The sequence below is a fragment of the Trichoplusia ni genome, chromosome 4, assembly GCF_003590095.1.
Source record: "Trichoplusia ni isolate ovarian cell line Hi5 chromosome 4, tn1, whole genome shotgun sequence".
NCBI classification, from domain to species: Eukaryota; Metazoa; Arthropoda; class Insecta; order Lepidoptera; family Noctuidae; genus Trichoplusia; species Trichoplusia ni.
In genome coordinates this window covers 15,040,418-15,184,596 of record NC_039481.1, presented here as the reverse complement: position 1 = coordinate 15,184,596, position 144,179 = coordinate 15,040,418, and the positions used below count along the sequence as shown (strand labels likewise).

At 35.8% G+C, this 144,179-nt stretch overlaps 4 protein-coding genes and 1 long non-coding RNA gene across 16 annotated transcripts in view; 4 read left to right on the top strand and 1 right to left on the bottom strand.

The window, feature by feature from the left end:
- The window catches only part of LOC113493169 (histone-lysine N-methyltransferase SETD2), a 14,298-nt gene extending 6,569 nt beyond the window's left edge, over positions 1 to 7,729 (bottom strand). For 4 of the 6 annotated variants that reach the window (XM_026870998.1, XM_026871002.1, XM_026871000.1 and 1 more), the window contains exons 1-10: positions 7,534 to 7,729; positions 5,457 to 7,251; positions 5,165 to 5,293; positions 3,747 to 4,046; positions 2,495 to 2,603; positions 1,985 to 2,140; positions 1,522 to 1,742; positions 1,046 to 1,194; positions 610 to 746; positions 169 to 530 (exon numbers count right to left, since the gene is read on the bottom strand). In XM_026870998.1, the coding sequence (XP_026726799.1) occupies positions 169 to 530; positions 610 to 746; positions 1,046 to 1,194; positions 1,522 to 1,742; positions 1,985 to 2,140; positions 2,495 to 2,603; positions 3,747 to 4,046; positions 5,165 to 5,293; positions 5,457 to 7,222 (3,329 nt within the window). In that variant the 5' untranslated portion in view covers positions 7,223 to 7,251; positions 7,534 to 7,729. The remainder of the gene's footprint in view (positions 1 to 168; positions 531 to 609; positions 747 to 1,045; positions 1,195 to 1,521; positions 1,743 to 1,984; positions 2,141 to 2,494; positions 2,604 to 3,746; positions 4,047 to 5,164; positions 5,294 to 5,456; positions 7,252 to 7,533) is intronic. The other 2 variants (XM_026871001.1, XM_026871004.1) reach the window with 1 other exon arrangement.
- Positions 7,730 to 7,984: 255 nt separating this feature from the next.
- LOC113493171 (signal peptidase complex subunit 2) lies at positions 7,985 to 9,918 on the top strand. Its single transcript, XM_026871008.1, has 5 exons — positions 7,985 to 8,133; positions 8,374 to 8,439; positions 8,603 to 8,736; positions 9,078 to 9,230; positions 9,660 to 9,918. The coding sequence occupies exons 1-5, from the start codon at positions 8,116 to 8,118 to the stop codon at positions 9,841 to 9,843; spliced, it is 555 nt and encodes a 184-aa protein (XP_026726809.1). The 5' UTR covers positions 7,985 to 8,115; the 3' UTR covers positions 9,844 to 9,918.
- Positions 9,919 to 10,527: 609 nt separating this feature from the next.
- Positions 10,528 to 31,588, top strand: LOC113493170 (glycerol-3-phosphate dehydrogenase, mitochondrial). 3 transcript variants are annotated; one of them, XM_026871007.1, is made up of 16 exons: positions 10,528 to 10,809; positions 20,676 to 20,772; positions 21,550 to 21,718; positions 23,207 to 23,429; positions 23,741 to 23,904; positions 23,982 to 24,115; positions 24,425 to 24,582; positions 24,946 to 25,139; positions 25,607 to 25,801; positions 26,204 to 26,325; positions 26,626 to 26,762; positions 27,187 to 27,340; positions 27,803 to 27,991; positions 29,162 to 29,260; positions 30,242 to 30,386; positions 30,864 to 31,588. In XM_026871007.1, exons 2-15 carry the CDS (start codon positions 20,680 to 20,682, stop codon positions 30,374 to 30,376), a joined length of 2,166 nt encoding a protein of 721 aa, XP_026726808.1. In that variant the 5' UTR covers positions 10,528 to 10,809; positions 20,676 to 20,679; the 3' UTR covers positions 30,377 to 30,386; positions 30,864 to 31,588. The 3 variants fall into 3 exon arrangements, with proteins under 3 accessions (XP_026726808.1, XP_026726807.1, XP_026726806.1); XM_026871006.1 differs by lacking the exons at positions 10,528 to 10,809; positions 29,162 to 29,260 and adding exons at positions 14,636 to 14,808; positions 28,411 to 28,509; XM_026871005.1 differs by lacking the exon at positions 10,528 to 10,809 and adding an exon at positions 14,642 to 14,808.
- A 4,582-nt stretch (positions 31,589 to 36,170) lies between these two features.
- Positions 36,171 to 53,748, top strand: LOC113493167 (transcription factor Sp3-like). 4 transcript variants are annotated; one of them, XM_026870994.1, is made up of 16 exons: positions 36,171 to 37,775; positions 40,240 to 40,357; positions 40,598 to 40,863; positions 40,960 to 41,034; positions 41,213 to 41,329; positions 41,683 to 41,796; positions 42,120 to 42,222; positions 43,079 to 43,207; positions 44,225 to 44,388; positions 44,718 to 44,804; positions 46,324 to 46,386; positions 47,717 to 47,840; positions 48,678 to 48,882; positions 49,535 to 49,681; positions 50,215 to 50,359; positions 50,681 to 53,748. In XM_026870994.1, the coding sequence occupies exons 1-16, from the start codon at positions 37,713 to 37,715 to the stop codon at positions 50,843 to 50,845; spliced, it is 2,085 nt and encodes a 694-aa protein (XP_026726795.1). In that variant the 5' UTR covers positions 36,171 to 37,712; the 3' UTR covers positions 50,846 to 53,748. The 4 variants fall into 4 exon arrangements, with proteins under 4 accessions (XP_026726795.1, XP_026726797.1, XP_026726798.1 ...); XM_026870995.1 differs by lacking the exon at positions 36,171 to 37,775 and adding an exon at positions 37,782 to 38,701; XM_026870996.1 differs by lacking the exon at positions 46,324 to 46,386.
- A 29,015-nt stretch (positions 53,749 to 82,763) lies between these two features.
- Positions 82,764 to 115,757, top strand: LOC113493166. Of its 2 annotated transcripts, none has more exons than XR_003400549.1 (3): positions 82,764 to 85,598; positions 103,022 to 103,068; positions 114,868 to 115,757. It is a non-coding gene; the product is annotated as an uncharacterized LOC113493166 (long non-coding RNA). The 2 variants fall into 2 exon arrangements; XR_003400548.1 differs by having other exon boundaries at positions 103,022 to 103,859.
- The last annotated feature ends 28,422 nt before the right edge of the window (positions 115,758 to 144,179 follow it).

Below are 144,179 nucleotides of genomic sequence, written 5' to 3'. Positions count from 1 at the left end.
GACGTAGGTGTACAGATAAAACTTGTTTTCGTTACCTTCATACGAAGGTAATCTTAAGGACTTAAAGGAAGAATTTAAATAGAAATTACTTGTTAAGATGAACTTAGCGTTTAACATAGATGAAACACGAAGCACCCACTTCAATAATCCATTTTCAAACATGCTTACCTTATGCTCCTCCTGCCCTCGGGGCTGCTCCTCCGTTTCCTGCGATCCCTGTCATCTCTATCTCGATCTCTATCGCGGTCTCGATCCCGGTCCCTGTACCTATCTCTGTCCCGATCCGAGCGCTCTCTCTCCCGCTCGCGGTCTCCTCGATCTCTTTCCCTTTCTCTCTCCCTCTCCCTTTCCTTCTCTCGGTCTCGGTCGCGGTCTCGTTCTCGTTCGTCGCGCCGCTCGCGCTCTTCCCGTCGTTCGCGCTCGCGGTCACGTGACCCACTGGAGTCGGCCGCTCGCCTTTCAACGTTGGCTTGTCTTTCGTGCTCTTTCATCTGTTGTATCCGTTCCTTCTTGGGGATTTTAAATACCTCCTATAAGATCAAAGAATTTTATTATAAAAATTGTATTATGTAAAATAAAAAGTCGATTTCATTGATGCTGAATCCTTACCTTTAAACTAGACCACCTCTCTAGCAGTTGGTTAGAGAGATCCTTTATCTTCTCAATTATGTTAGCAGTTTCTTTAGCCTTTTCCGGACTAGGAACATTTTCTTGATTGCCTCTGTTAGGTATTTCTATAGGCAAACCTGTAAATAAGATTTTTTTATATAAATACACAAACATTATCATTGTCCAAAAGCGTAGTATGCAATGTGTGCGTAAGCTGTTCTTCAGAGATCAGTCTTTAGAAATCGCACTTATATTAGAAACGCAAAAGTTCGTAACTTGTACGGATGGATGTTTTCTACTCTTTCATTCTTTTACGCAAACTCTCTTACTCTTTTACGCTTTTACGCTACTGAACAGATTAGGATGGACACAATTAGTAGGTCCTCAGATACTAGCCGCTAGCAATAGCTAGTAACTAGAATACATAGTTACTGACCAGTAGCCTCATCGATGAACACGTTGTCGGCAGGCGGCGGCGCGTCAGCCGCGCTTAGCCAACGCTCCACGATGGTGAAGAACCTGCTCTCTTGGACCATCGTCTTGTTCGGGATGGGTAAGCGGTCTACTGTCTGTAGCATTTCTAACCTGTGGAGATTTTGTTGTTTAGTACGTTTATTTTTTGAAACTCGCTTTAAATAACTCGTTGAATGAAATGGCAGAACTGTTCGATCAATAATAACAGAACAGAAAGTCGATCATTAAAAAAATAATTTAGTGGATAGTGGACCAAGGCTAAGTCTTTCCACTCTGTGCCGTCTACTGCTTTTTCACGTCCACAACGTTCAACACGGCGCTTCTAGCCAAATGGTATATATCTACAATCATTAACTTAAACAAAAAACGCTGTATTTCGAGTCAAATATGAAATCTGAGCGTTGTTGTCGGTCTGTAGGTATATGGCTGTGTCCGCACTTGAAGTGTTGCGGCGCGTCCTGGCACCAGGGCGCCAGCAGGCGCAGGCCGCGGTAGTCCAGGAACAGGCGGCGGCACGGCAGGTCGGCGTCGCGCAGCAGGCGCAGCAGCGACACCTGCGCGCGCCGCGACTTGGCGCGGACCACCGTGCGCGACAGCCGCAGCGTGTGGCTCTGGTTCTTCACGCCCGTGCGGCTCAGCGCGTCCAAGTCCTCCTCGATCTGTAGGAAACAGGGGAAAATAACCATTATACTTAACTTCATAATACCTTCTGACTTTGATATTGTTTAAAAAAATATTTGAAACAAAACTAATTATACTTTAAAGAAAATTAATGATTTACTAAAAATAACTACGTTATCCACATTAAAACCACGTGGCAATATTACTCATCGAACTGCTTGAAATTTTCTGAATATTTAATACTAATAAACATAATCAAGAAACTGTAAGTTAGCCATACATCAGCGTCCTGCACTAGGTCGGGAGCCTTGGGTTTGTAAGGCCGTTCCTTCTTGGGTCTTCGCGGTCGCGGCGTCGGGTGTTCAGTGGGAGTAGCGCGCGCCTCCTCAGATGACTCGGTCGCTCCAGACTTAGATGTACTCACATCCTCTTCCTCCTGATGACATGTGGTAAATTGGTTAAGATTTTATGATTCTCAGATCGGTTTATGGTGTAAAGTAATAATTGACAATACAAATAATAAAATATTATAACGTCGTGTAACGGAAGTTAAAGAGTATAATGAGGCTGATTTTAGACCAATATTTATTAATTAGCACGAATTCTCAGTAAAGTTAAAGACAAAGAAAAACAAGAGGTGAAGCATTTTAGACTAGCAAAGTCTAAAAACCGCAATATAATTATTTGATAGATAATAGATATTTAGAGTGATTCCCTACATGGTATATACAAACCAGTAACAGAACAACTTCCCATCCATGTTTTAACATATAAAGATAAACAGATATACCCTATGGTCCCACAGTCGTACCTCGTCGTCTTCGTCCTCGGAGTCGGGCTCGCCACCGATCCAACCACGACAGTTGTCGGTGCCGCAGTAGCAACGCTGGGCCACCTTTCTGCAGGTAAACAATGTATCACTGTTACGAGGTTACGACACTTAAAGGTATAGGCAGTGTAGTGGGCAACACATTAAGTAGTCAAATAACTCATATTAGTCGATTGATATATTGAAATTAATTGAACTTAAGATTGATCTAAAAATTAATGTAGCCTAGTATCATATTATGGTCTTTTTAAAACTTCAACCTTTCTCCATGGCATAAGTCCGTGCTCGGATCAACTGAAATCAAATTGTCTTACACAATTCGGTTAGATTTACATCCCGACTAGAATATATTAAACTTGTTCTTTTTTTATATATTTACAGACCTATCGCACACATGCTAAGCGACTGGTAACAGTGGTTACCCATATCATACATTCTTTTCTGAATAATAAATGGCTATTGCTCGGCGGTGGGAGAATTATTGGCAGATATTCAAATATTCAGTCACCATAAAAACTCACATCAATGTTTTATTAATATGTATATTTTATGAGGTATAACTTATTTTTATGTATGAAATAGACCTTTTTTGTAAGTTTAGGCTATAGTACAATCTGTAAACAAGTGCAGTTGTAAGGTAAATAAATAAATGAGGTTTTCAGGATAATGCTATTGGTACTGCTATAGGTGGAGTAATAATAATAATATATAATATATCCTGGGACAACTCACACACGGTTATCTGATCCCAAGCTAAGCAGAGCTTGTGTTATGGTAACCAGACAACTGATAAACTTACTTATATATTTCTAAATACATACATAATATAGATAAATTACACCCAGACACAGAACAAATGATCGTGCTCATCACACAAACATTTGTTCTGGGTGGGAATCCAACCCACGACCTCCGGTATAGCAGTCAGGGTCACTCACCACTAGACCAACAGGCCAGTCAAACAGATAACAAACAATCGCAATTATTAAATCAATGCTTTCCTTATTTGTTTAGTGTTAAAGAACCAGCTATTGGGATATTCAACACATATCATATACGATTTTTAAAGGTACAGTGTACAAATGATTTTATTTATTATAGTCCGAAAACTTAGCATCATTGACTTAGATACGATATCATTTACGAGAACTCCAACAAATATTAAATATTCTACTTCAAATGAGAAATAGCTATGAATAGCAAAACAACTTACCCAAACCTCTGGAACTGGTAATCGAACGTCAACTCTTCGCCTACCGCAATATCCCGTTTACTGAAGAATCCTATTCTTAGCTCTCCATTCACCGTCCACTTCTGTGTTTCAGCGTTTGGATCACACGAGTGGTTTATGAACCGGGATATATTGCCTTTGAGGGTCGCGTCGATGACTGTATCGCCCTTTAACGACATGAAGTAGTGATGTAGGTTGTTGTCGTCGGAGTAAGCTTGTGCCCGCTTGTAGAATTGCTCGTAGTCCAGCACTTCGCCGACGTATTCGAGAAGGAACTCGCCTCTGGAAGACGAATTGATAAATTTCATTTATGTGGGGTTATAAAGAACATTCAACGAAGAGGATTCAAGATATCAAGGTTCAGAATTTGGTAATTTACCAATTTTACAGTGATATTTTAAAATAATTAAGGAAGTCCCAGTATTTATTGTTACATTCTGAAACATTTACATTGTTAAATTTAGACATATTTATTTTGTGATAGATGAAATTTTCATATACTCATATGGCAGGTTTCGCCACGCTACTTTAGTTTTAAGAATATGAACCGCTATTCTACTACAAAATACTAACTCAGCTTTTACTTGTTATCTCTACAAGTAAATCAACACTGTTATTCGCGAGGCATTTTATAAGAGATCGCAATAAATTCTTGTATCCATACTACGAAGTATCTAATTACATATCATTATTAACAATTATTATTGTTGAGTAGTTCCTCTATTGCAATTTGTATGTTTATTTTCTGTATGCTCGAATAAGTCCGTGTTTTACGTAAAAAAATAAGTTACTATTTTAATATTATGCTCTAAAACTTTGTAAGCTAGACATAACATATACAGTTATCGTTTATATTTTATAGTAAATAAATAGACACGCAATTTTATCAAAATATTATCCTTCTATTGATACTAATTGTTACTATGAGTACTTGCATACACATAAGGAAAAAACATTTTATCTATCTACTGTCCACTATATCCAAGAGCTACAAAAAAAAACAATAATTTCTTTAGGAGGTGTTCATATCTTACAGATGTACAGTAGAATTATGTACAAATGAATACAGTAAAAATCACTTCTTAAATTGATAAGTCGAGATCGCGTAACCAACCATAAAATGCGTATAACGTGACATCACATAACACAAAAAAACACACATTTGTTTATAGCATGTTTATTTTTAATTTTTAATCATTATTTCCAATTGCAGAACAATTAATTCCAATCTTTCGCTTTACTAGCATATACTTAATTCAGTAATAATATCAAGTCACAAATAAATTTCAACAATCAACACAACTGCATTTACTGCTAGAAAGGAGGCCTTAATATTTTAAGACTATGAAGGTTTTTAGCTTACTTACAATTTTACTAAATCTTTTAAGGATGGTACTCACGCTGGTATATCACTATTGGCTTCCACTCCACACCCCTTCTTGTCAGCATAGAATACTTTCAGAGCTGCATTCTCTCTCTTCTGGAACCTTCTATTTGTACATCTGTCGCCAACTGGACACCGAGAGTTACTGTAAATAAAAAACAATATTTAGGATCCAATATTGCAGATTAACAAGAAATATGATGAAGAAAAATAATTTAACTATCATTGACATGAAGAAAGTTTTAGAGGAAATCGAAAAGGGGATATAGGCAGAAAGACAAATATGTAAATAACTTAAAATACATTACCATTCTATCATAAGCAGTCTATTGAGACAGTCCTCTCCACAAGCCAGTTCCCCTCTCTCCAATTCCTCTTTGGTCATAAAACAGTCACAAGTCATCTTCTTAGTCTCCTTACTAATCATTCTCTCACATAAATACTCATTTTCTTCTAAATGTTCATACTGGTTCATTCTCTCTTCTATTATTTTGTCATAAGCTTCCTTCGTAAGAGGTATAGATTCTTGTTCTTCTTCAGGTGGGCAAGGACTTTCAGCTACCAAGGGCAGCCGCTGTTGTGGTAGACTAGGGCTAGCCAGTGGTGAGTTAGCAGGGGAACTGGCACCCATTTCCAGCTCACTGGACCTCCTCCAACGAGATTTCACTTTCACTGGCATCTCTGAAGGCACAGGAAAGGATGGAGAATTTGGTGTAGTACTAGGAAGAGATTCACTTGTTTTCTCCTGGCTGTCAGACCCAATTTCCTCGAGTTTTAACTTTGTTTGGGTAATTAAAGCCTTTTTCAGAGGAGTCTTTACCAATCCATAACCTTTTGTTTTCTGTTTCATATTACTAATTGTCTTGATCCTACTTGATCTTCTGACACCAGTGGGTGATGACTCAGCAGAATCATTTGAATTGTTTGGGTTTTGTTCAGTTATTCTTGATGAGTTGCTATCATCGGAGAGTGTAGAACTTGGTGTTAGACTTGGATCTGGTCTCATTAGAACCTCATTAAGGTTTTCTTTAGGAAATGGAAGATCAGGAGTGTTGCAGGGTGGTGTCCTGATGTCATTAATGTCTGAACATTCCATTGGAGTTTCAATTTCTACTGTTGAAGCTAGATTAAGGTTCTCAAAGTGTTTCTGGAAATCTGCAGTTTGAGAGTTGTCTTTGTTTTCCTCATTATCGTTTACCTCAACGGTTTCATCTTGAGGGCTATCTATTTTGATGTTGTAATACATCATTTCTTGGTTGTCATCCTCTACTATCTGTACAATAGTGATTATTTCCTCATCATATTCACCTGTAAACTCTATTTGTTCTTCCTCCACTGGAATGTCTTCCTGAACCACTTCTTCCGGCTTTGACTCTTGTAATGTGTCTTTAATAACGACACACTCATCTTGTGGTTCAGGTGCTTGTTCTGTAATAGTACTAAGTTTAGAATCACTTTCTGTTAAATCTATTGCATTTGACTCAAGCTCTAGATTCAATTTCTTTTCCTCTGGTTCTTCTTGACTTAATAATGGAATTTCACTACTATGTGTTTGTACACTCATCATGGGTATGGGTGATATGTCTCTAGAATTGCTCTGCGTATTTATTGTACTATCCATTGGACTGAAATTAGCTCCACTGTTGGTGTCTGACTGTGCATCTAATGCAGCATTCGAATCAGATTCAGAACTTGCACATGGGTCCACAACTCTTATTTCTACACTACTATTTGTTTCACTATCACTGCCAATGTCATATTTCCTAGTGAAAGTCTCATCACTGTTAAACAAACAGCGGTATTTACCGAATTTCTTATGCAATGCTACGATTGGTACTTGACAAGGTTTGGTAAGAGCAAGCTCTGATGATTCTGATGCCTGTGTGTCAGATACAGAAGGTGCATCAGTTGGCGCGTTCTCTGGTCCCTTCTCGTTGCTGTCGGCGACGCTCGGCTCGGTAGGTGTAGAGGTCTCGCCCTCGGCGGACGCTGCAGCTTCGGCTTCCTGCTTGGCGCGACGAGTAGTGCGTCTCGTTGCCGGAGTTTTCGCTGCTGCCTTCTTTCTTTTCGCCATTGTACTATTTTAGTGCAGCAACATACAACCTAAAAATGTAATTGTTTTCACATCACAAACGCACAGAACATGGATGGGCATACAGTGACCTCTTTCGATCGTTGTTGTTTCTTATTGCTGTCAATGCCACATGGTTATAATAAAAAAATAAAAGGCAGAATTAACAACGACAGGCTCAACCGTTCGTTATTGAGTTATAACATTTACATCCCTCGTTTTTGAATATCATACTAATCCATGGAATGAAGCCACCGGTTGGTGTTGATGGTTCAGCAATAACATTTCATGATAATTTGACTATGACTACATACCATCACTTTATGACTAATAGTATCTGGTGCATTTATTCAAATATTATAATTTATACAAAACTATCAGACTCTTTCACAAAAAAAACGGAACGTTATTATCAAGCAAAATTTCATTTTTGTCTCATTTTACTTTGCTTCATCTCATTGCTTTTTTGTTGGGAACGGTGCTAATGAGTATAGACAAAATAATAAACTAAAGAAGCGATCTCTCCACAGGTAATTAAAATCGCAACAAATCATAAAAATATCTTTAACATCTGGATCTGCTAATTTCATTAAAAATTTTGGTTTTCAGTGCTAAAATAACGAATATACCGATGTGGAATCCAAGTTTTTAATATGTGTGTTTAAATTTTTTTGTAATAGTGTTAAAACTTGGATATCGATTATACCTCACTTCAATTCGCTATTTAGGAACGCAGCGTCGTGACGTTCCAACATCTCACAATCCTAATGTCAAGTCGTGTCAAAAAATAACCAAGCGAGGGTGAGAAAATCAACAGACAGCGGAGAATAATTTCATATTTGTTACAAGTATCCCGTTTATGTTAATTTACTATTCCCATAAAGAAACTTAACACAATGGCTGAAACTCCTGAGGTAATTTTATATACTTCTTATTTCATTCAAGTTCGGTATAAATATACCGAGCTCGGTTAAAGACACGTCACGTTACAATGAATGTTTTCAAATGAATATTTTGTTATTTATCCAAAAGTTAGCTTAAACATACGTAATTTGAACTTGATTTTAAATACTGTCATGTTTTTAAGTAACACTAGTATCGAGTAAATACCTAAAATAAATAAGTTTATGTTACATATTGTTTTTATTTTTTAGACCGTAAAAATCAATAAATGGGATGGTGCTGCCGCTAAAAATGCTATTGATGATGCTATCAGAGAGGTAAATATTATATTTCTAATTTCTAGGTTCCAGTATCACCTTTTTTCATTTATTATTTTACCATATTATTATGCAGTGTTATTAATTAATAACATTATGATTATAAATAACATTACTGCGGTACTTTGCGAGTATTTGAATACAACTATTTATATTATTGCAGGTACTTACTGGAGATTTAAAATGCAAAGAAAGCTTTGCTCTGATTGATGGCAGACTTTTTCTATGTGCGTTAGCTGTTGGTGTTGCTCTCTATGCCCTTCTATGGGACTACCTATACCCATTCCCTCAGTCTAGGTATGTATAACATTATTGAATCCAGAGAAATCCTAACTGTAAACCTTAGGAAATATTCTTATTTTCTTTTAACCAGAAATCAAGGAGCATAATTTACCAAACTCCTGCAAAGACCAGGAATATAGTATTGCTTACAAAGGTGAACTTCTGTATAAAAGTAAACAAAAGTAAAATTGATTATTTTTTCAATTTATCACATTTGTTTTTAATTATTTCTTCAATCTATGACTGACTGAATATTATTTTTTTGTTTGTCCGTGTGAAATGGGTTATCTATCATATTCATATTATTTAAATAAGCTTTAATGTCTTTAGTAATAATATGATTATTTTTATTACAGACTGGTTCTCATTATCTGTGTCTCATCATATTTCATACTGATGGGCATTCTTACTCTTTACACAACATTTAAAGAAAAGGGTGTGTTTGTGGTTGCCAAGGAAAAGAATGGAAATAACAACAGGGTTTGGGAAGCAAGCTCTTATGTTAAGAAGTAAGTATTATAAGATTGAACTTACTATTACACTTATAACATAACTAGCTTTTCGCCCGCGGCTTCACATCGCGGTCGGTTACATCGAGTTTCCAAGAGAACTCTTCAAAAGTCCGAGATAAAACTATCCTATGTTCTTTCTCAAGGTTTAGACGTGAAAGCATAACAGACAGACAGATAGACGGAGTTACTTTTGCATTTATAAGTAAGGATTATTTTTGAATCATGATTTTATGTTGAGGAACTAAAAAAAATATAGTTAATACATTCTTTTTCGTACTTAGGAAATAATTTTATTTTTTTTAAATTTCCCCTTAAAATTATTGTAATAAAAACTACCTTCTTTGTTCATTGTTTAAACACCCTAATCACACACACTTACCTACTACTCAAAATAACCCACAAATTGAAACATTCTATTCTCAACAGACATGACGACAAATACAACCTAGTCCTTGTGATGCGCGACTCTACCGGCAAGACCCGCGAGGCATCCATCATCAAGTCCTTTGCCAACTTCATAGACACAAACGGAACAATTGTCCAGCCCCTTGTCATTAACGAAATCACAAAACTCTACAACTCCCTCTCATCTGATAAGAAAGAGAAGTGATTACCTTGTCTCGCACAAATGTATTAAGGTCTGACATTATTGTAATATTATACTTAATAAACTAATGTCCTAAGATTTGTTGTTGTTTTGTATCCTCGGTAACTTTTTGTTTCATACTTTTTTGAATTTTCAGGACAATATGTTGTAGATTATTAATTTATGCAGTATCACCCCATAATCAAGGTATGGATGCATGTTACTTCGAATAGTAGGTATTGTACTAGTTTATTGCTGCGTAAATAGATGGCGCTGATTTTAAAATTGGGTTGCTGCACCATAAATTTACCAATTTGCTAGGCATTTCCTGTAGTTATGTAAGTACATTTTTATAATGCAGATTTTCCTAGTTTTATACGATAAATATTTGCACGAAGTTATTTTCCTCAATCGTCACCCATAGTGGCCATAGTTGCTATTCGACGGTGTTAGTTCCCATAAACGACAATAGATGTCGCTAGTGTATATAAAATTGACAAAATATGTAGAGCAGAGTATTTTGCGGAGTTTTCGGGAACTAATACTGTGGAAGAAATAGAGTTCTGTATCAGATGGTGCTACGAGTAGCGTCCTCGTGTTGGGTACTCTTATCTTTAGTCGAGTTCTCATATACACCGTGAAGTTGTTGTTTAAGGGGTTTCAATGTCATGAGAACAATGACTCATGGCACGGAGCAAGATCGAATGTGATACGGTCAGTCAGTAGGTCGCTCGCAACCGCTTGGGCGTGGGGACAACACTCACGCACGATTAGTTATGTTCTAGCTAGAATTAAGTAACACTTTAGTGCAAATAGTTTTAATTAAAAAGCTGAATTAAAAAGTGATGTGAAACTGAAACTATAAGTGCTGTATTCGCTCAATATTTTTTACTAACACAAATCTTACAGAAGCCTTGAATATTAAAATTACCTAAAATAGATTACATGTTTTCATCGTAGTTTTCCTTGGACCTAACTATATTATCTAAGGTAAGTCCGATTACAAATTCCCATTATATTTTCCCTGAGGTAGAGTAACAGGAATATATATCAATTAAACTTGCGTGGGTTTTAAATAAAATTCGTTTTTATAAAATAAATATATTTTTATTTTGTTATATTTCGTTAGAAAAGGCGGTAGGGAGGTTTTCATCGTTTGGATCAATATAATTTGGCGTCGTGGTCCGTCAGTTGTTTTAGATCGATAGACTTGTAGTAAAGGTTTTTACGAGGCTGAGTAAAACCGGCAATGTTATGACATCACCGTGACCTGAACCAAGGACTCCGCGATTGACGGCGCGTTTTTTTATGCAGTTTTTTTTTTGTTTAAGGTAACTGTGTATATACGTAATAACTGAAACAATTATCTTATGTGAAAATTTAATGCGATAATTATTACTGTTTGTATTTTTACTCAGTCCTCATATTTCCGCTAGTATTTTCCTAGTACATGATTTAATTAATTAGCCTTTTAGTAAAATCAAATGAGCTTGGTAATAAAATCACTAAATGATTCATTGCCTTATCGTTATTGGCTTATTGCTATTAATTATTGTCCATTGTTTTTACAACTAGTAAGACGCAATATATCATTAATAGATGAACACATTGTGTGGCTCGTACTTTTAATGTTTATTTAAAACGCTGCATGCTCTCGGCGAGTGTAGAGTCACCTGACTTAACATTATTAAACCATTAAACTATACGACAGCGTCTATTTCACAAGCCGATGCTATTTTAGTTCTGGCTTCAGTACCAACGCGTGGCATACATGCCGCACTAAACCACTGTGTGCACACAGTGCAAAAATCAGTAACACAAATCGTGACTGCCCTTGAAATGCCGGCCGAATGTTGCACAACCCGCGAACCGAGCGGTCATTGACCCCGCTCACAGCTGGAATTCACTCCCCCACAGACTGACGCGACGTATTCCCACTTACGAAAATCACCGTCTTTTGTTCGTCAGTTTTCACGATGTTACGTATACAAATAGCGTGCTTACTCGTTTTGTGTCGCCTCAAATAAAATTGGAACTGAAATCGACGAACATCGAACCCCTGCCAACATTTATACAACACTGTCTCACACATGTTTTAATGATTGCGTTAAAAGGCATGCGAATAATTAAATCTTTTAAATATACTTTCCATTTATAAATAATAGGCGGCGGTCATAAGTGATTCATCTAACGTTTAATTAACCCCAATTACAACAAAAACTTTACGTCGAAACAAAAGCAAAAAATTGTAAATACATAACAAACTAATTGGCATTATTTATACCGAAAAACACTTTTAGCAAGCAGCATACTTTCTCCTGCAATTGATATTAATTTTATTTAAATATGGTGTCTAGATTCGTTGCCAATTTAACCTCACGAGTGAATTCAACTCTTCATTTTCCGCAAATACATTCGCGTCTATTGTCCTTCTATGTTTTCTACTCAATGAAATACGAGTATATCGTTGCGTAATTACTATCTAGAGGTGAAACGGTGACATTTCTTACATAACATTCTTATTCTATGTGCAATTTTTTATTCCCCATTTAACGGTCGACGAAGTCTCTGACTAATACATTTATTCAATCTCGCCTCACTATAACATCTATATAATTTTTCTGCACGTTATATAAAGAAACGAGTAAGATAAACTGATAAAACAAACACGTGTTTGACCTTCCTAGTTGTTATCACTAACGCTACAGACAGACACGTCTCGTAAGCGATAATCTGTTTAATTAAGGGCTAATAATAATACTGGCTTTTATTATAAAGTGCAGATAATAGATACCAAAGCTGATATTACGCCAACGTTCTGTATTTTCTGCGATGCAGAATTGAATATCGAGAGCCCGGTAACAGTGAATTCGCTTTTGTTATTTTTCAAGATAAAAATCGTTGTTATGAAAAGCTGAAGACTACACATGCTGACGGCGTACTTTCGTTGGGTGGATAATGGTACGTGAATGTACTGGATTTCTGCTGATTAAAAATCCCGGTATCGTTTTTGCATTGTCTGGTCGTCCAAAAACATTGGACAACGTCTCTTATTTTATTAATCCTTATTATTCGACATCTCCAGTTTTACTACTTTCCTACTACTATTATTAAGGGGAAAGTTTGTAAGTATGGATGTATGGATGTTTGTTACTCTTTCACGTCAACACTACTGAATGGATTTGAATGAAACTTTACCACAATATAGCTCATACATCAGAATAACACATAGGCTACAATTTTTGAGGTTTCTAATGTGAGGTCGTAAAAAAACACATTTTTTGCGCTTACATTGCAAACGCTGACTGAATCCTACAAGATAGATAGAAGGCAGACAGATAGATAGAAGGCAGGTATAAATTATAACTTATATCTTCTAACCACGCGGACGAAGTCGCGGGCAACAGCTAGTTTTCCCATATAGTCTTTCACATACCCATTAATAACGCTCTTTGTTTTTCTCTTACTGTTTTTTAATTCACTCTCATATTTTTCTAGTTACCGCGACTGCTTTTATAAAAACAGTATTGTTATATTTAAGTATGTGTTAATGCCTGAAACTTCTTGTTCTAAACCAGCATAAACGCAAAGCGCTGCAGGTTAATAAACTTACAGTTGAATCGATCTAATAAAATGGTTTAAGCCTTTGCGCAGGGCATACAATTTCAATATCTGTTAATCTGAGGTTTACGGTATTGCTGTTGAGTTAGTGTCATTCATAATATTTTCAACAAAGCGTAGGTATTTTAGCTTCTTTGCGAAAAATCTATTTTTTCTCCAAACGGTTTATGTTGCATCAAAATTTAATCAAAGGCCGAATAATGTTGGTTTGAAGGCTGCTTTTCTTTTATGCCATTATTCTATTTGAGGTTGCCCTCGTCGTTTTTAATAGTATTTATCCGCTATAGGGAATAGGTACTTCTTTATTAAAACTACAGTGTTAAATATTTACAGTACAATCATTTGCCTGGGGGGTACATAGCGGGCTGCCTTTTGGCCATCCTAGATTAATGCGGTCTCTCTCGAGTCTCTAGCGACCTTTCAGTCAAACCTCTTTGTTTATCTGCCTATTTACAATATGCTTCATTTTTTATGTTACTTAAGATACTCAAATATGGAAAAAAATGCTAAGCAGTAGATACGCTAAGCATAATAATTTTGCCGTGTCGAATGCTTAAGTATACCTACTTCTTACCCAACCATACAACATTATGTTTACGGCATGGTTAGTAATCTTTAATACCTACCATAGCAACTAGAAAAATATATGACCTTAAACAAATATTATACGTTCGTAGAAATACGATTTGCTTGAGGAAAACCTCGGAGTTTCCTGAAATGACTTGACTTTTGATGAGTAGCAGGAACTTTTTCCTGTCTCTATAGACTTTCTATTTATTTCCTTAGTCCAATTCCAGAACAAAATACTCATATTTATATTTTATGCTTGAACTGCCCCTTCTGGGCAATTAGACCTAACTTTCCACTCTGCACACATTTTGGTTTATAATAGAGATATGATCCTTTCGACAGCTGCAAGATTTCACATGGTTTCATGAACAGAACGTACGGAAAACGCATTTATCAAGATGAAGATAAACACTTTTGTATTTGTATACAAAACGGTTTATTCCCGCAATGTTTGCAGTGTTCTGCAATTGGACAAGGGCATCCCCATTCAGAACTACATCTATGTACATAATGTAGAATAAACCAACAGTTTTGTACCTAGTGATGTATAAGACATGGAAAATTATCACATCCCGTCATTACTACGGGTTCGCTTCACGCGAATAGTAGTTATTTAGTTGTTCTATACTTCTGTGATTGAACAAGATTGCTTGACGTGCCCCAAGATCGATTTTACCCGTACATAACCCAGTGACCGTGACCGGACTGTTATCTATTTCCTACTCGTGTGTAAGGAAATTATCTTAATATGAGATTTCTTCCTGACGTAATAGTGTCGAAATTCCAAGAGATAAATGAGTGAGTAGTTTATTTTTGGTGTCTTTACTATCTGCGTGTGATAATGATTTTAATTTTAGATTCACTTCCTTGATTTGCATCGTCATTCAGAAACTGTACGGCCATGTAGGTAAACGGTGTAATATAACGAAGCGCGAAGATAGATTCTATACAGTAAGTTGCAAATTGTAGAGTGTGTATGAAAAAAACCAGGCAATCCTTAATGGACTCATTATAAATGACTTGCCAGATGTTATTATGATTTACTAGCTGTTGCCCGCGACTTCGTCCGCGTGGTTAGAAGATATAAGTTATAATTTATACCTGCCTTCTATCTATCTATCTGCCTTCTATATATCTTGTAGGATTCAGTCAGCGTCAGAAACCTCAAAAATTGTAGCCTATTTGTTATTCTGATGTATAAGCTATATTGTGGTAAAGTTTCATTCAAATCCATTCAGTAGTTTTTACGTGAAAGAGTAACAAACATCCATACATCCATACTTACAAACTTTCGCCTTTATAATAGTAGTAGGATTCAAAGGTATTTACGATAGTATTTTATTTTTTTATCCAATAGTCACATGTATTTTAATCATTATAAGCTACAAAACCTACAGCCCCTTGATTGATCGGAAAATATTAATATATACTGTGAGAAAACCTAAAAGCTATATCGAAGGAGAAAGGAGACATCCAACACACACATACATACAAACGTTTCCAAAAACAAAGTTCATTTAAAAGGGCAATACCTCATTAACTGATTGGACGTTTACACCTATGAGTAGTGATACAGTCATGGCCTCACTTGCTAGTGAGTAGGTACTTAGGCAGTGTCGGTACAAGGTCTCAATTCACATTCAAACCTCGACGCATGCCGCTATTCAAGTCCGTTAGCAGCAAACGTGAGACCATACAACATAAACAAATAATACGAGGATGAGATAATTCTTGAAGCGTGTGCCGTTGGCCCAAATTGACAAAAAATCTATCGGTCTCTGACGAGAGTAGCGAGGAAAACTGAATACCTACAAACTTAAAATAAAAGTAGGCCTATATTAACATTTTTTATTTTTCTCTTATTTTAGAGCATTCAAAATTATTGGCCACAAATAGACAAGCATAAACATACAGCCTTTTAAAGCGAGCTCGAGATAAATTTTATCGTAGAATTTACATTCTCACATCGGTGTCCCCACCTTCTCTCTTACTTCAGAACGCATTAATGTTATTTTCCCAGACCATTACCAGCTAGTGCATATTCTTTAACACTTGTATATTTTCTTCTTATAGACTCTTCGACCAAAAACTCTCAATTTGATCGGGTCGTTGACTTCTATCACGTGCTACAAGATAAAGCGGACCTACTACCACGTAACAATATTTCGAATGTGGAAAAGAGAAGCCGCTTTACGCCGTGTTTTGTGCTGTCACGCTTCCACGACCCTCAATAGACCCTCAGGGCCCCGATTCTGCAATATACAATGGCCGATAAATGAACGGCCATTACAAATAGCAGAATTGGGGCCCAGGTCGACTAAAAAGTGCATTTTAGACAATAGAAAATATAGAAATCTAACTTTTTCAGCTCCACATTTTACGCTTTGTTACCGACACGACGATACCAACGATAAAGTAAGCTGTTATTTTTCCACTAACAAAGTAATAATGTTAAGTGTTTGAAAGCTAAGTGACATTTTTAATTTAATCTACGTAGGTAGGTAATACAATTTTCCACATACGACGTGTATCTAGACGTAGACGTATGAGGGAAACAATTTGATTGATGAGCTGTCTGGTAGAGCACGTTACTTTGAAGTTAATGAGTACCTTGGATTCAGTTTTTAAAATACTTTTGTACAATAGAAACTAATAAAAATAAGTATATGAGCCAATATATGATTTAATAAATTTATTTTCTTACATATTTTTCCGAACAGGAGTCGCAAGTACTAGATATTATTTGTAAGACCATGGCTCTGCGGACATCCTACTTTACCCATTTAGTTTTACCTTTAAAGAGTTATGACGAGATGCATCAATTCAGTGACTTTTTTCGTACCGAACGCTACTACGACCTATCCTCGTTTCAAAAAGTTTTTTTTTTAATAATTCTTGGAAAATTTAACCAAGATCCAGTATTGATACCCTTTAATCTCTAACAAAGAGCGCGTGTCTCTTTGTCTGCTTGGATATTGCATACAGAGACCTAGATAACAGCAATCTGTGCAAAGGAAACACGTCCGTTAGTCATTTTGCAAGTACCTACTACATAGGAAAGTGACGAAGTGACTATCGCACAAGGTAACCATATCTCAAAATTTTGTTGAGTTGTACTTAGATATTATCAAGTCATCATACTTTGCGGAAATATAAGTTTGAAATAGATAAAGATCTACGTTATCAATTACGAGTAAAAATTGTATTGTCTAACGTGATTTAGCATTATTTTAAACGATTTCTTCGTATTGTTTAATCCTTGTGTCGTTGGGGGTTTCACAAACATTAAAGAATCATGCTCAAAGATACCCGGACTCGGGACAAGCATTCGTGTATCACACAAACGTTTGTCCTCCGTGGGAATTGGACCCCTACAAGTTGCGCTCAGTGAGTTTGGCGAATTGTCCTCAACATCTTTCACTTCAGAATACATATTTCATTAAAAATGCGTAAACACTGAATCAATTATAAAAGATCACTTTAATGATGATGGCCACTTTAATGACTGACATAACAACTATGTGGCATATGCAACACACATGCCAAGTTATGAAGACATACAAAATCATGTTTCTGAAAAACAAAAAAACACGTGACATATAACAATACCTAAGTAACATAATAAGGTGTACACTTAATGGCATCCTTGCCATACGTCCCCCTTCGGGCTGTAGTTACATTTGGTAATGTTATTAAAAAAAACGCGCTGATTTTCTTCTGCTGCTCTCAAGTGGGAAACGGGATCTTCTATGCCGTTAAAAATACAGTGCATTGTTCAACTCCCTCTGGTTAACCTTCTATACGATAACATATGTATACACATATAGAAGGTTAACCTAAGCCTAAGGTTTACGTATGTAAACCTGAATATGTATGGCGTGCAGTTAGTAGCAACAACGTAATGGGTAACGTTTTATGACCTAACAGTACTTAACAGTGTCGTAAAACTCGTGCGTCTAACGATAATGAGTTGAAAGAGGATTACGTTGCTACACTGAACGGATAATAATACAATGGATAGCTGGATAATGTAGTTAAGCGACTATGCCTTTGTAAGCCGGGGGAATCCTCATGGACACCGGCTTCGTTAGGGGAGGGGACGGTAGTGTGAGACTTACTGACTAAACCTGAACCTCTGTAGAGCGTCATCCGCGCCTTCATGTCGTTCTACGACAGTGGAAGCGTAACGTGCGCTCCCTGCGCGCAACGTGTCACTGCAGCATTGGTTCGATCCTCCCGGAGGACAAGCATTTGTCTGATCCGTTGAGTCGGGGTGTATTTGTGCATGTATCTTGAATGTTTGTAAAAACCCGCGCGACACAAGGATAGGAGTTCAGTAGTTATAGGGTTCTGAATCATACCTACCTATATTTTCGGCAATCTTTTTCTGTGAAAATGTATCAGGGAACGAACCCGCGTCTCTCATCACCCTATCTGCGCACGCGTAATCAGTAGACAAAAATATCTTGTCATAAAATAACCAATATAATTAACAATATAGATACATATGCCCTGATAACAGACCACCGTCGTCAGTCCTAAGAATCATGGTCAATGAGCTATAACCCTTGCCGTCGACGCGTGATTACACCGTGATACATTATCTATCTATAACACTACATATATGTATAATCGCATGCTTTAATGCTTATAGTAATGTCACTTCAATTGTTATAGTAAACCTTGAAAGATATAAGTTGGGTTTGCAGTATTAGGTATAGACTGTTTATTTTTTGTGCGGTACCATATTTGTGTTGAGATAAGCACTTATTTGTCTTGCATCAAAATCGGCTTAGAAATTCAAAAGTCACGGCGGAAAAAGTCACTCGGAGATGAACCCGGAAAAACAATGACTCTGAAAGTTCATTATTGATATCAACATCTTTACAAATTAATGGGTTATCATTTTATTCAGACTTTGATTTACAGTAACGAGTTCATGTTTGATAAGAGATGAAACAATTGATCTTAGAGTGTATATAGTACCAATAATATTTAACCGTTAATATTGTAATAATCTAATCATATAATAATATTTCATGACGTATAGTTTAGCCACGAACTCTTCACCTACCAACCACGCTTTTGTCATAAAGTGACATCATTTTCATTTAATACCTGTCGTTACGTTTGCAAAAGATAAGATTTAGCTCACATACAAAAGCGTAGACTTTCCTATGCGTTATCACGAAATTGTGATAAATCAATCAAGTGCAGATATGTGACGAAAATGATATTTTTGGTGACTGTACTGTGTAACTACGCGATAACGCTGATAACGTTTAAGAAATAAGGCTGAGGTAATAGGTGCATGTACTGAAGAAAGCAACGTGAAATAATAGCTAGGATTTACTAGTATACTTATCGTAAGTAGGTAATTAGTATTTACTAAAATAGATTTTGGATCTATTATTAAAGTTTTTACTTTTGAGGTACCTATATTCTAATTTACGTAGGTAATCCTAGTATTTTTTCTTTAATATTTACCCATTAAAATAAACTCTTTTGTGTTTAGTTCGTGTTTCTATGTGTAGATACTAATTGCGTTAGAGTTATGAATGAATGGAACTACAATTAAACTGACGTACGTATATTCATAAGGACTTATAAATACTCAAGCACTAAATCGCTTATCGATGAGTTAATTTATGAAACCAATGACGTAAAAAACTGAAGTGTTCTTACGTTATCAAATTAATCAACGCAATTATTAAGTGGTCAATTCAAATTGATTGATACAAACTTGGCCCGTTATACTATTATAGATAAGACCTATGTAGCTACAATTTACTAAAAGGTTGCTTGCTTTTCATGGCTTTAGTACTCATTAAAGCTCTGACTGACCTTTGACTTGTCTAACCTTTAGGTACTTGGCTTGTCAAAGGTCGGAGTAGCTTCGAAGTATCATGAACATTACGAGCTATTAGCTTAAGTTTAATCCGCGATGTAGTTTATTCCAAAGAGGTTGTATAAGTCTCGTTATTATTCATTCAATTGAAGTATACTCCCCAAAAAAAAAACACAACTTTGCTCTTCTTTCTTGCACTAGATAATATACAATTCTAGGTGTGAGATTCATATAGACATGATTTGCGTTTCTAGTCTAGTCAATAAAATATTCTTGAAACAGAAGGTCGTGTTCATTATTACGGATGACGTTAAATACACACTTTGATATGACATTGCTATAATTATAGAGTCACATGCAACCGTGCGGTTTCTTATTTCAATCCAGTCACTAGGAAGGTGTAAACAAACGACTATAATACAGCCTTCGTGCTTAAGTTAATTGATTTGACGATAAGAGGGCGATGGAGAATCGATTTAAGTATTTATTAGTGTTATAGCTATTAATATATACTTAAGAGTTATTTTAATTTAAAGGTATGATTTGTTCGAGTCCATTATTTTAGGAAGATCTCAATCGGCTTGAAACCTAACATTTGACTGTGCTTATTAGCATGAGTTTAGACAGTGACATACGAATGAAAGGCGCTGCTCTACCCCGCGTAGTGTTCTACCACGCTTCCAGTTCCTCTTTAAAGCATACCTATTAGCTTAACTAGGCACAGGTAACCTTAATAGAAAAACATGTAGTAGGACGTTACACTTGTTACCTAATTATAACAAAAATGAGTATTTACAATGACATCTTTCCTTTACAGAATAATGTCTCGCAGAAGATTGCTTATCGGTGGCGCGGCAGGCGTCGCGGGCGCAGCTCTCGCCGCCTGGGCGGTGGCGGCCGATGACACACCGGCGGTATGTAGCGAGGAAACCCTGTATTATCTAGTCTATAATCCAGTAGGGGACTAATGGCCGTCTAGTGATACAGTCGGATAACCTCCGTTGTAATATGAACGGTGTTAAATGTAGAGTTCCACTCAATCTCCGGCACTGCTCAAATAAAAGCAAGTTTAAAAAAAACGACGAACGAATACTTTCTCTTGCATTTGCTTAAGTTGGGATTGTTGCTGACCGAAATATACCTGCATAGGGAGTATAGAATCCGAAGTTTAATGACCCGACAGTAAGGCATCTCCGATTTGCCAAAAAGTATTTTGGCTCTACATTACCTATTTCAGGGTTTGAGCTATGCCATAGCAACGTCTAGTGATACAATCTGCCAAACCTTTAATTACTTATTATCAGCCGATTGTAATACCGAAAACGATGGAAGTTTCTTAGATATAATCAATGATGAAATACTATTTTTTAGTATGTAATGCTTAGTAATAATTACATAATTTGCGTAATCAACACTAATTAGGTCATCCCTCAGTCATCATTACTATCTACTTTCAAAGATAAGTGTATTTGGCTCGTGTGAATATTTCATTCATATCACTGTGTCAATATTTTCTTTATAAAAGAAACTAAATGATTATAACTCCACCTTTGAGTTTAGAAGAGATATGAACTTGTTCACGATAGACTTCGCTGTTACTCTTCCAAAACTGCAACAGTTCTTTAGGACAATATACTCGCCCTCTATTGGCACCTAACTAAATAGTTTTACAAGTATCGTTCTTTCAACAGGAATGGTACAAACCAGCGACAGTTTCAGCGAAAACCGAGCGCAAGAAGCGACCGCTGCCGTCGCGCGCGTCCCAGGTGGCTAACCTGCAAGCCGGACACACTTACGATATCCTCATTGTGGGAGGAGGTGCGACCGGTGTTGGCTGCGCCTTAGATGCCTGCACTAGAGGTTTGTATCAACCATTCTCACAAACTACTAAACCTAACGCGGCCCACTGCTGGACATAGGCCACTCGCTTCTCTTTCTGCCGCATCCAGTCCAAGCCAGCTATATTTTTTTTTTATTGGGCTGGAGGTAACGCCTCAGATACCTGCATTAGGGAATTATAACCTTCAAAATATTGATTAGAAAACCTTGCCTTTTGATAAATTCTTAGAGGATGAATTTTGGTCAGTCGAGAATAAGATGGGTCGGTAATAGAGGTCGAAGGTCGAAGAAAATGACAAGTAAAAAGGTGGTTATGATGATATGAGATCATTATGTAGTGACTGCCATTATGCAGGGACGTAAATTACTAACCGTTGCAACTTCAATCTTGTTGGAGCTATGAATTTAAAGAGTATAAGTTGTATCACTGTAAAATTAACTGACGAAAACCCCAAACGCTAGTCTCAAAGAGCTCAAAGACTAATTGATACATATTAAAAAAAAAAAGATCCTCCTCGTTGTGAAATTTGGTCAATCATGTTATAAAAACAGTTAAGTATCTGATGATTTTTTCATTCTGCGTAAAAGATCGGAAAATGATATAATAATCAATATTATTTTGACAAACAACACGTTCGAATATAATTGATAATGCAGATACCATTAGTACGGGCACTCCCATTAAGATATACCTATTTAAACCTAATAGCATTATCATCAGCAAGTATAATACCTAGCTAAAGAATTAGTATCATTTGAAACTTTAACTGACACTGTCAAGAACTTATCTCACTCAAAACAAAATCCAAATTTAGTTCCTAAGTTGAACGTCATGTACTTTGTCTGTCAGCTTCCCTTAAATTATCACTAGTACTTCTTAGGTATCTTGGACTTAAATACAATCCGCAAGGGAAAAGATCAAAGCATCGGCAAGATTTATTTGGTAATATATTACGTGGAATTATCGTCAATCCTCCACAGCCGTATGCAAAAAAGACCTAGGGGCTCGTTAGTGACGGTCTAAAGTGTATTTTTGTAGAGCATTCCCATTTAAAATAATAAGACAACATGTCACATAGGGTAACTTTTGCTTTGTACCATCTTGATTCTTTGTAATTCTCAAGTCAACGCATTACCTAAATAACTACGGATTGCAGATTGAATAGCGATAAGAAAGCCTGGTAAATTGTTCCGCCTGCTAACAGTTTCGTCGGTGATAAGCATGGCAAAATGTCGAGGAAATCGAATTACTTAATCTGCAATAAGTAGGCATAATGGTGTATTTCCGTAAAGGAACAATGCGAAATAACTTTAGCTTCTTTGTTCAAAAATCATGGTACTCAGTCCCTGTACTATGAGCTCTTGAAGCCAGACTTTTGTTATCGTGAGGAGTGAAACCAGGCACTACACTGCTTATAACGATGTCTCGCTTCCACAATACTAACACTCCTGCTTTGAGAACATACATACCTACCTACTATGTGTCCAAGATTATCTTCTTGTTTCTAGGTCTCCGAACAGCCCTAGTCGAAGCCGATGACTTCGCAAGTGGCACATCGAGTCGTAGTACCAAGCTCATTCACGGCGGTGTGCGGTACCTACAAAAGGCCATCATGCAGCTGGACTACGACCAGTATAAGATGGTGAAGGAGGCTTTGCACGAGAGAGCGAACATGTTGGAGGTCGCCCCGCATTTGACCAGACCTCTGCCTATATTGTTACCTGTATACAAGTAAGTGTACTTAATGCGACAGAATCCAGGCGAAGGTATCACTTGTTCTTATAAAGAAAAAACTACGAAAACCTACAACTTACTAAAGATGGTATTTTATGAGCAAAACGAAAATGACCATATTTCCGATAGAGTCAAAAATATAGTAGGTTGATTTGTGATTCTAATTGGTTTCCTAAAACCATGATGGCGGCCACTAGACTTTCAAATAAAACTGCTTATTTCATAGTTTCCATTACAGCTAGGACAGAACCAACATATTTTCTTTGATCTCCCATATCTACATAGCTACATGTTATTCTCCAATTCAGGTGGTGGCAAGTCCCATACTACTGGTTTGGTATCAAGATGTACGACGTGGTAGCGGGCGACAGGAACGTGAAGAGCTCGTACTATCTCTCCAAGAAGAACACTCTCGAACTGTTCCCTATGTTGAAGTCAGACAACCTGTGTGGTGGCATTGTGTACTATGATGGTAAGTGTGTGTGTTATTCGTACTAATATATAAAGTAAATTTAGAAGGTATTTTAATCCTGAGTGAATAAATTCCAGGTCAACAAGACGACGCGCGCATGAACCTGGCGATAGCTCTGACGGCGGCCCGACACGGCGCCACCATCGCTAACCACGTCAGCGTCACCAAGCTCTATAAGACCGCTGGCAAACTCAGCGGAGCCAGGCTAAAGGTAAACAACCACTATTTCCGCCAAGACTTGTGTCGTTGTTTCCATTAGGTACTTGAGATCCCTGCGAAAATAATTCCTTCATATAATACCCACCATTATTAAATCAGTCTGGAATTACTACTTTTGCTCTTCGGCCTGTTCGGTGCACTTTCCATCGAAGAAATAAGCCAATTTAAAAACCAAAACTAAAAAAGCTCATTATGTGCTTTTGGACAATTTACAAATGACTACCATCAAAACCGCGATAAAAGGGATGGTTTCCCAAACTTTGATCTCCGGAAATTCTTATTCTTAATCTTCATATTTTAGGACGAGATGACTGGCAAGGAATGGGACGTGAAAGCTAAGTGCATCATCAACGCGACGGGTCCCTTCACCGACGGCATCAGGAAGATGGATGACCCCACTGTCAAGGACATCTGCTGTCCATCATCTGGCGTGCATATCGTGTTGCCTGGATACTACAGGTACAACTACACTTTTGATGAATGATCCAGAATTTACTACCGCCTCTTTTAGTCAAATTTACAATTGGGAAAGCGAAACACCGCTGTTGGTATAAATGGTTCAGAGCGGCATCTAATTTTTACACATGTAATACTCAAATGGTACGTGCTGGTGATAGTTCAAGATGGACACGCAATATTTTTGCCACATGTCTGCTTTCTTGTTTATTATCCGATATCAGGTTATAAATAGTACAAAATATCGAAGCGAGAAATTTTTGGGTAAGTTATCATATAATTGCTATAATGATTTTGACAGGCGTTTAAGCAACACCTTATTAAGTACTTAAGGATACTTATAAATGAATTATATTATCCTTCCAGTCCTGAACACATGGGTCTCCTGGACCCGGCTACGTCAGACGGCCGTGTGATCTTCTTCCTGCCATGGCTGAAGGGCACCATCGCTGGTACCACAGACCTGCCCTGCAAGGTCACGCACAACCCCAAGCCCACTGAAGACGAGATCCTCTTCATCCTTACCGAAGTCAAGAACTATTTGAACCCTGATGTTGAAGGTAAGAAGGATACTATTTGGTAGTACAATTTTAAAATAACAACATATTTTGTTTTTTAATTACTCTGCATTAAAACATGATCCTTTTTTTATCATTGGGAAATTAGGAACTCAACGCACAGAAAAACAGCTTTTACAACGATTACTACATTAAAATCCATCTACCAATCTTATCGATCAATTAGAGCTACTATTTTATAACTGTTCTAAAAAGTAAAAACCACTTTCAACTCCATTTTTTAGCTCTTTAAGCACCACATGATATAGAAAAATTGAATGTAGAGTAACTGTCAATTTTTTTATTATTCTTTATTTTTTGACTCCAAATTCCCCTCTCGTCTTTATGACAATATGTTGAGAAGTGTAGACTGATAGTAGTGACTGTAGATATTTTGAGCCCATTCTTCTCCCTATCATTGCAATCACCCGAAAAGAAACATCAACCCAACAATCTGTTTACATTATCAGTACGTCGTGGCGACGTCCTCTCCGCGTGGTCGGGCATCCGGCCGCTGGTGTCGGACCCCAACAAGCCGGACACGCAGTCGCTCGCCCGCAACCACATCGTGCACGTGTCGCCCGCCGGCCTCGTCACCATCGCCGGCGGCAAGTGGACCACCTACCGCGCCATGGCCGCAGAGACCATCGACGCTTGCATTGAGAGTTAGTATACTTGTTATACTATTATACTTGTTCATTCCATTTGTAAGGTCGTATAAACCAGTTTAACTGAATTACGCGGTAAATAGGATGTGAAAGTCAGATGTTCTGAAGTTAGAAACGACGCTATGAAAAGTTTTGCAGAATATTGTAGAGATAATCTACAATCTTCTGCATTCTACTTCATTTATGTGGGATAACAATATGATGAGTAAGGGTTTAAACCCAGTGCCGTTCTGACTTATGGCTATTAGACAGCAGACGTTTTAGGAATAGGCCCAAAATAATTATTGCGATTTTTTATGAATTTCTTTTTTAAATCATCCTAAACGACGACTAGCTACAACATAGTTATGTTACCTCAAGATATAACTATTTCATTAATCTAATCGCGTATTATTTCAGGCGCCAATTTGAAGCCCCTGTTCAGAGAATGCCAGACCGACGGCTTCTTAATAGAGGGCGCGCACGGGTGGACCCCAACTATGTACATTAGATTAGTACAAGATTTCGGTTTAGAGATGGAAGTGAGTATTACTATATTGTTGACTATTTAAGGATGGTTTTTCTTTGACCTTAGTATAGTATATTAATGAACATAAAGCGATTATAAAATTCAAAAGTCGGAGCTAATATTACAACTTTTAGTAAGCTGTGACGTCACGGGATTAAGAAAAATCCCAATATCCATATAGTCCCCTACTCCCTATAACTGAACAGAATTCATCATAATTAAATGAAACCAAAATTACAAATTAAATTGCATCCTTATATATAATTAAACAATCATTAATGCCGTGAACTTGCTACATTTCCAAATGTTTCAGGTAGCACAACACTTAGCTAAGTCGTATGGTGACAGAGCGTTCGCAGTCGCCAAGATGGCGGCGATGACTGGCAAGAGATGGCCTATCATCGGAAAGAAGATCCACCCTGAGTTCCCATATATCGATGCTGAGATTAGGTGAGTTAAGCATTCTGGTTCTTGTAATTTTCTTTCGTTTTTTGCTAGGTACCTTAAGATTGACTCTGGCTAAAGCAGTAGAAGGAGCCCGCGGTGTTTTTAGTCGGTGGAAGTCCGATATATCCCCACGCCGTGCCCTCGACGTGGGTTGAAGTCATTAGAGTATTTCAAACCTTATTCTTTCGTTAACATTATATGTATTTCGCAACACATTGATAGGTTATCATTAGCCTTTCCCAACGAAAGTCTTAAACTCGTATTCTAGAACAAGATATAAAAATTATATAATAAGAGTCTTGCTGTGAGTCCTACGAAAGTAGAAGTTACGCTAATCGTAGTTCTCGCATTCGGCTTTTTGTCAGTCAAAGAAAGGCAAAAACCAAATTTCCCGATAAAATAATCACTTGTAACATTTTGGTTGTAGGTACGGTTGCCGCGAGTACGCCTGCACGGCAGTGGACATGATCGCGCGGCGCCTGCGCCTGGCCTTCCTCAACGTGCAGGCCGCGGCCGAGGCCCTGCCCACTGTGGTCGACATCATGGCCGAGGAACTCAACTGGAATGAGGCTGAGAAGAAGGTATGACAATTGGGAGTTTTGTAATTGAGATTCATAAGGGGCTCTTCGGACGAATGCTGGATATAGGTCTTTTTTGAGGCATTCTTTTGGCCGTCTTGCGTTTTACTGGCTGACTGGCCTGTTAGTCTGGTGTTTACTTGTTTAGTGACCCTGTCTGCTATACCGGAGGACCTTGTCTGCTATATCGATTCCTACCCGGGACAAATGTTTGTGTGATGAGCACTTTCATTTGTTCCGTGTTTGACTGTAGTTTATCTGTATTATGTATGTGTTCATAAATATGTATTTTTATCAGTTGTCTAGTATCCATAACACGAGCTTTGCTTAGTTTGAGACTAGATAGCGTTGTGTGAAAGTTTTGGAATATTATATTAAGCGAGATACCAGAGTAATAGATTAATTTTTAAATGCATAAAAACAGAGTAACTTTAAATAAATTTATCTAATCGTTGCTAATTCCAGAAACAAATCAAAGAAGCCGGCGAATTCTTGGCCAACGAGATGGGCCAGATGGTGAACCGCGCCAGTCGCGACAAGATCCCGATCAACCTCAGCAAGGACGAGATCCAGACCTACATCAAACGGTTCCAGATCATCGACAAGGACAGGAAGGGCTTCGTCTCTATCAACGATATTAGGAGGAGTCTTAAGGTATGGCCTCATCCTTGAGGGTGCCTTCAAACTGAAGGCGAGGTGCAATCCTAACTTGGTTTTGAAGTTATAAGGAGTGCGTGTTGTATGATAAACATGGGAGAAATATCAGGCTAAGTCACCTATACAAAGTAAAATCTACATAGATGGCGCTCTGTTAGTTTAATCCAAAAAGATTGAAGAGGAAAAGTATTGCCCTGCAGTGGGACGCTTGGTTTTAAAATTATAAGACATCTGATGCCAAAATTGAACCTAAATTGAAGAATATGATTCAATAACACGACAGCTCCTAACCTAGAAAGCAGTGAAGACTATACAATTCTACTTTAATTTATAGATCTATAAATGCTTAAATTGAGCAAAGGAATTAGCAATGTTTATATAAAAACTATTATCCATTTAACGATCAATGACTCTAGGCAATGGGCGTGAAACCTACTGATGCGGAGATAAGCGCCATTTTGTCTGAGATTGACGTCACGTACCACGGACAGCTGGAGTTACAGGACTACCTTCAGGTAGACAGTGGTTATAAGCACTCGATGTGCTTCGCTGGGTTTCATCGCTGTCCACGTCTTATGGGTCTAATCTCTTAGTTATGTTGCTCTTGAATTATGGAGATTTTTTACGGACTTAACTTAGCTTGGGAGACTACTTGTAAGTAAATTTATAGTCTTGTAGCTGTGGAAGAGAGAGTGCTGTACCCCAAGTAGTAATTAGAGTCAATACTATAACTGTAAGGTTTTAAAAGTGCTGGGACAACGGCCTATTTGAAATAAAATCTTTTTGGTTTCGAGTTAAAGCTAAAGTTTCGTTAAAAATATCTCCATAATTACCAATTTTTATGTTAATAAGTTGCACAGAATCTTTGTTATAGAAACCTTAACACAAGTCTATTTCCATCACTAACCAAGCAAAAGGGGGGACAATGATCAACGAAAACTATGGGACGAAACACTAGTGACATTTCTTGAATCGTTTCCGCTAACTGAGTAGCCCAAAGTATGTAAATGACAAGGCTCAGCGACAAACAGCTACTTTCATTAGCGGTAACGTATATAGAGATGTCAATAACTGTCTTTTGGAGCAACAAGTTTTATAGCAAAGATTCGTTTGAGCTTCGTTCACCTGTCGCGTCCACGCTTGTTGATGTGGGGTTGGTGTCCACAGAACTACGGCGAAGAGGTCACCGGGGAACAGTTGCACGAAATTCTGAAAGAAATCGACACTAACATGAACGGACAAGTCGAACTCGACGAGTATTTGCAGGTCTCTATCCTGTTTTAACCTTTGAGTGGTTTTTGAGCTTTAATTTCATATTTATTTATTTATTCTTTTGTATTTTTTATGGATTTACACAGCAATCCAAATTCTTTTTAATTAATGTAATGAAATGTTGTGTTTTACTTTTAAAGTTTCTAAAATAATTGGCATGAAGCACGTATTTTCAGTTCCAAATCTTAAAACATTGCATGTGGAAATCTATCAGGCACTAAAAAATAATGCACGATCATTGTCTGTAAAGTTTAACAATAAAATAAAGACATGTTTGACTACATATAAATAAAATTAGTCAGTACATTCGTTAGCTCGGTTTGGCGCCAAGTGGGTCAAAAGTAATTTTCTTTTTTGATCTCTTGGCACTGTCTCAAAGAATTTGCTGTAACATTTTTCGTAGGCGCATGTTAGCTTCTAAGATTCATAGCGTGCCATATTTCAAACTAACAAAGTAATCACATTATTCATCTCACAATATTATTGATCAATGCTACTTTAATATATTTTATAATTGTGTTGTTTATATTATTATCATTAATGAAAGGCTTGGCTTAACTGTGCATTTAGAGATATTTTATGTAAGGTATTTTGCATGCTGTTGGTTTTTGGTACCAATATTGGTAAAGGTAGTTTCTAACGAATGAGGTTGAGGGGTACAAGGTAAGTCAGTTATTTTTATTTAATTTCTTCGTAAAATTATCTTATACAGGAGATACTATCCTGTTTTTTCAGTATATCATCAGTTAAACCACTTTTGTAATTTGGCTTGAGAACTACAAAAAAGAAACAAATACTATAAAACTTTATTAATTTGCAACACTTTTCAACAATTTGAACCTTGTCAAAGCCATTAATTGCAAAAAAATGTTATTTTCACTCAATTTTTGTAACTGCGACCAGTAATAAAAAGAGTCCAGTTTCATTTCTACCTTTTTTCTTTGTACATAAATTAACTCTTTCCTCAACACACAGATGATGTCAGCCATCAAGTCTGGTCACGTGGCTTACTCCCGGTTCGCGCGCATGGCGGAGATGGAGGAGGAACACCACGAGCAGGAGATGCTCAAGAAGAAGATCTCCGTCGAGAGGAGTGGCGGTGGCTTGTAGACCTCACGTGGTAATTATATTCAATAATTAGCTACCCTATTGCCTCAACCTTGTGGGCCTCAAGCCTTTGAGGCTCATCCAGCAAGCGGCGGTGGGGGTTGAATAGAACGCGTACCACGAAGATTAGCTCGAAGTAGTTAACACAGCATGTAAAACTGAATAACGCGAACATACACAATGTGTCAGGCAAAAACGAAGTTATAATTTAATTCTAGTAATGTGCCTTTGAAGATTTTCAGTGATGTCAGAAAAATACGATCACGATCCCGAGTCTTCGCATATCTTAACCCCCAGTATTTCATTTTTTGAAGCTGATATGATTTCTAAAAAAAATCTTTAAATTTGCTTTGATAGAAAATAAGTTCAACTGATTTCAGTTTTGTGTTTTAAAAAATTGTGCACTTCGTCATAATGGAGCTGGTAGCGTTCCCTCACCAAGCTATTATCACCCATATCTGATTTCTAATTAAAGTTTCTATCATTTCAGGTAACACCATAGCAGCAAAGAACGCTAAGCAGACACAAGTATTATTTCTCAAATGTAGAGTACAATTAATTGCGGTTCTTTAAATATTAATTCTTTATATAATTTATAAAATAAAAACTTCAGTAACTAATTAGGTACATCATACGTCCTATATATTTGTTTGAGACAATGATTTTTTTGAATCATTTTACGAAATTTGGACAACAAGAAAATATGTTAAACATTTTGATTATTGTTCCCTAGTTTTAAGAACAACGGATTTGATGTGATTGTTTATTATAAGACGATTTATTTATTGTTTTTTTTTTTATTATACAAGAATTTACTTTCAAATACCGACATACGATATTTATAATTTGTTATTTAGGTGTTTATGTTGTGATATGTACTGCTATAGCACCTATTTCTAAAAGATGTTAGACCTAGTCAATTATTTCAGCCTAAAATCCAGATATTGTTATTTCTCTTGTTTTTATTGTCGCTGAAGCTTGCCTCTCGACACAAAATGCGTTTCACTTGTAACGTCCATGCTAATATTTCGCGAAAAATATTTGAGGGATATCAAATCGACAATTGCCTATCGACCCTCTTATCGAATCTCGGTGTGGGCGAGACATAAGATATTACACTTTTATTACAAAACACTATCAAATGAATACCTTTTACCATTTATTTAAAGTTCTTAATGTGTTTATTGTGCAAATAAATTGATTTTAAATCGAAAAGTGACTGTTTATTTTACTCTAGTTCTAAGCTTTTCTGTAATTTAGCTGCAGACTAGTCCACTCGATCTACAAAATCATCATTGCGATGCTTGAATGGTTCTTAATGCCTTCAGATAGGTAGGTACTTATCACCCTAATAAGGCAATACGACAAACAAGTCAGATACCGAGGTATGTTCTTCGATGGTACTTATTTCTATTTTGATTTTCCTTATCAGTCTACTGAAGGTAAAAGCTGGCAATTTGAAGGCAATTTTAGGTAGTGTATTAATTTCAATAGGGAAATCTTAAAAATAGACTTTTGTCAGTACCTTCTGACAGCAGAAAATCTGTACCGCCCTAAAATTTTAATTAGCTCCTTGTTTGTATAATGAGTTATCATAACCATTATGGGATACCTACAATGAGGAAAAGAGGCTTAAAACAAAACATTTATCTATTTCCGTATAATTACATTGGACCTTTTTGTGAATCGAACTAACGAAATTCAAAAGAACCCGTCCAATTTACGAACGAAAATTAGACATTATCCCACATTCATGAAATGAAAACAATAGCTACAAATATTATTATAATAGTTGAAATAGTGCAAATTCACCATAGACAATACAATATCACCAAAATGAATGAATGAACGTAATGCAAAAAATCATTCTGTCAACACATCCAGTAAAATCCAGTTTGACAACAATTCAAATACTCGTCGAAGGGCTCGGAATCCGTTCGTTCGGATTAAATATCGATCTGAAAATCAATATACGAGTTCACCATACATATAGGACTAGCATTGAACAACAAGTGACGCTCGCTCCCAACATTCGAGCTATTCGATACGAGATTTTTGTATCTTAAAGTTTCTTGAGAAATGTCATGCGGTAAGTTTGGATAGACCTCGCGTCAGGATGAGTTGGCGGGAAAGTTGTAGTTTGAAATGAGTTGGCGGGAAAGCAACACGGCCTCGGGCGCGGCGTAGGGCGGCGGTTACGCCCCCGCGGCTGTTGTCGCGGGCGGGCGGTGGGTGGGCGCGTCTCTTCCGCGTTCTTATAAATTTTTAAGTCGGGATCCTAAGGAGGCATTACTCGGGCAGGGGTTTGCCAAGTAGTTCGAAAGCTGTTATTATTATAAATATGGGTTAAAAAAGTACTTGATTGACAAGTACTAGTTACAATAAGATCTTGAATTAATAAATAAAGAAGAAATTCTATCGAAGATGATCATTTTAAAGCGCTAGCAGTAACTCAGTCACTAGCTTGTTGTCATATCAGCTTTATGTTACGCTGCTTATCTGTCATCATATTGCTCACGGCACCTTGTAATTAGGTACTCGGAAAACATACACGTGTACAATTACCACGAGGATAATAAAATTCATGAGGCGTGCGCTCGTGTATTTTAAAATGACATGTGCTTGTGTATACAAAAACTCGAATGTCCGTATTAGGTAAGCAGTTCGAAAATGATCAGGCACTTTGTTGGGTATGAGTAATCGACAAATTAAGCATAATAGTGATATCTACGCTTATAAAATAACATGGATAATTTATTTTTGAACATTTATCTACTTAACGTCGCACCGCTACGGTATAAATATTGGAAAATTATTCATGGCACTCGATAATAGCTTTTCGCTGCATCATTTACAAATGTAATTTAATTTTAAGATAAGATTTGAATCGATTAGGAGTTGTAAAAAAACAAAAATTCTAATTCCTCTTCAAAGCAGGCAGAGAGCCCGATACAAAGGAATACACCTTAGTAGGTAGCACCATTCCCAACAGTGACTACAAAGATGTGTGAGAGATATTAGTGAGAAAACATTCTATACCAAGTTGTTTCATCACAACACGCGATCGTGCAATGATAGGCTTTACGTAATACAGTTCTAACAAAACCGCGTAAGAAATCATCGAAGCCCAAACATTCGAGCCGTGATTAATGGCACCGTACATTGAACTACCACTGAGTGGGTGGGGAGTCGCCCACTTACGTTCATGCTGTTTTTCATCTCGCGCTAGGCACCAGATTACCAACTATAGATTGAAATCTACTTCCATCTTAATTTCTTCAAAATGTAAGACCAGTTTGCAGCCTCACTGAACACAGTGGTAAGCTACTATTACCAGCGAAAATCAATTTTCAATACACAGGCCTTGTTTTCGTGTCACACTGGGTCTCTTGGTAAGACAAACCTGATATCTTTTCGGCAAAGGTGAAACATATGTAATGTTGATGTGCTAATTACAGAGATGCAGCATACCTCGTAAGAGCTAGGGCGTGTCTGGGCGCGGGGGCGGGTGGCGCGGGCGGTCCGGACCGCCCACCGTTACTTCCGTTTCCGTATGCCCATGAACCCTACGGTCCTTTCACTGCAATTGCAAGGACCATCCGATCGACCTTCCTGACCCTTGTAAACTTCAAACTGGTTCGAACGGTTGTATAAAGGCTCTTGCGCAAGGTAACTGGAGCCGCTCAGACGTATTTACCTGAGTTCGGTTACGTTAAAGGCGTGATTAAGATCTGCGCGCTTCACCCACGAGCCATTCCTTTTCTGAAACATGCAATGTAATGCATAGATGTGAACATATGTAAATGGTACGACTTTGATTCCGACTGCAGACTCATTTTTTTATTTATTTATTTGTTTAATAAACTCATTTTGAGTGTGTGGCATAATCATGACATGAACATGTCACAATCATACTACCCAATTTATTATCGTCTGACTGTAGGTATGTGATGGCACATCGATTGACGGAGTTCGTGTTCGCGTTTAATGAGTTTCCGCTATTATTAGTCAGTCGAACGGAAGTTAAGCTTATTAATGATACTGGTTTCTATAAATTGGCACTTACAGCTAAGTTATCTATTTGAAGAAGGGGTGTTGTTGTATTGTCAAGTAAATTGCATAATATGCAATTTATTTTCGTGACGAAATGTCATATACCTACACAAATCTGCAAGCTTCTAGCCGACACTTTCTCATTCCGAAATTCTCCAAAAGTTGTAATAATTGGAGAAGCTTTGATGATAAAAAATGATTCTTCCTCTTACTTACTAAATTAATTTAAAGTCCATAGTGACTTAGTTCTGAACCAAAATAAACACGGAAACCTGCAACTCACATATCAACATCTTATACCTGCAGCTTATGCGCTCTTCGTTTCTTAATATTGTCATGAATCATGGTATAGTATGCATTATAATAAATTCTTAACAATCGCTGTCAAACTGAGTTGTGGGCGGCGACAGCCACCAATCTCACTCACTTGTAGGTTCCCTGACAGGTGTGATTTATGTTACATATTTATTTACAACTTGTTCACAGGTATACTGAGCACTATGAACGGTTAGAACGGAATGGCGTTGCTAGCGACCCATAATTTGAAAGCTAAAACATATCTCCAAAAATCTTTGCGTAACCCCAAATTGAGTAAGACCTATATCGTAAATTATTTTTTATACTTGTACCATTGCCGTAAACTCTCCACCTCCATAACGTAATGCATTCGCCTATAGACATGGGCGTAGTCGGGATTTGAGAGGAGGGGGGAGGAGCAAAATATATAATCATCCCGAATGTACATTTACTTCTGGTGGTCACAACAGTAATCCTTGTTACATTAATGTTCCTCATCACATGTCTATCTTGTAATCGACGCAGACCCAAGGAGCTTGATTGTTTCTTAGTAACGCCCCCAATCTTAGCATTAGTCACATCTGATAGCGTTTTGAGGAAACTTTGTGAGGACTCTTCTGCTGTCATTTTGTAAACTCATTGAACTAAGCTATTCAAAACTCTAGATAAAATTGAGTTTGATAAGTAGTTCCATTCAATTAAGAAGTTTTATTCATATCCTTGTGATCTAATAGACGTGTATATTTGGATCCCATATATGACAGTTCACACGCATCTGTCTCACTAAGAATCTGCGAGGTTTGGGCGTTGCCAGGGGGAACGAGGGGTGCACTAGCTCCCCTAATGCACGAACGGAAACGTATTGTGACACATTCAAACAGAAACTAATTGCGCGTAATATCTGACTTAAGTCGATGATCCGAGTATGATTTCGACGACTTAAGATACCGGTGTCTAGGGAAGTCATTTTACCTGTTTTTATAAACTTAACTAGGATTTTTACTTGGAGGTAAAAGTAAGCAACCTGGAAGTGAACGTAGCATGAATTGGTCAACCTATAGCGTGTGCAAATTTATAGATAAGTGTTATTACGATACGTAACACGCAATCTATGTTATAAGTTCCTGCCTACATGCTAAGTATTTGTCTTTAATACGAATTGTACAGGCTTGGCACCGGAGAGGAAGCTATTAATCTTGATTAAAATCTTTGGGATAAAGTTACGTGCGCATGAACTTGTTTAAAACTACTTTTTCAATGTTACGATCAATTCTGCCTACCTTGGTTGAGTTTGCCAAATTTTGGTTTTGACTTGGGTAATTGGGTTATGAATATCCATTTTGTAAATTTTTATACACAAGCTTTTGTAAATATAAAATTATCTAAAATAATGTCAGTGCTGACCACTATAATTTCATGAATGAAAATATTAAACAAAACTTAATAATAATCTCATTTAAACTCGTACTCATTATATTCCATTACTAATTATCTGTTTTGAAGCACATTTGCCGAACCGAACAATGAACCGAAAACAATGAGCTCTGATGATTTCATCAACAGTATTCATCAACTAATTAAATGGTTATACGCAAACAGCATCACGTCATTCTGCTACCGCATGCCGCGCCACGCCGACGAGGTACACCCATAATAGATTTAAGCTCATTTAACAACAGCGTATCTTTAAAAAGAAGCAAAACCTACATTCGTCTTTAGTTCCGCGAAATAAAGACCAAAATTGAATGTCGGCTAAATAGAAAACTGCGTACATGCGTATGCATGTTCGAGAAACAATTTGCATAGAATTTTAAACTCTAACGCGCTTAGCATTTGGTCGGAAATGGCTCATTAGGCATACGAGATAATTAAGCTGGGGATACACGTTCTCTCGGGGCGGTTGCTCATTCGTGCATAATGGACTCGGGGCACAGCGACGCGCCTGACGCTTGACAAAACGTGGTTCGACTTTCACTCTCGTTTCAAACCAGTCTAATCCTATAAATAATGGGGTCGTCATATTTGCACGCGTAGAAATTTGGAAAGCATTACTTCACTTGCATTCAGAATCGATTTAACTACGTTACTCTATTTGAAAGATAGTCAGCACTTCTATAGAGTAATGAACGCTTACGTTACGACTTTATTCTTTAAATTGTTAGAAATAAAAATGTTTTATGACTTCTTACAAGATTATAACCGTACTGGTGCTCCTTGTCTCTTCTAGAAAATGTTACAACTATAATAAATTATGTAAGGCATGTTGTAGATAGCTTCATATCATATGAAATTATATTCCTGTAATAACCATACAATGGGTGAACTCGATCCGAAACTGATAAGAGTTTCTCAGACTCGAGTGTTGTAATCTAACATACGACAGGGAGTCAAATGAACAAAGACTCGTAAGTGCAGCGGTGTTTGCTTATCGTTTGTTTACAGGCCACGTCTTGTTAGACGATGCGGCTGGCGCGCCGACCGGCACGACATGTGTGCATTTTTTGCCCGCCCAAGGAGGCCGCGGGCGCGAGGTTATACACCCATTATTACGTCCTTCCTACTTTCAATTATTATTATCGGGCGGCGGCGCCGCACCCGCGACGGGGAGGAGGAGAGAGGCGCAGCTGCTGCCTACCAATAATCAAGACCTGTCTCGCTTAGAGCGAGACAGAGATAGCCCCGCAAAAGTAGAAATTCCAAGTTTGTTTAATTTTTACACGTCCTGTTAAATATCTACAACAGACACAAGGTAAACAATTAATTATATGATCTTTTCAGCAACTTGTGTGCCTTCAAGAGCGTAAGATTATTTATAAAAATATGTTTAAATCATACAAATCCGAACGCGATAGGAGGCGGATCTCCGAAAATTGCCGAGCGCGCCCGACACAACTCGCCAGTTTGCTCGCCGCACTTTGGCGGCCGGTCGTGAGGATGGTGCTTTCTGTACGTGAACAAAGGGAAATAATTGTTTGCAAGTGTAAAGTAGATGATGTCGTCTGAGCCCACAAAAGTGAAGGTGGAATACATAAACGAGGACAAAACTAGCAAGGTAAAGAGTGTAAAGTGAAAGGATGCAGTGTTATTGTGTAACAGATCGGACGCCAGCGGGCAGTGGTCTCGTGTCGGTCGGCGCAGGGGGAGGGCGGGGCGAGTGCGGCCCCGGCCGTGTGGGGCCCGCCAGGCCACACGCAGGAGGTTGTGACCGTGTTGCAAGCAACTCCCTTGCCGAAATAGCATCAGCGTCCTCCTCCGGTTCCACAACCCATTTCATCCGGCCCTATTCTATTATTTAGATCAAAACTCAAATTTACACTATGGCGATTTTTCTATAACAAGTTGCTAACACTGGCATCATGTATTACGGTAAATAACAAGCTTTCTACGCGAAGCCATTTTAAATTACACGAAATGGAAAAATGTTCGAAGCGAATAATTACTAGCTATAAAAAAGAAACCTGTGTACATACCTAAAATTAGGGTGTTCGATATGTTACTGTGATAGCCTACTTAGCAGCTGCATAAAAATCAGTCACGCGATTTGAGGTGGGTGGATCAAAGGGCGGCGGCGGCCTTGCGTGCGACGACTCCCGGCACTTGTTAGGAAAAGGCGTGTCGACTCACAACTATTACGATGTATAAACTTAGCGAACTGTTGTAACGTCAAACTTTACACACGTGCACACGTGAAAGCATTGAGATCGAAAAACAGAACTTTCGATAGTGCGACGCACGACTCACATATAAAAATGAACGAACGGTATTGAACTATTTAATTTGTCTATGATGCAGACAACTTGTGATTGGGTTTCTGTTTTTGTTTACCAAATCTCATCGTTTGATCTTTGACAGTACGAAAGAAAATTATGAAATTCAAAATTAGTTGAGTAAAAAGTTTAATCGAATTGTTGTTGTAATTTATTAGTATCTATTTGTTTTTGTATGATTTATGGAATGTTAATGTCCGACTTATACGAGGTGAGTACCATGTTACGTTCCCAAATTATGGTAAAATGTGAATTTGTTGAAAGTCATACTTTAATATTCCCACTGGCTTAATATATTCTGCCCCTATAGTCTGACCTCAATGCCTTAGTGTTCACCACGGCCAATTTTGATAAATATGAATTCAGTAAGAATTTAAACACGCACAGCTTAACAAACTAAAAATAATCTTAGTTCTTAGCTGCATCAGCTGCATGTTCTCTGGTCAATTAATTTTTATTTCCCGCCTTCAAATGTTGTGTTATTTTCTATACATAACTTGTACGCAATATTATAAAAAAAAACTTCTTTACACTGTCAGTATTTCATGCACTCCTAATCTGTGCTTAAGGCATCATGCCTCCAAAGACTAAAGAGTTAAAAACAATTGGTTACTGCACAGTACAAGACTTTCATAACACGAGCACAGTTATAAGGTTTACAACGGAACAGTTTGCTATGTCTGTAACACCAAGTTATGATAATACCCTTTATTAATTGATATGAAATTAAAGAATAACAAGCCGGACTTTGTATAAGCAACGGGCCAACGGGCTACTACAGAATAATGAATCAATCCACTTTCATTGTACCAGTCCTAAGGCTAAATGTTTTGAAACATCTTATTAGGCAAGAATTTTAATTGTTACTCACCAAAATTTTGATCATCTCTGCAGAGTTCTCAAAATTTTAATAAAGAAAAATAACACTGTATTGAGTTACACATCTGAATCTAAGTATTGAAATTTACAAAATAATGCTGTACCTACCTAATATTATCCTTTATGAATGGTTCGCAAAGCATACAATTTAAATTAATCAAAGGTACTGCTGGCTCGTATAAAGATATTGACACAAAAGTTCAGTGCAAATTAAAAAAAAACTTTCAGTATCAAAATAAAAACACAAAATAAGTAACATTTAACAACAAACAATGTCTGGTATTCAACTGTTTCATGCAAATGTATGACAAACGAATGCAAATTTCACACACAACTTGCCTTTTCATTTGTAAATTCAATTCAATACACACAATGTTTAATGACTTCATTCAATATACAGCTGTTTTGTGAGTTCTTGGTGCAAATATTTGAAGTGTTTATCTTCACAATACCAGAATCTATACACTACTTGTTATTGAACTGAAATGTTCAGTTACCATGAGTTTAAATGTTAATTATTACTGGCTGTTTTTGCTACCAAGCAGTACCTGTCTGTGAGTAAATGGAATGGTCTAGAAGTGTGTCTTTGTGTGCAATAAAACAAGTTAAAAGTATTAGTGATTTTCTAATTTTATTGTTACATTTTCCATTTTTTTTTATTATTTACTAGACTAAACTAAGAGGGTGTTAAAAATAGCTAAAACTCCATGAATTAGATACTGGACTGACAGTCAACACCCGTCATTTACATACAGGATATAGTATAGGCTTTTGTAACTACAATAAAGTACCACCTAAGAACTCAACTCATACACGGAAAACTATAAATTATTTAAGTATGATAATCAAGTTGTAATTGTGATGTTACAGGAAGGCAGCGGGACGCAGTCTCCCCTCGCTCTCCTGGCGGCGACGTGCAGCCGGCTCGGCGCCGCCAACATGGGTCCTGAACAGCAGCAGGAGAACAAAGAACAACAACAGCACTTCAGTCAGTATTTTATTTTGGCTGTACAACCTTATTAAAGAGTAAAGAGGTGAATCAGTAGACATTAAAAATGCAGTCAGTGTAGTCTGTTAAGTTACTCAAATTAAACTTTATGCTGTGCTTATGGTTTGTAATATTAAACTTTTTACATAGACATTCACTGTGTATCTACTTCACCTTAATGTAATATGTTAAGACTATGAAACATTCACACAATATTTCGATCTTATCTTAACCTTTCAGGCCCACAACAACAGCAACAAGCTCAACAGCAACAAGTGCAGCAACAGCAAGCACAGCAACAAGCACAGCAACAGCAACAGGCACAGCAACAACAGGCGCAGCAGCAGGCGCAACAACAAGCGCAACTGATACAGCAACAAGTGCAAGGCGATGCCGCTACGATAGCCGCGATACAGCAGCAGTATTTGCAACAACAACAGCAACAGCCGCAGCTTAGGGTTATAAGTTCTGCTGTGGTGCAGCAGTTGAGAGCCCAAGGGTTATCGGTGAGTCAGGATTAAACACGTTATAACTGCTAGTATGGATAAATATAAGAATCATACAGTCTAATTGTTAATGATTGCTTTATTTTACGTTTTCAGGGCAATGAACTATCAGCAGCTATTGTGAATGCAGCAAATTCAGTTCCAAATGGCATCCAAGTACAGCAACCACAGGTAAATTTATCTTTTTAGAGGATTTTATCTCTACGTGCAATCGTTTTATAATTTTTTTTATAGTACAAGGAAAATGTGTTACTAAAAATACTCTATTGATAAAAGGAAAGTCTAGTATTTTTTGATGAACAGATAGTTGTACGACTAAAGCATACTAATTAATAATTATTCCTCTCAGGTTATATCAATGCAGCAGCTACAGTCGTTACTGGGAGGCGGCGTGGTATCGGGGGAGGGCGCCACCTATCAAAACTCGCCGCAACAACTATTGCAGATACACCCACAGTTGTTACAAGTACGTAGCTACCTATATAAACAGAAAAAAGATAGTTTCTGTGATTGTAAATGACATAATCCAGATTTGGACTGTTTTAAATATAGAACGCAAAGCGCTGTTATAGTGATCATAGATTTCTTCCATAGTGTACACTATGTTTCCGTAAAATGAAATGAAATTAAACAAGCATCTTCGAGACTATAATCAACTTAAGCATCATGCATTTTCCGAATGCTATTTTCATGACGGGTGTGTTTGGATACCTAGTTTCACAACAAATGCGTCTTTTTGGTTTCTTGATTTTTAAATAATTTACAGTTTAGTATTAGTTATTGTATAGTACGAGTACAAGGGTGTCCCCCCCCCCTCAGCAACAAGCGGGCGGCGTGTACGGCGGCTGCCTGGTGGGCGGCGGCGTGCAGCCCATGCAGGCCGTCACCGTGGACGGCCAGGACGCGCTCTTCATACCCGCGCAACACGCGCAGGTACACGGACACGTACATACAACCACACACGCATACATACACACTAATACATATTACTTTTGCTGACTTACTTTACCTGAAGTCTTGTTCTCGTCCTATTCATGGGCATTTTAAAGGCTGACTTTAGAATATATGAATTACACTTGAAAAGGACCGAATAATATCAAGAAAACTGGCTTAAAATAAATTTTGATTTTTATGTCTACTGAGCATCAAGATGCAAGAACCAAAAAATGTAGCCTAAAGAAAACAAATCCTAACATAATGTTACTTATCAATTTTGTCCTTTCATTACATTTTTCTTTTTTATATTTTTTTTTCAGAATTTCTCGGGCATGGGCCAAGTGAGCCTTGTCAACGGTCAACTTGTGAGGACGCCAGTCCTACCCGCCGGTTTCCTTCAGAATGTCATGCATTTACCGACCGGTATGAACACAAATACCAATAACGTTACATAGAAACCTTTAGATGCTTAGTAAACAAATATGATAATGATAAACTTACAACTGATTTCTAAAAGTAGAGTTAACTGTCAAAACTATTTTCAAGTATTATACGTCGGTTACTGCTTTTCTTGGTAACCATTCAGCTAATGCAGATAACTTTCAAAAATCAGTGGTAAGGCACCGACAACTAGAGTTAAATCCTATTTTGTTTCTCACTTAGATGTTAGTAAACGTTAGTTACATAATTGCTTGATGTCGAAAATGTGATATAGATATAGCATTAGTATAATCTGACTAAATGGGTCAAATTGTCATGTAAAACGAAAATATCAAAATTTTACCGATATAGGACATGTTTAGGAAAGGCTATGTTACCCTCGTGAATTCTTAGTACTATTTAGTCTGGTGACGTAGTCCAAACCTGCGCTCACCCTATCTAATGAAACATCTCGTACCAATACCATAGGTCGTCACTCGCTTTCTCACTAATCATCACTCATTCAGCTTCGGGATTGCTTTGGGAGATACTCCATTCCTACGGCTTTGCTTTATCTAAAAACTTTATACTTTTTGACACTAATTTAACAACTGATCATTTTACCCTACATTTCCAGAAAAGTTATAAAGCATGATTGTTAATTTTTGTTAAAATTTTCTCATCTTTTTTTGTAATTTTGACTTTGAATGATTTTTACTATGATAAGAACCCTTTTTAATCTGTATTTGGCTAAGATATTAACAAATTCATGTTTTTACAACGTAATGTATCGTTATCGTTCCCTCGCATGTGGCTCGTCCGTGTGGTCCCTTACTAATGTGTGTTGTTGGGCTCGCAGAGCAGGCCAGCGTGTCGCTCCCGGGCACTAACCTTAGCATTCCCCTAAGCGCGCTGGCGGGCGGCGCGCCGCTGCTGCTGGGCGACAAGCCCGCCGCCAAGGACAAGCCCGCCAGCCCGCCGCCCGCAGGTACTACTCACTACTCACTCCCGCCCCACAGGCCCCAGCGACGCACAGCCCGAACCCTGCGTGAGCGACGAACGCGATCAAATAAACGGCATATCCTATTTGCGACCAACGACAGTCTACGGCGAGACAAAATTGTACTGTACTCCACCATGATTCGAAAAATAACGTAGCATCGCGACGCATTAAGTCGCGTCGTATTCGTCGGTCACGCAGGTCAATGCATCAGATTCGAGTTACTAATAACAGATCCGGCTCCAGTGACATCAGCGATTTTCATGGTGCTGTTCCAGAATAGATCCGCGTCTGACCTCCTTCAAGACATTCATCTTAAACTCGTGAGAGAATCGACATCATCTTTGCACATTTTATACAGAACTCAATTTGTAAGTGTAACAGGGCACAAAGATTACGTGGCGTTTCGGCTCTGCGTCGTTGGAATCTGAGCCTCAATTTTTTTCTATTTCAAATTGGTGGTCTTTTTTTATTCATGTATTGTATTGTACAGTTTAAAACAGCAACATTGATTGACATATATTTCTACTTTAAAAGCTATTTGAAACTGTCATAATATATCTACTCTTGATATCCTAAGCTAACATTGTTTTGCGGTTTTATTATTTCGCTTGTTGTGTTTATTTTCTCATGCAATCACGCTATCATTACTTCACTTATTAACATTTCATTAACGGCACTGCAGACTTAGATAAATCGATAAATTTTTAATAAATCTTTAATAGGAATAAATAAAACTAAATAGGATAAAATAATGGACAAGTGTATAGAAACAATTAGAAAGCTTTCTTCTGTGATAATTAGTGCACTGTTTTGTTTATTTTATGCCTGGATTATACATAGATTTAGGTTGTTTTTTACAAAACTGTAGTAAACTTTGTTTTTTTAGAAGCTAATGTAGATCAAGAAAACAAAACAATCAAAACATTGAAGTGTATTAACATACCTCTCAACTGAATACTCGTGAGTGGTGAATTGTGAGTGAGTGTAAGCGTGTGTGCTCAGGGGGTGGCGTAGCTGTTCGAGGCGGAGTCCCAGGCGTGGGCGGCGTGGGCATGGTGCCCGTACAGGTGCCGGTGAGCGTGGCCAACGGACACACAGTTTATCAGACGTTGCACCTGCCTGTACACGCGCCGCAACACCTGCAGATCATACCACAATTACAACAGGTACATTCAATTAGACCTTAGGTAGAAAATTATTATAAAACATTAAATTGTAATAGATTATATTAATTTATAATAGATATATCTTTTATACCCTCACAATCCTGACTAGCTGTTACGTGAGGCGCGATTTCGTCCGCGTGGTTGAGAAGATATAAGTCAGGAATATTAAAAAGTTTTTATTCTCTTTTACAAAAATTTTTTTAAAGCAAACCTTTCGTTTCCGCGTAACAGATTGAAACAAACAAGCTCTTCAGCTTTATTATATTCCACAATTTATAGGTACATAGACTATTATCTATTTTGTATTTCAAGTCTAATATTTTTGACAGATGCAAGCTCAACCCCAAATGGCCAGCGTGCTTACACCATCAGGACAAATACAACAGATTCAGATTGCCTCCTTAGCAAATGTGCAGGTAAATATATATACATAGAAATAAATTCTTAATTTATACTAACCTATAGATATTAATCTACTTTACTGTCCTAGTAGGTATGTGAAGGTTAGATACAATCTCATATCGAAATGGTCTCAATTTCTTCTCGTAGGTTTATTTTATATACGTATTATTAGAATTTATTTATTTTTAAATATGGAAAAATTCGGTTTCCTTTGTATTGGGTATTATTTTGCTGATAGAGAAGACGATATTTTTATTTTCGTGTATATTAAAAAATTAAACACTGCAATTAGATGCGGTTTCAAACTGTCAATTTGAATATTCGCGCCAAAATGGACCTACAATACGGATGACGTCACTCCTGCCGATCATTAGCCCACTGATCGTACGACGTACTTGTCCTTGTCCGTCATACTTTTGCATTCTTGACTTTCAAGATATTTTTTTTGTAAAAAATTTAAATGCATTGCCTATTAGCATCAGGTGCCCACAACTATACAATCGATACTCCGAAAAAAAGTCGTGTTGACCAATATCTCGAACCAATGTGTCCATCTACTTCGACAAAGTTTCCTAAATTGTTTTTGACTGGACCTTCTGACCGAAAACTACAAAGAATCTTGTTTCAAGCGGTTAAGAGGAATTCCTATTATTGAACAAAGATTATCATTCGATTCTATGAAGACTACTTCGGCATAAGTCGGGAAATATCCTTGTTTTAAGTACCCTTAGTTAATCTGCTGGTAAGCAAAAGAAACACTTACCAAAAACCTAGTTTGACGCGGGAAATTTAAAAAGGGGTCACGTGATCAAATTTGTCGCTGCAAACGAGCGACGAGCGACTCATAAGACTACACCTTAACTGCTAAAATAAGAAGCCGCTGAATGAGATACAAATTGTTAAAAAACAACATTCTATAAATTATAAACCCTGTGTGTGCAGTGGTCTTTCTTTTATAATTTTTTACATTTTAATAGCAAAATTTTTATAAGTATTTTATTTGCATGTTCCCTATTGTGTGGACAAATGTAGACTTTTTTAATCTATGCTTGAGGATGCAGATAAAGAGCCTAAAAATTACATGTGTCAAAATGTATATTCTTCTATTTATATCTACTACAGTTCCCTACCTACCTGCTGTACTTGAGATTTCTACTTTTTGCTTAGTTTTCCACGCATACACACCATAATAATATGCTAACATAGTGCCAAGACAAAATAATTATATACTAAAAGCTTCTATGGTATGGTACTGTAACAATTAGATTTTAATATAAGTATCCTTGTTTTAGTAAACATAGATTCAAACTATTTTGAGTCTTAGGTATTTCTTAAATTAAATTTATTTAAAAAACGATAAAATTCTAAATTTAAACGTGGTGAAGTGTAGTTGAAAGCAGTTCCTGAGAGACCTTAGCCCAGTGGTGTGACTGACAATAATAAAAAATAAGTAACAGAAAAAGTTTGAACCAAGGAGGTTTTGATGGGTAGTCTTTAATAGCTGTATATATAAGCTGGGTATCGGTTTGGTAGCAGGGCGGGGCTGCGCAGGCCAACGCGAGCGCTGCGCAAACACCCACTACCATCACTCTACAGGTGAGACCCAAAGATATCAGATAATATCAATGTATTGCTTTCAATGGGTTCGCATGACACACACATTTTCTTTTGGTTCATTATTTTTTTTTGTATTTTTATATTATATATTATATTGTTATCTTGGACGGAAAGTAAATACTCAACATTATTTTGTTTATCCTGCAATCTGAAATCCACATCTCATATACTAAGCCTTTTCTGATAATTTCTTGTAGTTTCTTGATAATACTATATTGTATTCTAGATTTTTTTATAACTTTATATGCATTTTTATTTATTTATTTTTCATACGAGTTATTTATTTATATGTCATGCCTCAATGTTGTGATCATTTAATTCTTGACCTAGAATTGTGTTTAAGTTTTATCTCATAATATTGTGTATAACATATCTAACACAACCAGAATTGTTTATTTTTAAAATGTTAAATATTCTGTTAATATTTCAACATCCCTATTTACAACTAACTTTTTTCCTAGCTATCATCAAATTTTTACTCTAAGTTCAAACTAATATAAGGTATGTATATATTGTATATATATTATCTACTTCATTAAATAATCTTTATATCTATCACGCTGCTTGGATTGGATAAAGGCGGTATCTAACCCCATGCAAACGGACTCAGGGAACATTCAGCAACAACCAGCACAGACTATTATCACAAGCACACCAGCAGGACAGCAAGTAACAGTCATACCGGCGACAAGCAATGTAAGAGGTTATAAGTTCTTTAGGGAACCTATCGCAATGAAACTTGTAACTTGGAAAGCATTTTAAATTTAAAATAATTTGCCATAATAAGAGTAAAATGACAAATTTTACATGCCACAATAAAATTGTGACTCCAAATTTTTACGTTTGCCGCCATTTTTCTTGATAAAAGTAGCGGTAAAGGTATAAAAACGTTTTTAAGAGAGGAAAATAATATTTTTGAAAACGGGCATTAATCCATTCGGCAGTCTTCCGATGCACGAATTTTCCCAAAGTTACTGCAAACTCGTCATAGTAACCCTTTGGACTAACTGCAAATTAGCATTTCGAACGAGTTTCTCTTCTTGCGCTTGCACATTCTTTGGCGACACTCCTGGTTAGGTTAGCGTTTGTTTTGTACGGTTAAAAAGTTTGATATAAACTTGACTGTTCGTACATTTTCATAAATAAATGTATTGAGTCTTCGGAGTGCGTTATGTTTATTAGTAAAACTTTTGTATTCAAACATCAATGGACATTGTTTTTGAATCAAGAAAAACTGTAAAGTAAATTCTAAGGCATTTGTCCAATATTTTATAGTGATTGTAAAATTTTTATTATTATTTATTTCCAGGTCCCAACGTTGGGCGTGGGCGGTCTAGGCGGTGCGGTACAGCTTGTACCGGCGCTTGGTCTGCCAGGCGTGCAATTGGCACAGCTGCAGCAAACACAACAGCAGAATGCTCAACCGCTAATAGGTTGGTAATAGAAACAATTAGAATGGGTTGTTTGTTTATGTCATGTTAAAAGCTGTTTTCAAGTAACATTAGCCTATGTAATTGTTGCCTACTTTTCGAAATATTATATATCTGATGATTGAGGGTAAATTTATTTTTCAATCTTTATAAATGACTAAAATGCATTCTATATTTTTTTTGTTCTTGGATATTTTAGGTACCATGACCTCAAATTTTTGTTTATTTGGCACGGCACCTACACACTTATTTTGATATATTTTTTAATAATTATATTGTAAATGGAAAGACAGCGTGCTGCTGGGGAGTTTGTTGCGCCGTTTCTTCTCTCACAGCAAAAGCACTTAGGAAGCGGTGACGGGTGGGCAAAACTGGGTGCTGTCAATGTAATTTGACCTTCAAAAAGTGCTACTTAGTAGCCTAATTTGAATAAATGACTTTTGATTTTGATTTTGATTTTGATTTTGATTTTATACCTAATACATTTTTACCACCAATGTTCCATATAATTAGTCTTGCAAGAATATGGATTCTTTCAAATACAGAAAATGTTAGACTTTTATACTGTAAAATCGACATGGTTGATTGATGGTGTCATGCTAAACTGAGTCTATTGCTATACTGATAAGAAAGAATTTTTGATAAGATTTCAAAATAATGTGTCAAGTAATGTTTTAATGGTTTAATATGCAACCATTGTCCGGTCGGTTTTTGTAAGGTTTGGTGTTATCGCTTTTCAAGTAGTTTCTCAAACTCAGAGGCAGCATTAAATCAAGCAAAGACAAGAAAGCCACGATTATGATCCCCATGTTGTTTTTAATATAGAAAATTGTTACACAGGCCAACAGATCCAACAAGACCCGAACGAGCCTGGCAAGTGGCAGGTGGTGAGCATGAGCGCGTCCAGCAACAACGGCAGCGCGGCGTCCACCCCGCAGCCCGCCGAGTGCGAGGCCGCCAAGCTGCGCCCCGCCAGCCCCTCCGCCGGCAAGCGCCTCATGAAGCGCGTGGCCTGCACCTGTCCCAACTGCGACCAGGGGGAGAAGTAATTACAACACTAACACTAGTTCACGCATTACAAGTTTAAATGACTGTACGGATAGTCGAGTGGTTGAGGTCGTCGACCCAAACTCAGTGTGCGCGATGTGTCGCGGGTTCTATCCCCGCGAAGGGCTAACTTTTTTGTGTGATCGACGAATGCTTGTCTTGATTCAGGGTGTTTTCGTGCATTTGACTTAAATGTTGGTAAAATAAGAAACAAGGATTAAATCTCTAAGTGCGGAAGTCGTTATATAAAAAAAAAAACACGTGCTCAAACACAACCAGCTATAAAACAAGCATTTGTGGATTAGGTTAGATTAGATAGAGGCAGAGATCGAAACCCGATCGGATCGGATTTACGTGATCACCTTAACCGCGTGGCTACCAAAGAAACATATGTATTTACTCATAAATTTTGTTCAGGAATAATAATCTTTCTTTAATTGCAATATTTTTCTTCTGTAAATAATTTTGTTTTTATTTCTATTTGTTTAGAGGGCTATTATCTTTAATTGACTAAACAACTTACCATTGATATTAGATATTCTGCACAGCATTATCTGCAAATCGATTAAATCACTCGATTCTTAAACGATTATCGAAAGTCTATTTTTCGAACTATCTTTATACTAACATCATCTTTTTCCTTGTTTCAGTCGGCTGATGGATCGCAAGAAACAACACGTGTGTCATATAGCGGGCTGTAATAAAGTCTACGGAAAGACATCGCACCTACGGGCGCACTTACGATGGCACTCCGGCGAAAGACCTTTTCTCTGTAATTGGCTGTTCTGTGGCAAGAGGTATAGCTGATGATTTTCTATTAACGTTTTTGGTTTAGGTACAACTTTCACACAACGCCATCTAGTTTTGACATAGTTTGTATTATGAGTGTTGATAAATTACACTCATTCACAGATAAAATTATCGTTCTAATCACACAGTCATTTTTCCTGGGTAGGAATCGAACCCACGATCTCCGGTATTGTAGTCAGGGCCTCTAACCACTAGATATTTATTTTGTATAAAATATTCGTATTTGAGTCTAAGCTAAGACTTTTTCACTTGTATTGATCTGTGATTATTCTAGACAAGCATTAGCCAATATTGTAGTCTAATATTTAAGTATCTTCATCAACAGCGTTTGTTTTTGTGATTTGGGAGAGATCTTGTACTTGAATAAAATTGCTCTGCTCTGTAAAAAAGTCGAAGCATTTCTCAGGTAGAATGATTTTCCTTCGTCGACTAATACTTTTATAATGGAATATTATGGAGCCTGTATAAATACGTTTACTAAAAAAACTAAGGCTTAATTTGTAAACTTTTTTGTCCCCAGATTCACAAGATCAGATGAGCTACAAAGGCATAGACGGACGCACACCGGCGAGAAGAGGTTTGAATGTCCTGAATGTCGGAAACGCTTCATGCGGTCAGACCACCTCGCGAAGCACGTGCGGATACACACCAAGAATAGAATTACGGTAAGTTCTTTACCTCCTGGCCGTTGATAATGAGCGTATAGCGGGAATATATGTTTGATAAGGCGTTCAAAGGGTTACCTATTTTTTGGATGCAGTGCTGGTAATAGCTACAAAAGTTTTGCATTGTCTGTGCTTTAAGTTCACACTATACGCAAAACAATTATCGAATTAAAATGAGTTGTTTGCTTGTCGAAACGGTAACTGTTTTCATTCTGTGTTTTCTAAGGAATTAATCATGAATTATTTGTTTTGAAGATAGGGCCAGCTTATTAGACTGTATTTAACCGTCTTTTATCTTATACTTTTATTTCTTCATTCTAGGAAGTGGCAACATCAACTCAATCAATGTACTCAGACTCGGGCGACGACAGCTGCGACGAGAAAATGATGCTCACAATAGAAACAGTACACAACGATGGTGACGGCGAGGACAAGCTAGTGATGAGACCCAGCCCCAAGATGGAGCCCGACCACATCGATAGCTAGGACGAAGATAGCGACGACTAGAACCGTCGCTATACAGTGATCGTTATCAACCAGTGAGGTGATAAACTGTTCTATTAACAATTGGCGCGTTAATTATTCGAATCCGAAGGTTTGTGATCGTCTGAGACAATTTTATATTTTCTATTGGGGTATTGTGTCTTGTGTATCGATAGTCGAATTATAGTCTGGTTAGAAGATGGTAGATATCAAAGGCTTAACTGAGATTCAATGTTAAAATAAATATTAATAGTAATGTCCTTACTGTGTTTGGTAATGATATTCCGTTGAGTCTTTGATTTGATTATCCGCCAAGGAAAACCTTCAGAATTAATGAATTATGTATGCGATTGGAAAAGACTACTATCAAGCTGGTCCGTGATAAAAAGGGCATATATGTGTAAAATATAAGAAGCTTAAAAAACAAACGAATTGCATTTTGTAAGAGTTGAAACGAAGATGTTTGTATGAAGAGCACCAAAATATATCAGAAACATGAAAATACTTGGAAACGGTGAAACTAGCTGTTAATAAAATAATATATCTGATTTTACACTTAATTATGTAAGCATTAAGGTTCTATTTACCTTAAATAGGTTGTCCATATTGAAATTACTTAAGATAAAGTGAGATTATTAAATATATTATGATGCAAATATTAATTATTGATTGTAACCCGGTTTCTGAACAGCGGATCAATAAACTCTAAACAAAATAATTGATCACGGCTGTGATTGGTTGTTAGAGAAACTTGCAACCAAACACAGCGTTTGGCGTGACGTTTGACAGTTGATTCAAATTTATAATTGAATCTGTGTTTTAGAAACTGGCTGTTTATGTTGGATTTTGTTTCGTCTTGTTGTAGTATGTTTGTATACATTGAAACTGCCTGTAGTGTGTATTGTTTTAAGTAGAAAAAATATTTATATGTAGATCGTGAAAGTCTTTTTAACTTATATTATTCTAAGGCTAGTTGACTTACATAAAAGTTTTCTACGGAATAAGTCAGCCACTCTTAGTTACAGTCATAGTTGTAATAAAACAAGTATACATACATACACAGATATAGTACTTAAACAACACGATCGTTCCTTACAAATTGTAAAAAGGTTGGCTATGTAACACCAAAATATAAAAACTTTTTGGTAGTGCCTGTTTCTTGTTGAAGTTTAACGAGTAAATTGTTGTTGAAAAGAAATTGTCAAAAGAGTAATCGTTTCGAATACGATAAAAAAACAATTTTATTGGTCTGTGATCAAAATTTTGTATAGGCGTTGTAAATGTTATTGTTAGTCCTACAGCAAACACATGTACTTACTTGTAAATTGTATATATAGTGTAAGAACAACCTAGATATTAAATATGTAAATTTTAGGAAATAAGATCTATTTTTGTACATAATTTACAAAGGATTTATGCCGTAACATTGCTTTTTAATGTCATTCCAAAAAGGATTTTGTAGATTGCGTATTGTTAGAAAACTCGAAATAAAGGTCATGCTACACCGCTAGAGGGAGCGAGCGAGCTAGCTGCGCAAGATATCGTTTCATGTCATATTTAACTTTTGTCTAAACAGCAAACTTGAGAGATAGGAGCAACAGATCGCTCCTAGCTGACGGTGTGACCAGGGGTTATACAGCCATGTCTCAAAGTGTTATTATAGTTTTGCAAGCTGTGTGAAGCAGCTTCAATCTTTCACAACTGAAATAATGACTTTCGAGACGTGTTGGTAGCTCCTACACTCCTCTATTCATATAGAATAACCCCACTATCGTGACTTATTTAAACCGCTTTACCATTGCATAGTAACAATGTATCTATAGATTTATATGTACATTTGTTTGGGTACTTAAAAAAAGGATGATCGTTTAAAAAAAAACGCGAGATTACCTAATCAAATATACCACTGCAATAAAGTAGTTTTTTTAGATACAAGATTTAGATACTTAGGTTATCTATTAAAAGATTGTTTACCTTTTTCAAGTACGTAGACAAATGGAGTAGAGAGACTCACCCCCATTAATTTATACTCGCCACTGTCACCAACAATACTCGTAGACCAGTAGTTATAATATACAGTTGTGTAGTCAGCACGGTTTCCTGCCTTTTGAATACTTAAAAACTTAGATTTACATACAAAAACATTACAATTACGATAATTATTGAAACTCATATCTTACAAGTTAGTTTTGGAAGTTCAAGACAAATTTGTAAGTATGAAACACTTTTTGTAGTTTTTTCAAGTGAGAATTACTCTTAAACCATAATAACCGTCTTAAAGTTTGTGCATAGTTATAATGAATCACTTAAAAATGATAAGTCAGATATAAATATTTTTTGTACAAGCCCTAACTAGGTAGGAATATGGAATGGAAACTGAAATGTCATTTGAAGGAGTAAGAGTTTGGTACTTGTTGAAATGTAAGGCATTGAGAATATAAACCATCTCCAATGTTGAACTTAATTGTCGAAACAGCTTTGGGTGTGTCGTCAGCGTTATTGTGGTAATCAATGTCCATGAGAATTACTGACATTGAACCTATTTGTTAGTACAAAATCGCACGTTTATATACTTCTGTCATGTTATGTTTGTTTTGAAACGGTTTACTCACGCGTATTTAGAAGTTAGGAGTCTTTAATCGGGATCTGACGCTTCCACGGAGTTCCGAGTCGAATTGACTGACCCCGTTTGGATCCGAAACTAGTCTAGGGCTATCCCGATAAATATGCGTGGGTAAACCGTTATTTAATAAATCATCTTACTGTATATTGTTGTCGCGGTGTTGTTCAATTAGGTGATACCGTTGCCGCATTAGTTATAGTAAAATGTGATTTAGTGCTGCCAAATATGGTTCAATATTCATCGTCCATCGCCAGCTGTTGGCGTGCAATAAGGATGATGACTGGGTATAAAAAGAAAAAAATCTCATTAGTCCCTCAGTTAGATAATTGAAAAGTATGAGACACGTATTTTTTCCTTTTTCAGAAAAACTAGAATTGACAAAAATTAACTGCTTTAAAGTTTAGGAGGCTTGTGACGTAACGGTATGGTAAAATTTACACTCAATCGTGACGTCACGCGTAAGTTTCATTCACTGTAATTTGGTCAATTTATGTTTTCGGGACAAATTAAAAAATACGGATCCATTATGATACAAAAAACTACAAGAGGGACACTGCAAAAAGGATTTTTCATCATCCCTATTGTTCGATACTCAATACGTACAAGAAGAGTGGTACATCGAAGTAGATGCTGGGTCCAATGTCATTGCTATCAATGTAAATATAGAGTAAGAACCCTTCTCTGTATCTTGTAAGCTGTATATAATTTTATTGTTGAACTGGTTAAATAAAATATTTTTTATATTACATTTAGTTGTTTTGATTTCACCTTTAGTATAAAATTATAGTTTGAAATTTTCTAGGGTACAACCCTATTTGAGTGCTTTCCGCTTTTGTCTTCCCCGTGAGTGTGTTCACATTTGTAAAATGGAGGGTTATTAAGAGCACATTCATTTATTCCCAAATAGTTAAATAATTACTTGTTTTTAGACACCTTGGTTACATAAGCGAATAGGCATTATAATCGCTATTGCGACAATTATTATGAAGTTAAACGACTTTTTTTCGTTTTTTTTTCGAATGGGAAATCATCGAATGACTCCTCCCGTTTTGGGTTGAGCGGAAGAGAATCTCAGACATTTACTTACCAAAACCCACCCATGTTCCTTCACTTTCTGTACTGGGGCGACGCTGTTAAACAAATCACTTTTTTTGTATTAAGCACCTAAGAATAGAATGTAACCTCCGCAAATCAGACTAACACACCATTAGCAGCGCTTTAACCTAAAACTGCAGTCAACCAAAAAAGTAGAAATTATGAAGTCATTGACCTCCGATTGTCACTCGTTTTCCTAAGCATCCGTTTAAAAACAAAATGTTCGTTCATCATCTTAGCTTCAATAAATCGTGCCGCTGAGTCGTCGGCCATTTGCCGTGTCGCTGCACAGCTAATGGCGGGCATTACGGCGTCCGTGAAATCGTGATGCCGACCACTGCCCACAAAACTTAATGCTCCATTTTTCTATAGCGCTGGTGGTCGTAACGACAGTTGTTTCGATACGGCATATCCGCTCGGTGTCTAGTTTCATGATGTTGCTAGGTGCTAGTCGAGGAAATAGCTTTTAGCTTAGCTTTCGTAAATTGTAATGCTTAGACACTTAGGCCATAAAGAAATGTTCTTATTTTGTCCGAATACAAAGATGTAACGATTTCATCGCTTCCTTTGAAATAAGTTTAATGTCTTCAATTAAATGAGTATTAGGTAGTTTGCCACAAATGCGAATGCTGTTTAATTACCTATTATCTTCCATCTTAGTTACCCAGTTTAAATTGACCAAAATTACAAATGTTTTCGAAGCGAGCTTGTTACCGTACTATCATTACTTATAACTTCGTTAACTTTACTTTGTTTTATATCTACAGTCGCGTGGAAAGATGCTTTGATAAATTGAACAGTATGGTGGCAAGATTTACCGTTGATAGTGAATGTAAAAGCCGCGGTGCAAGAAAGCAAGACAAAGCTACTCGGTCCGCTGGCTCGCCACGCCGTGTGCCCAAGCTTCTAATGAAAGACGCGATAAATTTTAATTATATCTAGCTGACTAATTACCGAGGCAGGTACACGATGCGTCGAGGTAAAAATGTTATTATGCACAGTTCGTCATAAGTCATTGACTAGTAATGCACAATTTCATCGGATATTATGCATAGCTGCCATCGTTTCATGCTCGCCGGATATACTGGCCGGCAACGCTTGTTAACTGCTCCGATGATAACTGGACGAAAGATTGAATGTAATTGTATGGTGATTTGTGATGTTTTGATCACAATCACGAGTTTAGAGTGAGCAGGTATGCTGTGACTAATGAAAATCTTAATTACAGACTGATAGTTCATCGTGTTTACCCATTAAAAGCGTTCATTCCAGTCCGATGGTCAGTATTTCCTCACAACAAAGTTAGAGGTTCAAAACGCAGGCATCAAAACACGGTGAAGTAAGTAATAATATATTAAGATGATTTGCGCCCCAAATACTGTGATTTACTCGTCGCTACTCCGTTATTCCGACCACCAGTCGGCTGCCGCTGAGATTACTTCTAGCGCACTTTATTTAGCTGGGAGCATTCAACTTGGTAATTTTATTATGATGTCATTCGCGGTAATGGGCAGGCTGAGTGAGCGCTCCCGTTTAACACGTAGTGTTCGTAAGAAAACTTTTAACAAGGTTATGAAGTTATTTTAATAGATAGTATTTAGTCTCACGTACACAAACACCTAACAAATCTTGCAAGTTTAATTTGGTACACTCCCGGTTTCCGATGGAGTTGAAATTTAGCATACCTAAGTGCGTAATATTTTAATAAAATGGCTGATTTGCTGATAAAACTGGGAGATAGGTAGAATCTTGTCAAAGCACCACTCCCGATTAGTTAATGTTAAAATGAATATTTTCAAAAACATTTAACCAGATACATAAAAATGGAAGAAGCCTACTTACTTAATATTACTTGCTCGAACCTCACTACTTAGCATAACAGTCTGGGGTTGACCTCTAGCCGGAACATTATGCTAAACAGGCTGAAGGCAGCCGAGTTCTATTTGCGATATAGCTAGGGTTCTAATCGACCATGTACCGAAGTATCTTGCAACGAAGCATTACAACAACTAAACATTAGTACTTACATAAGTACGGTCAGAAAGTGTCGACGTACACAACCAGATTAAAAAAAAAATATGACAGGCATTTTACGTTGAATGAAAAAACAATTAACGAAATCATTAGTTTATCCAGCCCGAAGTTCTAAGGCAATAAACAAAAGAAAAATTCTGACGAATTGAGATCCTAAGAGGAGGTTCTCAATTTTATTAGTCTGTATTTTTTGTAGTCGGTTTAGAGAACATTTAATCCCGGTGTTCTTTGCAGAGCACACCTCAAACCATATCTCAAATACAAACCCCTTCTAAAAACTTTCATTCCTTCTCCTTTGCGGTTCTTGCAGCGCTTTTGTCATCAAATGAAGTCAAGATTGAGCAACTAATGGTCATCATCATCATCATCCACAGCCTTTATCCTCCCACTGCTGGGCATAGGCCTCCCCTTTTTCGTGCCAATTTCCACGGTCCTATGCTAGCCTCATCCAGACTCGACCCGAGACCTAATGTACAATCTAAAATTTGATGCGTTTTTCATTACAAATTTATTTTACCAGTTTTTTTGTCAGGACATAAATTCTCCTTAGTTCCCGCAAATAACGTGAACTTTAAAGGTTTATGACCTATCAATTACAAGTGGTAATGGCAAACGGTTCTTCTACCTTACAGGTGACAACCACCCCTTACGTAAGACCTTTAACTTGTCCCATCATAAAGGTCAGCACAGAAGCAGGGGCTAACAACTCGAGGGTAAAAAACAGTATAAAGTAAATACTCCTATAGGTTTCTGCATGGTTACGCAGTCTTGTCAAAGCCGATGAAAAGTTTTCTGTCTAAGTTTATTTCAGGATTATAAAAAACGAGCTGGAGCTATTCCTTAAAGTCGTCTTAAAGTAATATCATTCCTTAGGAATTATATTACTTGGGTTGCCTCTCTTCGCCCTGGATAGCATTGTCACGCTTCCACAACCAAAATTATATTACTTTAAGACGTAGTTTTAGACCCTGGGACCAACTTTGTTTATCCCGTGCGAGCCTTTCTTGTTCTTTCATAATGACTTAAAATTGCTTAAGTTTCTTTGGAGGACATTTATAGCTGGTCGATAGTTTGGCCACCTGTGTTCTAGAGGCAGTTCCCAGACAGGTGTGGGGCAGTCCACCTGCGCAGTGTCATGCACCTCGCACGGTGGCTGCGCGCGCGCCGGCTCGCTCGCGCGTGCCCGGTCGACGATCCTTGTAGCCTATTGTTATTCATTTTAATTACGAAGATCCTTGTTTTATCGTCTTTTTGTAATAAAAGAAGTTTATTTGGTTTATTCTTTTTGGTTTGGGGTAATTTAATTTAGAACGATTAAACTTTAATCATGTTATGGTAATTATGATTGATTGATCATAGTTTCCACAAATACAGTGTTGGTTTTCACTAGCTAGAGAATGCTACTTTGATCAATAAAGCATTGGGCTGCTTTATGCATGTGACTTGAATGTCTATGAAACCCTCCGCGACACAACGATTAAGTTCCTTAACGCGGAAGTCATTGCCTTGCATTTTTTTTTTATTTTAGTCTTAAACCTAGTCAAAGGTAACTTTTTAAAGTAATGCTTATTAAAGAACAGGTTTAGAGTAGTTAAAATAATCATAAAGGTTACAGCTAATTACAGTAGTGCGAGGGTGCATAATATGCGCCGGCGCAGCCTGTGACGCTTGATGCAACACCGCTGCAGACGGCGCTAAGTTCAGGTTGTTGGCATTTCTAAAATGGCACTTCAGTTTTTATGTCTATTCCTTGTTTTTTCTTCTTGTTGAATAAATAATGTTCTTGGTAACTCAAGCTAAGTCATAGTAGCATGGATCGCAAGGCTATGTACCTAGTTGTTGCCAAGCATTCTAGAGATAGGTGATCCGTGAAAGGATTTGTTAGATACAAAGTATTATTGGGTAGTTTTTAAGGTTTTGTACCGCAAGGGTAAAATATAAACTCTATTGCTACTGCTCCGTTATTTATAAATATGTCAGCTCGTAGTTTTGTCACTGGGCTGTATTTCACTGAGCCTTGTTAGCTAGATAGACGGATTTTTCTAATTTTGTTGTCAATCTTGTTTAAGAAGAAAATTTAGGAACATGCTTATTTACTGTTTTTCCAGTGAGACAAGAAACCTGCCTGATTAATTACTATTTGTTAACTACTACATGAAAGGTCTGCTCTCCTGTCTTAAAAGCTGTTGTAGAAGGTACCATTTTTTAAATAATACATGAGGACTTTCTTTTTTATTATCTTCTTAAATGTCTATTAATTAAGGCTAACCTTTGCGCGAGCCATTCTTGTGCAGTTACCATGACTTATTTATTATCTGCGTATAGCCATCTCACTCGCAAAGGTGTCATTCTCGATAATATGACTAATTCCCATATGCTGCTAGACATATAAACGAGAATATATTACTCAATAATTGGAAAATTTTATCTTCAGAAGGAATTACCTTTAGCTACCTAAATTTTGCTTCGCCTTGTTTTATCCAAACAATCGCAAGAAAATATTATCTAAGTACTGACATCGTTCATGTTTTAATTAACCAAAATCCGGTTTCTACGTATCCTTAATCCACGAAATGTGTAATAATAATGTATCATAAAGTCGACGTGATGGCAAGAGCGTTGCTTGCAGGAGCCGCTGGTTGCTCGCCCGTGACGAGACGCGGTCATCAACCGCGCAGACACTCCACGAACTAAATTTTTATAAAGAATGGTATCTGTTGGTATTTTTATATAAAAACAAGAAAAAAATCTACTCCGTTCTTTAGGAAAAAATGGAAAACGCGTTAATACGCTCGTTTGTGAATAATTTGGGTTAGATCAGTGATTTGGATCGAAGCTTAGGCTTAGCGCTAACTACCTACTGGTAAAAACTAAACAATTCAGTTTTAAAAATGTGTTTTTTATTGCTTATTTCTACAATATGCTTATGAAAAATTACAAATCGAACATAAAAAACATTTTTGCCAAAGTATTCTGATAACAAAACACTAGCCAAGCATTGCAGCAGTTGTTCTGGAGAAAATTGTTGTTAGCTCACATATAATAGATTCGAGCACTAAGCTATTACTAAGTAAAACGATTACCTACTAAAGAAGAGCATTTCTAAAGTCCATTTAAAAAAGTATAGAAAATTCAAACAGGAGCACATTACCGCGCAATTACTGACGAAATTGCGCTACTGACATCAAAGCCCTTTGTGGAAAGAAGTGTTACTAACCATTGGGATTACCGACAAATTTCTATGCGTTTAGTTGTCGCTTGATGGAGGCAATTTATTTGTGGCCGTCAGAGTATGCACGCGCCAACTGAACTACCTCTCCCGAAACAAACTCCGCTCTTATTCCATAAATCTAAAGATCAAAATCCCGTGAAACACTGTTTCCAAATGGCAAACTAAATATGTATTATAAGCAATTTTGCCGACACGAGTTTTCGTGATTTCGTAAGCGGTTGCTTTTATTCGTTTTGACTTTTTCTTCAGCTGTCGAAAAAACTGTCGCCGAGGTCTACGCCCGATCCGTGGAGCGGAACAGGCCGCTATCTGAAGCCTCGTTCGTGGCTCCAACGAGATTATCTTTGGAAACTTAAAATTATGAAGCATGTCAAAGAGGTGGCTGATGCGTGGTAACATTCCGGTCTTACGTGGCAGCGTATAATTAGAAATACTTTACGAATATTTCTTCATTATTCAAAGAATATTATAACGAACCTTCTGGTTCTGCTATGAATTCCTCTAAAAATAACTTATTTTAGAAACAATTATGATAGACGTGTCATTATTACCGTAGCTCTACCAAGGAATGACGAATTTGATTTATTCTCATACTTACACGGGTAAGCAATCAATTTGCAATCTCAATACGAACTTAATATCAATCAACGTGGATTGCTTCGCTTAGAATGAGGAAAACCGAAATATCGAATAGAAAGTACCGGCTGTAATGTAAGGCTTTAGCCAATACAGCTTTAAATAAGCAATTTTAAAAACAATTTGGTTGAATAGTTTATTTCGAATGTACAATTTTGTGGGCAGATGAGTGGCATTGGCATTTGGTCACAGACCCATAGGCCATGCCACGGCCGCGGTTGACTGGCGGTGTGGTTCAACATGCCCCGGTAGTGACGGTTTCTTTTCCTTGAATTGTTTGTTATCAATCAAAAAGCGTGGCGATGGGGAAAACTGTGCTTAAAATTTCAGTAGTAACAGTAGTTACTAACTGAAAGTTAGTAAAGTAGTATTGGAAACATTGAACAAAAAGCTACAGTGGCTTTTGATTAATCAGTTCATTATCATATTTCCCTGCCCCATCCCATTTTTATTTGGGGTCGGCGCAACACGTCTCGGTCATCTTCCCCTATATCTATCCACATCGATTCTCGACACCATCCTAACCACATGATTCTCATTTAATTTTCCATTGAAAGCTGCATTTCCATCAAGATCAAAATGTAAAGCTTGTGAGATTAACAACCTCTGTCGTAAAAGAATAATAATATGTGTAGTCATGTCGTCACGCTTTCCTCCCCTTGTATTATGGTGGAAGATTTATACGATGCCGCGATACAGTGTTATGAGTATTATGAAGTACTCTAGAAAATATTACTTTAAATGTATTTTTTAGTCCTTTACTTTAATCTTATAGTATCGTGTCGTGAATAAAAACCGATCAAGTTCGAGTCGGGCTCGGCGACAAATAGTTTATTTTTTATTTTTTCGGCTTCTCAACATGACCTTAAAAATATTAATTCAATTGTTGTAATAGTGGCAACAGACAATTTTTCTGTGAAAATGTCAACTTTCCACCTATGAGCACCTACAGCCACCTACAGCCTGTTGACGGCCGGACAGACAGCGCCACTAATAATAGAGTTTCATTTCTACACTTTCGGCTGCGAAGCCTAAAAAGAAACGTTGTTTAACGTCGTGTACTACTACTCACTATAACAGTTAATCATGTCTAATTGTCTAAACATGTTAAACTGGTAGATAAACTCTATATTTTAAAACTCCTGAAAAGCGACTCTACGTTTAGGCGGCATACTATCGAAACCAATCTGTTACCAAATTGAAAGTACCTTCATTCAGTACAAGTGCGTGGAGGTCGGAAGGCCGATTCACCACGCAGGTGTTATTTATTGTCAGGAGGCAGTGGTGTGAAGAGCCGAGAAACAATAACAGATCTAATTACGTTCAAACAGGTGACGATCCCATTATATTTTGTAGGAAATAGATTTCTTTGACCGAATTTAATGTAATAGATACAACTTTAGTTTATGAAGTTTCTTGCCGGTTCTTCTCCATGAGAATGACGTTTTTTAACCCTTCACCTAGAATCAATATTGTAACGTTTTGAAAGTGCTAGGAAAACGGCCTACTTGAAATAGCAGCTTTTGATGTTGTTTTACAATATTAGCAATATCTTTATGATCGTTCGTGAACTTATTATAAACAGTTATCACTTGGAAAAACGGTGAAAGTCAAAAAGCACACACCGTAGTGTTCTTCCAGGGTGTGTTAAATATATCAAAAGCACAGGGTTCAAGCTACTAGAGTCTAGCACGTTGGACAAAAAGGAAAAAAGGACATTCATTTGGAAATAATAAACAAGTAAAAATCTTAAAAAATACTTATTTTTATTATTTCAAACCACCAGACAAACAACTTTACACACCAATTGTCTTGCATCAAGAATTAAACTTTACAATATAAATTCATACACAAATTATATCCACTAATTATGCAAAATATACATCCTGGTCGTTTTAAATGGCGTCGCATAAATTAGGGCCGAATAGCAGCGTGTAAGCCGAGCCCATTAGTACTCGAATGCATTTAAGTAGCCCGCGAGGCGTGAAGCCCTGCTCACCAGATATTATAACTAGGGCTGTCACGTGAATGTTCCTGAGGGATCTGTAGCTGTGTATTGTAAATATATTTTTTTCTTTTTGTGGATACGAAGTTTTTTGTATAAAGATGGGACATTTTTGGGTCCTCTTAAAGGTTTGTAGAGCTAGAAGATTGTAGATGTGAAAGTGAATGAAAATCCGCAGGTTTTTTTTTCGTAAATCTATATTTAATAATTTAACTAGGTACTCATCAGAAGACAAAATCTCAGATGTTTAGGTCAAGTTCACATATTTTAGAAGCCTTTGAAGCATGGATGATCCATGCTTCATGCAAGATTATTTGCAAGAATAACTATATTATATATTATTCATCTTGTTCTGAAGTTAATTACGATTGCCAACCCTTATTATTATTACTACAATCGACATTAAAGTGCAAACATTGCTCCAGATAAGGGTTTATAGACACGTTGTTTAAACTATTTACATTAATTATTAATATCGTTATGAAATAACAATGACTTGTAAATTGATTATTAAACTATAAGCTTAACTATTGTTTGCGTGCTAGAAATTAATGTATTTGAGTGTAATTGTTAGAAACTTTGAGCGAGTGCAGTGTTGTTATGCTGAATATGTTAACGTTTGCAGATTTTAGTTGAATGTTGCTTAAGATGTGTTTCGTGTGTACACATAGATTGAAAATTAGTTTTCCATTTTACTTTGTCCGATTTAGAATGCCCTTAGTTCCGACTCTAACTATTTTATAATTGCTTTTTATTCTGAAAAGGTCTTTGCGGTACAGTTTCACTGGATTATACCATCTTCAACCCTCGCTATCCCACAGCTGGTCATAAGTTTTCCATTTACTTCTAATTTTTAAGGAATTCCGGTCTCTAGTTAAAATATTTAGAAGTCTAGTTTATATGTTTACGGTTTAAAAGTAGCGTAACGTTATTATTTCTGGAATTTTACAATTAATAAATCGAATTAAATATTCAAGATAAGAATAATTAATTATTTGTTTGTAGAATGAAAATAATTAATTCGTTCCTTTTCACCCCAATTAGTGTCGGAGTCGAAATGCAATGACAGGTTAATTAATTTACCAACCCTCAAATTTGTGATCAACACTGAAATCGGGTTATCACCTGTCATCGAGCATGACGTTTGCTTTTTAGTCCTTTATTAGACCTTACAAAGCTGTAATCCTTTGTTGTGATCAAATTAAATTAAATAGCCTTTGAAATAAAATTGAAGAAATCTTTAGGTAACCGCTTTTCAAGGTCTTCTACAGATTCTTTTGAAATCAACCTAAGATTAGCATTAGTGTAATTCACGAACGCTGGTTTTGAGTCTGGGTGACGTGTGTCTTTGTGAATGTGACTTAAATCTCAGTGAGACACCTGTGACTCAAGGATTGAATTTATTACCGCGGGAGACATTAAAAAATATTTTTTTTTTCAGTTTAATGACATTTTTACCCGTTTGTAGTCGATGCTAATAATAGGCAAGACATATTTGACACTATATCGTGTAAGTGACGTAATATACACCTAAGGACCTATTTAAAAAAAATAAAAGGAGGAACATGTAGAAACACAGTTTTATTTTAGCGTTTCTATTTAATACAGCAACCTGTTTAAATACTATTTCGTATGTTGAAGACTTTTCTTAGAATTATGGGAATCTTAATAATATTGTAGGCAATTTAAAACTGGATTATTTGCATGGAGGTAACAAGCAGTAGCCACATTTCTGTTTTACTTTATCGTTGTAAACTAGCCTATATCTGCATAACTACGTCTTAAAATTTTCCCATATAAATCTTGGGTCCAAAAACTGGATTTTTTCAAAAGATGTTACTCGTTTCCGTTATTTCTTGTGATAAATTTTGGAAGAAACGTCTTTACTGTTTCTTTGAGAAAGTTTGTTTAACAGAACCATTTGATTTAACAGAACCAAACCATTGTGTATCTAGGATAACAGAATATTTTCTTCTCAGTGGTAGTCTACGTTGACTTGAAAGACGTTGATTTAAGTAATATTTATTTTATTTATTGACATTAAAACTTGTATATTGAATGAAGAAGTGTTGATAAACTAGACAAGTTTTCGACTGGCTTGAGAGAATTTTAGAACGAGATAAAAGAAACTTCACAAGTGCTGCGGATCATACTTGAGATTTAAGTTGTATAGAGCTCATATGATTGCTTCCCAATGTTTCGAAACACAATCGGGGCGCCATAAGTGCGTTTTCGTAATTTAGATGTAATCTACGTATTATCTCGCTAGATGTATGAATGGGCGCCCGTCACGCTCGGCTCACTTCGGCTCCGTTCGGCTGCGCTCGGCTCAGTATGCGCACGCGCTTTAATTTATTGTAACAGTGGTTCTCAAGCTGTTTAGATAAGCAAGCCATTAATAGTTGGATGAAAACTTGTGTTAAGTAAGTATCAGGAAGTTAAGATTAGTATAATTATTTAGGTGTGCTTTCTACATTAAGTATTTAAAAATATGTTAATTTTAACTGTCTTTGACGCATGCTTTTGAGTTGCTACAAAAAAGAGACAATTAAAGAGGTTTTAATATTAAAAATTAGATAAAATGAAATAAATTTGTTATGAGAAAATCTATTGATAATACGTGTAAATTCGATATAATATTGTGTCTCTTTCCCACAAACGAAACTAAGTTTATTCTGTCAAATTAAGAGATATAGGTTTTACACCACATAAGTAAAGGATTGCATACAAATAAATAGTGATATGGTGCCACAATCAATTTTATCTTATAACTTTTATAGACAACTGTAGTGAGTAAGCTTTAGTAAAATATAAGAAATGAATCTTTAAGAAACATTGGGATGAGCAGAGCCGGAACATACCCAGTCTGCGTCCATTTTATGAAGCAACATTTATGTACTAGCGTTAAAAGCAGTTTTTGTTATAAAAATATATATTGTTTAAAACCGTCCAATTCCACATTCTTCTCGCTTTGTTAAAGTTCTTTTCAACTATGATTCACGCATTCCGAATGCTTAGATATTAATTTAGAAGTGAGGATTGTCTGTAATACTTTTAACCTTTTCGTTGTTTCATGAAATTATGAAATTGTGAAGGAAAGTTTAGTTAAAATGGTGTGACTAAAGGTTAATGAATTACTTAAATGAATATTCTGTAAGTTGAATATTTTCTTAAGCTATGTATGTTTGGTAAAGTTTACAGTTCACTCACATAGAAATTGCTCTTATTAAGCATTTATCCGACCGACAGAGTGCCTGACTTCAGAGAGCAAGGAAATAAGATAATTGCTATTGTTGACTTGTTGATATCATTATAACGAATTTGGATGACATTTAATTTTTTCACACGCCCGTCGGATTACTAAAAAATAATTATTTTGTATTGTTTTTATCAAATAAACAAAAAATTAAGAAATTAATCACGAATATCTAAATAAGACAAGGGATTCCGCTGTAGGAGTCCTGTTTTTCATACAAAACGATATTTTCTTTTTATACATAACCGATAGAGTATCTATGGCTTGCAGGTGCAGGTAAAACCAGGGGCATAACTAGTACTACACTAACTACCATGTACGTAGGTACAAGTATATCAGTCTCGTTACAGTTTGAGAGATACCATCATTCAGTGTCCGTTCTAGAGAAATTACAGTTAATGAAGATTTACGCTCTACATGTTAACAGAGTGTTACATTAGCGGGAACCATCATTTTATATGTTTTAAATAAAGTAGGTACCTGACTACTTGGCTTAATGTAAGGAACCTTTCACTATGTGCTGACTCTGTTTTGATAAGTAGTTTCATCGTGGAAGACAAAAGAATGTCTTCAATGGAATGGTTCAAGCTATTTTTATTTATTGTGAACAAGTGAGCATATTTAAGATAGACCAGTTTTATTTATTGGGACTCTGGTATATTATTTTGAATGATTTCCTATGACTCATTCCTTTAAGTGAAGATTTTTGAATCTAAGTGAATGATAACTTTTAAAAATTCAAGTAGCTGCTGTTTTTAAGAGTAGACAGAGTAATCCTAGACACAAGAGTTACAAAAAATAAATTCTTCATCATAGCCTATTCAACAAATCAATCAAGTCAAACATAAAAATCCTATTGTCATTGTCAGAAAGCAGCCACACCTTTATAATTCGAACTGCCTCATAACTGGGCACTTCGGCTTTCGTGTAATATCACGCATCGATCTACCATCCATCATCACATTTTAAGCTTTCAACACATTACCGATCGCATTTCCCGCCACATACCATGTGTAATGGCGATGGCGACCGCCGCTAGATCATGCGCAGGCGCATTCCGCGCGCCACATTACGCGGGAAGCGGTCACTCTGTCATCACGGCTCGATATGGATCAATCATAGTGACATTGTTGTGGAACTCACTCGATGCCCGGCTCTTGTTGCTATGCGATTGGTTTCCGCATTTTTTTCTTCCTGATAATGTAACAATCAAAGTTATAGTAGTACATTACTCTCAGGTTTTCAACGTGCTTCCAATATTTCGGCTACAACTTGAGGTAGAGCAAAATTTAAGGTAAACCTAACATGGTCACAATTACTTGCCAATAAGTTATAAAGGTAATGTCCATATGAACGTTGCTAACTTACCACAGAAAGGAAGAAATTGTCTTCAACATACTTGTAACGAAACAGCAATAATGTACCTATTTGCCGTCTAAAAATCATAAGTGTTATTTGACATAACAGCTTTAGCAGTAAGCGGGCTATGCGTGACTATTGCAACTGTTTGCCTCTGGCATCCCCCGACAAAACCACGATTCATGCATATCCTTACGAAAGGAGCAGAGAAACAGATTGTCAAACCGAGTTTTTGGAGATTGTTTGAGGGGTTAAAGAAGGGTGTTTGTAATTAAGTGAAAGAGAGTCGATCCCATCCAAAGTAGAAATGTTTAAGCGCGAGTTGAGAAGCGAAACAATTATTGACGAAAATGAGGTAAATAAAAAAATAACTGCGAATATAAATAACTGCTTTTTATATCAATAAATTGATATCTGCATCTGTATGATCTGTAATCGTTTTAAAAACTAAATAAGACAAAAAATATAACAATAGTTAACTACATGTCATTCCAAAACGTGTCTAAATCCAGTAAAATTTAATAGATACCGCGGCTGTAATATAAAAAGTTATTCTAAATATTTCTAAATTAACATCGTATCATCTCGATTCGCGTCGAATCGATCTGTGTCCGACTATTCGATTCTCAATCAATTCGTCGAGGACTCAAGTCGACGGTGCCATCTCTAGTTCATTCACCTACAGAACGAATACCTATAGCCTAACATTTTTTGCTGCGTACATATTTTGTGGGCACACGAACTTAGTTTCGATTAAGTAAATACTTTAATGCGATATTTAAGGTCAAGGGTTTAATCATTTTGTAATTGTGGATGAATTTATCGAGACGTTTTGTAAGTCACTGTGAGTGACGTCGATTCCGTTATGAGTGTATTCTTGTTAATATTTTTTCAATATATTGTGTTTTTTTAAGACATGCACAATATATGTTTATTAAGAGATTGTTAAGTCTGATAGGTCGGGATAGATAATACAATACCTATTCGAAGATGGATTTTGGCTCTACATTGGTCAACTATCGATTGAAACTCTACATTAGGGACGAGACACATTTTCTAAATTAAAAACTCTTTCTTACGATTCTGAGCTCCTTAAAAATTTATTTCCGAAACATATGTGGCTTATTATTTAACTTATTAATATTCGTGGTCACTTTACTGGTATCACCGTTTTTTTGGTTGTGTTCTCATGATAGTTTTAACTTACAATCTCATTTAGCGATTTTCATTTTGCGTAAGCCTAAAAGTACCAACCTTATGCAGCGTGTGCTCTCCCACCTGTCTTCAGTGACTGGCTGTAAATATACTAATTATAGTGCTACCTAACAGCAATAAATGTCCTTTAAAAGAAAGCCAATAAATATTCCCCCTGTAATGAAACCAAGTGGAACTTTATCTTTATTGACACAAAACAAATGGAAAACTGGTGTACATCGTCATCGAACAATAATTTTAATTAAAGATATCTTAAATTTAACGTTTGTTTAAAATTGATCGAATGTTGTAATGAACATTTTGTGAGAGTAACGGAGTTCATCATTGCGATTGACGTAACTGTATACCGGTAGCCATTTTTTTCTTTTTTTTCGGTTAATACGTTTTGTGTTTGATGATTTGTTTATTTTGAGTAAAGTTAATTTTGTCTTTTTTCGGTGAAATTAAATCAAATTGTTTATTTTTAAGCTAGCTTTAGTGGACATTTCTTAACTGGCTGTAATGTACATCTTGAGAAAAATCCTTTTGCAAATAAAGGAGTTCTGATAATGTTGGATAGTGATTTATAGGAAACAATTAATTATGATATTGAATTTTTAATTCTAAGGTAGTTTTGATCAGGGTTTAATTAGAATAGTACTCGAACTAGCATATTCATAGCTATTATTAAAGTAAGAGAGAATTCAACCTGATAGTTGTTTCTTCTTATCGTATAGTTGATATATGAACTCTGACATCAAGCCGTAGCCCTCTCATAGGTCTCTTGGTACCTATGTAATATGTAAAAAAGTGGTTCCTAATTAAAAAGTAATACAATTAAGACGTCATCCTTTCATTGACAAACTGACAGTAATTAGTTCGATATCATAATTCAATAAAATTCAATTGATATCTCGCGTTTCAAAATACCTTATTAGAAAGCAATATATTTTAATATCGCGGTAATATAGTTTTCTGTGATATCGGCATCCGCCATAAAATGACTTCGAAATTGACTCACGCGCAGCCGTGGGACTCCGCGTAATTTGCTGTCATACGTTTGAAAGTTTGTGAGAACTTTTAAGTAGTACCCCTGTGGCTTAGCAGCTGTTTGTTTGGGTTTAGTACTGCTGAGTTAGTTCTGAATGATGTGTTGTGGTATTTTGGTTTTTGTAGAGCGAATGTCTCAATGGACTTCATAGTCTTAAATGGTTTTTCTGCTTATTTATTATATTTTTTGGAATCTCCTAAACTACAAGCAAATATTGTTTTTACCCCGTTGAGTATCAGTATCTAAGTAGCAGTCAAATCCTGCGCTTAAATTCTCGCAAATATGAATTTAAAAGAAATGGTTTCACAACGAATCGAAACTCCTTAGAATATTATAAAGATTGGACGATTATAAAACGTACTGATGAAGAAATCATGTGCTCAAAATCTTGTGATGCAATCGTCTACGAATGATTAACGAACGAGTGTGCATAAGTGACAGACCACGCACTCAACGTATTTTGTTTTTCTGATATTGCCGTCAAAACAGATTTTTTACACTTGTCATAATTATGAATATAATAATAGGTATAGTAGTAATTGGAGGAAGTTGGTAATTTAATATTTTACAAGTGTGGAGCGTTGTGAGGCGTACAGTAGTAGCATCTATTATATTTTTAATAGCACAAGCGGAGAGAATTAGGTGTTTTCATTTCCTCAGCGTTTGGCTATACTATTGTAAAGTTCGGTGGTATCAAAAGTCAATCCACCTAAGTTTAGCTTTAGTTACATGAAAAATAGGTGGATAGTTCAATAGCTAGCGTCAAACCAACCAAAATGACGAAATTTTTTTTTGTAGATAAGAAATATATTTTTATTTTGTCGTCAGTCAGAAGAACTTTTTACAAAAGCCACATGTCACAAATTTTACTCTGTTCTAAAGCTAAGTGATTCTGCCTGCATTTCGCTACAGAAATCGGTCTTGTGTAATGTTCCCATAGCTCCGTCAACCCTGCACTACCGATGTCCGTCCGGCCACCGAGTTGCGTAAATGACATTCCTGTGAAGGTGTTTTTTGGTGGGCACGGCCGCTGTGCGGAACGGATCACTGGTATTCCCATCTGGAGCAAACGCGACGTGATAAAGAAACTAATGAAGTTTTCTCTGAGCACCGCCACGTTTTAAAGTAACATTATTGAAGTTGTGGAAGCGTGACAGAGAGATACACTGTGTATAGTGGCATCTCTTTTCTACGACAGAAACATCCTAACATCCAGAGGTAATGGAAGACCCTCTGGTGGAATCCGAATTGCGTTCGTTCAGCGTGAGTGTTTAAACACGCGTTTTGTTTCACATTAAGCGCGGTTTCTGTGGTAACCGTCCCGGATGAATGGAAGTTAAATTCCGTTGTGTGTGAACTTCCAGTTACGAGATTTGTTGCAGGCATAGTACACATTTGTGACGTCATTCAATTGTTTCTCTAAATCATAATACTTGTCAATCATAACACATTACATTGGTGTCATAATGTGATGCAAGCAGCGTAATACGACGACAATTAGATCACTCATTACACTCAAGCATTCTCTCGCTTAACAGCTTAAATAACCTGACCATACGAAATACAGAGCACCTAAAGAATTCTTTGAACATTTGAAACTAAAACTAAGCATCCACTAGGCATCAGTCTCGGCGAGATCCAAGTGAATGTCTCCCCGAGTTCCTGAGAGCCGCTGCCGTCTCGTGGGAACCGAATCTCGCCTTTCTGGCAATTAATCCTGGCTGCAACCTGTTTACTTTTATTTTGATACTAACACTTTTGCTTTTAGGGCTGACAAAATCTTCTTATAACTGGTATTTCTTGTTCTGTATCTTCATCTTTTATGTAGTCGTAAAACTGTGCTGCTAGTCAAATTGTTTGCGCAAGTTGTATTATTTTAATAGGTTCTAATTATAAACTACGCTTGATGTCCTTTTTTTGTTTTTCTACTTCTAATTCCATCTCTGACTAAACGTTTGTTATTTAGGAAATTACATATTATTGCCTACATCTGATCTTGATAATATTGAAATCTCTTGAAGAATTATTTAAATGGAACGAATTGATACAAAAAATAATTAAACGGATTGCGTTCGAATTCTATTTAAAAACATAAGATTATCTTGTTGCCTCACAAGCAAAGAGAGTTTTAAATCGGTATATTTAAAGAAACAATTTCTTCAAAGCGAGACAAAACTGTAAATAATTATGATTGTTTTCTGTGAGAAACTATTATTGTTTGATCCAAAAGATAACTGGTATAATAACTTTAAACAAAGTGTTTATAAAGAAAGTTCGTTGAACATAACAGCTTGTTTCAAATGAGTAAAGCAACACCTAAGATTTAAGGATCGAATAAGAAACAGACCTTCAAAATGTATTTATTCAGTGAGTAAAATGGCTATTTTCTGAAGCCAACTTATATTTTTTCAACTCCTAGCGTTAAAAAACCCGTAAGTGTATGGGAATGACATTTCGTATAGTTTAGTGACTTGTATTGTGTATAATATTATGTAATGTTCATACATTTTAGCTTTATCTAACAACTCTAATGTCCATCCTAAAAATCCTGTAATTGCTGTCTTATAATAACTGTCACTTGCTTAACTTCAAACTAAATAATATTTTTTTATCTTTGAAGCGGCTGAGTCTGGCTGTCTGCATAGATCTGTTAAAGGAAACTAACTTTAGCTAAAACACAAAGCAAAAGTATTAAGAATATTTGTAATTCTTAGTTCGTAGATTATTCCTAAGATAACAGCCCGTCTCATTTATCAAGTGGAGCTGAGGCTGCGAAGCATAAGGTCGCAAATTAGCACACAGGGTGCTTTTCATTTACAAATCGCGTTTTAAACGCACGCGGACGGAACGCGCTAACTGTAAAATGATTACGTAGACTTTCCATTTGTTATAACTTGTGCGTCATTATAATACTGTTTTGATTTACGGAGATAGAGTCAGCATCTTACTATGGATGTGAGTTAAACCATGCTTTCAGTTTATGATGTTTTTTATAACTTTAAAACGGGGTGCAATATTATGACAATTGTGTAAAGTGAGCAAAATATTTTTGTGCGTCCGATTGGTATCGTATTTAAAAATATATGGCACGTACAAATTTCTCATAATTTATCAATCAAAGTTGAGAGCATCCGAATCTATTAGAGAGAGTTTACTAAGCTAAACTTCTTCTTGCCTAGGTATTTTAGATGCTATTAAAATTCTACCACAACAGTAACACAACTTAAAATATTTTCTAAAATATTATTCCACTTTAGAAAGATGTCTACTGTTATACTTATTAAACAGTATCAAAGTATCAGTCTCGCTAAGTGCATCGACCGCACAAATTTTATCTTTTACGGCACATTTTGACGCTAAAGAGTTCCGGATTGAAATTTTAATCAGTTCCCGAACTTTTGCACTTGATGGCGCGTTTCTGGTACTTTAGTACCACTTGTGGACCTTTCATTTGGTACTAATTGACTAAAGTACCGTCACAATTCAGGTCGTGTTCGAATGGTAATTTAAGTAACGGATATAGTTGGGTAAGTAATGGATAAGTAACTTAACGCCAGAAACTTTAAAATAAGGGTTTGTTTTTTTTTGGTTTTGAGATTGTTGTGCCTTATTCGTTGTTTTTATTTTTCACTATGACTACGGAACCTGCAGTCTACCCTAGGTTTCCCTGAGTTATACCTGTATCTAGTTTTAATAGATACTGTTGGAGTAATTTTAAATAACGATATTTTTGCATTCCTAATAATGTTTTGTAGTACATGAATAGACAATTGTAATTTCCACTTTGAGAGTGAAACGCTTTCAAATAATATTAATCGTTCAAAAGAGTTTCGTATGATATCTTATTCGAAACTCTTTTGCATTTTGTAAGCAGTTGTTAGAATTTAAAACCCACTTTAGATTGGGGGAGGTTTAACACCACGCTAGTCACAATATTTGCAATCTAGGTTTCCTCACGCAGTTTTCCTTCACCATTAGTCAGTAGCATCTTAAAATATTAGGAAGTTACATACAAAATCAAAAAAAAATTTTTTTTCTTTGCTTGCGTCGGGATCGAACCTGTTCTTCATGCATAAAAATCCATGCATAAAATTGTAAGATCACCACTAACTCTTAACATATGTTAGAAAAAAATATTATTTGAAAATTTTGTTCCTAAGAATCATTAAGTAATTTCTATTAAAACTACACGTCAGCATAAACTCGACCTTTACACTCGTTCAAAAAGTCATTCAGTTTAAAAGAGGTTACAAAATCACAGCTATTGTGTGTTGCATCTGTATGGAGTTCATTCACACGGCACTTGTTAGAAATTGTCGAATTCGCGTTGATTCGACACATTGTGCCGGATTGTTTCACGAATGGCGATGTGTCACGATATTTTGTGGACTCATTGCCAATTGCAACAGTTTGAAGTTGATTTGATTTAATACTTAGTTTATGAAGGGGTTCGTTTTTGATTCGAAATAATTTAAGACCCGGTTTTTGAAGGAGCTAGTGGCTAAATTACAACTGCAAAAGTAGATCGATCACAGGTTAAGCTACTCTCGATACGGTACGTGGATGGGTGACCATCTATGTCATAACGAGTTAATTCATATTTCGGAAGGAACGTTGTTCTTTACTTACACATCTTTGCTAATCGTTACGGGTAGTCAGAAGACTGGTTGTCATAAAGTCATTAGTACAAATTTATATGGCAATGACGGGAGTTGGAATCACGTTTACAGCCCTAGATTTTAGTATGATTTGATAACTATTTCAGATCCGAATTGAGAAACTACACAAAGATAGAAATCGCAAATCAGTTTCGGGAGAATTATTCGTCTTAATATATATGTAATAAGTTCTGATAAGCTTTCCAAACTTTGACATTCTTAATACTTCAGCATTTAAGAGAAATCAAGGATTAGGAACAGTAAAATGCTAAGCCTAATAAACTAAAATGCTGCGTTTTGGGGCGCCACGCGCCAGGGAAAGTTAGGATCATGTAATAAATATCACGTTTAATTTTCCACGGTAAATTGGAAATTTAGAGCCTACTGCTCATCAACCTACGCAGAACCCGATGTAAGTCAGGCACGGGTAAGTTATTTGTAGGCGTTTGTTATCATGTAACAAGGTATACAACTGAAATGTCGCAGTAAAATATGTTATAACACAAATCTATATTAATATTATAAAGGGGTATAATTTGTGTTTGTTAGTTTTATTGTTCGGTTTTATCTTCGAAACTACTGATCTGATTGTCAGGAGTTTTGACACACAAATAGATGGCATTATAATTCCTGATTGCTTTTAATGTCAGAGTTAAATTTATGTATGCACGCAGCAGAAACGCATCTGATTAAACCTATAATATACATGAAATTCAGAGTTTAGGTTTAGGTTAGGTGTGTTTAGTTAGTTTATACATATTTCCCGTAGTCCGTAATTGTTTTCCTCTGCTAATTAAAACTTCATCATTATAACATGACGAATTTTTATTCCAAATTTCAAAAAAAAAACATAAAAAAAGAGAGAAGATCTAAAATATATTATACTCTTCTTGTTTACTTTACTTACACGCTTGCAACTTTTAAAGGTTTTTTTAAGAAAATCTGTGAACATCAAACATAACTTTAATTAAGGGCTAACAAGTAATTAAATCAAAACCTCTTTTGATAACTCCTAAGCACATAATTACCGACACTTCTAATTAGTTGGGATCAAAGTACGATGTATGGTACGTGTATGGACGGTGTTTGAAACGTGTGTGGTATTACTATTGTTCAAGTTCCACACAAAATATTAACTTTTGAGTTGTGAGCAATACGTAAAAAGTAGACATAAAAAGAAATTATGTTTAATGGTATACTGCGTAACGGTGGCTTAAGGTAAGTAATTAAACCAGGTTTTTTTTGTTTGAGAGATGCGTTTGCTTTGGCTGTACGTTTCAAGTAATAACCTTTAATATAAATATATATAAAATATTGAGGTACAGTCCCCTTGATAAGTATTTGTGACAAGAATGCTAGTTGGGTATCTTTATACACGAGATCTGTATGTTTGAGAAACCCCCGCGACACAAGGATAAAATTCATAACAGAGGGAGTCGTTTTTTTTTTAAGTAAACCTAATCACTACTAATATTATAAATGCAAAAGTAACTCTGTCTGTCGGTCTGTCTGTCTGTTACGCTTTCACGTGTAAACTACTGAACAGATCTTAATGAAATTTGGTACAGTGATAGAGTTGACCTTGAGAAAGAACATAGGATAGTTTTTATCCTGGACTTATGAAGAGTTTTCTTGGAAACGCGATATAACTGACCGAAGCCGCGAGCGAAAAGCTAGTCATAAATAATATTAGGACTGACTATGTCATTGTAATCTTTTCGCTTCTATACAAGATCAGAAATATAAAAATCCATGCTAACTTATTAAAATAAAGGCGCTATAATGAGTAAGTAACTTTTTTCGAGACAAAACACAGCACAGCAATATTTGTAGAGAGGAAATTATCTTAGAAAGAACAATCACAAAAAGAAATCCATAATTATTAGAGGATGTGGATAGGCCTGCAATTGAAACGCTTCCTCAGTAAAATAGAAAAGTTTTCTTAGGCTTTAGTCGCATTATAATATAAAATAAAACATTAAATATATGAGTTATATATTTATTACGTATATGTATATTAATGGAGCTGTGTCCCACATAGGCATTCTTTTTAACAAAAGTTCTCCGTGTTTCAATTAGCATCACTTTTTTTATCACTAACATAATGTTTAGTAAATCCTACGCCATTCCATCAGATGAAACCGTAATTCAATGGAATAAGCCGTTTCTAAGTTCATCGCTTACAAACGCACAAACTACCAGACACCCCAAACAGACAAAAAAAAAATTTTTGTCGATGTACAGATTTCACTTACGTATAAAATATTTTTTTGGTAGTCTGTGTGACAGAATAAACAGTTTCTTTCAAATACCCTAGTGCAGTCTTAATTTAAAATGACATGAACGATGGCGTTTTCGTATTAAGCTTACAAAGAATAGAATGTCATCATCTCACCGTCCGCATGTTTGCTTCAGCCCTTAGTATTGGAGTCGAACGGAGGAAGTCTTGAGTATTACAATATTTATTGTTGTTATTATTTAGTGCTATTAGCACAGCTTAGTCGTAATAACAATAATATTTATTGTAGCACAAATCAATTAGTGCGGAAAATGGGGCGTAGTTTCTCTAGTGATCCGTGGGAAAATATCGACTGGTTTTTATTTACAGTTATTTTTGTAAGCATTAATAAAATTATAAAGCTTTTTATAGGACCGATACTATTTTATACATAATTTTTGGCCGTTGTTTCCAGATATATAGTCACTAGACTAGTTTCGGACCCTGTCGAAGTCCGTAATCACGAACTGAGTAAGATAACTGACTGACAAATAATTATGAATCCGCCTAATGACAGCAACGATAGCTTTTTTGTAACAAAATTGCTCCCGTATTGAGGAATTTATCCCTGTGTAGCTGAAAGTCCCCCTTTGACAAACATTCTAATCATATGCACAAAGACACCCAGTATCGGTATCAGCACTTGGATCCTACAAATGCCGGGTACACTCAAACCACTCGGCTATCCGTACCATCAGTTTTCCAATAATGTCAACTCTACATTTCAGACAAAGTAAAAATTTGTTGTGTTTTTAAACTACTACAGAAAAGTCAATTTCTGAGGGCGTTTATACCTTATTTTACTGTGAGATCGAAGGCCTACACAATCAAGTTCTTGTCCAGACTATGGACAGTATAAAGAAGTACGCCCCCGACCACCCCCGCGACGCCTACAGTGGTGACACGATGCGATTGGGACCGTGCTCTAGGTGAATCACTCGTAAGGCGTCGGTCACTAACCAATATTCAACACTTTATTAAATGATGTAACGGTTTACTCGCGTATTTGTCGGGGTAGCCCCCGCGTCTGCTTATGATTAAGGACTCCGGTTGGGTCCGAAACTAGTCGAAATCATTTAATAATGAATCATGCTCATGATGGTTACTTTCAATATTCAATTCTCCATTGAGTAGATCCTTTAAATATTTAACTCTCCTCTTGATTTTCATAAATTCGATATTTACTCTTAATGTCCGTTTCAACAGACATTTTGATATTATTATGTTCATTTGCGATGTGCTTTGATGATTAAAACACTTAAATACTATCATTACGTTTTGCGTGAAAGACATATAATTACGCTATCGCTATAAACAATTTAGAAAAAATCGATAAATTCAGAAAAATAGACCTCAAATGATATTAAGTTTTAGGTTACTTCTTAAGTTTTTTAACAAGGAACAAACAGTTTGCTTTATAACCATGCATTAAATAATTACCTACTAACAAAACTAAAAGCGCAAATAAATCACAAAACAAAACAGAATCGCATTAGAAATATTTAGATTCTTATCCTCATTAAGATAACCATGACTGTTTATTAAAATACCATCTGAGCCCATTTTTGACTTTATAAAAAATGGTGATTCGCGGCTTCCGATTGGACAATGGCTGGCATAGAGCACGGCCATTTTATTTATGTAATTAAACATGTGCAGAGCCCGTGAAGTTAAGATCGTTCACCGCATTCACCTCAATTACAAGTAGGGTTTTATAGAGTAAGTTTTAAGACTGACTTTTATGGGTTTATTTCATGTTATTTTAAGTTTCAATCGTGGTTGCACTGACGTTTATAAATATGAAATTAATTGGGTGTAAAAGTTGACGTTGATTTACTATCTTGAATATTAATTTCTTTTCCTCTAAAATTCAGTTGTCGTTTTTATGTGTGCAGGTTATTTTTTATTTAATAAAAACAACTTACAAGCTTTTTGTCGTTCCGTTTTTGAAATCATAATATTATCTTTTAAAACCTGAAAAATTGACAATTCTAGAGTATTAATTCCATATGTAATCATCATAAAAATAATCCGAATTTTTAAAATTTAATAATACACACATTGCCAGTGCTGCCGGTGAAAATAATAATAATTACAAATAAAGTAGAGCATACTTTCCTGCGTTTCAGAACGATTGAATCATTATTATAGTTTATGCATCCGACGGTTACTGCGTCCTGCGCGTGCGCACACCGCTCTAAGGAGGTAGCGACGCTTGGACAATTGTGTTTTACAGTATTGATTTTAAAAGGAAATGTTTATTTGGACGGGAATTACCGCCCATTGATTTAATTAAAATTAAAATTGATATATAAAGCTTATGTTATATTGTGTGCCAGCTTTATATTTGCCAATATATATTATATTTGCCAAATTAATCTTTGGCAAATCTCACCAAATTGTAACATTGTATTGCAATGCTTTTGCTATTATAATCGTATCAAAATTCTCTGGCATTTTCTACAACATTGATTAGATCCGAAGACTTGATTCTGTCCCGATGTTTAGACCCTCTCAAAACTCAAACAGCTGATAAAAACACTCTATTCTACTAAAGTTTATACTCAAGTGAAAAAAAAGACCAATTGTCCTTTTAACCGTTTCTGTAGAGACTCCACGTTGCGTTCGGCGCGTGCGCAGGCAGCTGCGCGCGCAGATGTGCCCACGCGCATGCGAGCCGCCCGCGCATCGCGCCCGTAGGGAAGTCGCCAATAGCACCGCGGCTTATTGATAATAAAGCCTTTTATCACATTGAAATTATTCTCAGAAGTTTAAAACAGTAAATGTGTGAAACTTTAACTTATATGTAAGAAGAGTTTGTTGTCCACTTGGCACAAGGCAATATATTTGAATTTTCTTCGGCAACAATTTAAAATCTTTTTCACAGAATAAGAGAACATTTGAATGGGACTTCTGAATTAGTTTTGTGTGTATCGGATTATTGATATTACTAAGCCTTGTCCTATTTAACTGAACGCATAATGCAGTTAAGAGTAATTTATAGAGCCTTCTTTGTTAACATTTTCAATATATCGCGATTGTATTTGTTCATTATAAAGGGTTTCGGATAATGTCATTCGGGTAAACCTGGAATGTCAACGTTTATTTGATACTAATTTAATTATGTTTATCTGTTATATAAATTTTAGTTTGAGAACCAGAACCAGTCAAGTCTTGTAATTTAGCTTTCTAAGATTCTTTGAGACATATGTAGGTCTAATAATTATGGACTACAGTTATTGAGTATTAGCTTGTGTAATAAGGACTTTCATTGTCTTTGATTTTATTCTACTTATAGATCTACTTTTTTACGGACCTATGCGGTTAGTAAAATGCTGTTTTTCATCTCTTTAAGTATAATTGTCACTTTCAAAAAATACTTTAAAATACTAGACTCGTTATAAAATATTAGAATTAGCTACGTAAGTTATTAGAATTTTTTGCTTTGCCATTACTACATAAACATACGAGTATCCCATCTGCCGTATAAATATGTACTTAATACTGGTATACCTTGTTTTACGCGTACTATTTAAGGCTGGCATTTGTTTCTGCGCGCGCGCAACGGGGGCAGCTGTGTGATTCCTGGAGGAACATTTGCCCAACGCCCCCTCCTACCCCACCCGCCTGTGCCTTCCTTATAGCTCGCAAGGTGTTGCTAGGTATGTGGAACAGGGTCCCGCATGATAAAAATTAAAGCTTTATTCTCTTTTTAAAGTTATTAAAAATTAAGTCTACTGCTTGTCGGGCGAATTAAGGGAGAATGTAGAGCTGCGAATTAAGGGAGAATGAAATAAAAACGCATATTCATAATTGAGAATAAAATTAAATAGTTAAAGATACTGATATTACAAAAATACAGACCAATTTTCTGGAAATTTCAGGCTATAAATTTATTATTTTTAGAAAGAAAGTTAAGGCCATTACTTTTAAATTAAAAAAAAAAATTTGGCAGAGATACTGAGAACTGTTTTTAAACATGAGTGATAGCAATACATTTTCAGAACACCTTTTATACAGAATTCGTGAGTAATATTTCAAAATGATTATCTATGGCTGTCAATAGTCATTGACATTACAGACGCCGTATGTGACAGTTATCAGAAAAAGCTATTACATTGTGCGACTCTAATTAATGCGATAAAACCTCTTTACATCCAACTTTGTAAATAAACGGTTTGAGGAACGATTATATTACCAAACTGGGTGGAAAGAAAGACAGTTTTGACGTAATAAAATGGTTTTATTAGCGAAATATTTCTAGAGAGAATTTATGGGTTTTTAAAAAGGGGTGGTTTCTTTGTAACATGTGTATGAAATGTATGTTGCTGGGTTTTTTATTCGTTTGATATAGTAGCATGGAGTATGGTGTTTATTAAAATTAATTACAATTTCTTTTAGGCTACAGTATATGTATATTAGTAAGTATTTGTATGTAGTTTCAGCCCTTTATGTGAGTTATATAACAACGATAAAAATATTATATTTAACTAAAAAAGATTTAAAAAACCAAGAAATTGAAATACTTATTAGTTTATTTTATCAATATACATGTAAATAATATACGGTTTATTTAGATTTTTGTTTGTTATGGTTACAAAATCTCTATTTTTATTATAATTTTAAAGAAGAGCTGGAATAAAACTTGATAGAGTTGAGTTCTCACGGATGCAGTCTAAGACAAAAGACTATCACCCCTAGTTGTTCTGCAGCAGGATGGGGACCAGTTCCAGTCTAACCAGATGGAGAATGTGGACTGATTTAAATGACGGACAAAGGTATTATATAGAGTGGAAGCAAATTATAGCTGGTCCTTTTAGGAATAAAAGCCTGTAGCATTTAAACTGCAATATTTATTGAAGTAAAATCTTGTTGGTGCTATCAAAACTACCTTTTGGGGCCGTGTGAAATATAGAGATAATATTTTTTTACTTATTAAACATGTTTAGGAGGTTAGTGAAAAACAATTGCTTGCAATCGTCAATTTAATTAATTACTAAGCAGTCTATTCGACATAATACAATAAAATAAACTTACACTAATTAAATTAAAAAAGAAATCAGTAAACATTGTCAACATCATCGCTATTAGAAATCATTAAAACTTTCTATACGTATCACAGTTAAGTTTCATATAAAGCGTAGACGACAATACATACAATTGACATTTTCGCACACTTTGACGCACGCACGGTTTCCCAATACGACAGCGGATTGTGGCGGAGCGTCGCGTCAGTTCCCACGGACATGGCACGACGGTATGATCGATAACAAAAGTTTTGATAATTTAGAAGACCCTTTTTATAATGAGGGGGGATCTTCATGAATTTCGGGGGAGGAAGGGGGTAGTGTCAGACTCTAATTGACTAAATCTGAATCTCCGTGTTACTTCTCCCGCGCTTGGTCAATGTATTGCTGTTTATCACGCACATAACAAAGAAAATCGGCCCTCTTCTTCTCTCCTAAATTTTTGCGTGCCGAACAGGGTCCATATTGAACTTTGGTTTTTTTATTACCATCTCTGTAGCATATGGAATGCAATAAACAATTGAGTATTGTGTGCTGAAAATTTTGGGGACTCTTGAATTACAATTTTTTTTAAACATTTGCAGTAAAATTGGCAAGTCGCAATTTCATTGTAATTGTAGAAGATAGTCTCTACTTTTTACCGTGCAGTGCGCTTTCTTACTTCCACATCTGCAATTTGTAGAGAATAATAGTATTTCGTAAGATATCCATGTCCTAGTCCGTCTACTAAGTTAGTGAATTTCATTGTATTCAGAAGTCTAGGAAATTTGACAGTATTTTAGATTTTTGTTGCTCATAGTACCGTGTTCATGATCACTTACATTTGTCTATGTGTTTACTTACTGGGTTTCGTGTCGTGAACGATTTTCAGTATGTTTGTCTTAATAGACTGTATTGTTTGAAAAGTTAAAGGTTGTTCTATTTTCGTGTTTTTTGGACTCAAAAAGAGGAGAACCATAATTTCAAACGATTTGCAAATAACGTTCTTGTTTGTTTTCTTCCGTGTCTGACATTTATTTGTCATATTTGAGGCAATCTTATTTTGAGATCAGATTCCTAGATACGGCTGAATCCCATATCTTATATTGAGTTATTGCCTACCTGGCTTCTGTAACCTTACTACCACTGAACAGTTTTGTTCAATGTATGAATATTTATTACTTGCCATTTGCTAGCTTCGCTAAACTCAAAAATACAAGAAAGAATAGCCTAAAATTTAATTAAATGAAGACCTTGTTATTTCGTCGATTAGAATTTTTGTAAATGCACTTATACGTCTATTCTGATTTTCGTATTTATTGTCACATGATACATACAGTTGCTGCACATTTATAAATAGAGGCAGATAATAGCAAAAACTACTTGTATACTAACTAACCTTTGGATATTTCCGTGAATACCCACCGAATGGTGACACATACTCTGAATCACCTCGTTATCACACCACCGCGAATGTCCATTAATGATAAATAACTGTATATAGCTATACGGGTTACAGGGGGGATCTGCATAATCTGGTCTCAGTCGAAAATATAAGCTGACTCGCAATTGATCGGTTATTCTAAATTATGTGAACTAGTGATCTAGCCAGGAGTGTTTGGAAAACCTGGATTACTTTAGAGCTAGTAGGAGTCTCTCCGTTTTACTCGGTTTTCATATCGTAGTCATGACTCTATGGTCCATTTTGCTAGGGATGCCACAGATTAAGATAATTTTGCCACATGTATGTCTCCCCAAGTTGATCATAATTGATAATTTATGATCAATTTGTTCATAGGCTCTACAAAGTTTTGCTTCTAATTAAGCTCCTTATACTTATAAACAATACGATAAATTATGAATCGATCGCTATTGTAAGTGACTATTTACTACGTAGGATGTTGGCCGAAAATTAATAAAGAATCAAAATCACGTGGCCTTTATTTTCAAAAGAAGTTTATTAACCTTTTATTAACTTGTCAAGGATATGTTTTTTTATATATTTAGTACGTTTTATTTCCTTTTTGTTGTCTCTCAGTGCCTGTACCACCAGCCATTGAAACAAAATACTTGGTCTTGTGGGAGTGAGATGCAGCTACGCGCAGTGTCAGCTATCTCGCTTCCAAAACGGGATCAATCCCAGGGCACATATTAAGCTCGCAGGAGGCTGCGAGTACTTTTTGTTCCCCCGGACGAGCCACATCCTGCCCGGTTCATTGATATCAGAGTATATTGTGGTACCGAGAGAAAAACTAGACGAGTTGTATGCGGATATGCGCGTAAGGATAGGAAATTGGTTTTGAATGAGTATGCAGAGGTATTGAGTGCAAAAAGGTTTATAGGAAAGCCATGAATGAGATCTGCATGTGATTTAGACGTTAATTACTACTAGCTTCATATTAGAAACATGGTTTTCTGCAACGTTATTAAACTTATTCGTTTTTCTGCTACGGTTTTATGTTGACAAAGTTATGAAGAGTTTTTTGAAGATAGTTGAAAATTAGCAGAACTTTAAATGTTCAAATCTTCTCGAAAAATAGTGGATTAATTGTCTGATAGGTGAACTAAAAGCAAAATAAATAATTTAGCTGCTCCTAGTTTTTACTGGTTGGTAAAAAGCCACAAATGAATATATCGATATTATAATAATTTTCTTAAAACTCCAGTACCTAAATAAAAAGTGAGTAAAATTCAGCGTTCCGTGGCCGTTATCAGCAGGTGCCGTGACGTATCGCGCTATCGAGAGCCGCGCACCTCATGTGTTTATCGCTCCAACACGACTAAGTGAATTCGATGTAAATCCTACCAGCCAGTACATTCCGTCTGATAAACTCCAACTGTGACTAAATATTTACTTATAAATGCTTTGTTTTAGCCGTGTTTGTTTGCTCGCTCTATGGGCCGTTAAATTTGCTGTCACTTGGGACTTAACGGAGTGTGAAGAGTGCGTTGATGCACACTTGTCTTCTGAACGCGATTTAAGAAAGATTAAGACTGATTGAAAGATGTAGGCTGCTGTATAGACTTATTTCTTCACTCATCAAAATGTTAGAGAGAAAACACTACATGTTCCGCTTCAAGACCCAAATTTTCTCCCGCCTTTCCTTATACAAATACCTCCCACAATTATGAGCATTTCACTTCGCTTAAGTATGCATTAGTTTGAGAAAACACAAGCTTGGCCTGCTTTGGCAAAGTTGTTGTTCTCAAAATATAAATAAAGAAGTTTGGAGTCGATTAGGGATAAGTGGGACATGTGTCGTAATAATGAGACAAAATTGTTGAGGTCACATACTTCCACGCAGTGTCAATGCAAAAACGGAAAGATGATGAGACTTTAATGACCGCCTACTCTGTACTTCTATTTGGATCACAAGGAATTTATGCAGGTTTGATTTAAAATCTAAAAGCGGTCCATAGCAAAGAATATAGTGCCCATTGAAAAGGTTGTCGATATGACATTGTTCAACGTTGATGCGGACGAAATCACGAAAAGATTTGATTACAGCACCATTGGACAATCCGCTATCATATCAGCTACAAATACAATAGATAAGAATGAATAACGGGCGGCGTCCACCGGCGGCCGTTTACAAATAACACAGGAACCGATTTGTAAATAAATTAAACGTAACCAAATCACTGTTATGAACAAAACGGACGATGAAACCGGCCTCGGATGTCCACCCGGTGTAAAACCATTGTTTGTGTTTACAAGTACCTCGACAATCAGTTGAGCAATCATTCTTTCCGATTGAGCAAATTCAGCAGGTGACAGAGCGTTGTCGCCTCGTGTGTCAGTAATTTCTTTGTGTTCCACTTCGACGTTTATTTCATTTACATTTTTTACGTCATCGGTAAATTGAGTCGGTTCAGTTAGGAAAACAACAAGCGTGTACGATTGGGCGATCGTAAATCATCGTGCTGATCGACGGGGGCTGGGATCAGCGCGCGAGTCAGGTGTCGCTAGTAAACAGTCGCAGGGTTGTCCGCTCAGGGGCCGGGGCTCGCCGACCCTCGTCGGTATATGGAGCGGACCAGTGGCGCGAACATTCGCGGCACGTCCTTTGTTGGCCGTTTTGTTTTGGAGTACCATCCGGTTCCTGGTGGTGGGGCGGAGGGGGACAGGTGGGCGCAGGTAGCGCGCGCGGCGGCAGTCAGTCCACTTCGGCGCGTCGGGCTGCGCGAGCGCCTCGCCCGTTCATAAATACTATCTAATATGGAAATGGCCAGTCATTCCGCGACAGGTGCGCGCCCGCGGCGTTCGTGCACGTGTGCTGTTAGTGAGTGCGCCGGCGCTGCCACCGCACCACCGCTTCATGACCGACGGTAAGTTTTCCACACTATCTCCGTGAAAAATCCACGCGTTCTTTGAAACTGGCTACCGCTTTTTGTCGTTTCTATAATAACAGCGTCGACTGCTCACGCGCATCTGCCGTTCCGTTTCGGTGCAGCTGTTGACCGATGAATAGGTAGGTATAATATTTTTTATTCTACGACGGTGTGCTGACGTTTAGTTGAATGAGCGCGCCCTTCCAGCGGACTCTAAGGGTTCTATAACACAATTTAGTGGAGTGTAAAAGCCGGGCGCGTTCACACGGTCGCAGCGTTTCGCGTGTTTCTGTTACCTGAGTAAATATTGGTTCGATAACGTCCGCGAGTGCGTGCGTGTACACTACTGTTATCGATTCCACACATGCGTCACTTCGATGGTTATCTTTGGCGGATCTGGGTCATTGTTCTTTTGTATTTCGTTCACTGTTGTTTCATAATGTCGCACTCGAAGGCTTCTCCTTCTCTAAGGTCTTAGAAAAGTTAAAACTGAAATTTTCATCCGACAGTTATAAGCCGTTACTAAGCAAAGTACCGAAAGAACAATCTTTGTTTCATTTGTTTAAAGTTTTAAATTGTTTTGTCATTGTTGCTAGCCATACAGCAAAAAGTAACAAAAACTTGGATACTTGAACGAACGAGCAAAAACCTATTTGTCAAGTGTCGCAACACAACCGGTAAGAAACACAATTAAGTAAAATATTTGTATGTACAGCCACATTCACTAGACAAAGTTTACGTAATGGAAAATATTCTTATGGAGACGCATAAAACCTCAAAAATAGATAGTCTCAAAACGTTGGGGACCGTTTGAGGTGTTAAAATTCGGTTTTGAATCGTAGCAAATCGATTACTGTCGTGTACAGGAACGAATCACCAAAATAACCCGAAGTAAATGGGAGGTAACCATGGCAACGGTAGAGTGGGCGGCTTCACTCTTATCGATGTAGATTTTAATAAAGCTTTATGGGAATAAAACGAACTTTCAAATACGATTAAGGAAACGACTTGTGAGGTTTCTTGGCTTACAACGCTGGAGTTCATTGGATGTTCCGTTATACAATAATACTTATTATTTGCATCAAAATCTTCGAAATTAAATTCTACCGTTTCAATTGAGTACCGACCATACAGGACGATATATCATATAAGGTAAATTTTGCTTTTCCAAACCTATTACATATTCCAAAAAATACGCCGAAACTAATCTCTGTTAATATAAACTGCTGTCAATCCGGGTTTTTAAAGGAAAGTACCAAAAGGGTAACCTAGCGAATACCAGTTAAGCATAAACTTCACATAACATAGTTACAGCAGGGTTACTTAAACAAACTAATTACATTTTGTCTAGACACGTCATGTTTGTTTTCCGTTCTGTTACTTAATGCTCTGAACGTTCGACCTTGCAGGCGAGGAATCTTTGACCCGATGGGTTTCCAATGCCAAGGTCATTGGCTCATCTCAAAATTTTGCAAAATGTTAAACTCGAATACAAATGATAAATATTAGGTTGATTTCATATGTAGCTATGTTAATCACCCGATTTTATGATAATGTTCCAATAGAATTTGTGTTTATGACTGAAAATTAGCTTCATCGATACTATATTTGATTATTTTTATATCTCATTTAGATTTGGACTTAAAGTTAGATGAAATTAATTAAGAAGATTGGGATCTGTTAATTTTGTTTATAAGTTTTCCTTAAGCCTTAAAACGCAATGTCATTCGCCTGTTGTTCAACAAACAGTTGATTATCTACGGCTCAGCATTCAGTATTGAAATAACTTTTAAAATGTTCTAGAACCTATCTCGTCTATAGGCTCTGTAAAATCTATTTCGGTTCTTAACTGACCAACTGAAAACACCAAGTCATGTCACAACTCAGTCAATTTACTTCAACCGCGACTTTTTACCGAAAAATAATGAGAAATTCATAAAAAATTGTAGCCAATAGGAGCATGAGTTTAATAGAACTGGCCAATCGTCGGCAAGTCGGCTTCGGAATCCGAGACGAGATTTCTAATCGGCGGGCGTCACGCGCGGACTCCTCCGCCCGGAACGAATTGTCCGGAGATAACCATCCAACTGTGTTGCCACATCTAATTGGAAGAAAACAACGCCGAAATCAGATCATGAATTAAGTACTGAACGTAGAGAATATATGTTTACGTTCGAGGATTAATAACTTTGTGATCGTAGCCGCGCTCGAAATTCAAAGTTCTGTTCTGTTTTTGAATTGAAATCATTGTAGAGACAAATGACTTTTAAATTGTTTTTCTTAGTGTAAAAAGTGTTTTTTTTATATCAAGCTCAATGAACATAATGTCCCTATACGTTTTAATCAGTATTTAGAATCTAGATAGATTAACAAAAGGAAGCCCCTTTTCCTTAACAGCTCTTATCAAAATGATGACTGATAATGTAGATACCTACAATAACAATGTTTGCCATTCGTTTAAGAAGATATTATTATGTAGATTGAAAATAGCATGATTGAAGGAATTTCGTACATTTGGTAGGATTCAAAGCATAAGGAGTAAAAAATGTTCGTTACCTAATGCCGAATGTGCCATGTTTAGTGATGACGTCAACTTGCTTATTAATTAAAACACGGCCAGTTGCCACTCCTTAACGCTTAAGGGCTATTAAACAGACAAAAAAGGTGATTATTATTATATAACCTGTAATGGAGCATTTGTCATTAGTGATAATATACCTCAAGCATAACTAGACCAAAATCCTCAAAAACTGCAAATTGAGGAAACAAATGTTCTAAAATTTAATATAAAAACCGGCCAAGTGCGAGTCAGACTCGCGCACCGAGGGTTCCGTAAAACCTGAAAGGTTTACAAAGTTCGTTCATTTATTAAAACCGGCCAAGTGCGAGTCGGACTCGCGATTGCTGTTTCTTTTAATTGCGTTGACATAGAAGTTTGATTTTGTTACAGCTTAAAGGTATTATAGACCTGAGTATTAGGTATGAATTTCAATTTAATACCTCTACGCGTTTATGAGGAAATAGGTAGTAAGTTTAAAATTATTAAAAAAAAAATTATTATGTGATGTAACTAAAAATTTAAGGTTTTCGGTATTTTTCCTTTATGTGTGCTATAAAACGTTGCTTCGTGCCAAATTTCAAGATTCTAGGTCGACTGGAAGTACCCTTTAGGTTTTGATTCCCTTGCGAGTACTTGCGAGTTTCAAAATATGCAGCTTAAATTGCTGTTTCTTTTGATTGCGTTGACATAGAAGTTTGATTTTGTTACAGCTTAAAGGTATTATAGACCTGAGTATTTGGTATGAATTTCAATTTAATACCTCTACGCGTTTATGAGGAAATAGGTAGTAAGTTTAAAATTATTAAAAAAAAATATATTATGTGATGTAACTAAAAATTTATGGTTTTTGTAATTTTTCCTTTATCTATGGTATAAGACGTTGCTTCGTACCAAATTTCAAGATTCTGAGTTCACGGGAAGCACCCTGTAGGTTTTGATTCCCTTGCAAGTGTCGAAAATTTGCGGCATAAACGGCTGTATCTTTTGATTGCGTTGCCTTAGAAGTTTGATTTTTTCACAGCTTCAAGGGACAGTAGACCTGAGTAATTGATATAAATTTCAGCTTCATACCTCCACGCGTTCCCGAGAAAAAGGGTCTTGACAGACGGACGGACGGACGGACGGACAGACGGACGGACAGACGGACAACAAAGTGATCCTATAAGGGTTCCGTTTTTTCCTTTTGAGGTACGGAACCCTAAAAATGTCGTAGAATAAGATGAGGTAAGAAATAATGGAACAGTTTATTTGAAATATGGCAACCCAGATACAAAAACGTTCTTAGGTTTGCGACAAATGGAGGCGTGAGATGACGAAGCGCGATGACTTGACGATCTTGCTGCGGCTTGGTCGAGCCAGTATACATCGATGATAACGTACCTTGTACTAACAGAGGTTTTACGAATCACACCGTGTAAATAGGAACAACTTGGGGATACATAAATAGCCGAAACATTGATAGCAAGAAAAAATCAAACACATCACCTATCTAAAGGTTCCTTGCAAGAAAGATGATAGAACAATAATTACGTTAAACATGGCGGTCCAAGACACTCACTATAGACGCGTTCCGTTCACATAACCTTCCCACAAGACTAATGCGGCTCCAAGATCATTGTCAGAACCATAATGCCTCCAACCACATCAATGATACACGTTAACAAAAAAACGCCAATTAGAACAATACAATTGAATAAAACTTCGCTCTTAAAGAGAACGATTAGATGTTTTTTTCTCGACACGCATTAAATAGTCATTAGCTTCAGATTCGGAACTATTAATTAATTCTATCTGCGGCAGATTCGCGCCACCATCGAGATTCAGTTCGCATCGTAGCTAGAAATATGACGAATCTAGACTGTTCGTTGAGAAGCCGGAGCATGAAATTGTGTGCACGAGGCGTATCGGCAATTTGCGTCAGTTTTTTTATCACAGTCACGACAGGCCGGATTCCTCATGGAGCGGCCAATCGCCGGCTAGAGACGGTGTAATTGGGAGAAACTACTCGGCCACCACAAATGCTTGAGATTCGTTCTCGACCAGTCGGCGCAGACCTCTGAAGCATCATCTGTGTGCGTCTTCGGCGACTTAATCCGAGCATCTTCGGGAGACGTGGAGGGTCACATTTAGTTTGTTGCTCCATAATGACATGCTCGTTGTTCGGCCTGTTGCAACACACAGTGTAACTGTTTCGGCCCTTTTGTCTGACCCATGATTGTTTGAGCGCTGGCCGATATTTCCTTAGCGGATATTGCTTATGCCACTTTCACGGGTAATAATTATATTTTTGATAGAGGTATATTCAGACACGCGTATTGTTGGGTTGTCCATGTTCAAGTTTGTTCAATCATTTATATCTCATCATCTATAATGACGGCAATTGTAGTTATTGACTACGAAAGTAGGTACGTGTGAAATGTCTTTTTATTTGTATAACAGTAGCCAAGTGCACTTAAAAACTTAATGTAGAGCGCTTCTTCGACTATTGCAGCTCTAAAAGCGTATAAGTTGATATTCGATTGAAATAAATAGCAACCTTATTTGAAAAGAGGTCTTACACTATGAGTATTTTGTGTTGTATAAAAAATATGGTAAGAAATTCTTGTCAGTGGAAGTACCATCGATTTTATCATGATAAATTTATGATGAGGAAAAAAACTGCTTTGCCACGACCACGCCTTACCGACAATAACTTTAAATTTAATAACATTATAAATATTTTGTAAACGTTGTAACCGGCAGAAAAAATCAACAACAAAAAAACTGTTAAATTCTTTCTATTTTTAAATGTAGCGCCAAAATGACAGCTATTATAATAAAAAAATAAATGTTCGATTTAACAACACTTAAAATTATAAGGAAATTATAAACGTTGGAGTAAAATGCATGGCCTCTGATTTCTTTTTTATTAATTAATTAATATCGTTAAACGATCTTAGTCCGGACGTTGCTAGCTTTCTAATCACGCGAACAATGAAACGGCCGCTTAGCCCGCTATATTTTATTTTACAGCAGACTGAACGTAACAAAGTGGAACGCTAGTCGTAAACGTTCGCAATGAAATTAATTAGAAATCCTCGAAACTGCTATTATTTTTACTAAAGTATTTTTTTTTGTTTTCGTCACGATTGTTAGCGGAATTTGTATTTAGTTTGAGTTAGCACTATACACTTAACACGATTGTAAAGAACGCAATCATTTTGTGAATACTCAGTTAAACATTTTTGCACGGCGAAATTATGATGTAAGGGACTGACACAACAGTTTCTAAGATGTTATCACCACCTATCCATTTTTATGTAAATAAAAAGGAAATAGCAAAAGTCTTTGAATGCCTACTTTAATACAACAATTCATAAATTTAAAATTCCGGTATATTATTTTCTCGGAGCTAATTGAATAATAATCAAGTTCTAACACTTCGCGACATATTTATTACTCTTTAAAAACAAATTACTTTATCCATAAAAATTCAATAATGGAACCTATAAATAAATCTTCGTAATACAATTTAATTTGGGAAACAAATATTTGTCCAAAGACAAGTTTCGAACGTGTTAATTTTAAATCGAGAAGTTGGCTGAATGTTTAAACGTTTCTATTAGTTTACCTATAATTTATTTCTTGGCTGATGATATATCACAACAGTAGGTTTTACTGTTGAAACGGATACTATTAATCTAATGAAACTATTTGCTATTTGTTTGATTAAAGTTAATTAAAATGAATGTTATCTTATCGGCAGTTTACTGCGGAAGGATAAATTGTTTAGTTTCAAATACCAAGGTTCCTTTTTTAAACTGATAGTATCGATAAATAAATATATTTATAGGTAAGTATTCGACCTTTTTATAGAATCAAAAGTACCCTATAAGTAGTTCAGTTTTCTTTAAAAAATAGCTTCTCTAATTATTATTAATTTTACCTAGAAAACTAAATAAATAAATAATACTTAATCGAATTGATATCTGTTTAAAATATAATATGACAACTCTTTACAATTTCTTGTAAGAAATAATTGATAAGATTTTTCGATGTTTGATAAGGAATTAATTATCACATTACCACTCTTGTCAAAACACGATTATCGTGGAGGAAACGAGGGATTGCATTCTACATTTCCTCTTTTACTATGGATGTTCCATTCCAGAAGATTAAAGTATAGATCATGAAATGGATATTCGGTTACCATAAAACCGATCGTAAAGTACACAAAATCATTTTACGACACCAAAAGATGTCTCCCATGTGAACTTAACTCGCAATAATAATAATACATCATAAATCCAGCTTTTTAAATGTACATTTCATTGCAATATCTTTAATAAACATGTAATGTCGTCGACAACTTCTAAATTGGTAGTTTTAGTGTTTCTGCGAAGCGCGGCAAAGGACCGCTGTGCCGCCAACATGCCTAATAGAGTCGTAAAATTTGCCACGGCCGTGTTAACTTGTTTCATTATCGGTTAGTTTGTATGTATCGCTACCCTGCAGGGTAAATGGAACAATTGCTACCAATGGCCTTTTAGCCCGCTCGGTATGCGAGCTCATTCAGCTGCTTTTTAGATAATCGAGAGCATGCTGTGTTTGAAGTAAAAAGATAATGATGCCGACATTCAAGTTCTGACCTGTATTAATAGAAACTTAGCGTAAAGAAAAAACTATTAAATTTGTGTGAATATAAGTACTTACATAATTTTATGTCAAATAATAATAGCATTACATTGTAATAAAACCTTTTGAAAACTTACATTAGGTGTTGATACAATACGGCTTATTCTCAAACTTTAACAAGGGGTGTGTACGTTAAATAACCAAAAAAATTAATTTACAAAAAAAAGGTATTAAAATGTCACAATAAATACTAAAATATAACCCGCAAAATAAGGCATCTTAATTTAAAAAGCTGTCAAAATTGACAGCTGTCATTACACAATATTTATTTAATGGCCGCAGGCCGGCGGGTGTTTGCATGTTGGTGACCTGCACTGGCCGCAAGTAATGAATGCGTAGGACGGAACGCACCGGCCACTAATTACGTGGCTATCAGATAGTGTTTACTGCACTCTGGTTAGAGCCGTGGGTAGCGGCTAACACAGCACAAGAAAACATAAATACGTCAAATGCATCGATTGTATCAGCTAACTGAACTGAGGTTGTTCCATTCATTCAATCGCCGCTCTAACTTTATGGGCGTGTATTTGTTTTAGTTTTGGTATTGGTATTTAAGGAAATGTTTGCCTTCGTACTTTATTTGATTATAGAGTTTACTCAACGCATTTTGGGTGACTGGCCATAAATATTTCAAATAAAAAAAATGTTTCGCATTACGAAAATATGTTTGAGTTTTGAATAAACGAAGCTGTCAAAAAAAGTCAACTATATTAAAGAATTTAAAAATATCTGTCGATTTAAAGAGACTTTCGTATTGAAAGCTGTGGCTGTTAGATTTCTGTGGATATAAGCAGGCCCCAAGTTTCCTGTAGAGTATTTGCTATCGCAGGAGGCTCAACCGTTAGCGAGCTGTTGAAACTGTACATTAATGAGGGTAGAACTCGCTTGTAATTGTGATCTCTGCTATATTATGCGGTCATGTGGTTTCCTCAAAAGAGGTTTTACTGTTTTTGACTCACGATTAGCCAACTTTGTGTTTGTAAGGTACTCTACTATTCGTTTCATATTAAATAAGGATTTGAAACTTCGTTGTTATGAAAATAATGCAAATTGTTATACGCTTCTTAAAGGAAGTGGTTTTCGTCCACACCTAATAAAATACATAATATATTTGACATTAGGATCTCTTGGGGCTATTTTTTTAATAAACGGACTGCGATGTCTATATAGTATATTTATATTGTGACAGATGTAATGCGATATTTATTTATTAAATCATGTTATTCAAGACATAGGTGAAGCGAGGACGGGTCGCTATAATACTAATGGAATGTGTAGCCTGTCGGCCTGCGGAAGTAGGCTCAAATGAGGGAAACAGGTTGCAGAGGTGTTCCCAGCGAAAGATTATACACACCTTATACTTATGTCTACAGATCTTTGAGATGCAATAACTAATTTCCTTGGAAATGCTTGGATTTCTAATAAAGTATGGTATTCTAAATATGGCTACACATTATCGGTAATGTTATGCAGTACCTTCGATTTTCTGAATCGAAGATGCGATGACCACTCACAATGATTTGCGATAAAACAATAGAATAACGCATTCAAAAGATAATATACGGCGCTATTTAAAAAAAGAGAGAAAAATATTTTTGCTACTTACAATTTTGTTTGCAAAACTTTTCTCGTTTAAAGAAAAAGAAAATGACACTTGAAATAAAATCTTTTTTGACCTAGGGTCACATTTTTAATATACGTCATTACTATAGTGAACTTGACATAATTCCCATGTCTGGTCACTGCATGTAGAGCCATTGTCCGTTGAGGCGTGTCGACGTGAATTCTTAGCTATAAATATGTATACTGGTCAAATAATAAGTATTATTACGTATTTATTGCATGTCATACGTATGTGGTCAAGCACCGAATTGTTAGAATTGGGATGGTGGCATAATAATGACAGATTGCCAAAGAAATGCCACCACATACACTACGTCATAGGTATGCCAAATATCATTTGCACTTTTATTTTACTCAGTCTATTTTTTTGAAAAAAATGTCAAAAAATAATATAATATATAATATTTTGTCCAAATTTCCGTCAGACTGTAGAAACAACACCTTATAAAATAGAAAAAAACCTTATTCATTCACAAAACGGAAAATCACTGAAACATATTACTAACATTCAAAGCAGACGCAATGGTTGAAACAAGCATGTCACGTGCCCGATAAAAATCAACGACCAGCGTTCCTAATACAGATGTATCATTCCGTTTGACATTCGCCGATGACAACGTATTAAAAGTTTAAGTCGCCGATCGACTCTTGAAAGCACCACACTCACAACCCTGGAAGCGAGATAGAGCGCTACATAACGTATAGAAGTCTCTCTTTCTCACAACTGCTACGGTAGAACTAGATGATTTGATGGTAAGACCACGGGACCGAGATAGTGATTTATGTACGCACGCAGTCGTTATTCGCTTTTATCGATGGTACTCGACTAAACCTAGTAGGCAATTGCTAATCGACTTTTACTGCCAACGGATATTCAATGATGACAAATCGAATGCGAGCAGCATTTTCAGTCATATTAAAGGTTTTAGTTGCTTTCTAATTTATTTGTTGAAATTTTCAATCGATGGAAAAGATTTATATAGTCCATTCAGGGTTTATTTTAATCAAATATAGTCTATTCATCTAGTAAACAATCTCAAAAGAGCAGGCCTCTTACTTAAGTGACACTTCGACAATCGCTATCATATTCAATGTATAAAAATGACAGATAAAAGTTACGAAACGAACGAACGAACACCTTAGGAAACGAAATTTTATTTCAAACTTTGGAGCATTTTCTATTAACTCAAGTTCAACTCATTAATTATGACTCTTATTTTGATTGCAGTTTTTTTTAAAACAAAGTAAGTTTTATTATAAAATTGCGGTGAACTCGAAAACTCAAATATTATAATCCAGTTGCTGAAAAACTTAAAGTTCTTAAACAAAATATTTCTGTAAATGTAAATAATTTTTAGAATTACAAATGATACTGAAGTATAATTTCCCCGTTCTTATTCTCGTAACCGGCAACGGTGCGGGTATACGGCACCGGAACGGTTATGGTTGCTGTGTAACCGTTTTAACGGGGCGAGTAACTGCGTAAGCGCAGCGATGATGTACGATGCAAGAGCTAATTGTAATTACGAGTACTTGGTGCATAGCTTGGTTAAAAATAAGTTTCGGGGAAACGAAAATTACGTTTGGAATGAAACATTTTTGACTTAGGGCCACAATTCAGGAAAATAATATTGCAATTGTTTTGTAGGAGAATATCCATTTCTGGATTAAAAAATTTCTGAAACATTCAAGACACATACACGTGTCAATCTTACTTTTCTCTTCGAAAGCCAGATGTACAAAAATGGTATCAAAGCATAAGCCCCCAGTGGGCTTCTGGCGTGTCCCAGGCTACCATTAACTAGACTTGGGAGTCCAACGTTCATACCACTAGACTGCCTTAAATAGACCTTAGGGTGTCAAAAATATTTAATGATTTTTGACCGAATATCGATACATTAACAAATTTAAATTCACCACGATGTGTTGTCCTCTCTATCCGTAAAGTGTAAAGTAGAGCAACAGAGAGACATTTGATAGTGGTTTTTAAGACGTTTTCAGACATCGGTGGAAGTCTTAATTCAAATAAGAACATTGTTAACAGGGTGTTTTAATACTGACTAAACTATAAGATACGGTTATGATCCTACTCAAATATCCTCGAATTACTAAATATAAAAGTTAAACTTTTTCCTAACGCGTTTATAGAACATAGTATGTTTGAAACTTAAGCTTGTTTGTATTTATTATATCGTTACAGCTTATTTAATAGAGGCTACCGTGATTGTACCAAGGGTTGTAAAATATTCAACCAACGTAATATACCTACCTCTTTAGTGGTAAAGAGGTTTTATTAAGCAGTTTGTTCGTAAAACTAAACAACTTTATTGAGATACTAGCAGTTACCGCGGGCCCGCCGGGAACATAAAATCAAGATAAAAACTATAATTTGTTTTAATTCTGGTTATAAACTATGTGTGTACCAAGTTCTGTTACAAAGTGTCATACTAGGACAATTCCTCCACCCAAGCTTCTGATTTTTTTGGCAATCTTCTGTATTTGCGGTTTTAATGCAATTTTTCACATGGTCATCAGTCCGCTTGGAGGAAAGCTCGAGAAAAGCGCGAAAAAATTACACTATAGAGCCCGGATTAAACATTATAACTCTACATTGTAAATAATAATTTATAGACTGTGGATAAGTTTACCATGATTAAATTACACACTAAATTACCATAGCCACCTAGCTCCCCGTTTGTAAACAGAAAACATAGGCTAAATAGCTCCCTTTATTTATGTAATATCTTCATTGAATAGTATTACCTTAACGTGCCTTAATCGTAATAAAAAATATTACCAAATAACCAATAAACTAAATTTCATCGTAATCGAAGACCGGGAAGTGGGTCAAATTAAGATTCCAAGATTTTCTTACATACTTACAAGTGAAGCTAATAAAAGCGTTTTAAAAAGAAAGTAAATGACCATTCTTTTTATGAGACAAGATAATAATGGCCTCTGTGAGCAATGGTGACAAATAAACAGCCATATAAAAGTTCAAATTCATTATTCTATGTAGTACTTCAACAGTTATAAGGATAAGTTAAGAAGACATATTTTGTGACTCTACATTTAAATGATTGGGGACTTTTGCATGCGGCTGGGTTATCAAACTATGTCTGAACCTCTGGGTGAAGCGAAGAAGTTCTCACGGCGTTATACAATATCCCAGTTCATTCTAATCATGTTCCTTTTAAGTTTATCTTCAATTATTATAAGGTAAATTATTTTTAACGATTTAATAAATATTTATTCATAAGACTCATCTTAACGAAATTATTGCTGGATACAATGTATAGAAGAAAAGAAGATGTCTGTTGAAAGTCAGTGTCACTTATATTGACAATTATGAGCAAATTTACTACTTTTATAAGTTTATTGAGTGTCGTAACTTCGAATTCTTGAGTATATCTCATAGTACCATAATATTAGCTATATTCAAAACAAGTTCTTCTTGCCTTCTAAAGACACGTACGTACATTTATTACAATGTATGAATGTACAGACAGCGACAACAGTTCCTTAACATTATAATATTAAAAATGGTCCACAATGCAATCATTCACCTAAAATAACACAGTATAAGGAGTAGGAAGGAAATAAACTTAGGATACAAAAAAGCTAGTATTATAGATTTGTTGTAGTTTATAAATCGTCGTTTGATTATTGACTTTAGGTGCTGACTGTACCTAAGTATGTAGTTTCGGTAATGCCTTCGTGACGTTCCAAAACGAAATTGTATGAGTACGGAGTGAACCTCAATTATAAAGGAATCATGCACAGTCATAGTATCCATTCGCCGTTCCGTTATACCAATGACATGATGACAGGGCGATGCTGGCTGACCAGTGTGAACTCGACCTTACGTACTTAACATGTAAAAAGAAAAAAAAAACAATGTTTGTCTAATGGGTTTTGAGATGCAGACGAGTCTGTGATAGAATTCAAAGATTCAAACTTCGAAAATACAAAAAAAAGTTTTAATCATTAATAGCAACCATGTAAATGCAACTTGGCGATAATAAGTACTTAAATTAAATTGTAGAGTTGTTTTAGATAAAAGACATTTTAATGTATTTGGAAAGTGACAAGTCTGATAAATACGGGAGCCAATAAAGTCAATAATTATTTACGATATTGTTATTAATAATGTTATAATCACGACATTTTGATCCCTTCACTGCGTTTCTAACTAAAATGTTATGCGTCAATAAAATGTGTAATAACTTCGGACTGGAACTAGTTTGTTAACTGTTTTGACTTCGACAATGTCCTCGTAAATAATACACATTACATGTACACGTACAGTCACGGGCAAAAGTATTTTTCTGAAGAGATATTATGAAAATAATAAAAAAATGAATTATAAACATACATTAAAATGCTATATTATATATATTTTTCGAGAGACTGGGTTATTTAAGGATTATTGTTATAACGTTAAGTTTGCATTGTTCATGTTTGTATACCCAGGGCAGGGATGGATAGTTCTTGTTAGGTGTGCCTTAATTCTTCTGATTCAAGTTTTCGAAAAGGCTTCTGCGTGTTGCACCTCTAACGTTACGTTAGCCTTTAAATAGGGCTGAGTTTCTGGTTATTTAAAAACCAATAAGGTAATCTACTTTCTTTGTGTTTACTATGACCTCCCTGGTATACAATTTTGTGCCCGTCTATACCCACATAATAACTGCAATTTGGCTAACAAAGCTAGGACCACTTTGGCTGGTCACAAATATTTCCATGCAATTAAATATTCATTACACGAACTGCCCGCGGCCACATTTTCTGTCATTAAGGACACATGAAACTCTACTTTTTACCCGACAACATTAAAAGGAGGGTAATGTTTTTGTCTATAATAAAGTCATTTCATGTGAGTCAGACCTCCAGGCGATACAACTTGGCTAACAAGACATTCTCACAGCTTTTTATGAACAGTTTCCGTCTTGCCCAGATACGGAAGAAAAGTATTAGGTTACAAGCATTTATACTTGTACAAACCTATTGTGGACGTCGAACTCAATAACATGGGGTTAGTCACGTGAGAAATTATGAAATGCTGTATAATACTGTCTGGTCTGATGTCTTTTGATTTATTCACCGTTTACTTTTACGAATATTCAATTTGTAAGATAACCCCTCAGTTGTAATGGATAGTTTTGCATTACTTGGCAACAAGTTTGAGTTCGTTTTTTTTTTCAATGTTTGACAGAACCTGCCAGTTGCATTACATAAATTACATTTGTGTTTGGACCTCCTTCGATCTTTTACTTTTTTAAAGTTTCTACCAAACCAGCCAACATTACGTTGTTTAGACACACATGCATATGGACCTCCTTTTTAGTCTTTACGGAATCCTGTAAATAGTTCGAACCATCCAAAACTGATTCCGTTCACCATTTAAGACCAGCCAGCATTATTAAGAGGCCACTTTCCCACGTCTTACTATCGTATGACGCAACCTTATGCTAATTCACGTTCACAATAGATGTTATCCGTATCCTCGCAAATAATTGCCTTAATAAGCGCCTTATAATAATCAAACATATTACAAACGGATTGAAAGCGATGTTTTTATTGTGGCATTGTGAGCTCCCGCCAATGCCAATTGCCAATCAAGTTTTGTATATTCGATGACGTTTATGTTATTGAGTGGTGTACAATAGATTTGTAATTGTTTTTAAAGTGAGTCGTGTGAAATTCGTGTAGTGTGTACCGTATGAAACAATCGGGTGTTTCCGAAATATGACGCGTATGGTTTTACATTCGTATTGATGTGTGATGTGTGTCATTAGGTTGTGATTGCTTGATATCATTAGTGATCGAAGATCAAATGAACTCTTCTTAATTAAGTTGATATTTTTTTTATAGGAGTCGAAAATATTTTGGACATCTCTTTCTCACGCCTCTATTCATGCCCACGTTTTCCTACTGCATTCGGAACATTGATAGCTTTTAATACGCTATGAAATGTACATCGTCATTCAAATTCTGTTATAAATGGTATAAAACGTCAATAAAATTCAAATTCATCGTAATTATACCTACCTTCGCATTGAACGTGGGAGACAATGTGAGGTTCAGTAAAAAACTGTACTATTCAGCCGGTGACGGCATCTGCCGGCGGGTAACCGGAGGCTTCGGGTCAATGACCTCCCGCCCCCACCACTTCCCCTAATTATCCATCCCCACTAGCGCATCTAGCCTTGCTGCGGTTTTAGACGATTTTCATGAAAAAACATACCTGCCACAATAGCGAGATTGGTAAATGATTCATTTTGATTTTATGCTCAGATGTTGTTTGTCAGTTTGTGATCAATGCAAGACCAGTTTTACATGTAAATTTTAGTATAGATTGATCAAGTACTTTAGAAAAATTAAGCATTGTTTGGATTGGAAGCAATAATCCTAATCAAGTTACACTAAGTTGCTATCAAAATCTGTGAGAGAGTTCTCATATCAGAAACCAAATCGTCACTAAGCACTAACAATTGAAGATCGTGTTAAACACACAAATATTAAACGCTACGTTTGAAAGATACAACAACGAGCGCATCATTTCGATTCATTTCCCATGGCATCTGGCGTGAGAAAGATTTCTATCCTCCATCGCCATTCATTTTTGTGCAAAAACCCGGCCGTGTTCGGAAGCACTCGCGGAAAGGTCACACGAGAACTCGCGCCTTCTTAATTTAAAAAAAAGAAATGGTAGCATTTCCCCTCTGCCAGCATTTTTTTTGTACGGATATGTAGGTGGTTGTAAAGTAGGTCTGTATTATTTTCGATGAAAACTTATTTTATATCAGTAATCACTAAAATTAGTCGTTAACAGTATTAATATAAAAACAATAGCAATACATTTAAACATACAAACAAAATAAAGAATATATCATAAAATAACATAAATCTCCAAGATAATAAAATCCAATCACAACAACAAAATTATAAATCAAAATATATTGTATTAGATCAAGTATAGAATTTATGGTTTGAATTTCTAAGTTGAAAACAGTTAGTTCATAATACAATGGTTATCGGTTATGGGATCGTAGCGTAAGCCTCGGGACAAAAGCTTTGAAAGTACCACCGCGTCGGCGCCCGCGCACCTGAGATTTATTGAATGGTAGCGATCGTAATGAACCACTGATTTGTTGAGTAAAATGTATTAAGCCTTTATGGTTTGTTATTAAATTAGTTGTAATTGTGACTGGTGAGGTTTTAATTAGATAACTGTTATGTCGCTTTCAGAAAGCTTAGTCTCAAAATCTTGGCATGATAACTTAAAAGAGCTAGGTAATTTACTACAGTATTGATTATTAGTATGAGGTACATTTTAGAAGATTGTAATTAATGCAAACTTTTTGCTGTGTGATAGAGTATCCTGGAGTTCAAACATGGTAGCAGACACTTACAGAAATCATCTCTTTAATATAAAATTATGTCCCGATTAGGCACCAATTTCGTCGTAGAAATTTTCAATGATATTTTATATTGTTTAATTCCGGAGCACCTTTGGCGTAGTTTCAGATAGGATCTCAATATTTATGTTGAGCTGTGCTACGAAATTATAAATCCCTTACAATGGTTCGACAGTTGATAATAAAGCTTGTTCGACAGATATCAGATGAGCACAATAGGCCGGTATGAGGTGGCGAGTGGCGACTGGCGAGTGCATCACAATAGCGCGCCTACCGTCACTGCGCCTGCGCGATAATGGAGCGATAAATTCCAATTTTGAATTAATGACGTTTAACTAGCGGTTTCGCGCCTTTGTGTTGTTGGGAAATTTTAGAAAATATTGCTGTCTACTATCTATGGTTGGTGGCCTATTCTTATAGCGGAAGCAGTGTTGTCTCGATCATTTTCGGTTTTTATGACTGCTTTCTTAGTAAATCGTTAGGCACCGTGAGAGTATACTCGTAATGGAAGTAATAGTTATAAGAACCTATTTTTCAGAGGTGAATCTTTCTACTCGACGTATAAGGTTACATATGTTTTCATAGAATAATCAACTGGAAGAGTCACTTGAAACAAAGAGAGAGAAATTATCTGACATATAGGTCCCTATCCTAATTCCCTGGAACCTTCTTGCTATTCCTTTTAACTAACCTGAACAATTTAGGGTTAATCAAAAATCTTAAACACAATGTTTTCCTATAGCTGTTGCAATTTACATAACTATTTGAGCGAATTTATTAAACAATGGCCGTATAACTTAAATATTTACATATAGTCGCGTGGCGGTGTTAGTTATACGTATTACTATGTCGCTTGTATTCTTGTTTAAGTATTAAGAAAAACTATCAATGTTTGATAGAGTCAAGAAATTCAACTGATGACGAATGTAATGATATTCTTAAAAAAATTACCCACGGCGTTTATTTCAAGTAAACATAGTTTTCAGTCGAAACTATTTACAATGCTAAAGTAGAGCATATTATTAATTTTATGGTCCAACTTCAAGCACATAGTCACCGATCAATAAATTAGCATGCCAAGCCCTACTAACCTTACCACAAAGTACTGACTACATTAATTAATACATTATTTTCTTTTGTTACAGAACTATGGAATGTTAAACGAACCAGCTCCAAATTTCTATATAAAATGGTAAGTGTTTTAAATTATATTTCAAGATTATTTTAACGTAGAGCATACTCGCATAGCGTTTATTTAGAACACGGCATTCAAACTCATTTCTTAAATGTAGACTCGACATTAAACTTTTTTGTGACACTGGCCACTGACAATAAAAATTGTTGTCGTACAGATAATTTAAAATGAGAACACAGAATTGCTGGCCATTAGATTTAAAAAATATAACCATCTATTGTCAAATGTTTGCTTCAAGTTTTGCGTAGTCATTATTTTGTTGGACACGTTTTAAAAGGTTTTCAGTTATTAAAAGTAAAATAAAGTTTAAAGGCTTTATAGTAGTGAATTAGAACTTCTGTGACATATAAAAATACTGTAAGGTTAAGGATTCAATACAAATTACTTTTAGAAACAAAAAAAATAAGTATTAAAGAAGTGTTACTTTTATGCCGCGTATTACAACTGATTCAAGTTTTTAACCAAAAATGTTGAATAGACGAATAATGCTTCACAAGAATGATAATCGCGGGACATGGTAATTGCCATGACGTGTATCCGAACGTACCTAGTCGTCACGCAACGATGACTGCCCCTACCACGACACTTTCAAGTTTAATTCCGAAACGATTTCATTCCCTTCTGCGCTATACATCGTTGAGGTCAGTCGTTCGTGCCAGTGCATAGTGTAAACTTGTGCCGCAATGGATTGAAAACTAGTTTGAAATGAGTTTGTGTGAACTAAGTGCGGTCTATGGTAGTCTAATCGAAGTCCAAGGTCTTTCGCTGTGCTGTTTATTTCAGTTGATGTAAGTAATTTTGAAAGAGAATAGAATATTTTAAGTATTTAATATTTTTTTAGTTTTTTTTACATTCTTTCAAATAAGTACAGTAGATCTTTGAATGTAATACTATCTTATTAGATTTACTCAATTTACGTTAATTTTAATTAGTTCTTTTCTCGGTGTATAGTTTCTTAAAAGTAGTTATTGATAGTAACTCTAGTCATACCTAAATAATCAGCTAAGTTTATAATTTTTAACTTGGTAGACCTGAATTCTGAAAATTGTAGAGTTTTATAACTGTAACATCTATGCCTCTGAAATATATTTTATGGCGTAGATAAAAGATTACGTATTTTAATTTCTCTACTTCTTCTTAATTGTATTAAGATTAACAACTTTTTGTTATAAAAAAGTAGGTAACAATTTCAGTGAAATAATTTTTACCTATTTCACAGAGAAAATACACGAATGCATGAATATTCAGCAATCAGCAATATAAACGCTCAAAGTGCATATTTTAGTAAATTATTACACCGACCAAAGTTCAATATTATACTGAGTAAGCAACCAATTAAACTCAGTAGGCATAATTATTTTATTTAATGTACCAAAGCAAGCAAAAAATATTTCGTAATGGCTACCGTCTGAAAAAGAGGAATAAATTATTCGTATGAAAAATAATCTTAATTGCACACCTTACTGATAAAATAACGCAGTCAAAAACAACACCTTTAGCTTAAGTATTTTTTTTATACCACACTTAATTTTACCACTAAAAGATTTTTTCGTAATGTAAGCAAACAGCACTTAAGAATATCGTGTTTAAATAATGTAGTATTAATTTAAACCTTTAATAATTATGGCGTTATTTTAAACTAAAGTCAAGTTAATAAGGAAAGCTTAAAAGTAAATTAATATCGTCGGCTGTGTTCGGACCCGGCCGACTTCGACATTCGATATTTGAATCCCGTTCTCGGATTGGCGCGCGTGAGGTCGATGGCTCATCTATAAATGCTCATATCTATTATTTTAGAAAGGAGACCCTACAGCTATAACTTATAATCGTATTGTATTACTCTATTGCCAGTCGTAAAAATGTTTAATTTTATTAAAAATAATTTACGGAATCTTATTACTAGACTCCCGCGGATACGTAATAAATGTATCGCTTAATTTGACAGGGAATATTTACTCTCTTATTTTATGTTTTCTTTTTCACTGATTCCGTGTTAAATTCATAAGCTAATGATATTTGTTTTAAACGACCACCTGCTGTGTTCCAGCAACACATTGGTGTAGAAGTATCACATTAAAATATGAAAGAAATCGTCGATTACGACTCACCGTGTGTATAATATCACTAATTTTACAACTTATACAAATAAATGTGTTACGCTGGACAGTTTATTTTTTTAACGGTTCCTGAAACAAGTTTTTGAAATTTAAATTGTTTTTTTCATACAGTAACACAATTTTTAACAACGCTAATTTCTTAACTAGTCCACAACAAAATGAGGAAACGATGATATAGTATTCCAATTAATCGCGCAATGATTACCGTTGGCCGGTTAGTGGTTACACCCACCGCACATATAGGGTGCGTCCATTAATCAGCCTTAGTTACACGAGTTGTAAAACATTAATATTCAGCTAATAGTGACAGCTACTAGGCGAGCTGTAGCTGGTAATGCCAGTCCGTCGGCGGGTTTTTTGCTTGTTTTCCTAGATTTTTTCCACACTGACACTAGACGTTGCCTATGTGTGTCAATGCGGTGTGGCCAACATTACTCCCAACTAGTTCTCGTGTAGTTTCTAGTTATCATGGTAATTGAGTTTATCAATGCGGTTACGTAGAAAGTTTTGAAAACCTTGAATACGCGACGTATTGTTGTATTATATTATTTGTGCGAATGTCCCCTTATAAGAACGCTCATTTTTCATTTCTTATTCTAAAGAATTGCCTATCACATACTCTTTATAATACCAACGCTGGTCACAGCAGCCCATAATTCATATAAAAATCATGTTGAAATGTTTAAAAACTGGTCGCTGTACGTAAGTATTATAAATACTCTTTGTCCAATGTCGAATGTATTATTATTCAATAGGCAACCTTGAAAGACCCTTTTATTACTTAAGTAACCATAGCATAAAAATTCACACGTGCGCAACAGCATCTGTCTTGTAATCTTATAGTAAAAGTCTGTATTCAAATAAATTCTTAAAAAGGTGATTGCTAAGATCAGCTGCAGCATCTAACGTATGATACAGGATGCGTAAGAACCGTTGTGTAATAAAAAATAAATAAGGAGGCACGTGTGCCGGGTGGGGGGCGACATGTGCCTGCGCAGGTGCGCGCGCGCCCGCCCGCCGTCTGTTCCCGAACTACCGCCATTTACCTTGAAGGTCGCAGATAATACTTAACTGGGAAGACGTACTTAAATAATGAACGTAATACTGAAACTTTTAAACACGTAAGTACTTACACACCCTTGACTTACAGTCCCTTAATCGATTAAAACTAATTTTGAAGGATTCGAGAACATTGAGAATGGTTGACGTTACTGATAAAACGATCCTGAACAAAAGATTTCGTTTGAACACCTTTCACGTTCTTAATATCAGTATTAATCTCAATTATATTAGTTTATTCGAGAAAGCTGCTAAGTTGTAAACTTTGTACTTTACAACCTTTGCGAGAACATTAACATTATCATCTGCCCGAGGCCAGCATAGTTTGTAATAGGGTCTGACATAGACACCGTTATGTATTGAGAAAGCATAGCAATAGACATTATGGTTGAGTCAAAAGTATTTGTATTCTTGTCTTGCTTTATTGCTTTGAGACGAACATTTCACTTAACTTTGCGCTGTTGAATTTTCAGTGAACATTTTAATTTGTGACGTCATTCTGTCAGATGATAACGACGTATACCTCTTAGTTAAATATGTCTATATTTGTTCAGGATGCTATGATAGCAGAATGAAAATCATCCAAGCAACTAGCCCTCTTAAACTGGCCTATCTAATCATATTCAGTGATTCATCCAATAACAACAAACAATAAAAATGTAACATATCTATATGAAAACGGAATTTAGATTATTTTGGAACTGGGGAAGAAAATTTCTATGAAATAACTGTTTAGTTAATTTATATGATCAAGTGAAACACGAAAGGACGTGACAAGGTTCGTAACTTGACAGGACCACCTCTACGACGCATGGTCGACAATTAGTAATATTATACGCGTTGGGAATTGTCCACATTGCCTTGTTCAATTATTTGAGCTTTCCTCTCACTCTTACAATAACACTGTTGCAGTAATGGAAAGGAGATGGTGCATTATTCGGCTAATGCTTTCTTCAGCACTGGCCCCAAAACAATTCATTCAGGCTCTGTTTCCTTTTTCACATATTAAGCCGTACTTGAAATATATTTCATTGTTTATGTTGTTTTAGTACATATCTTTAAAATCAGTTTTATGAGTATTTTTGGCAAATTAATGTTTTTATTAATTAATATGGCAGTATTTTTTAATGGCATACTTACTTATTTTAATTATTAATTTATAAAACCTTACCGGGTTGAGATTAACTTGATTATAACAATTTGTTTGTAAACATTTAGGTTTGATGGATAAGGTAGCGAAACTAATTAATTTTGCAATTAAACTTTCCCAACACGGAATAACAAATCAATGCATGGAATAAAATAATCAAATTGAATTAAGCTTTTAATAAAAAAATAAACTCACGTTTGTTTCTCACTGTTAATCCAAAAAACAGGGCAATTCAAAATAAAGAAAGCCATAACAATTAAGAGTTATTGAAACAAGAATTTGTTAATGTGGGAACGAAGTTGGAAATTCAAGGAATGCCGAGAGAATCTCCCACATAAAGTTGGATACAATAGTTTTATTGTTATACAATTATGTACAATTCCATATATTTGGACTAAATACTGTAAATACCGGGCGTTCTGTGGACGTTCATGGTAATGTTTGAACAGTGAATCGCCCACAATACCGTATTAGCTCTACAATACTTACCGTCTCCAATTTGTACTATACGTAAAACAAACAAGCTATTCGCCTATTTAAAAATCAATTGTAAAGTCATTGTTATAAGGTTACTTGTTCTCTGTTCGACATAATTCAGGATTTCCTCGCCGCTAAGTGACACTAAATAAACTTTACAGAATAGTTAGCACTTTCATTCGTCAGATCTTTAAGAGGCCGATGTTTGATTTAGAATTTAGATCAATCGGATCAAGTATTTGTGATGTCTTCTTTAATCAGTAGCGATAGAGCGTTAACTGCAAAAGTGAATCAATTGCAATTCATAGCGAAATGTATACTACGTTTACGTGTAGCCTACGTTTTGCAGTCCAAAACAAACTAAAACTAAGTAGGTATGATAAGGTAAAGTATAAAGTAATTATTACTTTATAATTTTAATTCAATTAACTTAAAACCTATTGTTTTATTTATGATTCTGCAGTAATTGTAGGAGGACAAACTTAACCCAAAATTTTTAAGGTCGAGTAAAAGTCAATGATGTAGAGTTAAACAAACTAAAATTTATTCTTCATGTAAACAACTTAAATGGTAATTTCGTGAGTTGGGGATATAATTAATGTGCGTTAGGTCGATTAATGACAAGAAACTTAAGTACTGTAACTATACATCGTCATTGATCTAATTTGGTCGGCTTCATCAGTTGGTACTTGTTGACGTCATTAGAACCCACTTCTCAACCTAATAAGTTTTTCTGGTAGGTAAAACCTCAAAAATGGATTAAATTTATATATAATTAAATTTTCAAATTAAATTTCATTTTTATTTATTTAAGTATTTATTACTTACTTACAATATAAGCTTACAGTATAAAACACCAAAACGCTTATATGCTAGAGAGCTAGACGCTTCTATGCAGAAATCATCAAATTCTCATTCAGGAAAAACATTACATGTCCAGTCAACATCCCTATTATATCGATTACAACACTAACATTGGTTAAGTTGAGATCGGATCTTATTAAGGCCGAGAAAATAAAAGCCGAACGTGACTAATACCTTTATTTATAGAACGTATTATCGTATTACTTCCTGTTTGATAGGTAATTAGGTAGACAACTTGTGGTATATTGTCTGCCTGTCTGTTATTTTGACTAGAATTACGACTTTAATTTTGTAGAGTGCTCTTTATCTGACTTGGACAACTGATGATTTTGATAAAGAGTCTATTTTGAATATTTTGGAGTACAAAAGTAATGCTCGGAATTTATAGATTTTGATTTTTAGTATTTTTATCTCTGTAAGAATCTCTTCTAGAGAAAGAGTCAACATCTTGTTGTATTCCAATTTTAATACATAAAACGTAAAAGTAGACAGTAAGTAAATTTAAATTGCATTCATAGCAAACTGTCACGACTATACATAGACTGCCAATACTTTGAAATCGTTGTACAAAATAAATTAAACAAATAATTATAACAATTAAACTATTAATAATTTTCTTAATAAAATAAAAATGAGTTATTATATTATAAATTAATGAACGTATTAGTTTCACGTTGAAACGATGGGAACCCCAGACAATGGCGAGAGTTGAACCCGGTATGATCGAGAAACCGTGGGACTTGTCATAAGACTACATTATGTTCAACACAAGGACTTTTAGCTGCTCGCTTACAAGACTAACATGAAGAGAAAATTAATTTAAAGTTTAATTAAAACGAAGTTTGTATTTCAACCGCTCTTTTTGTTATTTTCGCAGTGAAAATCATCTACTTATGTGTGTATTGGTATGCTCTGCTTGACTGCCCAAGCCGGTGTCCGGAAGAGGTCTTGAATAAATATGCCAATTTAAAACAGATTACGTTAAACTAAAACCTTTTTCATTTGAGAAATTAAACTAAATACTGAATTCGTAAAAATGCTGCTTAAATTTTATTGAAAAAAAAAAAAACGTATGGCGTCAGATAAACCTGTACTGTACGTTTTATATCTGCATCACTATTTAAATAAGCATCTGTTCAACAAATGATTAATGAAGCCTGTTCAAATATAAGTCATCGTTTAAAAATAAGTATTAAGTGTACGTAAGTAACTTACAGTTACTTTAGAACGGAAAACTAAAGAATGAAGTGTTTAAGTAACGCCCGAAATAATCTTCTGGTATTTTCTAAACAAAAGTTATACGTGAAAATAAATGAATTTTAAAACCACAGCAATATACTGTTTCAAAATCGAAATTCAAACCAACATAAACAGACCCCATATACCCGATAAGGGCCATCAAACCCCCATGCCTAGAAGCACAGGTGCGATGTATGAAATATGAGTGCGGTCTGTTTTATATGTTGTATTGTAATTACTTGTGTTAGCAATAATCGCCGACGTCAACTATTCACCATGAATTTGCATTCATGGAAATGTATTCCTGCGAATTTTAAGCATGTTCCTATAACCACTTAAATCCTACAAACCTATTCAAATCCAAATTTATATTCCTACGCCGCTAGCGATTGTTTAAACAGTATCGATTGGATGCTACGCGTGATATTATTCGGTAATAGTGTATTATTATGTTAATCGATATTAGTCGCCTCCGCTACTGGTAGTCACGATAATTTGCATTTGTAGGTTATACACGTAAACACAGCTGCGTTACGAACTTGTAAAAAACTGTGGTAACCTTCAAAGTTTGTTGTCAAGGGGACATGTAATGACGACAAGTTTCTAGAAAATTTTACGGTCAAGAGCTTTTCCTAACCTCTTATATCAATGAGGCTATGTAGAGTGACGTTGAAAACCAAACAATGAACACTTATCTAACTGCCCAATCTCCGATTCGGTACCAAAATTACAACAAAGCGCTAATTACTGTCATAAATATAATACACTAATGGCCATTATAAGTCGCACACATATACGTACAGAGAACATCCTACATTAGACTCCTTAACAGTAAGACAGTCGACCGTGAACCTAATGCCGTGTGAACGAACTCATTTAGGAGTCAAAATGCTCTCTCAATCGCGTTCGCGCGCTCGTTCGTCTATGGACGTGACTGCCAGGGCCGCACTCGGACGTGCGAGAGGTGCATGCCGGATGCAAGCTAAGTGATGACGTTGCTTCGCTACTTAATGTCCCTCGACGGAAGAAGAGACAGCCCCATTTACAACTTGCACATAGAAAATCGATACGCAACGCATAATGTATAGCGAAACAGATATGGCTTAGTTTTAGTCAATTTATAATCATAATTTTTTAATGACAATCTTCTGTCATCCTCAATGAGCTTTCACTGTGATAGTATTTGCCCTAGTGAATATAATTTTGAATGCATTGGTGTAAAAAAAGTTTTATTATGAGTTTTATAGTTGAGCCTTTACTTTATTTAAAACTACTTATATTTTCTTTAAACATGTAAACAACAGGCACAAAACATTTGTAAATGTCCGAGCGTCCATAAATTCAACTGCAAAACTTTATCTGGTTTTAACACACAGTAAAACTTGTTCCTGTCCAAACACACCCGCACTTGCTGTCAACACATGACTAAAAGCGCATCGAAGATTGATGTAAGCTATGCACCTCTTACCAATTCAAATACGGCCCTGTGCATGCAGTCCTCGCGTGCTAGCCGTAGTATTTTCTCGCCTCGCGTCGTATATCCGAGTTGGACAGTGATCGTACATCAGCCAGCCTGGGACTGGGCCCCGCTCGCCCGAGACTTGGCACGCACCGACCCGACCTGACCATCCTTCTCACAAATAAACCATTACCATCCTTGCTTGGATTTGACAAATGACCGACTCATTTATCAACATGTCAGTACCTATTTTATACTTTTGAATTGTGAGTGCTGATTAATTCACAATAAATTGTCAGCGCTGCTGCCGTCGCGTCGTCTGCTGTCAAGGCGTATTATTCAAGAAATTTTTAAACTTTTTATGAATGAGCATAACGTTAATAATGAAACATTTCCAATTTAAATAAAGGCTATAAAAATATTGTAATTGTATACTTAATTTTGGTCGCGGCGCGGATGTGGTTGTAGGGTCTTGCTTGTTTTATATAAGCCTCCGAAAGCCTTCGGAATCGGAGGCACTGTAATCGATTTTATTGAGATTAATAATACGACTGGGAGTAAAAAGTTTAACTGGCTGAGTATTGAATTGGTTGTATAGTAATAATTGTGATGGAAAAGTCTATGATTATACATTTATTGCTAATCTTATACTTTTTCCGTTTATCCAAATGGCATTTAGATCCATCTAAATCGTTGCTGCTTGTATCAAATTATGACTAAAATTTATGAACTAAAATGAGTAGCCATAAAATGCTGCAAATTAAGTCCTAGTTAGTTAGTATCCTTTCCATCTAGCTCAACAGACACTCGTTCCACCTCAGGGCAAAATTCAAGTACGGCCACAATCGAAATCAAATTTGAAATTTGAAACTGCGAACGTTCTAATCATTCATCGTTTTGGTACGTTTCCCATAGAGTTGCAACACCGTCCATAAAATATAGACCGCCTCGCAGCAACATCGTGACCGCATTCACACGCTCGGGAAGATTACCGCCAAGTGGTACCAGACGAGTGATTGATCGTCAGAATGCGCGCCGAACTCCAAATGAACGGATTACACTTTTGTCTTTGCTATCCGTGTTTTGTTTATAGTTTTAAACGGCTTTTGAAGTGACAGTTGCTTTTTTTTAATTTATGCATTGCTTGGCTTTGGAATAATGCAACAGAATATTTTAGAAACCTTTTTAATTTATGCTGCCTGCACAATAAATGAAACCCTTCATAATACTTTAATTATTTAACATTTTAATTAACATTGAGTTATAGTTTTCATTCTTGTTATCAAGTTGTGCATAAATTGCAGCAATTATTATTGTTTTAGGATTTCTCAACATTAAATTAGTAATAATCTTTATGATCAATCCGTGCAGAGTTTAATTGAGGTCTTAAGGATGGAGGTTTGTACTTAACACCTACGAGTAAATTAAGGGGATTAGTTTTTTGTACTGCGTTGCATGGGCGTTGGGTTTCTTCAAAACGAATGTCAATGAACTTAGCGGGCTTGTAATAAGTAAACATAAATGATATGACTTACAAGTTTTAATGGTAAAAAGACGTAGAAAGATCAGGCGGAGATGAACTAGGAATGAAAGTAGAGTCTTTGACGATGAAAATGTATTAAAAAAATATTACTCTCCTTTAGCTTTAGTCAAATTCCACAATTCTATCCTACTTTTACGAAATTGAGCGACAAACTTAATTCTCCGATAAACTCAGGTCACTATACAACCAGAAAGTGATTGATAGCTTAAAATAACATAAATATCTCCGATGCCGGTTATCAAAGGTTGAATCAAGATACAGGCACAAAATACGACTTGAGTTTAAATCAATTTGCTATCGCCCTCGACCGCCGAAGCTTAATTAATTGGCACTGGAATGTACCGTAAGATATTTAAACGTAAGTTCCATATCTTAGATCCAAAGGGCAAGATATTCTTGTCAATCTTTAATGATGTACTGCATCTTCGTTCATGCTTGATATATTTTGCAATGTTGGTCTTAATCGATTAATTCAGATTTCGTTGCATGATTACTCTTTATTTAGTACTTCCTATATTCATCAAACTGTATCAATCCGATATTTTAACAAGAAATTAAAATAAGAGAAGAAAAATACTTTCGTTCATTTGCAACATTTATAACAAACACACATATTTTGTAAATCTTTTAATAGACAGAAATGTGATCTCAGCAGGCCATGATATTAATTTCTTATCCCTCCGTTACATAATCCAAGTAATAAGCATAGCAGTCACTTAACACTTCGGATGAATCCCGACCTTGATTAGCATGAGAGATAGGCAGCAGTACTCCGTGTACAGTCAGTCACACTGACAGCTGTTTAGAGTACACCCATCGACAAAAGTAATGAACTACATGCTGAACAAGCGTTGGAATTAATTTAAGAACTTAATCCGACGTTGAGATTACGATAGTAGCTTTATAAGTCTATGAAGTGTTTAGTAGTACAAGTAGATTAAATGTGTGCAATCTACTTTTAGATTTCGTATTCGAGCGTAGGTGTTAATGAGTTTAGAAGATGCATGAAAGGTTAGAACGGTCGAATATTAGATTGGCGTTTATAAATTTGAGTGTTGTTGATTGAATGACTCATTAAGTTATAGATTTGACTTGATAGTTACACTTATTTTAAAGTAAAAGAAAAAGTATGACAGTGCATCATTTCGTTGCAAATACGAGTGTTCGAATGCACGCAATAAAATCGTAGATATTCCGTTTATGATTGTCTACTTTCTTTTCTGTCTACCCGCAATCATTGCTGCAATCGTTGATGGATATCAGAGAAAATATTACTCCGACTAATTTCGTGCGCTGGGAAAGTGTAATCGAATCCAATTATTTTGTAATCGGGAAATTTCGAAATGTGCACGTGATTTTGTCGATTCTAAGTAATTGTGGAATCGAAAGCTACGACCACCTCTGTGGTTGTCGTAGCTTTCGATTCGATTCTTTTTCGAGTAAAAAGGGATGACACTATATTGTGTAGAGCGATATCCCTCTTCCACTAGTCCAAGACTTTTATTTTAAATAGTTGTGTTAGGTCCCAGGTGTAGGTCCGAATATTAAGTAATCAATTATTTTGTTTTAAAACGTTGCTATGTCGTGTTAGAGCTTGTCATGCAAATTAGACGTTAGCTAGAATTGGTAATACACTTGCCATTTATCGGTTGTCTACTCATAGTGCGGACATGGTAATTGACAACTCAACAACTGTTTGCAATTTGCAAATTTTGGCATAAAATGCTCCTTTAAATACTATTTTAATTGAAACAGCAAATTACTCGCTCTATGGCCTAGATATAGATAGATATTTTATGAACCTTTTTTTACGATCCAGGCTAAGAAGTAGTCTTTTTAAAGTTATATTATTTCCTGCAAATTCTAACTGTCCTATCTTTTGTTTCAGGAACCGCAAACTTATTACAACAACATAAGTTTCTGGAAGTGTACAGAAACTACAACGGAAAGTAGGTAAGCAATTCATATTTAATGCTAAAACCTAGCGTTAAAAGGATTCTACCACCAACGCTTGTTCTAGTACCTGTGCCAAAAAGAGATGCCACTAGCTTTGTAGAGCACTGCCTCTCTTCTACACCTGCACTCTAACTCGACTCCAAGTGTGTCGTCACATGAGTTCACGACCCGCACATTTTTATGCGCTCGCGCACCTATATGTGAACACGTGGGAATGAGTATTGTAGTTATGTTGCCGTGTTCCAGGAAACTAATGAACCGGTTCAAGTAGTGTTGGATGTTTTTGACAAAGTCGTTAGTTCTGTAGCTTGAGTTTACATTAAAAATGCTTGTAACCTGCTTCAGTATAACAGAATAGGTAGAGAATCTTTTGTTCAAGCCGTGTTGAGGTTGGTTTCCAGCCGAAATGCTCTTGTAAATTATGAGACTTTAATAATATTATTTGTAGCTTTGTGCTTTTAATACGTTCAGATATACTGCAACACTTATTTTGAAACTTTTTTTTTTGACTTACACTTTGTCACCCTCCTTTTTGATTCTCAGCACACTTGCTGTGGTATATTTTTTCTTTCGATAATTGCTTAAGTGGCATGTTGTATACTTGTTAAGGAATACAAGCACAAACGCTCGGTGTAAACTTGGTGTATTCATAACTTTAGTCTTAGCATAAACAAAGCTTTAGAAGTAGTTCTAGTACTAAGATCGTAACTTTTGCTGTACTATAGCTCATTCATTGCTATTAAATTTATGTATCTACCGATCAAGATAATGCGAAATAATTTGTACTAAACGCAATAGTTAATGTGGGTGGCAATACTGCAAATCGTAAGACAATAATTAATAATTAGAACTAAGTTATATTGGAACTAATCTGATTTTAACTTCGCTAATTAATATTGGCTATTTGATTATTATCTGGTAACAAATATGCTTATTTATGAAATAATCATTGCAGAATTAATCTTTAAACATTCGTATTAGGTATTGCAGCCATTCAACTTATATTTGTGTGTGGGTGTTTAAGCATTAAATTGTAATAGTTTTTAATAAATATACACATAGGTCAGTTTTGAAGTAAAGTTATTTTATGTACATACAGAAATTCAATCAATTCTGGCTTTAAATTACAATGACATTTCTTTAAGTTTTGCCATACACGACCTAATCACCAAAGAAGACGCATTCAATTTTCGTCGTGTGCAATAAAGGTCAGGTCAATCAAATAAAAAAGTCGTGGGTTCACATATTATACTACCCACGCATAAATTTTGTAATTTTGACGATAATAATCATATGATTATATGGCTATGCGAGTTTCTATAATACTGAGTAGAATGTGACTATATGGTGTGACGGTAATTCTAAACAATTTTACGTCAAACCATGTAAGTCGATTTGAGTAAATAACCTATGATTGAATGGCACTAACAAGTAACAACACAGTTTTGGTAGAGATAGTAGTATTTAGCACAGAGAGCCTATCGACATCTGCCATAGTAACATTTCTGCCGTTGCGTACGAGAGATGCCACTTTATACCGCATAGTTTTGTCACGCTTACATAAATGCTGAAATGTAATTGTAGACGAGACTACCTAACTCGTTAGTTCTTATATATTTTAAGATTACTAACATATATAACACTTCCTAACAATGACACTAAAACTACTAATAAAATAGCATTAAGTCCACTAACACCATCTAACGTCTTTTTAATACACTAGCAAGTGACTTAACATTTATGAGACCAAATCAACAAACTAACTTGTAAGTGAATGTTCTCCACTGACTCTACATTTCCTCTTAACAGCTCCTTAATACAAACACTTTAAGAACACGATAATAAATCAGCTTGTACTGGCAACACTGTTCTATAGTCTATGGTTCAGGTCTATTTCATCTAAGCTTAGTTTTACTAACAAGGTAATAATTTGATTTAGTGCTGAAAAGGGCTCTACTTTGATGGACAGCTCACAACTTGTTACGGTAAACAAATCTAAGTGGGATTTTGAAGTTTGAATATATTACACAAAAAGAGAATGGATACGTTCATTCTTGTAGAGTTTGTCAAATGGGATCATAAAAAATAATAATGAAATAAATAAATGACGAAACGTGTCTGAATGATGTTACACACATGGTTATTATTCCGGTTTTCAATTAAAAAATACATCAAATTCAATTATCTAATGTAACAAAAATTATCTTACCGCCAAACCATATAAGGTTTTCAGTGATAGTGATGTTACCTAACGAGTAAATCGAGTGGATGTCGATACTCGATGCCGGATTGTCGGCTCGAAATTGGTTGTTCCGTTTGGAAACGAGTCGTCCTGTCGCACCTGTACACACCGGTCTACTCGACTTGCCCAAGTTCACGGCTTCCGGAGCTGGCTTTCGTTAAACACACCTCACTTGCCTTATTCCTAACATTACGACCATGTAGGTTAATAGGACGGTAAACAGAACTTTTTATTACTTCCAATGTTATTACTGTTTTATTAATATACGTAAGCATTGATGTTTGGTCTTCATTTGCAAAGGAAGTGTCGGATAGCAATAAATTATGAATCTAAATTAATTGTACGTTATTTTCGAAAGATACAGAGTTGTGGACAGGAAGCAAAGTGTTCGACTCGTAAATTGTTTACATAAATGGTTGACGCGTATAAATTATTAGCGAAACGAGGTGTTTCCCGTTTCCTCCTTTAATTTCTATATTAAGTAAAAAATACTTTATTTTCGGTTTCATGAATTTTCAAGCTTTTTATGCAGCTCATCCCTACTATGTTATAACGTTTGCTCATATTTTTAACAAGATGTTAAATAAAACTTAAATTTTATTCAAAATTAATTGTGGGTAAAACTAAAATGTGAACGAGGCACATTAATGCTCTGTAGATAATCAGTAATGTGTCTGTTAGCGGCTATTCTCACGCCTCGCTCTCCGGCGGCCATTATCATTACGTGCATTCGTCCGATGTGTTCCCCAAAAACGCTAATGTTTCAGTTCATTAGAGTCAACGTTACGTGTGAAGTGCGTTGCTTATATTACTGTTTATGTGACCGTCTGACGGCCTGCTATCTTCAAATGTGACAGGTAACCGCATTAACGCTTTGGCGCGTTTCTAAAATCGATATTATGTCCAAATATTTTCTTTTTATGGAATTCGAAAAAGACCCTCTTACATTTCGAGCCAGATATTTTGAAAATAAATGTGTCTCCCTCTTAAGTTGTGCACTCTTGACAGAGTGGCTGTCGTTACTTGAATCACCTACGCAATTTCAACGAAACCAAACATGCTAATTTCTATCTAAATTACCTTCGAAGTAAATGTTTACCCGGAATGCAAATATGACAACCTATCAAAAAGTATTTAAAGAAAACAAATCGTGAATAACTTAGAGGCTTTAACGGACGTAGCGTAGGTTTGACATACGCCCACGTGGTTCACGACTGGCCCGTCAAACTGTCTTCGAACAATTAGCTGGTTGCGTCAGAAAAATATCGACGCAGCGCAGACCTATGACCTCGCATCGCTTAGTGACGTCGCTATGCGCTTATACTGAGTGTATAATTCCACGCATTCATCCAACATTGACTTCCAAAGCATTTCATTCAATTAAGATCAAAATTCTTGGCATGTATTTTAGGACCAATTTTTGAAGCGAATTTGATTTGAGCCATCATATCGTTATCGCATGTCTTTTAAGTTACGTTCGGGAAAATTGAAAAGTCAAATAGTATAATTTTCTTTAAAGTCAAATGTACAAGCATGTACAAATGATCATCATGTCTCAAATGATTTAAAAGAAACAGTTTAAAAAAGACCTAGACACCTATTAGTATAAATATTCATAGATCTATGATTGATGGAGTATTAACCATTAATGTTACCGGTATGCTAATCAGGAACAGTTATATCCTATCCCCGGACACTTGAGTCACACAGGAGAAAATACAAGTCCATGAGAATTGAGAAATACTACGAGAATTTCGCGATCCAAATCCTTTATAAGATGAAAATCACAATTGGATATTTATAATATCCCCATAATGTATGTTTCTAAGAAGGGGGAGACAGATGGCTAGGTCAAGGTTTCCTCAAATTCAACGCTTTAAAATGATCTCGTTGAATTATGCATTGGTTATGTTAAATTGTAAATTTTATTCGTTTATTAGCATATGCGTCAACAACTGCAAGAAAAACCAAATTCGCAAAAATGTAGTCGAGACAGGATCACGTTTTGCAGTGTTTGGCCATTATTATAACCCTAAATCAATTACCTGCTGATTTAAATGATGTATAAGTTTATGCTACTACCAAATGTATTCGCTCAATCTTACAAACATTGCTACCTCACAACTAAAAGATAAATATTTCAACATAAAGTTTAAATGAGTATCCAACATGTCTATCACTAACAGTAACTTTCACCGCTTGGATATATTACTTTAAATATCAATAATCATAAATATTTTTACACAAGTCGTAATTCCCACGTCTGCATGTTTTACTAACTCGGAGAGTCATATGTACAGTTAACCACTTAACTGTAAATAGTATTTAAGGAAGCTTTATTCCAAAGTGCTAAGGATGTTTCTAGCATGTTGCTTGAGTGACATTGTGTGGTCGGCTGTACGAAATAAACGATGAAAAACTTCCTTCGATGTACCGATATTTTCTATTTATTTGTTTTGCTATCAATAAAGTAGGATTATGCTAATACACGTATCGTAAAAACAGCTATATCTTTCACCGTTTGTTTATGATTGTATCGGAATGCTGTCAAATTATGTTTTGTTATTGACAGTAGTCTCTTTATGTATTTTGGTAGTACTTTACTAAACATTTGGATAGCTTGATTTGTTATTTTGAGGAAGTATTATGTCCATGTTGTATTTACAAATTATATCATACTAACACTGGTTATAAATAAACATGTAATTTAGTATTTTTGAACATTCATTCACTGTTGTTCAAACTGATGATCAACTAAACGTTAGTACTACTTCTTACCTTTATTTACTCAGCAAGCACTGAGCTAGAACTAACATAGGTTGTCTAACTCAATGTTACTTACCAAGACACTAAAAGCTGTGATTTAAGCCAACTAATCGAGAGCCAACCCCCCGCCTGCAGTAGTCCCCCGTTTGTCGTCCGGGAAGCAAACTTGTATAACCTGTCGCGTCAACTCCTGAGTAATAACCCGACGCCACCTGACAATATCATTTGGTTTTCTCATTTTTTTTCTGTAATATTCGCTCAGCAACTGTAACCAGAGCGAGGGAACAATAGAACAATGTTCGCAGCTTACGCAGGAGCTGACAGCGCGATTTGTAATTACAGTGGTATTGCCGTTACTGCCGCGCGGTTTTATCTAATCTTTCAAACGTATTTTTTTTGTAAAATGAGACGGATTCAATGTTTTGTAGTGTCATTATTATTCTTATGAAAAATAAGGATAAGATTTTATGTCTTGGATGGGATGTATCTGTACAGAAATAAGATTAGTGAAGGCACAGTTGGAGTCTTATAAAATGTAGAGCCACATTGCCTATCATACTTGGTTATTGTTGTATTTTTATTGATGCCAATCGTTGCTCCTAAATACAATAAAAACAAAGACCATATAATTATAATAACTGAAAAAAAAATAAGTATAAAACGACAGTTTAACCGTTCTTAAGTCTGTCTTTTCTCAGCAAGTAAAAAATAATGACTCTCCATGATAATAAATTTTAATAAAATTACGCCGCGTTCCACAAATTGCGTGTAATTAAAACTTCACGTACTGACGTAGTTGACGACTGCATCCTTGATCTTGATAAAGAGCATAATTTATCTGTCCAAAATTCGTTCGTTCGTAGTACCGGCCCATGTGCGCATGACTCATGCGGCCGAGCATCGTCGCTCATGTATTTTTGCGAAACCGGTTGCAACCGACTCGGAGCAACGAAAAACGAACACATTATACGATGCGGCAATATATTTTTTTAATAATTAATTCGGTGTAATGATGCAAAAACTCTGGTATCCCTTGTTAAGTGCCTTGTTTGTTTTTGCTTTATTCCATTATAATTTAATGTAAATACAAATTATATAGTTAATTTAAGCTGTCGATAACACCTTCGCTTATTGCCTGTCAAATTAGTTGTGACAGTGCTCGTAATTTCTTAAGTGAATCTGATAAGGTTCAATAAGCGAGAAAACGACTTCTCTGGACGATTGCATAATTTATTAGGGTATTCCAGTATTATATTTTTTTTCAGTCATTTATAAAAGTTTCTTCAATGGCTACCAAATGGAAAATGATTTTCTAATTTTATTTTACAAGTCTTAACATATGATATTTCCTTCGTAGCTGCTTGTAAGTCTGTAGCCATATAAATCACATCTAATATATAAAATTCCCGTGTCACGATGTTAGTTACCGTACTCCTCCGAAACGGTTTGACCGATTCTTATGAAATTTTGTATACATATTGGGTAGGACTGAGAATAGAACAACATCTAATTTTCAAAGCCCTAAGTGACAAGGGTTGCCCACACAAAAAACTATTTTTTTATTTTTTGGACGAATCTTTTTTAAAAATAATTTATTAGGCAAAACAACGTTTGCTGGGTCAGCTAGTGTTACTATAGATTTATTCGACTGACTAGTATATGAATTCAATGTCACATCTGTGGGCGTACGGCCATTGAGACTACGATCTTGTTTAACTAAAAAGGCAACGTATTCCGTGTAAAAACACACATTCAAAAAATTATAAAATGATGATCTGGTTCTATATAGATTATTTGTACACTCAACATTATTAAATCAATTAGAATGTGTACATAACTCATTCCATAACCAAATTAATCGTTTTCATGTAGCCATTTATTCGAAAATCGACACTAAAATTATCATAAAACGAAAAAGAAACCTCAATCAGAAACGAGTCGATATCAAATGAATCCAATAAATCTATTCGGATCCATTATGTCATTGGCATAGTGTTGCGGCCGTTGCCACTCGTACTCTATGAATATTCAAACCAGTTTCATACAACCTGTGGAACTCGTCCCGGCGACCTGCGCGCGCGCACCGCTCCGACCAAGTTCCGTGGATGCGACAAAACAGACTGATGCGATTTGTCGTCGGACAAGTCGTTTCAAAATATTTACGTATTATCTTGTTGACAATCTATTTGAAAAAAAAACTGATCGATTCTTTGTAAATAATATTTTTAGTTTTTATTCTAATATGTTATAAAGTAATTTTACCAGGTATTAAAATGATAAAACAATCTATAAACAAGACGTTTTAACGACGGCACGTAGGCTTTATTATTAAAATTATATTATTATCAATAAATGTTAATGTGTCGTTTCGCGACAAAACGCGTAGTAAAGTTGTCTCATGAATGGGATTTAGATGTCTACTATTTTTATAGCCGCGTCTACGAAATGGCCTGCAATTAGCTCTGTGGATGTTAAGCATTGTATGGTTTGCATACTAAGTGGTATATCGTGAAGCCGATATTTAGATGGCATTACAGGTGGGCTATTGGGTTAATCCGATGGATGTAGAGCAGTTAATGAATCAAGGTTAAGCTGAGCTCCTCTGTGAGGTATTAAATGGGTGATTTTTTTATTTATCAACTTTGAAAAAACAAAAAAGGGATAAAGCAGCAGAAAATCAAATGCCAATTTTTAGTGATCTCTAGTTTTACGAAATAAATGGTTGTGGCGAGGCTGATTTTTATATTGCGAAGAAAATGTTGTTTTTATACATTAATTTTAATTAAAATCAATTCAGCTAATCAAAGTCCACTGCTGGACATAGACATTCTCCAAGTTGCGTCACAACACATTTAATTAATTTCCAACTAAATAATATAAAATTCATTATGTACTAGACAATACGCCAAACAATTTTATTACTATATTTATCTGTGAATGACTTGAAACGTTTTATTGGTCGTATATTTAAATGCCCGTATAAGCAAAAAGGATTTATTGTCTTAATAACTATGAGTTTGCACACACTTGTACGATATTGCGAAAGGAGTTTTTACTTCGCGCAAAGGCATATTGTAAAACATCCAAGTAAGGTATTCGTCAAAAACATTTTTTTTAATAGAAAATTCCTTGACCGTATACAGAAATAATTTGACACAGTCACACTTTGTGAAAATAACTTTTTTAAGTTATAATAAAATTTATTGGCCGTATTGTTTCTTTGTCAAAAACGAACAGTAAAGAATTTTTGTATAAGTAAGATATAAGATATTTTCCAGTAATATAACTTTTAAACAACGAATCGACAGATGCGCGCATAGAAAATTTAATAAATAAAAAAAATAAGTATTTTTGTTACGAACTCACAGTCATTTTTATTGCTGATTGCAGATTGAATCCTACGCCGTGTTTAAGGTTTAATAAACCTCGACTTAAGACTCACTATTACATTTTAAGGCTAAAATTAGTGTGTTGATTAATCAATCAATCAATTCAGCCTATTGCAATCCACTGCTGGTCAAAGGCCTACTCAAAGTTATATGCAGAGAGCATAGAGTCTAAGCAGAGAATGACTAACGGAAAAATAATAACGATTTCAAACAACTTCAAGGATCAAAATTAAAATCTGTTAACCACTTAACATACTTTATATTATTATCGACATAGCTAGTGTTAGGTTTCGCGACGTTCACAATTCTAAGTTTACGTACTTACGTAGTTAAATTTAGTTCAATTCTAAATAGCACGGAATATTGGCGACCGCGGCGAAACTCCCACGGCAGACGTGAAATAGCTCAGGAGTCACGAACTTTAAATATACCTTAAGGTCTAGTTGCATTTCAATTAGGGATAGTATTCATTTGTTCATGAATAGTATATAAAAATACGAAATAAGACTTATATTTAGAAATTTTTAGCGAGTGAAAGATACTAATAGTGTTTTTATTATTCCTTTTCGTTTTGTTGTGTTAGTATTTCATACCCAAAGATTGAAAACGGAACCCTATTATTGAAGCTCTGTTGTTGATAAATATGTCAGTCTATCTGCCACCAGATTGTATCACATAAACCGTGATAGCTAGATAAATAGAACTAAACAGTCCAGTTTACTAAAAAAAGAATTTCAAGACAACCCTCTTTAGATTTAATACTTGAATACAGTATACATTGCAAAGTTTATTAAAGTCGCAATGTTTTACAATAATTAGGCGTGCGATATTCCCACACTGATGCGATGCTATCTTCGTATGAACACAGTTTATTCGTCCTGTGACACGCACTGTAAGTTTCTACATCACTAAGCTCGCACGCGATTGTAAACAACCTACTTACTGAAAATAAGTGTCCTTATGATGCTATAAACTTCGTAACATGAATAATTAAGGCATAATGCTGATTATTCCTAAATTAAGAACGAATTAAGAAAAAAAAGGTCGGTTGATATAAAAAAAAAGTAAGACGAAAAATGGAATTTGGATTAGGAATGTTTAGTTTTTTGACAATTATGAAATAACTGCAATATTTTAGTGGCCACCATCTTTACTAACATATTGCTTCGCGACCTAGTTTTGCTACGACCGGCATTTGTTTCAGTTTAATGTATTTTAGTACATAGATTTAAATCTTAATCCAGCTTCAAATGTGTGTTACGCAGCTTGTGATGAGTACATTCATTTCGTTTTAAACAACTTATAGAAAACGATAGACTAACTAAAGTAGTGTACCTTTAATGAATGTGTACCGGGTCTTACCATTAAGGACTATGTGTTTGCCATGTAAGGTGAATTGAATACATTATAATCGCTTTAATGTACCAATGTTGTTTACTTATCTCACTGAAAACGCTCACTTTTGTATAGCTATATCGCGAAGCACGATTTGGTACTAAAGAGTGGGATCGTGTATTTAGGGCGCTCAAAGTGGCCGATGACAGTGACGATGACAGTTCGGCTGATTAGTTTTTATTTGAAGGTGGCTGTTTATTTTTGTTGTTAAAAATATTGTATAAGACTAATTTGCAGCGATGAAAACGGCAATGATATTAAGTAATAATCTTGAATTTAGCAATAATGCTTCCCATACGTCACAATTTATCTAAATTGCAATTGACTCAGAGTAACAATTATTTGAGCAATGTATTAATTAACAAACGTACACTAAGTTTGATGTAGTACCTAGTAACGCTAATTGAAATAAATACTATCAAAAAGGCACAGTAGCACATTAATAAATTAAAAGCTTGAACATATATCAAGTTGATATGAAACATGGGCACTTTATGACCAGCCCGTTTTAATTAAACTAGACGTTTCAGCTCCCTAGATTTATGCGGCTGGTACTCTCGTCCTGTATTCTCTATAAATAAACTAGAAATTGGATTTACGTTTTAATTAAATTTATTTAAACAAGGTATTAATTTTGTTGTGGTGAAGTTTCTAGAGTTCGATTTATCATCGGGCTATTAATAGAAACAGGATACCTTCATCATAACTAAGTAGAAAAAATTACATTTCTCACATTGCGAAAGAACCTCATTTCAAAATACCGTCTTAAAACCGTCTGTCTCTAAGCTGTATCTCACCGACCATGACAGCTAGAACGTTGAAATTTTAATTCAAATCATTAAAAAAAATATCGTGAATTTTCAATAAGGGACAGTACTGTCATAGATTTAATGGGTGACTAAGTGACGTAAGTCTTTGCTCAGCCTATTTTTTGCGAAACGTCAGTGTCGCAAGTCCAAGTCGCGCTTGCCTGTTTTTTTTGTACCGTTAATATAGCGTGTACCTATATAATAAAAGCCCAGTTCAAGCCATAAAGAACCAATAAAAATACTCTAAATACCAAAAGCATTAACAAACTTTCTGATCAACCGTAACATGTTTTCATCTAATAAATACACGTTGTGTAGTCATATTTTTCAATCAATGCTCATAACTATTAGCCGCGGGACTTAAACGAGCATAAAACTGAATTATGAATGATCTGGTCCTTAGTTCCTGGTGTTTAATGATTCGCTCCTGAGGACGGGTCCTTAGGACGTACCGCAGGGTCCGCGGGCCTCTCATTAGTGCTTGACGATGATTTATCTCAACTGTAATTTATACTTTAACTTCGTATGTTGTATTCAATTCTTTAGCTCGTTAGTACCAGTAACAAAATTTATTCAATTTAGAACTTATGTTTATTTTCAATTGAGGATCGCCTACTCGACTTTTCAACGCTCTATTTAATATTTTTTTACTTTAAACCTTAATGTAAACGTAAGTTATTACTGTTATTATTCTCAAAATTCAATGATGAAATTTCTCTAGCAACCGCAATGAGTTTTTGTCGCGGTGCGGTCACACGGCGTGCGCTGGCGCAGCGTAGGCCGGGAGCTGGGCGCCCGCGGGGTTCCGCTCGAATTAATTAGCCCAGCGGCACACGGTAGCGTTTGGGACGCCCACCTACCCGTCCCGGGACTACACTGTAGAATTATTACGTTTTTAATTTATTTCATACATTTTATACGGGGTTTTTTTTAAGAAAAAACACTTTTCATAAGATCGCCCTAGAAGCTAATGACATTTTCACAAGCAAAGCGCATTGTATGACAATAACGTTCATTTTGCTTCTCATGCCTTAGACTTGTCGACCCCAGAAATTTTCACAGTTAATCGACTATGTAAAAAAGCCACTGTTATAAGGACGTCCATAGATTGCCAATCTGAGATTTGATAATGCACCTAGGCTAGTGTGTGGTGGGCTAACCTGTCTTATAAGTTTCAATTCGTGCCGTGTGTTATTTTTAACGCAATTAACATGAAAGAACTCCATAAAATGGTAAATCCGACAAATATTGTCCGTCGTTTCCTGTAAACTTCCTTTACCTACTTTCTCCTTGATTTTAATAAAAAAGTGTTAATTCTCACGAGAAAACATTTTAGGTAGGTTAGGTTATTCTGACGCAAGATTTTATACGAAATAACGAAGCGGTATCAAGGCACGCATCATCAGAGACTGAAACTGCATAATTGTTGAGGAAACCGTATTCAAACGAGGGGTCACGAACCAACAAAGAGGATATAAACAAGTGCCGGAGAAACGGGAACCGTAATCCTGACTTAATTGGATATAGAGAAACGTTTTTTGGTATTAGCTTCATTTTAGAATGTTATTAATGAAACAAACTCCACTCAAAAAGTTTTTAAAAATAAAACGTTACTCGTAAATCAACCTTTATTAGCAAGGTTGATATTCAAATTTCTATCGGACGTAATTGTCGACTTTTTAATAGTTCCTATGTCACAGGACTCACAGGCATAACACATTTTCAGACAATTCTGAACTATTACGTCCATACATTTTAATTCAAACGGAAGAATTTCCTGGTGCCCAGAATATCTCTGTATAACGGTCCAAGTTAACCGTTTCTCTGGAAATTACATTCAGATTTGTGTTAGGAATTCCATCACACATTTTGTACGCACACAGGTCTAATTCAAAACGCTAAACTAACTGATACGTGGGGCTATCAGGCTATACGCTAAGACATTTCAACAGAAGGTCAAAGACCATTTGACACGATTTTTGTAGGTTTAAATGTATTTTTTTTTTGTTGTTGGCTTAGCGTTTAACTTTATAAGTCGAATCATCCCTGATAAATGATAAGATACATCCAAATTTGATTTGTCACCGTATCAATATCAATATTACGATGCATAAAAATGGTTGCTATTCATTGAAATTTACTAAACGATTGTTGCTATTTACTTAGTCGAATTGGTATTTACAATATTCACGTAAAGTTAGATTTAAATTTAATATTTCGATTTTTTTAGTTTAAAAGTGCACCTTCTACCTCACCTATCTCGTGTCGTATGTGTTTGTGTTCCCTCCCGCGGCGCGTGCGCACAATTTCACCAAGTTTATTATCAAACCCCGCGAATAATTTAACAGACATATCAAGGTACGGGGTTGTTTACAATGGAAATATTTTAGCTTCGTGACAACTGCTGTCGTGAACGGTTAAATCCGTAATGAGATAAATCTATTGTTGGCTTACATTTTCCGGCGTATTAGTGGACACCATATAATTTATGTACCCACTGTTGTTGATGATTGTACTTGTTCATCTATTTTACTTAAAGCAGCTTTGGATGAACATTCGTTTGTCGGTATTTATTTTTTGTACTTCATTGCACTTCCTTCATGCGTTCGAAATGTATGTTTAATAAAAGCATCAGATGAATTTTATTAAAAAAAAATATGCAGAAGTCTGTCTGTCTGTCAGTATGTCTGTGCAAATGAGATTTAATTTTCATGTATTGTCGCATTGATCTCTTTTTGAGTGGTTATTTATTACGTAATAGGTACCTATAGTATGGCAATAAATTAATTCCAATGTCAAGGAGTCAGTCGAGAAGTCGTTTATATCTTCATTGCCCATGATTATGTTGTAACTTAACGCTGTTAACATTATGACGTGTCTTTGTTTTTATCGCCGCTATTATGAATGATTCACACAATGAATGATAGATACTATTATACATAGATGTAAGCCGCTTTATCTGATATGCTGAGATTTATCACCGCTTGACGATAAGATAAAACGTTTATTTATTGCCATAGATCTATTTATAACGATCGGAGACAACCCGCTACGGACAATGCAAATTCGCACTTAGTTATTGCTATTCAATTCACTGCCAATTTTCTTTTCCCAGCGCTTGTTAGTCGCGCAACCATTTTGCATCTCAACAGCCTGCGTTTGCGTTTACATTTCGTGTTAAGCTCGGTTGTACCGTAACGTAAACGTGTTGGAGTGTGTTAGGGACTCGGGGTTGTGGTTCGTGAGTCTCTCGTCGTAAGCAGAGCATTAAATCTCAGCATGACTGTTACTCGCACAGTATATCGGGTGTACTCGGTGAAGCGAGGAGCTAATCCGCTGGGAAATGCAACCACGATTCCCATGGAATCGATTTAAATTGCTTTAATCGATATCGTTCGTTTTAATTGGCGAGATATATAATTGTTGATGATCGTTTTGAGCTAAGATTAATTTACATTTAGTATTTATTCATATTTACAAAGGAAATGCTGAGATTTTATTAGTCGTAGATGCTTTGAATGGGTTAAGTAGATAATCAATTTACTTAATGGCATGCTTAGAGCGATGGAGGCTTGTATAAATTCTACGCGTTTCAATAAATATCTTACTGTGATTAGAAATTAACTATAACTTAAGAGCCGGTGTTGACTGTGTAGATTAATCAGACGCCCCTCATATAAGTTGATTATGTTACATTTATCGAGCGTCATTTTCTTACCTTATTTAATTTGCTGCAGTACGAGAGTTACATGGTTTATTTGCATTTCTACCTGAGATACATCTAGTCCGATGTTGTCAGCGGAAATAGAGGCGTATTATTAAATAAATAGAGTGAGGAGAGAAGCCCAATTACAGGGCACTGAGATGCATCGCCAGATACCGCCGCCACTGCTCACTACTGATTTATTTAATTCCGAGCAGATTTATTGATAAGTTTCGTACTAAAGTGTACTGGCCTCGGGAGTGATGACAATCAGTGATGGCTCGAGAATGGGCACGTCATACAAATGTAGAAAACTGGCGGTCGATATCGGATGGTCACGTGATCTTTGCATTGAATTTCTATGTCTTTTATTGACGTTTACATTTTTTGCTGAGATCATATCTGTTCTTGTAGAAATAGGTTTTATTATGAAATAAAAAGACCATTACAGTTGTAAGGAAGACGGGTACAGGTAACATTTACCTGCACCGTAGTATAGTACCAGTCATTTGCAAAATTTTAGTGCTAAAATATTTGTTACTATTAATTAATTTCCTTCGTTATCTCGCGCTATGTATTGTTGCTATCTCTCTATTAATTAATCTAATAACTCACAGCAATAGATTAAACGAAAGATTTGTTTGGTCAACACTGATAACGACAATAAATTTTATTTGCTTTGTTGTTACTCACGTATTGTTTATGCAGGTATCTTGAGAATGAATTTGTTGTATTGTCTTTACTAACCAATAAATTCGCTTTTGAAGTAATTACATATTTAGTGATTTATCCTGAGACAATTGTCTTATAATTGACTGTTGACAGTTGTTAAATATGACTGTTGGAAATGTCTAGAGCATATTTTTTTTATCAGAGTATATAATATATATAACCTCTTTAGAACATTTGGGACTACATATTTTTTAAGAAAATATTCAGAATTTGCTCACTAGGAATGTAAAATACATCTAAATGAGTAACAGTCATCTTTTCAGTATCTAGATTCAATTTAGATCCAACACAAGTCAGTAGATATAAAACTTTCTGTTCGCATGTCGGTATTTCAGGTATCAACGATTTCATCTATCTCGGCTTGCATCGGTTTTCTTAGAAAACACCTGGTATTACGTGCACTTTTGTGTGTGTCAGTACAAGTTTAAGATGTATTTAAACATTATAGTGCATTATAGGACTGCTACATTGTTTATTACAATGAGACTTTGAATGTACTAAGTACCTAAACATTTTATTGTCAATGGTGGATTCTATTTTGATGCCTTTAAGGTTCATTTTAAGTTCTAACAAGAGGTGATACTTAACATCCTTTACTTTGTAAGTGTTCTTAAAAATGATGGTTTTTCAACGTTTAGTCGCATAAGACTTAGCAACATTTTCAATATACAACATGGAAAACACCGTCAACGGCTGCAACATAAAACATTACATTAAACACATTACCCTCATCACAGTAAATATAACTTAAATTACTATTTTTAATCGATTAATTCATCATTCTCTAATTGCTTTACTGAATCAAACAGACTCGAACAGATGTGTCCGTGCAGCTTACCGCGTGTAACTTGCAGCGACACTTGTACCATTCATTAATTTTAATTGCAACCTGCGCGCGCGCCGGATAGCCATCTCTAAGGGCTTGTGCACACAGACGCGATAGAACTGAGGCCCAATCACTACGTCTTAAAGTAATATTACTGAAATTGTGGAAGCGTGACAACGCAATACACAGCTTAGAAGCATCTCTCTCCCACACTTACAATGCTTCTTTAAGAGGTAAGGCTGAACTCACGAGACTTAAAATAATACGCCCGTGTTTGTACAATTATGATACGTGCGTCTCTCGTGAAGATAATGAGGATTGTTCAATTAAACCTAGGTTTACAATAGTTGGAGATAGGAGTAAGGCACTTTCTATTATATTATACTACGAAGAAAGTCGATTAGATTTCGAAGAAGAAGTCGAGTAAAGGATTAGATTTACGGCGCTTTAATTTAATTTTGCGTTTTATGACATGCTTTGTCATCAAATAACAATGATATTGCTTAGGGCTGTTAGGATTATTTCAAGAGTAAGTATTTTAGTTAAAACCTTCTTAATACTTTTTATGGTTCAACGTGAGTGCACGTCTCTCTGTACATACCTACCCTTACCGTAACGGCAGAAGCAACTTAACATAAAACGCTGAAAGCTCGTTAATAAAACTGTTCACGTAATTTTATTGAGAACTTCAACCAAAAACTTAAAATTTTAGCATTGGGCTCCTATCTGCATTTAATTCGGAGTAAAAAAATATACCTCCTCGAATGATGAAACATTATAATTGAAACGGTTTTATCTTTTCAGCATTTAAGTGGAAAGAATTGATTTTGATGGGACTCTTTTAGTTTCATTTCATCTATTTATTTCACGTACGCATATAAAAACATTTTAGGCATCCTGTTTGATTGGCTAAACTTTCAAATTTTTAGGTTATGTTTCTAAGTTCCCAATTTATGTTACTTGTGTTTCTAATGATACACTTAAATTCTAATGCACTCGATTCATGTAGTCGTACATGAATATTAATTACCCTTACTTGTAGTTTACTAGATAATAATGTAATTTTATAGTCTCTACCATGACAGCGATCCAGGTGCCTAAATTGATGTTACTAGTATTCAAATCGTTAAACCACATGAATTGCTGTTTGAATATCGATGTACCAATCGAGATGTTTAGATAAAGAATCGAGATACAATCATTCATAACACATGTTACATTGAATTCTATATAAGACGACTTTTTATTTGCAGTCATCAGAATTGAAAGGCGTTATCAAAACATATGAAAAAGCCTTCGCTTAGATTGATGATGAGATTGTAAGTAAGAGGTTTTTTGAAGATGTTTCGATACAAGATAACGATATATTTAGTTATCTATTATCTGGATCTGCGAACCTGTTCTAGATGGACGAGCGGACTCGTAATTGCTATTTCTTCACGCCTGCTCTTGCTGGCTGGGTGAGCAGTGTCGTGTTCTTTCAGCGAGATCGTTTTTAAAACTGTTGATTGTTTTTGTTTTATGATGGACCTTTAAATGTATACCCTTTATATGTATACGTTGTGATTTAATTTAAGAAAATTCTGTGTGATTTTTAACAACTTGTAAAATAAGCCCAACCGACATACCTAATACCAGTTATATTTGAATTAGTATAAGAACCAAGACGTAATACAGCAAGAATCAGCAAAAAAAGAAGAAATTACAGTAAGAAGAATTGCAAGATGAGAAGAGAAGAACTCGCACCATGCACAGGCAATGGCACTGGAAGAATTCACGGGTTACATTACGATAGTCCCGTGGTCTCTTAGTGGCATCACTGGTGCTGGGCGATACTACTGTATCTCACCCGAAAATCACATACAGAAGACAGAAGAATATTTCTGCATAAGAAGAGAAAAGAAAAAGCAGATATTTTACGATATTATGTGTAAATGTGTTTGTTTTAAATTAAGGCTTTACAGTAATTGAGCGTTAAAACCATGTCTAATACCCAGACCTATGTTGGATGTATTTGTTGTATATTTTTGTATTCATTATTTACATTTTCTATATATGTACAATCGACAAACATTGATTTAATGCAGGGGACGTAGGTATTCTTAATGCATGTTAAAGATTGCAAAGCAAACTACAACTAGGTCTGTTCATTTCCATTGATTTAGTTTACAATTAATTCGTAAATGTTCTAATCTCTCAGTTCGACATCTAAAGCAGTGAAGCCATAACTAACAATGGGACACAATTATTGTTTACCACATCCCACATTTCGATAATCAAAATTATATTATTACTGTATTTTGAAATTGTATGTGCACATTAAATTAAGGCGTAGTAGGTTGGAAATATAACACGTTTGACAGTTTAATAATCCATCGCCCACGAAAACCAGCAGCTGTGCAATATAGTTAAATTTGTTAAACCTATCGTAATTTTAAGATAATAAACAGTTTAGTCGTATTTATCTAGACAATAAAATACTGGTATTGATTTTAGTAGTTCAATTTATGAGATTGGTTTTAAATGAAGTGAGTGCAGCCACCCGATATACTATGTTGTATTTATGATGTCGATTTTGGCTCTTATTTCATTTGCAAGTTCTATTAACTATTAAATTTAGGTAGGTATTGACGATAAGTTGCAATAATTTGTGTTTCTTTTCTGTGGGGAAATTAATTGTTTTCTAAATTTCAGAACATTCTGATTTCGATGTCAATTTCGAACTTCCATGTTATATTTTCTTTTAATGTAATAAATAGCCAGTAGAACTGAAACACCACTAGACTTATACGTTTAAAAAAATACTCCCTTTAAATTGTTGTGCAGAAAATTTGTCCACACTATATACTAGCTCCATGCCGTGTTAGTTTATTTTATATAAATTAAAGATAGACTAAGAAATCTTATGAAAAACCACAATGTTGTATGACTATGAATATCTTCGTAAAAGTTTATTATTTAAACTCTACATGCAGCTTAGAGCAGCTTAGAGTATATTCAGAGAAAGGAAAATCTTATTACTAAGGATCCTCTGTCGTTCTGTCCTTCTGTCACCAGGTTGAATCTCATCAAACGTGATAGATATTCAGTTGAATTTTTTGCAGGTGACAATGTTTTTTAACCGTTAAGCAACAGTAGTTAAGTTAAACTTTGGAAGTGTGCACGTTATATTTACCATATTTGTTTTATTTCAGCTACTTGTACGAGCTCAGTTACTGTTTCTAGTGACTGGGCTCGTACTTGATCGTTTATATTATTTATAATCAATACTTACTGTGAAAACGAACAGTTCGTCTATAAATCATTCGTAGCACACTAGAAAACAACAATTATAGCACTAATTACTCTACCGGTATCTTCTATTTGATGTTTAAGTACTCGTTAACCGGACATTACTCCATTTTCATTCTGTGATCAATCCTGAGTTTTATTGCCAGTGAATGAACATCTTACTGTTAAGAAGTAATCAAGCTTAACGGTCTGAGTAATTGTGTTTCTCAGATTGTTCTAGTCTAGTTTTCTTACATTCAATTACAGTTCTATCGGTCTCTATCTGTCTCATAAAATGTGGTATTAAATGATTGTTTCAATTAAAAGGTAGATATTAGTTTTTCTTGTGTCCTGAATTAATGATTAGAATATTTTTATAATAACTATCGTGAGACTGATTCATTATTAAATGATGTAACGGTTTACTCACGCGTATTTATCGGGGTAGCCCGACTAGTTTCGGACCCAACCGGAGTCCTTAATCAGTTCGACTCGCGATCCCGCCGCGTCTGCTCATGATTAAGGACTCCGGTTGGGTCCGAAACTAGTCGGGCTACCCCGATAAATACGCGTGAGTAAACCGTTACATCATTTAATAATGATTAGAATATTGCCATTAGACGTGGCAAAGTTTTCTTAGATTCCTTCTTTTTTGACGTTTATAAACAGGATTTATAAATTATTTTATTTATTAATTATTAGGCAAAGTTATTTTCATACTACTTTCATACACTAGAATACTACGTCCCCGCTACCGCTCACACCCAATCCCCACCGTCTGTAGTTACAACAGATTTCTTCATTGTACAGCTGTAGCCTCACGTCTGATCGTAGAAAGCGTTATGAAGCCACTTTTTCTCTATAAATAACTCTATTGTTGTTTTTACTGTGAGATGTAGAGCGTATTTTTATAAAACTTTCAATTTATTGTTGGTTTTTGCGGTCAACGTTTTTGAAGCGTTTTTTGAAGATTAAATGCTGTTAGCTATCGATAGTTATGTATTTGATACCTTAAACAAAATATAATGGCGTCTATTTTAACTTAGAGTTGAAAATAAATAATGTCTTTTTGTATTTGCAGTTTGAATACAAGTATTTATAAGCGACTAAAGATGTTTCATGTAATAATTATAGTATTGTATTTATGCATTGCCTACGTCACCTAGGCATTGTTCAGAGAATAAGTAGCAAACTTCGATTCAGTTCTTTAGAAAAAAAACAAAAGGAATCTACTTTTTATACAAAAAAGTAAAAAAAAAATTGAGTCACCTGGTACCGTAGCGATTTCTCTTTAAATTTTGTTTTTGACACTTACCAAGCTTTAACTACACGACACTCGAAAAAGTCACTCGATTTTTTTCGGCAAGTCGATTACTTTTTGTGTGTCAGAGAAATCGATACCTAAAAAGATCTTTCTTAAGATCAGTTCGATTCAATGATACGGTCGGTTTTTAGGCACCGTTACACTTTGCTCTAAAGAAATTTAACGAGAACTTTTAGTTTTTATTTTTCGACGCCATTGACTTTACGATTTCTTTTGTGAGAAAAAATTGCTGGTAGCAAATGTTTAGTACTCGATTACCGAGTAAATGAATACGTAAGCCATGTCTGTTCCATTATAAGATCACTTTGATGTTTATCTTTGTTTTGTACGCTTTTATTTTGTGCTGAGACTTGATCGTCGATTCGGAGAACATGAGACCGACTCTCAGAAAACATAATTGTGTAGTTGCCAGCTCATACTTACATTATACTTTTAGTGGTCTTCTCAAGTATAAAAGTGGATTATTACGCTAAAGTGTACCTAGTATATCAGATACAGTTAAAGACTACTAGATTTTCTTTTTTAACTTAAAATTCTCATTATTTTTCCTATTATTTTTAAAGTGAAAAACACTTCTATTTTATATATTTTTTTTACACAAGAACAATGTAAAATGATGAACCTAACGCCAGAGGTAGTCTCTACGAGGCAGAGATAACAAAAAGACAATTATATATGATCACATATTGCGAAGACATAATTTTAAAGGCACAGCGCAGCAAAGGCAATGTCAAAACTTACTTCCTAGATACGACATAGGAAAAACAACAAACCAAACACAGCAAGCAGTACTATATGACCTTACAACACAACAAAAGTATAACCACGACGCGCAATAAAATCGTTTCTAACTCTGTAAACACATGTCTAACTCACGCGTAATTTTATTACTCACACCGAGTATATTCCACGAAACGTTGACAAGCAAAATTGAACTCTATTCGGTTGAAATAAGTTGGTTGTTTATCGAGGTTGTAAGTGCAAATAAACAGCACGTCTTGTCGGGGTGCGTTTCCCATAAATCGCGAACTATGTCCTCGTGACGCTAACGCGGCCATGTTCTTATACGGTAGAGATAACACAGGGGTTAGAGACAGCTTACGATTGCGATGCAACCAACTGCGGGGTTGTTTATGCAATCAGAATAGAGGTAAGTCTTTCCCACGTTTTTAAGGAAGTTTTTAACAGCCACGTCATAGGCTGTTTCCTTTGATGAAGCGACCTAATGATTTAGTAGAGTTGGAGAGTGGAGATTGTCCTTAAGAGCAAAGTTGTCTCTTTGCCAAAATATTTATTAACAAAATAAGTAATAAAATTAATTAAAGAAAGTCTGAGAACTGCAAACTTAATGTAAATTTACATATAAAACGTAAGAAAAAACTACGAACAGTTAATAGAAAAATAAGTCAAAGAGCACTAACGGTACTCAAAGTACTTCAGGAAACATTAACCACAGCTCTAGCAAGCTATTCAGCCAATGCCTCGCCTTTGTCTTAACGATCAACAAAACAAACAAACGCTAAGCTATTAGTTAACCCTTATTAAGTACAATCACCAACAACGGTAAAGGACAATTGACGTATCGATCGACACGTAGAAAGTAAGCGCTGGTTCTTGGACTATCGACTTTCGCGTGCGCCCCTATCGATCAGCGGTTTATCGATCATTTGGACACGTGTTAACAAGTAGGCCTGCACTTGGGACGTTTGATAAGACCTTATTTATGGCCAGCTACAACAAAACTTAGACAATGTTGTTTATTAACAGATAGCCGGCATTGGGCGAGTCAAAGATCCTGTACGATTGTTTGTTTCCCATGTTCATTGTTTAATTTAATGTCTGCGACTTTAGGAACGAAACAACTTAGGAGGCACAATTTATGTTTCTAATTTATAGATAAGTTGGGACCAGTGATCTCGACTGGCTTCGATACCTAGCTGTAACCAGACGTTTTAGATTTATGAGACTGGTCTTCCGAAAGTAGTTGGTCAATGCCTAAAACCGCTCCAACGAGTCTGTATTGGTGAATAATTACTTTAGGGTTAAGTATACTAATGGCACTAGCTAGTACTACTATTCCCTTATGCAGTAATAGTGAATCAGCCATCTGTCTTGTATGCAAAATCTTGACATTTAATCCCTTACCACCTCTTCGTGACTGAACATATTGCTATGCCCAAATACAACGCGGATGAAATCTTAATGTCTTCAATAAAACTATTACTGGCAACACCCTCAGCTAAGAAGCGATTAATAGATACAAAACCATTTCGTTATACACTTAAAACACTAGTCACATACTTCTGACTGGTAATATCAATCGAAGCAGATCTTTCGAGGAGAGATTTCTTATGAAATAAGCCCTTCTACATCTCTTCTGTTATGTTCGCTTTTTCTCCGTTTTGCGTGTACACAAACTATTCAATTCAATGATACAGGCATCCATGTTCTTGTTCAATTCTTATTCAATAAGGTCATCGAGCATGTACTAAAAGTGAATCCAAACCACCCAAGCCTCATGTACCTGTTCCCTATTGCTATCTCGTCGCCTATCGCATTCCTAGCTCCCAATAAGCTCATGTTACGGCAGTATCCGTTCGCCTGGGGCTTCACCCTGTAAGGTACCTCACCGACCATATCAATCGGCGCAATTTTCTCTCCAAAATAAGACCAGCTTCCTTTCCCTGTAATCCCTCGGTCCACAATCGGAATCTCGTGGGAGTTACTAATATAGAACACAATGAACTAAAGGATGTTACATCCAAAGTTAATGGACACCGGAACCACGTACAGGCATGTTTCACTTTCGTGCGCAACTGTACTGGTCGAAGGGCGATGTTTGCCTCGTTTGGTTTGCGAAGTTTTACTTATCTTTAAGGAAATGGTATTCTTTGTTTCTCATTGTCAGAGGTGTCAGCAATATCTAAGCTTGCTGACATTTACCAATGGAATGGAATTAATCGAACGCTTCGCATGACTAGATTTATTCATTTGTTTACTTGTTCTTTTAAGAATTGATTCGATTAATGTTATTTTTTTTTCAAGACTTTGGCACTTGTGTTTTAAATCCTTGTGTCGTTGAGCACATGCAACATGCAAAAAGGCTCCCAGTCTCAGGTCAAGCATTTGTGGATTGTGGCACACTAACATTTGTCTTGCGTAGGGATAGGAATAGCAAGACGTAGCGCAAAATGCGTTTGGCGTGGTGAACTCAACCAATCGGCAATCCAAACAGTCGAGTTTCAGTATACTGACTAGCAAACGTACAATTTTCATTTAAACCGCTTATTTCTATTTCATATTACTATGTTGTTTTGCTAACTGTATGAACAGTACCTGATGTTACTGTAAACTGCAACCGTTACAGACAGGACAGACAGTCGGACAAGACCAAGCGGAGCTTTGAGCAGAGCGCTGACAGTTGAGTGGGCGGCCACTAGATGGCGTGTCCGAACTACATCGAAGGTAATTAATGTAGAGCACAATACTATATCTGATAGTTTGATCTATGATTGAAAATCTAAAGAAGATTATTTTGACACCGATAGGACTGGATCGTAACGTCAATCTTACAGGTTATTTACTTCTAATATCATGTAGTTTGTAAACATCTTCCAATCTCTTATTAGCGCCTATGGAGGCTAGAGACACTATATGCCTGCTCTTAATATCCAATGTCATGACTTGATTATGGCATTTTCGATTGTATTCAACCATTTACAAAAAGTGTCCTTCTTTATTAATTTACATTTTTATACATTATTCGTACAATGGCGGACTTAAAGGCATTCTCTACCAGTCAACCATAGGGTGATGCGGTCGATGCGGAGATATCAAGAGGTAGACTTCTTTAGACTGTGAATATTCAGAAAATATGTAAAAAGCGGAACAAATTATTTCTCTACTTAGTTTTGTTGTTCATGACCGATAAACAATTTATATCGCCACAATTTTCCTTTGTCTACAAATAAAGCAAAAACAACAATAGACAAAACAAGTTTGGCAAATAAACTTATACAAACACCGCTATCAGTCCCAGTCAACAAAGTAGTAGACATGTGTGACACCTGTGTGACGTCACGTCCGCCGTCACCCGCAGTCTCTTATCTCAGCAATTAGCACTTCCCGACACGGTGGCTTTCCTGCTCGATATACTGAGTTCGACTTCCATTAGTGCCTACTTCTGCAAGCATATATTTAATATTGCGTATGTGTTTCACTAAGTTTATCTGCTATGAGGTGACGATAGCTCCTAGTTAGTTTTGTGTATTAACTTGCTTAGGTTAGGTTAAGATAGTTAGGATCCTGGTATATCTTATTCATAAAGAGAGAAAGTAGCAAAAAAAAACCTTCTTCAATTAAATTTAAAATAGAAGTAACTTTAATTTACGTGTTACATACAATATGTTGCTCCATAGTCTTAGTCATGAGGCACAGGGTAACATATTTTAGGACCATATAACGAATCAGACAAACAACTTTTGGGCCTCACCAATCTTCACACCAAAACTAAACCCACTGCATTGCATTTTTCTACCTCAGTTCAATAATAGGCATACTTAGTGATCGAAATTAACCTTGCATTATGGGAAGGTGGGGTAAGACGGGGTAGCGAGGTAAGATGGGGACCCTCCAAAAATATATAATACAGTATTAATTGAAAAGTTATTTTGACGCCATCTAGTCGTATTTATCAGTACTTGTTAGAGTCGCAAAAAGTTTGTTCGAAGGAGCGCACGATTCTTCATGGTAAGTACATTTTTAAAATTTGAAGTGGTTTTATCTAATTATTGAAGCATATAAAGTGCATGACTGTTATAATGTATGATAAACATAATGTGTGACATATTTTTTTTGTTAATTTGTATTTATTTTACTATTGTAAACTCATTAATTCATGCCGGTTTCTTTTGATTTATAACCTCTAAAAATTCAATACAACTTTTAAGTCCAGTTTGGGAAAGATGGGACACTTATGTGGGGCAAGACGGGGTAGGTACCCGATCTTATCCGCTGAGTTGTTATTCAGTTTGTATTGAGATTGCATTCAACATTAACTATTTTTTTATAGTACAGTTCCAAAAACAGTAATGTTGTCATTTCCTGATGCTTAAATGGCTACACCGCCGTAAATCATTTAGCAAACTCTCCACCTCCACCAACTGCTTCAACCTCATGTCTCAAGCAGGCAACAGTAAATAATTATATAGATAATGATGCATTCCATCTGGTTAGCCCGAAAAAGTTAATGCCTTATTCGCGATTCGCCGAAAAAAGACCAAGACAAGTTCGAAGAAGGGGAAAAGCAGCTATTATTACTGCTTTTCTATATAAAAAAGAATGAGAGGAAAACTAAAATAGGTAGAAACTAAAACCACATGTAACAAACAAAAAGTAAATGACAAAAATAACAATAAAGAGAACTTGAAAAACCGAAAAAGCGAAAAGGCACAGAAGAAGAAGATACAGAATGTCTATACTGTCGCGGCTTGTATTCCGATTATCATACTTGTATCACTTATCGTACTTGAGGCAAGTGAGCGCATTGTGTCTGTGCAGGAGTGGAAGACAGCGATGACGAAGCTGAACATATCTGCCCGGTTTGTGAAGATGACGGCGCTTAAATAGTCTATACCCCATCTTACCCCAGGGGTATACCCCATCTTACCCTATAGGTGGGGTAAGATGGGGTGATTCAGTTATTTTTTAAAAGTTTATATTTTTATGAGAAGAACTTATTTTTTTTTGTTTTGACTGATTGTTATTAAAAGAAGAAAGACTGATTATTTAATTAATAAAAGTTCCTACGTTGTGCAATTAAAAAAGATGGGTTTTATTTATGAAATACCTTAAGGTCCCCGTCTTACCCCACCTTCCCCTACATACACCTGTGAAGTAGGCATTTAAAATGCCAAGCATTATCCATTACGGGGCAGCTGCAACTGTTGCCTTTGTTTATACCCACGTGCGTTAAGCGTGAAGATAATATTAATGGCTAAGATTAACCTTGCACTATTACTGTTAGGAAGGTGTATAGACGAGTACTATAGATATCAATATTACTTTGACAGCAAAACATGTTTTTAAAATAATTTCGTATCTGAGGAGACTAAGTCTTCATAACGTCTCCATGAAGACGCGTGTTGCCGTTTTTCTTCCACAATTGCCATGATTTTACTTTAAGAGGCAGGAGCTAGTCCATAATCATAATTGCAATAAGTTTGCGTTCCACTTATTTAAAATAGTAGACTCAAGCACAAGGACTGTATAGATAATATAGACATCCAACCAATATAGTTAATTATGAACGTTACAAACGGAATTACCCGTAAGCTAAAGAGACACAAGTGCCTACTCACAGGTGGGACAAAACAGCTTTGGAATTGTTCCACGTGATTCCAAAGTATCACGTGGTAGAGATCGCGTGATGAACTTGCCTGTCACATGAACGGCTGGGAAATTTTGATCCTATGAGAGAAAAAATTAAGAAGAGAAGAGCCTTTTCCCGGCAAAAGAACAACATGCGTTTATACACAGTAAACAGCTAGCCTTCCAACAATAAATCAAATAAAAATAAAAACGAAAGGTTTCATTAAAAAAAGTACAATTAAATATTTAATACAAGTAAACCTAAACACAGTAAAGTCGTTTCGTGTTCTTTCTGATCCAATCGTAGAAATAACCGGTGTCGGTATACACGACCAGGCTCCTGCTGACCTTCGGGATCTTGTAGGAGACGATCCCGATCTGGATGTAGCCCCGGACCACCAGGGCACTGCCGGAGTCACCCCTGGAAACAGAAAAAGCAAAATGAGGATTTTCACTTGGAGAAATCTTCCGCAGCCGACAATCCAATCTGGGGATATTTTATTTTTAACTATGATAGGTCATTAATTTATTGGATGCTAGCTACTGTCTCCGGCCCGCTCAGTATAAATCGAAAATAATTTCTCGGGAAAATTGAGATAAAAGCTATGGCTATCCTGGTTATAAATTATCTGTATAATAAGTTTCGTCTAAACCCGCTCCGATGTTTATGCGTCAAAGGGGAACAAGTATGAATACATACAAACTTTTGCGTTATTATATGTAGGTTTTAACCCTGAAGATTGCCTGCCGAGGGAGATTTCTCAAAGAAACTTGGCCTTGGGCAAGTGACATTACTACAACCGTAAAACTAGTTAGAATTGTTCAAATTTATGAAAGTGCAAGTATCATGAAACTTAATAAAAAGCATTGATACTGACATTTTCGACTAAAATTTTTGTTCAACTGCCTTAACTCATTAAAACACAATTTATATGTTTTTTTGTTGCCTTTAATGTAATAGGTAAATAGAGTAAACAAATATCTTTCTTAAAGTTCTTCATTTCGACCTGTTAAACAGTCATTTTGACAATTAAGTACTGAGTCCTCAAATGTTATCAATTGCATTTGTCAAAAACTAAAAGATGATCTGTTTCATATTGGTTAAATGGTTTTTAATGTAAAATATGCTGAAAAACACTAACAAAAGGGAAATGGTTACAATATTTAATTATTAAGCCTAAAAAAAATGTATCACGATTACAAGGACAAAATTAAATGATAAAAACAATTCGGTTGTTAGATTATTTATTATTCCACAATATCTGTGTATCTTACTAGTCTTACCCATTGGGATAAGCTCCCAGGATTGTGCTTATGGCGCGAAATTTCCGTTCGGGATTTCAGAATCTTTATAGATCTTTCTGCCGTCCAAACATGTTGGTTAACGTATTGTAGGTTTCGTGTTGTCGTTTCGTTTATTTGCTTCAACATGAAAAGGACGAAACATGGTGCTTAATCATTTTTATTTAGACCTTTGCATAGTACTTCTCTAGAACCACTGTAAATATGAATGGACATGAACTTCCATGACATAATTGACGTAACATGAATTATTGAAATTAACTTAACAAATAAAATGTAGCACCCAGAAAAAATATAACATAGTCAACATACAATTACTTACATCGATAAGTCCAAAAGCAGCTAAATTTTCGGCTCGAAATAGGGCAGGTCGTCCAAAATCAAAAGAGTACCTTTTCTTTTGACCTTGCTCCCAAATGTTAATGCAGTTTTGATTATCATCAACGCCAATGTCATTAGAAGACAATAACTGATCAAAATCCTTGTGCAAGCTGAAAATACTAACACTAGAATCAAACCCCTTAAACTGGTGACGGTGGCCCGCAGTCACGCGTTTCAAGTTATCTGAGTCACACTCTATCAAAAAGGGAGGGACTGTCAGTAGTAACGATGGACGCTCCAAGAAATCCATGGGATCTCAATACATAGACATTTGATGAGCGCGGAATGAGAGAAGTCAACAATTCTCTTCCATTTGCTAGAAACTTGTATTTCACTATTAAAAACTTTTGCACAGTTTAAGAGAACAAGGATTTTCGGTATTGACATTTTTGTATCGTGACACGTGTTACCGATATGTTTGGTTGATGTCGACTGCTTAGTTATCGCTTAATTAGCCGTAACGATCGTTGTACTTTTATAGTCATATAAAAGTTTTCGTCACCGGTATCTTGATATTACCTAGGCAAGGAAGTAAAAATGGGTTACGAGTTAAACTGAGTCTCTAGTTGTAAAGTGCAGTGTATGCTATGCCAAATGATCTATGCAAAATTCCATGTTACACAATTGCTCACTTAATGTCAAGAATAATGGTTGTAATACACATAAAATACTGAATGACAAAATCAATCGCTAAATCCAGCATAACACTAAAATAAAGCAAAGGACAAAATCAGTT

What these genes read in the sequence shown, in the direction of transcription:
- LOC113493170 (XM_026871006.1), top strand. Translation starts at nt 14,759, where the DNA reads ATGAGATTTCTTCCTGACGTAATAGTGTCGAAATTCCAAGAGATAAAT. An exon ending in CTTAGATGCCTGCACTAGAG is followed by an intron (nt 21,719 to 23,206) that starts GTTTGTATCAAC and finishes TCTTGTTTCTAG; the next exon opens with GTCTCCGAACAGCCCTAGTC. An exon ending in AGTTACAGGACTACCTTCAG is followed by an intron (nt 28,510 to 30,241) that starts GTAGACAGTGGT and finishes CTCAACACACAG; the next exon opens with ATGATGTCAGCCATCAAGTC.
- LOC113493171 (XM_026871008.1), top strand. An exon ending in TTGATGATGCTATCAGAGAG is followed by an intron (nt 8,440 to 8,602) that starts GTAAATATTATA and finishes ATATTATTGCAG; the next exon opens with GTACTTACTGGAGATTTAAA. An exon ending in GCAAGCTCTTATGTTAAGAA is followed by an intron (nt 9,231 to 9,659) that starts GTAAGTATTATA and finishes TATTCTCAACAG; the next exon opens with ACATGACGACAAATACAACC.
- LOC113493167 (XM_026870994.1), top strand. Translation starts at nt 37,713, where the DNA reads ATGATGTCGTCTGAGCCCACAAAAGTGAAGGTGGAATACATAAACGAG. An exon ending in TACACCCACAGTTGTTACAA is followed by an intron (nt 41,330 to 41,682) that starts GTACGTAGCTAC and finishes CCCCCCCCTCAG; the next exon opens with CAACAAGCGGGCGGCGTGTA. An exon ending in TGGCTGTTCTGTGGCAAGAG is followed by an intron (nt 49,682 to 50,214) that starts GTATAGCTGATG and finishes TTTTGTCCCCAG; the next exon opens with ATTCACAAGATCAGATGAGC.